The sequence below is a fragment of the Tursiops truncatus genome, chromosome X (assembly GCF_011762595.2).
Source record: "Tursiops truncatus isolate mTurTru1 chromosome X, mTurTru1.mat.Y, whole genome shotgun sequence".
Lineage (NCBI taxonomy): Eukaryota > Metazoa > Chordata > Mammalia > Artiodactyla > Delphinidae > Tursiops > Tursiops truncatus.
In genome coordinates this window covers 113910262-114054440 of record NC_047055.1, presented here as the reverse complement: position 1 = coordinate 114054440, position 144179 = coordinate 113910262, and the positions used below count along the sequence as shown (strand labels likewise).

Sequence of the window (144179 nt, the reverse complement as noted above, 5' to 3'; positions counted from 1 at the left end):
ATATACAAATAAAACTGAAGACATCTCAATAAAAATCTGCGGATTTTATCAATGTCTATATCCTGGTTGTGATATTGTACTATAGTTTTGCAAGGTGTTATCTTTGGGGGAAACCGGGTAAAGTAGACACACGATCTCTCTGCATTATTTTTTACAACTGCATGCCCAGCTAAAATCTTCTTAAAGTAAACCTTTTCATTTTTAATCAGGAAAAGCTACCACTAGCTCATATTAAGGGTGTTCGTAAACCTAGATTAAATCGTGCTACTTGTAATATGTATCATTACAAACTCACCAAAATTCGGAGGGATTAAGAAATATGAAGTATCTTACCACTCTCACCTTCCAAGAAAGCTGGGTATTTCATCTGAGGTTTATCTTCCAGGCTGCTTTCTGTTGTCACAGATTTTTCTGTAAGGAAAACTGTTTTCAAATGCTGTGAGAAATGACTCCCACCCTCATACCTATAGCTGATGAAACTATCCTCCCGTAATGAAGCAAAAATAGATATTGACAGACAAAGGAAAACCAAATGTATTTCTCACTAACTGACTTATACTTAGAAAATACCTACAAGAAGACCTTCTGGTAGAAAATGTATAATAGACTTCTGGAACTTTAGAAGGAGAAAGAACAATGGAAAGAACATAAATATGGATGCAGAGAAAGTAGATCACTCATACATTGCTGGCAGGAAAGGAAAATGATACAGCTGCACTGGAAACAGTTTGACAATTTCTTATAAAACTAAGGGTGCAGTTACCATAGGACCCAGAAATTGCAGTCTTGGGCATTCATCCAAAGAAGTGAAAACTTGTGTGAAAGAGTGAACTGAAGCAAAATTTGAAACTGTGAATGAATATTCATATCACCTTTACGCCTAACAGTCAAAAACAGGAAACGCAGAGGTTTTCAACAGATGAACAGAAAAATACACCCTGGTACATCCACACCACGAAATACTAGTCAGCGATAAAAAAGAAGCAACCACTGATACAACAGTGTGAATGAATCTCCAGGGAATTACACTGAGGGAAGAAGCCTCAAACACCACATGATTCCATGTATATAACAACGCTGAAGGGACGAATAATAGATCTGGAGAAGAGATTCATAGTTATCATGCAACAGGGCAGAGGGTAGGAGTAGGGGGCAAATGTCAATAGGAAGGGGCCGGGTGTGGTTATAAAAGAGCAATATGAGAGATCGTACTGCTGATGGGACTGTTTCAGGGCTTGCCTGTGGTAGAAGGTACGTAAACCTGCACACATGGTAAAACTGTATAGAACTAAATACGCACACATATTAACGCAAGTGAAACTGGGGACAGCTCCAAAATATCTGTGGATGGTATCATGTCACTATCTTGGTTGTGATAATTTTCTATCATTCTGCAAGTTGATACCATTTTACAGTTGTAAATACCATTGGGGAAAAGTGGGTAAAGAGAACTGCATGTGCAGCTAAACTTTTCTGAAAATAAAAACTTTAATTAGCAAGAGCTACCACCATCTTACACTAAACAGACTGATGACTCTACATTCACTATGCTATATGTCAAAGTATCATTTCAAACTCACCCAAACTGGGAGGAATGCAGTGACATAATGAGGAAATATCTTGGCTACTGTTGTTTTCCAATTAAAGTGGATAATTTGCTGTCTCAGGGCTCTTTTCTAGGTAGTTTGAGCTTTTAACAACATTTCTAAAAACAAAACACTTTCAACTACTAAAAGATAAGAATTCTCAACCATGAATTCTATTTTGTCTTATTTATTTTGGCCGCACCACGTGGCATGCAGGATCTTAGTACCCAGAGCAGGGAACGGACCCGTGCTCCCTGCAGCGTTAGCGCGGAATCTTAACCACAGGACCTCCAGAGAAGTCGCTGAAACATGTATTCTATATCGGGCAAAACAATCCTTCAAGAATGAAGCAGATTTGGGACTTCACTGGTGGCGCACTGATTAGGAATCCGCCTGCCAATGCAGGGGACACGGGTATGAACCCTGCACTGGGAAGATGCCACATAGCGAGAAGCAAGTAAGCCCGTGCTCCACAGGTACTGACCCTGCGCTCTAGAGCCCGCAATACACAACTACTAAGCCCTCGGGCAACAACTACTGAAGCCCGGGCACCTAGAGCCCATGCTCCGCAACAAGAAAAGCCACCGCAAGGAGAAGCCCACGCACCGCAACAGAGAGTAACCCCCGCTCGCCCCAACTAGAGAAAGCCTGCACCCAGTAACAAAGACCGAATGCAGCCAAATATAAATTAATCAATTTTAGAAAAAGGAAAAAAGGATAATAGGGAATACTACAACCCACTTTGCCTTCATAAGTTTGAAAACTTCGAACAAATGGAAAATACTTCCAACGTTACAAATACTAAAACTCAACGAAGATGGCATAGATAATCTAAATAGTCCGATAACCATCAAAGATATTAAATTTGCAATTAGAAAGCTCCCAAAAAGATATCTACAAACCCACATGATTTCACTGGAGATTTTTACCAAACATTTAAAGAATTAACACTAATTTATCATTTACTCCTCCATAAAATACAAGAGGAGGAAATCCTTGCTCATTTTATGAGGCTAGTATGCTCTGATACCAAAACCACACAGAGATAACACACAGAAAAGAAAACTACACACCAATATCTTCCATGAACTTGGACACATAAATTCTTAATCAAATATTTGCAAACCAAATCAATTATGTATTCAAAGGATTATACACCATGACCAAGTACGATTTAACCCAGGTATGCAAGGCTCGTCCAACAATGGAAAACCTATCCATATACTCCTTCGTATCAGCAGGCTAACGAACAAGAACCATGTGATCATGGACATAGAAAAATCATTTGCAAAAAACTCTCAGCAAGTTAGGAAGAGAGGGAAACCGCCCCAACTTAATAATGATCATCCACCGAAACCAAGAGTTCTCATCATGTTAAGTGGTGAACGACTGAATGCTTTCTTCCCAAGATCACAAACAAAGCAAGGATGTCCACTCTCACCACTCTTATTCAACATAATACTGGAGTTTCTAGCCACTGCAATAATGCAATAAAAAGGATCAAAAAGCATACACATTGGACAGGAAGCAATATAATGGTCCCCACTTGCAGCTGGCATAATGCAAGAAGGATGGCTATGTAGAAAATCCCAAGGAATTGCTCAAAAACACTCTTAAAACTAATAAGTGAGTTCATCCAGGTCACAGAATACAAGATCAACATTCTAAAATTAAGCTTAACTCTATATACAGTTGACCCTTGAACAATGTGAGCTTTAGGGGCACCAACTCTCTACGCAGTCAAAATCCACATGTAACTTTATAAATGGTAGTCGTATCTGTGGATTCAACCAACCTCGGACTCTATAGTATTATAGTATTTACTGAAAAATATCCACATGTAAGTGGACCCACACAGTTCAAAGCCATGTTGTTCAAGGGTCAACTGCACTAACAATGACCACGTGTAACCCAAATTAAAAACATAATACCATTTACATCTCCAAAAAATAGAATACTTCAGCAAAAACTGATTTTCTTTTAATTTTTATTTTACTTTATACTATTTTACTCCTTATTTAGTTATTTTTCGTTGCGTTGGGTCTTCGCTGCTACGCGCAGGCTTCCTCTACTTGTGTCACGTGGACGCTACTCTTCGTTGCGGTGCATGGGCTTCTCATTGCTGTGGCTTCTCTTGTTGCAGAGCACGGGCTCTAGGTGCACGGGCTAAGTAGTTGAGGCACACGGCCTTAGTTGCTCCACGGCATGTGGGATATTCCCGGACCAGGGATCGAACCCACATCCCTGGCATTGCCAGGTGGATTCTTAACCACCGTGCCTCCAGGGAAGCACCAAGCACAAACTTACTTTTAAAAGATGTATAGGATCTATATCCTGAAAATAACAAAATGATGATTTAAAAAATCAAAGAAGACCTCAATACAGACATACAATGCTCACGGAGGAGAAGATTCAATATACGCAAGATGTCAGTGCTTCTCAAGCTGACCTGCGGTTTTAACACAATTCCCATCAAAATCCCAGCAATTCTGGGGGGAAACATAAACAAGCTTATTCTAAAATTAGGATGGGGGACACTTCCCAGGTGGTGCAGCGGTTAAGGCTCCGCGCTCTCAGTGCAGGGGGCCCGGGTTCAATCCCTGGTCAGGGAACTAAATCCCACATACGTGCCGCAACTAAGCGTTTGAGTACGCATGCCACAACTAAGGAGCCCGCGTGCGGCAACTAAGGAGCACAACTGCCGCAACTCAGACCCAGTGCAACCAATACATCTTTAAAAAATAAGTAAATAAAAATTAAAAATACAATTAGGATGGAAAGGCACAGGACCTACCATATTTAAACTGATTTTGAAAAAGCAGAAAAGTATGAGGAATCGTTCTACCTGATGGCAAGGCTTACTGCATAACAACAATAATCACAACGTTGTGGTTTGGCAGAGGGGTAGAAACATAGATCCATGGAACAAAATAGAGATCCCAGAAATAGATCTACACAAATATGCCTAATTGGGTTTTGATTAAGGTACAAAAGCAATTCAATGGAGCAAACATGGTACTGCGGCAACTGGATACCATAGGCAAAAAAACAAAAGAACCTCAACCAACATCTCACACCTTTTACAAAATTAACGCACATATGAAATGTAAACTGTAAAACCTTTAGAAAAAAACAAAGGAGACAAAAAATTGGCATCAAGAACTAAACAAAGAGTTCATAGACGCGATAGCTAAAGTAAAATCCATAAAAGGAAAATACGGCGGGAACCTCACAAAAACTAAAAACTTTCTCTCTGCAAAACAAAACAAAACAAAACAAAAAAACCAGTAGACAGGATGAAAAGGAAACCTGCAGAAAGGAAGAACATATTTGCAAACCACATATCCAACAAAAGACCAGTATCCACAAATATCTAAACAACTCCCAAAACTCAGCATTAAAAAAAAAGAAAACAAATTATAAGACAGAAGAGATATTTCAGAGAAAGAACATATAGATGGAAAAATTATCACATGTAAAGATGTTGTATATCACTATCCAAAGGCAAATACATATTAAACCCACAATGAAATATTATGACACTATACACCTACCAGAAGGGATAAAATTTTAAAAATACTGAAAAGACCAAATGCTGGTGAGGATGCAGAGAAAATGAATCACTTATACATTGCAGGTGGGAATATAAAATCACTCATTCTGAAAACAGCTTGCCCGTTTCTTATAAAACTAAACAGGCAATAATCATACTACCCAGCAACTGTGCTCTTGCGCCTTTATCACAGGGAAATGAAAACTGCGTTCAGACAGAAACCTACACATTAATGTTCACAGAAACTTTACTCCTCATAGCTAAAGACTGGAAACAACCCAGATGTCCTTCACGAGGTGAACAGATAAACAAATCATGGTTGTGCTCAGCAATAAAAAGGAAGGAACTACTGATACATGCAGCAACTTGCATGAATCTCCAGGGAATTATGCTGAGTGAGAAAAAGGCAATCCTTAAATATTAACGACTATATGACTCCATTAATAGAACATTGTCCTGCAATGACAAAATTATAACGAGGGAGAACACATTCGTATTTGGATGGCTTAAAGATGAAGGCAGGGAAGGAATGACAAGAAGGAGGTGGGTGTGGTTATAAAAAGCCAAAGGAGGGATCCTGGAAGTGATAGAACAGTTCTGTATCATGACTGTAGTGGTGAATACCTGAACCTAAACACGTCATAAAACTGCGCAGAACTATATACACACACACAGACACACACACAAATGAATACAAGTTAAGCTGGGGTCATCTGAATAGATCTGTGGATCATATCAATGTCAAAATCCTAGTTGTGATATTTTACTATCTTTTTGCAGAATACTACTATTGGGAAGTATTGGGTAAAGGGTACACAGGATCTGCCTATTTTTTCTTGCAACTACATGTGATTCTGAAATATCTCAAAATGAAAAGTTTAATGTTGAAAACACAGTCACTAAGAGTTAATATTAAGAATGCTGATGGATCTAGGTTAGAGTGTATCATAATAGGGATCATTTCAAACTCACCAGAAGAAGCAGTGAGGAAGGAATTTTCTGAATCAGTATCTTCGTCACTGTCACTTTCCTGTACCATTGGATAATTCATTATCTCACAACGCATTTCTGGGCCGGATTCTGTTTGAACAACATTTTGGTAAGTAAAACATTTTCAAGTGCTGAAAGACAAGAAATCTCAACAGTAATTTTTATTTCAGGCAAAACTATCCTTCAGGAATGAAGGAAAAATAAACACATCCGCAGACAAAGGAAAACTAAAAACAAACTGTTACTGACTGACTTACCCTTAAAAACTGGCTAAAGGAAACTCATCTGACCAAAAGGATATAATGAAGGAAGGAAGCTTGGAGCATGAGGAAGGAAGAAAGAACAAAATCCACAGGGACTTCCTTGGAGGTCCAGTGGTTAAGACTCAGCGCTTCCACTGCAGGGGCACGGATTTCATCCCTGGTCAGGGAACTAACATCCTACATGCTGCGTGGTACAGCCAAAAGAACTTTTTTAATCATAAGAATAATAAAAAGAAAGATCAGAAATACACATGCAAAGAAACTAGATCATTCATACACTGCTGGTGGGAATGTAAAATGGTACAGCTACACTGGAAAACAGTCTGCCAGGATTTTACAAAACTCAACTTACTATTACCATAGGACCCAGCTACTGTGCTCCTGGGTGTCAGCCCAGAGAAATGAAAACTAATGTTCGTACAGAAACCTATCATTGGGCATGCATAGTATAGTAGCTTTACTCCAAACAGCCGAAAACGAGAAACAACCCAGCCATCCTTCAACTGGTGAACAGACAGACAAGCCAGGGTACACTCATACCGTGCAGTAGTACTCAAAAATAAAAAAGGAGTGATATACACAGCAACCTAGATGAGTCTCCAGGGAATTACGGTGAGTGAAAGAAGGCAATCCCAAAAGGTTACATACTATGTGAGTCTATGTAAAACTCTTGAAAGGACAAAATTATAAAGAAGGAAAACAGATTAGTAGTTGCTGAGGGCAGGGACAGGCACGGTAGGAGCATGAGAGGACAAAGGTGGGTGTGGGTTTAAAGGGCAAAAGGGAGAATTCTTTTGGTGATGGAAATGTTCTGAATCTTCAATGTGATGGAGGATATCATGAAATTATGTAAAACTGAATACACATACACACACACACACAAACATAAACACACACATATACAAAGAAAACTAAAAACATCTCAATAGAAATCTGTGAATTTTATCAATGTCCATATCCTGGTTGTGATATTGTACTATACTTTTGCAACGTGTTATCTTTGGGGGAAACCGGGTAAAGTAGACACACGATCTCTCTGCATTATTTTTTACAACTGCATGCCCAGCTAAAATTTTTTTAAAGTAAACCTTTTCATTTTTAATCAGGAAAAGCTACCACTAGCCCATATTAAGGGTGTTCATAAACCTAGATTAAATCGTGCTACTTGTAATATGTATCATTACAAACTCACCAAAATTCGGAGGGATTAAGAAATATGAAGTATCTTACCACTCTCACCTTCCAAGAAAGCTGGCTTCTTCATCTGAGGTTTATCTTCCAGGCTGCTTTCTGTTGTCACAGAGTTTTCTGTAAGGAAAACTTTTTTCAAATGCTGTGAGAAAAGACTCGCACCCTCATACCTATAGCTGATGAAACTATCCTCCCGTAATGAAGCAAAAATAGATATTGACAGACAAAGGAAAACCAAAAGTATTTCTCACTAACTGACTTATACTTAGAAAATACCTACAAGAAGACCTTCTAGTAGAAAATCTGTAATAGAATTCTGGAACATTAAGAAGGAGAAAGAACAATGGAAGGAACAGAAATATGCATGCAGAGAAACTAGATCACTCATACATTGCTGGCAGGAAGGGAAAATGGTACAGCTACACTGGAAAACAGTTTGACAATTTCTTATAAAACTAAGGGTGCAGTTACCATAGGACCCAGAAATTGCAGTCTTGGGCATTCATCCAAAGAAGTGAAAACTTGTGTGAAAGAGTGAACTGAAGCAAAATTTGAAACTATGAATGAATATTCATATCACCTTTACGCCTAACAGTCAAAAACAGGAAACGCAGAGGTTTTCAACAGATGAACAGAAAAATAAACCCTGGTACATCCACACCACGGAATACTAGTCAGCGATAAAAAAGAAGCAACCACTGATACAACAGTGTGAATGAATCTCCAGGGAATTACACTGAGGGAAGAAGCCAGTCTCAAACACCACATGATTCCATGTATATAACAACGCTGAGGCGACGAATAATAGATCTGGAGAAGAGATTCATAGTTATCATGCAACAGGGCAGAGGGTAGGAGTAGGGGGCAAATGTCAATAGGAAGGGGACGGGTGTGGTTATAAAAGAGCAATATGAGAGATCGTGCTGCTGATGGGACTGTTTCAGGGCTTGCCTCTGGTAGAAGGTACGTGAACCTGCGCATATGATAAAACTGTAGAGAACTAAATACACACTCATATTAATGCAAGTGAAACTGGGGACAGCTCCAAAATATCTGTGGATGGTATCATGTCACTATCTTGGTTGTGATAATTTTCTATCATTCTGCAAGTTGATACCATTTTGCAGTTGTAAATACCATTGGGGAAAAGTGGGTAAGGAGAACACAGGATCCTTCTGTAGTATTTATTATAACTGCATGTGCAGCTAAATTGTTCTGAAAATAAAAATTTTAATTAGGAAGAGCTACCACTATCTTACACTAAACAGACTGATGACTCTACATTCACTATGCTATATGTCAAAGTATCATTTCAAACTCACCCAAACTGGGAGGAATGCAGTGACATAAAGAAGAAATATCTTGGCTACTATCTTTCCAATAGAAGTGGATAATTTGTTGTCTCAGGGCTCTTTTCTAGGTAGTTTGAGCTTTCAACAACATTTCTAAATATAAAACACTTTCAGCTACTAAAAGATAAAAATTCTCAACCATGAATTCTATTTTGTCTTATTTTTTTTGGCCGCGCCACGCGGCATGCAGGATCTTAATACCCAGAGCAGGGATCGGACCCATGCCCCCCTGCATCGTTAGCGTGGAGTCTTATCCACAGGACCGTCAGAGAAGTCGCTGAACCATGAATTCTATATCGGGCAAAACAATCCTTCAAGAATGAAGCAGTGTTGGGACTTCCCTGGTGGCGCACTGATTAGGAATCCACCTGCCAATGCAGGGGACATGGGTACGAGCCCTGCTCTAGGAAGATGACACATGCTGTGGAGGAACTATGCCCGTGCACCACAACTACTGAGCCTGCGCTCTAGAGCCTGTGAGACACAACTACTGTGCTCTCGTGCCACAACTACTGAAGCCCAGGCCCCTAGAGCCCGTGTTCCGCAACAAGAGAGGCCACGGCAATGAGACGCCCGCGCACTGCAACTAGAGAAATCCCGCGCGGAGACAAAAATATATAAATAAATATTTCTTTTTTAAAAAAAGGATAATAGAGAATACTACAATCCACTTTACCCTCATAAATTTGATAACTTAGAAGAACTGGACCAATTAAAATAAATAAATAATTTTTAAAAATAAAAAGTTGAAGCAGATTTGCAAAAACATGGTTCATTCTGGAGGGCATTCTGCCAATTGAAATAAGCCAGATAGAAAAAGGCAAATACAGCATGGTGTCACTTTTATGTGGAATCTTTAAAAAAATGTCAAACTCAGAAACATCGAGTGGAATGGTGGCTGCCAGGGGCTGGGAGGTGGGGGAAATAGCCAGAGGCTGGGAAAAGGGTGCAGACTTTCCGTTATAAGTTGAATAAGGTCTGAGTATCTAATGTATAACAGGTGACTATAGTTGATAATACTATATTGTATAATTTGCATATAGAGTAGAACTTAAGCGTTCTCACCACAAAAGAAATACAAAAGTAAATGTGTGAAAGGATTGAATCTGTTAATTAACTCGATGGCAGGAATCCTTTCACAATGTATACGTACATTAAATCATCACATTGTACACTTTAAATATATTACAATTTTATTTGTCAACTATCCCTCAGTAAAGTTGAAAATAATAAAAGAACATCCAAAATATTAAAACAAAAACAATGAAGAGGAAATAAAGACATTCTCACATGAAGAAAGCTAAAAGTATTTGTCACTAGCTGAGTTACACGTGAGAATGGCTAAAGGAAAATCTTCTACCAGAAAAGAATGATGAAAGTACAAATCCTGGAGCATGAAAAAGGAAGAAAGAACAATGAAAGCAACAGAAATATGGATATGGAGAAACTGGATCACTCGCACATTGCTGGCAGCAAAGTAAAATGGTGCAGCCACTCTGGAAAACTGTTTGGCAGTTTCTTACAAAACTAAACATGCAATTACCATACAACCAAGCATTTGCACTCTTGGGCATTTATCTAAGAGAAATCAAAACTTATGTTTACACAAAAACCTGTACAGGAAAGGTTATAGCAATTTTACTTGTAATACCAAAAACTGGAAAAAAAAACCAGATGTTCTTCAACTATGAATCAAAACACAAACTGTGGTACATCCACACCACGGAACAGTACTCAGCAAGGAACTACTGATATAATTCAGATGAATCTCCAGGGAATCATGCTGAGGTGGGTGTGGTTACAAAAGGGCAAGATGAGGCATCCTTAAGGTGACAAAAATGTTCTGTATCTTGACTGGATGGTGGATAGCAAACCTACTCATGTGATAAAATCAAATAGAACTAAACACATATACACACAAATCAATACAATTAAACTGGGGAAATCTCAATAAGATCTATAGATTGTATCAGTGTCAATATCCCGGTTGTGATATCGTTACAGTTTTGCAAGATGTTACTGTTGGGAGAAATAGGTAAAGTATAAACGGGATCACTCTGTATTAATTTCTTAAAACCACATGAGTATCTTAAATTACCACAAAGTTGAAAGTTTAGTTAAAAAAGAGCTATCACTGGCTTACATTAAGGATGTTGATGGATCTAAAATAAAAAGTGCTACCTGAGATATGTTATCATTTCAAACTCACCAAAATTGGGTGGAATGGAGAGAGTTGAAGAGGCAGCATCTGGGCCACTGTCATTGCCCACCAAATTTGGGTAATACACTGTCTGAGAGCTGTTTTCCATGCTGGTTTCTGCTTTTGCCGGCATTTCTGTAAGTATAGCATTTTCAAGTGCTGAAAGAAAACAACTCTCAATTGTGAATTCTATACTGGATGAGACTATCCTTCAGGAACAAATGAGAAATAAAGACATTCTGACACAAAGGAAAAATGATTTTTTAAATTTTCCCTTGCAGATTTGCCCTTAAAAATAGCTAAAGGAAAATCTTCAAAAAAGAAAGGATATTATGAAAGAAGGAATCTTGGAGCATCAGGAAAGAAGAAATAACAACGGAAAGATCAGAAATATGGATGGAGAGAAACTGGATCACCCACACATTGCTGCTTGGAATGTAAATGGTACAGCCTCTCTGGAAAATGCTCGGCAGTTTCTTATAAAACTAATATACTATGGTTCCAGAGGAGATGAGAAAGTTTGGAATTAAAAGCACAAGTGTTCGACATATACATACTACTATATATATAATAGATAACTAATAAGGACCTACTATAGAACACAGGGAACTCTCCTCAATACTCTGTAATGACCTATATGGGAAAAGAATCTAAAAAAAAGTGGATATGTGTATGTATAACCAATTCACTTTGCTGTACAGCAGAAACTAACAAAACATTGTAAATCAACTATACTCCAATAAAAATTTTTTAAAAAAAGAAAAGAAAGAAAGAAACATGCTATTACTATAAGACCTAACAACTGCACTTCTGGCATTCATGACAGAGAAATGAAAATTTGTATTTACACAAAAATCAGTACATCAATGTTCACAGCAGTTGTAGTATCAAAAAACTTAGAAAAAAAAACAGATGTCCTTCAATGTGTGAATGGTTTTTAAAAAAAATGTTGCATATATATACCACAGAAAACTCTTCATTAATAGAAAGGAACTATTAAGAAATGAAAACTGATATTTACATAAAAGTGTGCACAGGAATATTTATAGCTGCTTTACTCCTAATAGCCAAAAACTGAAAAAAAAAAAAAAACCAGATGCCCTTCAACAGGTGAAGAGTTAAAATGTTGTATATCCATAGCATGGAATACTCTTCAGCAATAATAGTAATAAACTATTGATACATGCCACAAACTGGATGAGTCTCTAGGGAATTAGACTGAGTGAAAAAAATCAATCCCAAAGGTTACACAGTATGTTATTTCACTTATATAACAATGTGAGACAAAACTATAGAAACGGAGAAGAGATCAATGGTAGCCAGGTGTTAGGGATGGGTCTTGGAGGAAGGGAAGGCTGGTGTGTTGTAAAAAAGCAATAACAAGGGATCCTTGAGTGATGGTAATGATCTCTACCTTGACTGTGATGGATTCACTCATGTGATAAAATTGCACAGTGCTAAGTATACAAATGAAAGTGTACGCACAGACATACACGTAAAACTGGAGGCACCTCGATAATGTCTGTGGGTTGTATCAATGTCAATATCTGGGTTGTGATACTGTACCATAGTTTAGCAAGGTGTAGTCATTGGGAAAAGTAAGTAAAGCATAAATAGGATCTCTCTGTATTATTTTTTACAACTGCATGTGAATCTTAAATTATACCAAGAAGTATTAAAAAGAGCTGCAACTGAAAAAAACGAAACAAAACAGCTGCAACTGGCTTGTATTAAGGATGTGGATAGATCTAGATTAAACAGTGCTACTCCTAATATATATCATTTCAAACTCACCAAAACTGGGCAGGAGGTAATGAGATGAAGAGTCAGTATCTGGGCCACTGATATTTCCCAGTGAAGCTGGGCAATACACCGTCTGAGAGCTGTTTTCCAGGCTGGTTTCTGCTGTTCCTGGAACTTCTACAAGTATGTATTTTCCAACTACTGAAAGAAAAGAACTCACAACCATGAATTCTATGGGAAGTGAAATTATCCTTCAAGTAAAAGGTGAAAAATACATTCCGAAACAAAGGAAAACTAAAAGAATCTGTCCCTAGCAGTCTTACCCATATGGAAAGGTTAAAGAAAAATCCTCAAACAGAAAGGATACGATGAAAGAAGGAAATCTGGAGCATCAGGAAGAAAGAAAGAGCAATGGGAAGAACGGAAACATGAATGTGAAGAAACTGGACTGTTGCTGGTGAGAATGAAAAATGGTACAGTCTCAGGACTTCCCTGGTGGTCCAGCGGTAAAGAATCTGCCTTCCAATGCAGGGGACGCAGGTTCAATCCCTGGTCGGGGAACTAAGATCCCACATGCCACGGGGCAACTAAGCCCGCGCACCACAACTACTGAGCTCACGTGCCTCAGCGAGAGAGCCTGCGTGCCGCAAACTACAGAGCCCATGCTCCCTGGAGCCTGCAAGCCACAACTAAAGAGGGGAAAACCCACACACCACAACTAGAGAGAAGCCCGCGCACTGCAACGAAGAGCCCACGCTGCAACGAAAGATCTCGCGTGCCACAACTAAGACCCAATGCAGCCAAAAATAAAGTAAATAAATAAATAATAAATCTTTAAAAAAATATAAAGCAAAGGAAAAACCTGAACATGTTTTCAAAAAAACCAAAAAGTAAAAAGAAAAATGGTATATCCTCTCTACTGGCATTTTCTTATAAAACTAAACATGCTAAGACTCAAAAATTGCACTCTTGGCATTCATGACAGAGAAATTATATCTTACATATATACAAAAACCAATACATGGGTGTTGATAACAGCTTTACTCTTTTTTTTTTTTTTTTTTTTTTTTTTGCGGTACGCGGGCCTCTCACCGCTGTGGCCTCTCCCGCTGCGGAGCGCAGGCTCCGGACGCGCAGGCCCAGCGGCCATGGCTCACGGGCCCAGCCGCTCCGTGGCACACAGGATCCTCCCGGACCAGGGCACGGACCCGTGTCCCCTGCGTCGGCAGGTGGACTCCCAACCACTGCGCCACCAGGGAAGCCCCGACTTTACTCTTAATACCAAAAACTAAGGGAAAAAAAAACTAATGCCCTTCAATGGCTGAATGGTTAAAAACAATTACTGCATATTGAAATCCTATAAAACTACTCAGCAATAAAAAGGAAGGAGGGACTTCCCTGGTGGCACAGTGGTTAAGAATCCGCCTGCCAATGCAGGGGACCCGGGTTCGAACCCTGGTCCGTGAAGATCCCACATGCCATGGAGCAACTAAGCCCATGTGCCACAACTACTGAGCCTGCGCCTGCGCTCTAGAGCCCATGAGCCACAACTGCTGAAGCCCAAGCACCTAGAGCCTGTGCTCTGCAACAAGAGAAGCCACCGCAATGAGAAGCCCGCGCACCGCAACGAAGAGTAGCCCCCACTCGCCGCAACTAGAGAAAAGCCTGCGTGCAGCAACGAAGACCCAATGCAGCCAAAAATAAATAAATTTTTTTTTAAAAAGGGAAGGAAATTTTGATACATGCAACAACATGGATGAATCCTCAAGGAATTATGCTGAGTGAAAAAAATCCTCAAAGTTTACGTACTGTAAGAATCCCTTTATATAACACTCTTGAAGTGACAAAATTATAGAGACCAGTGTTTGCCAGGGGCTAGGGAACAAGCAGTGGGGAAGGAAATGGCAACCTGAGAGAGGTGGGTGTGGCTATAAAAGGGCAAGAAGAGGCATCCTTATGGTGATGGAAATGTTTCTGTATCTTGACCGTGTTGGTGGATATCACACCTACTCACGTGATGAAATCAGACAGAAATAAATATAAACACACACAAATTACAACAAGTAAAACTGAGGACATCTCAGTAACATCTGTGTATTATATCAATGTCAATACCCCAGTTGTGATATTTTACTAATTTTGCAAGATGTAATCATTAAGAGAAAAGGGTGAAGTGTAAAAGGGATCTTTTTATATTATTTCTTACAAATATATGTGAATCTAAAATTATTTCAAAATAAAAAGTTTAATTTAAAAAATGGGCTACCATTAACTTGCATTAAGGATGTTGATACATCTAGATTAAACAGTGCTACTTGTAGTATGCATTATTTGAAACTCAGCAAAATTGGGTGGGAGGTTGACAGGTAAAGAAGAATACTGGCCACTGTCATTTCCCAATAAAGTTGGGTAACTCATTGTCTCAGGGTTGTTCTCCAGGCTGGTTTCTGCTATTTCTGGCATAGCTACAGTAAAAACATTTTTCAAGTGCTTATGAAAATAACTCTCAGTCATTAATTCTATACATAGTGAAACTATCCTTCATTAATGTATGGGAAATAAATACATTCTCACATGAAGGAAAACTAAAAGAACTTGTCTCTTGCAGACTTACCCTTAAAGGAAGGCTAAAGGAAAATCTTCAAACAGAAAGAATATGATAAAAGAATGGATCTTTGAGCATCAAGAAGAAAGAACAATGGAAAGAGAAGAAATATGCACGCAGAAAAATTATATCACGTATATTATGGGTGGAAGGTAAAATTATACAGCTCCTCTGAAAAATAATTTTAGCAGTTTCTTATAAAACTAAACATGGAATTACATATGACCCAGAATTGCCCTCTTGGGCATTCATCTCAAAGAAATGTAGACTTATGTTTACACAAAAACTGGTAAAGGACTGTTCATAGAGCTAAACTTGTAATAGCCAAAAACTGGAAATTTCCCAAACATCCTTCTATGGGCAAACAGATAAACAGTTATACACCCATATCATGGAACAGTACTCAACAATAAAAAGGAAGGAACTCTTGATACAAGCAACAACTGGTATAAATCTCCAGGAAATTATGTTCAGTTAAAAAAACAGCCATGCCCAAAAGGTTCTATAGTATTTTATTCCATTTAAATAACAATATTCAAATGACAAAATTATAGAAACGGAAGTCAGTTCAGGGCTTGCAGGGGTTAGGACGGGGCAGGGTGGGAGGAAAGGGTGACCAGAGGGAGGTGATTGTGGTTAATAAAAGGGCAATATGAAGGGTGTTTGTGGTAATGATGGAAATGTTCTGTATCACGACTGTGATGGTGGGCAAATACACTGAGGCATGGAATAAAATTGCACAGAACTAAATACACACACACAAATGTGGATTTAATCAATGTCAGTATCCTGGTTGTGATACTTTACTATAGTTTTGCAAGATGGTATTATTAAGGAAAATGGGTAAAGCACAAGTAGGAACTCTGTATAATTTCTTACAACTACACGTGAATCTAAAACTACCTCAAAATGAAAAGCTTAATTTAAAAAAGAGCTACCACCGACTTGCATTAAGGATGTTAGTGAATCTGAATTAAACAATGCTACTTGTAATATGTATCATTTCAAACTCCCCAAAATTGGGAGGGATGAAGATAGATGAAGAGGCAGTATCCCGGCCACTGTCATTACCCAAAAAAGTTGGATAGTACCTTGACTCAGTGCTGTTTCCAAGGCTGGTTTCTGCCTTTCCTGACACTTCTACAAATAAAAAGTTTTCAAGGGCTGTAATACAAGAACTCTCATCCAGGAATTCCATACTGGGTGAAACTATTCTTCAGAAAGAAGGGGAAATGAAGACATTCTCACACAAAGGAACTACCAAATGTAAAATAGATAGCTAGTGAGAAGCAGCCGCATAGCGCAGGGAGATCAGCTCGGTACTTTGTGTCCACCTAGAGGGGTGGGATAGGGAGGGTGGGAGGGAGACACAAGAGGGAGGAGATATGGGGATATATGCATATGCTGATTCACTTTGTTATAAAGCATAAACTAACACACCATTGTAAAGCAATTATACTCCAATAAAGATATTTTTTAAAAAAAAGATTTTTGTCCCCAGCAGATTTACTCTTAAAAAAGAAAATCTTCTTCCAGATAGGATATGATGAAAGAAGCAATCAGGAAGCATCAGCAGGAAGAAAGAACAATGGAAAGAGCAGAAATATGGCTCCAGAGAAAGTGGATCACTCATACATTGCTGGCAGGAATGCAAAATGGTACACCTACACTGGAAAACAGGTAGTTTCTCATAAAACTAAACACGCAGTTAACATATAACCAGCAACTGCACTCTTGGGTATTCATGTCAGAGAAATTAAAACTTCTGTTTACACAAAAACCTGTACATGAATATTCATAGCAGCCTTAGTCCTCATAGTGAAAAACTAGAAAACAAAACCCCAAATTTTCTTCAGCAGATGAATGCTTAAACTATGACACATCTATACCAAGCAACAGTACTCAGCAATAAAAAGGAAGGAACTAGTGAACAACTTGCTTTAATCTCTAGGGACTTATATTTAGTGAAAAAAGCCAATATCAAAATGTTACATACCATATGCCTACAAATATATAACAATTTTGAAGTGACAAAGTTCTAGAGATGGAGAATAGATCAGTGGTTGCCTGAGTACTGAGGGGATAAGAGGGTCACCACAGGGAGGGCAGGGTCACCACAGGGTGATGGGTGGTTATAAAAAGGCAACACAAGTGATCCTTGTGATGGAAATATTCTGTACCTTGACTATGGTGGTGGACATACAAACTTTATCATATGGTAAAACTGCACAGAACTAAAAGTACACACACGCAAATGAATACAAGTCAAACTGGGAACAGCTGAATAAGATCCATGGATTATATCAACGTCAATATCCTGGTTGTGATATTTTCCTATAGTTTTACAGGATGCTACCACTGAGGGAAATTGGGTAAAGGGTATCACTGTATTATTTCTTACAACTACATGTGAATCTATAATTATCTCAATATAAAACTTCTAATTAAAAAATAGCTATCACTAGTTTGCATTAAGGATGCCTTTGAATATAGATTACTGGATGCTATTCGTAATGTGTGCCGTTTCAAACTCACCAGTAATGGGAGGCATGCAGAGAAATGTCAAGGCAGCGTCTGGGCCCATGCTGTTATTTCCCATTATAGTTGAGTAGTTCATTGTCTCAGAGGTATCTGCCAGACTGGGTTCTCCTTGTGGCAGAACTGCTATAGGCACTGCTACAGTAGCCTGGGCAGATGAGATAACACTGTTGGTACTTTCGGCACCTTCACTGACATAGGAGGATAGAACAGGAAGCCCAGGAGATGGGCTGCGTGGTGTGAAACACGGCTCTAATGAGTATGTGGAGACAATTCTGGGCGGTGGTGGACTCTCCCTGAGGACCGGCTGCTGCAGTTCAGGGAGTGCTGCTGACTGAAGAGATGTTCCTACAGGGTTGGTCTCGGCATTGTCTTCCTGCCTTTCCACGGGTAAAGATGGGCTACAATCTCCCTGTCCAGGGTAAAAGAACAGAATGGGTTAAGCTCCTTTCTGTAATTTCTCCATGAAGTATACAATCAAAACTTTTCTGTGTAAATCCAGATGATCTCTAAAATGACACGAATTCAGTATAAATCTTCTGTGAGTAAAAATAAGAATTGAAAAATCAGTAAAAGCATTAATACCTGTTTTCCTTGCAACATCATTTTCCATAGTCAAGTATAAATGCTGAATTTTGATTATATGATTTTTAATCCTCTTCAACCCTACATTTTGATTGCATTTTATACATTATGGTTACAAACATAAAAATATTCAGTATCATGTCTCAAACCTAGACTTCAGCATTCTTCTAAGAGAGGTTATTCTCCAACCTACTGCTAAAGTAAGTATAGATCAGCCTTGCTAATAATCTCAGAGTTATTCGTTCTCTCTCACTTCTAACTGATTGGTATCTCTAGGCACTAGAGCTTTATGGAAGTAGTTAGGCACAGTTAGGCAACAATGGTTTCTCCAAAGAATGCTGCATTTGTGAAACGACTCCACAAAGGTGGTTAACCTGCCTATTCGTGTTTTCAATAAGTTCTTGCAAACCCTGTCATAATAAAAAAAATTTTAGTAGTTCCTATTTTGAAACAAAAGTAACATATAAGAAAATATCATTAAGCCAAAGTCAAAGTCTGAAAGTTTTCAAGCCGTCAGAAATCTCTTGTTTCCCACTTGATGCCTGGCTGTTGGGGACCCAGAGCCGAGCTGGCTGAGATAAGGCACGCCAACCTCCCACTCAACTACTCCATGTCACACAGGCATTTTACAAAGCTTGAATACTGGGAAGTAAATGGACCACAATTCCTATAAGCCATCACATTTATGATGGAGTCATTTTACATCAAGGAAGGTGCTACTTTAGGAAAGAAATTTTCAAATCTGCTAAAAGGCCAAAGAGCCTCTTTCCATATAATGATGGTATAACCTAATAGGCAGTGAGGGGTCCACTCTGGAAAGAACAGTGAGCCAAATACAACAGATGTGACCTTTGGTTCAGAGTACTTTAAAGTCATGCAATTAACAATTAACCTTACAAAACCTTTGAGTACGTGACCCCTGTATGCCAATCAAGTATGTGACTGATAAAACCGGAGAATTCTTGAAATACACAGAAATTTCATTCGGGCAAAAATACACTTAAAAGGCCAGAACCACTAATTACATCATTCATTCAAAGAAACATTTATTGAAGGCCTACCACCTGTGAGAACTACTTCGCTAGATGCTGGGAATGTGGACATTAAAAAGAAAAAAACAGCTCCTACCCTAAGGAACTCCCATTTTAGCTGGAGAGAGACAAGTAAAGAGACATGGTCAACAGAGAAAGTGATCGGCCGCCTGGAGCAGTGGATTTCAGTGTGCTCCGTGGACCAGCAGCATCAACACCATCCACGAGCTTGTTGGAAATGAAAAATCTCCCACCTCAGATCTACTGAATTGGGAACTCTGAGATCGAGGGCAGTGATCTGTGTTTTCACAAGCCCTCTAGGTGATTCTGATGCACGATGAAGCATGAGACCCACTGGCTCTCAGCCCTGAATAACTAGCACAGGCTCTAGGGGAACACAGTTGGGTTCAAGTTACTTAACTTCTCTGTTGTTCAATTTCCTTATAAATAGAATCGGGATGAAATCCTCTCTCAGTTCTGTTGAGGACAAAACAACGTGCTACAGTATTAATACCAACATAATAATAATAGTACATGATGACTGGTCTGATAGTGCTCAATCATCTATTAGTATTATTATTGCCACGATACAGATAAGAACAAGAGGCTAAGCGTGCACAGAAGAGCAAGACCTAATCCAGCCTGACAGTCGTGGCAGGATTTTCGAAGAAGGAGGTATCTGCGTTGAGAATGAAAAGATGAGAAGGTGTTCACTAGGTAGAGATGTACAGAGGAGCATACAGGGCAGAAGGAACAGTATATTCTAAAATACCCAACAAATTAGGAGTATGGGATTAACTGATATAAACTACTATACATAAAACAGATAAACAAGGATTTACGGTAGAGCACAGGGAATCATACCCCAAATCTTATAATAACCTATAATGGAATATAATCAGCAAAAACCCCGAATTACTATGCTCTACACCCGGAACTAACACAATATTACAAATCAGCTATACTTCAATAAAAAATAGTAAAACAGAAATTAAAAACACCCAAACAGAAAACAGGAAGTCAAATGTTTAGAAAGTGAACATAAATGACGATCGAAGAGCTGGGTTATGATGGGAAGGAGAGAGAGAGGATGACAGCTATAGAGGGATGGGAGGCAAAAAGAAGTGGTTTTTTTAAACCTGTGGGAGAATGACTACGCTGAGAGTGATGGAGACAGAGGCTGAAGACACAAGAGACAGAGGGATGAAGGGAGGTGTCTGAGCACAAGGAAAGAGGGTCAGATGCAGAAACCAGCAGAGGTGTTAGCCTTACAGAGGAAACACTTTTCCCACTCCAGTGGTCAGGAAGGAGGTCGTCAGAGATGGATCCAGGCAAGTGTGAGGGCTGTGGGGAGAGGAATCAGGACTTGGAGGGGATTTCTGCTCCACACCCTCCATTTTCTCCACGAAATAAGAGAACAGGATCGGGGTTGTCTGAGGATCACCAGTCCCCAGTGGAGGTCCTCCCCTCTGCTTCCCAGCCTGGACAGGGCTGGGGTTTTACTAAAGGGGGTGCTGGGCGAGGATTAAAAAAGAACAGATGGAAGTGCTGCACCGTGTGGTCTAGACTGGTAAGGGAAGGCGCCGAAGAAAGGAGGGAGCTAGCACATTAGGAGAAATGGAGCGCATCCCTTAGCTGTGACTTTGGAACCTGGGCACGTCTTAGCGGAGATACTCTATCCCAACACATCTTGCACAATCGCTCAGAAGGCCCTGGCAGAGCAGTGTCAACCCAGTTCATCGTGGATGCTGATGTAAAGCAAGCAGGGGAGAGCACTGCTCAAAAATCAGAACTCCCTACGTCGTCCCTGCATTCCCACTCTCTGTACATCCTTCCCCGGAAGACAAGACACGTTCCCTTTAAGTATTCCACTGCTGTTCTCTATAATGATAAAGACTCCCATAAACATTTTTTACTTTTCAAAGTATGTTCATTATATTCAAGAAACTTTTTTATATGTTAAGAAACATGTATTTGTTTATAAATGTTCATTGCTTCTAGGGTATACCGCTCACAAAATCCTTGATAATTACATACTTCTATCAATCTCCACCAACACGTCAATTTTTACAAAATCCCCTCAAAACTATGGAAGATAAACTCTTTAAAAAATGGTGGGTTGGGCTTCCCTGGTGGCGCAGTGGCTGAGAGTCTGCCTGCCGATGCAGGGGACACGGGTTTGTGCCCCAGTCCGGGAGGATCCCACATGCCACGGAGCGGCTGGGCCCGTGAGCCATGGCCGCTGAGCCTGAGCATCCGGAGCCTGTGCTCCGCAACGGGAGAGACCAAAACAGTGAGAGGCCCGCGCACCGCAAAAAAAAAAAAAAAAAAGGAGAATATTGGAGAAATTCAATATCTAACAGTCTAGATGCAAGACACTTAACTACACTTGACCAGTTATGGGCTATATTTTTTAAGGTACAAAAGCCATATTTTTATTTCAAGTTTTTCACCTAGGGATGTTGTTCTAAGTAGATATTTTTTAAATGTATCACAATGGAGTGATAATCATAGAGAACTTGGCATAGCAAAATTTCTATTAATAGTCCAATGACATTAAATGAGGTGAAGAAAATTTTAGCTCAATATTTTGGAAAACTACATTTAAGAGACAACTTTGATACCTCACAATAGTGCTGGAGTTCCGTAAGTTGGTTACGATGATTTTCATCATAGAAAACTACAGATGCACTGCTCTCCCATTAATATCATGAAAATAAGTGAGTCAATGCTTAATATCTCTAGGAGCCAAATAAAGCACTAGAAATATATATTTCCCTATTTTAATTGTTTTTCTTTTTTACCTACATTCCGAAAGGATTTCAGATGTCTACAAAATAAAGCAGAGATAAAGTAAAAGCAAACCTCACAATCATGAGAATGAAAAAGATAAGAGCCGATTAAAAAAAGGACTAAAGGAAGGAAGTTACTATATAGGAACCTAAGTTTAAAAGAAGCTCCTGAATATCAGTATGAACACATAGTTTATAATATATATAAAAATAGATATAGAAATATAAATATATGTGTATGCCTGGATTAGTAGACATAACACTTATTTCCTAGCTCTGTCCACTAAGAGGGACTAAAATCAATGACACAAGAGTAGCAATGAACACACCTAGTGTCTAGATCTTGGTTTCTAAATACCACTCTCCAATAAAAGGAACCAGAACTCCTTGAAGAGAGGTGAATTCCAGAGCTGGAACAGGGAAAGTATAAATGAGACTACAACACCTTGTGATGTCAGAAAAAAAGGAATTGCTCAAAAAAGAAGTGGGGGCATGTCAAAAGGTCACACGAGGCAACTGGAAGGAGCTCCTGATAGCCAAAGCTGGAAAATTTGATCAATAAAATAGTGATAATATTGGATTATAATTTATATAATACAATAAATGCCCATGCGTACATATTGATATAAAATATGTAATTGAATGAATAAATAAATGGGGAGACAGGACAGTTATTTGTTACTAATCAATTCCAATTAATAAATACAAAGGAATAAGGGAAATAGAAAGTCACCATTAGGCAAACACCACAGTGCTGAATGCTGCAGGTGAGATCCATGAGCTAACTCAACACAGGGCAAAAAGTTGAGGACAGGACATTAGCATAGTCTCAAAGTACACTCCTACCTAAGATATTTATTAATTACAAAGGGAAAATAGTAATTTTACAGTGAAAAAAATCCAGAAGACACCAGATGATTGATGTTAACATCACCAGTAAAAAGATATATGGACACCTCATACTCCTGATACGATTCAATGAGGAGACAACATGGTTTGTGTGGCGTTCTCGCCAAAAATGCATAATCTCAATCTATTCAAGAGAAAATATCAGACATATCAAAATCGAGAGACATTTTACAAAATAACTGATCGGTACACGCATCAAAAATGTCAAGGTGGGCTTCCCTGGTGGCGCAGTGGTTGAGAGTCCGCCTGCCGATGCAGGGGACACGGGTTCGTGCCCTGGTCCGGGAAGATCCCACATGCCGCGGAACGGCTAGGCCCGTGAGCCATGGCCTCTGAGCCTGCGCGTCCGGAGCCTGCGCGTCCGGAGCCTGTGCTCCGCAACGGGAGAGGCCCATGTACCTTAAAAAAAAAAAAAAGTCAAGGTCACAAAAGAGAAGGAAAGAATAAGGAGTTGTCACAGATTGGAAGAAACTAAAGAGACACAACTAATTTCCATCTGGGATACTGGATCAGATCCTGGAACAGAAAAAGGACATTGTGGGGGGGATAGTGTAATTCAAACAAGGATGCAGTTTAGCTTATTGTAAGGTACCAATGTTAATATCCTGGTTTTGAAAACTGTACTGTGGTTAAACAATTGCCATAACTTTAAATTATACAGGTCAGTTAACATTAAGGGAAGGGAAGTGTATACACAAGAACTCTTTGTAATATATTTGCAACTCTTCCATAAACCTAAAAGTATTTCAAAAATTAGAAAAGCTACTGAAACAGGGTACAAAACTGCTATGAATTTCTATCAGATAAGGAAAAGAGGAAAATAAAATGGTAAACTGCTCATGTGAGAGAAATATTTCCTTGCGCTCACAGTTCAGAGGTACTCCATAGTCAATGAAGGCTGAAAAAGAATTTTAATCATTGTCTTTATGATAGTAAATGTAAATATATTGGGCAATTATAAATTAATATTACTTAAATATTCAGTCTGATGTACATTCATTAATGACACTTCCACCTTCTTTACAATGAGGTGTTCATGTTTTTGTATAGGAAGGATTTATTAATAAACCAAAAGGAAATATAAAAGAAGGAACTGAAAGAAAAGTTTTAGGACTTGAATTTCGCTTTCAAGAAGCACCAAAGGGGGACTACCCTGGTGGCGCAATGGTTAATATTCCACCTGCCAATGCAGGGTACACAGGTTCGAACCCTGGTCCAGGAAGATCCCACATGCCGCGGAACAACTAAGCCCGTGTGCCACAACTACTGAGCCTGCACTCTAGAACCCGTGAGCCACAACTACTGAAGCCCACGTGCCTAGAGCCTGTGCCCCACAACAAAGAGAAGTCACCGCAATGAGAAGCCCGCACACCGCCACGAACAGTAGCCCCCGCTCGCCGCAACTAAAGAAAGCCCATGCACAGCAATGAAGGCCCAACGCAGCCAAAAAATAAATAAATAAACAAATTTATTATTAAAAAAGAGGAAGCACCAAAGGCCTAAAGGACCTCTGCCCGCTGCAAATACTACAACAACATGGGAAGATATTTGCAGAACTATTTTCTCATTAAGTCAACTACACTTAAGATAACATTTTCCATCAAGCTTAACCCCTTATGTACTTCAGGATGGAAAGACTAGTCTTCCAGTAATCTGGCACCAGAACTGCTTTAAAAGCAAATATTTCTAACCACGAAGAACCAAATGTTATATGGCTTTTAATTTTCAAATAATCCAACAGTGACACTCTGTGGACAAAATAGGAAGCACATAAGCACCTATGTTTCTTAATAGAATAACCTCTAAGACACCTTAAATCCTTTTCTGGAATAAAATAGAGTATAAATAAATAAACAGCAAATAACCATTTGATTTAATTATAATAACTATTTTAAGGATGAATTATGGACTATAAGGATAATTTTAATAGAAATATACCAAGTAGTTATCAATGTCTTTGTTTTAAAAAATTATCTGAATTAGCCCGCATTACAAACTTATTAGGCAGTAAAAATTATATGGAATTATAATATAGATTAGTAATAATAAAAACAATGTTGTCATCTTACCCTTCTATTAATGCTTTATGCTTACCAAAGTGCTTTCACATAATTATGTCAGAAACCATGGCTCTTGGAAGGCAAATAACATTATCCCCCCAAAGATTAAAATATTGGGGCTGATAGAAGTTAAGAGAATTGCCTGTACTGATTAGGTGGTATTACTATCTTCATCCTTATGTAAGTAAATAAATGCATTTTCTGTTAAGTTTAATTATATATAGTTTAATAATCTATTTTATTCAACTTCAAAGATTTAGAAGCATAGCAGAATATGATGAGAATGTAAAGCAACACAACCACTTCAGAAAACTGTTTGGCAGTTTCTCATAAACTTTAATCTACCCTGTGACCCAGTATTTCCACTCCTGAGCATTTACCCAAATTAAACGTAAATATATGTTCACAAAGAGACTTCCATAATAATGTTCACAGCCACTTTACTCATAATAGCCGAAAACTGGAAACAACCCTAATGTCCATCAGAAGGAGAAGGGATAAACAAATCATGGATATTCATACAACAGAATATTACTTAGCAATAAATGGGAATGCTACAACCAGATGAATTTCCAAACATTACTCTAAGGAAAAGAGACCATGACACAAAAGAGTGCATACTATATGATTCTATTTACATAAAGTTCTAGAATAGGCAAAACTAATCTATGATGGAAAAAAACATCCAAATGGTATTTCACCAAGGTTCAGGGGGTGGGGACTTACTGGGAATAGGCATGAGGGAAATTTCTGGGATGATGGAAATGTTCTTACCTTGATGAGGGGTGAGCGTACATATTTGTCAAAACTCATTGAACTATATACACTTAAAGATCTGTGCATTTCACTGTATGAAATTAAACTCAATCTATTAAAAAGAAATAAAGCAGAATGAAAAACAGAAAGATTTTCACTTTACCATACAATCCACGTTATCCTCTCCTGGAATAGATAATCGCGCTTTTTTGCGCAACGGGATGAACTCCGTTTCCGCTGAGTAGGGGTCACGTCTTCTTAAATTTGCTAGACGGTTCATTTGTGAAACTGGTTGGTCACCTAGCTCTGCTAAACCTTCAACTCCTGAAAAGCAAGGCATAAAAAAGTTACTTCACCCACTTACTGCCTTAATAAACTTAACATGGATATGTTCTCAGAATACCAACTCAAGCTGAATTGGAGTCCTGGCTGAAGTTTAGAGAGCGACAAAATGAGAATTCTTCCATTAGTGATTTAGAATAAACCTTTAAAAAGTGAAGGGTTTTATTGCCCACGCGTAGGAATAAGAATCCAGATCGAACACATTTCCAAATTATGAAGCGGATGCTCCACAACCTAAAGGCTACAGAGTAAGTGCTGGAGACAAATGAACAACAGAGCATGAGTCCTAACTGCTTTGGTCAAGGAGCTCCGAAGCTTTTTACTCAGGGAGACTGCGGGCCTCCAAATGTGAGTCAGGAGTCTCTTGTGGCTTGGGCCGCCCACCACGGTGCGGCCTGGAGAGACCACTAAAGACATCGCCACCTCCCCTGCTCGGTGAAAACTGGGTGAGATTACGTCTAAGGTCATTTCAGTGCTAAGATTATGATTGCTTCCGTAGTTAAATTTTAAATTAAACTTAAAGGACTGTATGTGAAAAATAAGCCAAAATCTCTTCTAGAATTATGTAGGCTCGGTTATGGTTCTGAGTCATTCATCTCTGCCACCAGGAGGACGTTGAGTGCAATGCTGTCATATCATATCTCGTAGTAGATTTGAACGCTGGCATCACAGTACCGGGAAGGGCGTTAATGAGAGAGCTAGGTTCCCTTTATCCATCCTGAGCCAGGGCAGGAATGAGGCGGAATGAAGGGTTTCGAGTTTTACCTCCTTTCCTGTTTCCCTTTCATTCTATAGTGGAGATACTAAGGAACAAAGGCTCAGAAACAAGAAATCAGAGGAGTTAAAGACTCTTGGGCTTCCCTGGTGGTGCAGTGGTTGAGAGTCAGCCTGCCGATGCAGGAGACATGGGTTCGTGTCCCGGTCTGGGAAGATCCCACATGCCGCGGAGCGGCTGGGCCAGTTAGCCATGGCCGCTGGGCTTGCGCTTCCGGAGCCTGTGCTCCGCAACGGGAGAGGCCACAGCAGGGAGAGGCCCGCGTACCGCAAAAAAAAAAAAAGAAAAAAAAGTGTGTATATTTAGTTCTATACTGTTCCTGAGTTATGTCCTTTTATAATAAACTGTTATTCTAGTAAGTAAAATGTTTCTCTGAGTTCTGTGAGCTGCTCTAGAAAATTAATTGAACCCAAGCAGGAGGTTGTGGGAAACTCTGATTTATAGCAAGTAGGTCAGAAGCACAGGTGACAGCCTGGGCTTGTGACTGGGGTATGAGGAGGGGTGGCAGGGGGCAGTCTTGTAAGACTGAGCCCTCAACCTGTGGAATCTGACACTATCTACAATAGATAATGTCAGAATTGAGTTGAATTCTCAGACAAGCTGCTGGTGTCCAAGAATTGCTTGCTGTTGTGTGGGAAGCCCCAACATACACATTGGAATTGGGTTCAGGAACCTAAAAGAATAGTGTATAATTCAATTGAGCTAAAGCTCAATCTAAAGACAGGCAAATATAATCAATGGTGGGAGATGTCAGGATAGCGCTACCTTGCAAGAGAGTAGTGACTGAAAGGGAGGTGAGAGCTGATTCTGGGGGGCTCAGTGTTGGTTGTATGTGTGTATTAATTAGAAAATTATTTAAGCTGCATATTTATGATTTGTGCATATTTTGTATGTGATAGATTTCTATAAAAAGTCAACCTAAAATTAAGCTCTTTATAAAAAATTCAGAATCTAAATAAAGTAATCCATCACTAAGAAATATCATAACCCTTAGATATATTTCCTTCTTGTTTTCTTACTATCTATATATTTTATTTTTTAATTTTTGTTTTTTTTTTATAAATTTATTTATTTTATTTATTTGTTTTGGCTGCATTGAGTCTTTGTTGCTGCACGCGGGCTTTCTCTAGTTGCGGTGAGTGGGGGCTACTCTTCGTTGCGGTGCACGGGCTTCTCATTGCGGTGGCTTCTCTTGTTGCCGAGCATGGGCTCAAGGCATGCGGGCTTCAGGAGTTGTGGCTCGCGGGCTCTAGAGCACAGGCTCGGTAGTTGTGGCGCACGGGCTTAGTTGCTCCACAGCATGTGGGATCTTCCTGGACCAGGGCTCAAATTCGTGTCCCCTGCATTGGCAAGCGGATTCTTAATCACTGCGCCACTAGGGAAGCCCTCTATATATTTTATATAGTAGTTTGACTCATATTGTACATGTATTCTGAGCAATTTTGTATGTCATTTATAATTTTTAAAATATTTTAAATGCCTGCATAATATTCCATCATGTATATGTCCATAGGTTATGTTACCTGTTTTCTGTTGTAGGACATTAATACGGCTTCCAATTGCTCATTATTTTGCTATAATGATGTGTACACATTCAAATGTAAATATTTATGTACATCTCTGAATAGTTCTTTATAATGTATATATAGAAGAGTCAGTAGGTCAAAGGCTATGAGCACTTCAGGGGCTCCTGACAGGTGTTGCCAAAATGTCCAAAAAGGTTGTACTAATTTACATTCATAGAAAACTGAAGTACAGTGGTTTTTCTCCATTATCACTAAAATGAATCATTTAAAAATTTCTAATTTGATAGATGAAAGTTTTTCTATCCCATTTTAGTTTGCATTTCTCTTGCTACTAATGTAGTTGAATATTTTCAGGTGTTTGCTATCTATTAAGATTTCCTGTTCTGTGACTTGTTATTTTTCATGTCCTCTGATCATTGCCCTATTGGGGTTTCAGTGTTTCCTGTTTGATTTGTGTGAGGTCTTGCTATCTTAAGGATAATAACTCTGGAAAATGTATATTTTCGGCAAATACTTTTCCCAGGTAGTGATGTGATTTTTGAAGTCTGATGCTTTTGAGAGAGGGAGTGGTTCTTTATTTTTAATTTCATCAAATTCATTAATATTTTTGTGACTTCTCGAACTACTTCTATACTCAATCTTTCACTAGGATTAGGAAAAACATTCAACTATATTTTCTTCTAGTTTTCCATACTTTCATTTACTAGATATTCAGCTCTCTAATCCAACTTGAAATTATTTGTGACGTGAGGCAAAACCCAGTGGGCTTCCCTACTCCTAATAGTTAACCATTTGTACCAGCATGATTTACTATGTAATATGTTTCTCATATTAATATACTGTAGTATATTAACTCTAAATTCTTTGTTCTGTTTATGATCTTCCTATTGCATTAAATCTGGCTCCCTGTTTCAAAACTAGTATCATAGTATTTCGATAATTGTCCTTTTAAACTTTTTGTGCATTTGATATGGTAAATTACCACTTGTCCCTTAAACAGGTTTTCCCAAGGTTTTTTTTAAAGGTACACTAAAGTATTTTTTCTCATCCAGGAACACTTTGTGTCTCTCCACTTAAGCCTTTTTTTATGACCCTCAGTACAGTATTTTCTTTCCTTTCATATAGGTTCTGCTATTTTTTATTTGTTTATTCCTTATAATTTTAAATATTTGTTTGTAGCCATTATCAATTGGGTTTTTTTCCTATATATTTTCTAAATTGCTTGATGCTGGTATATGAGAAGACAATTTGTCCTTATAATTTAAAAATTTATCTAAACTGACTCAAGAAAAAATAGAAAATCTCAACAGACCTATAACAAGTGAAGAGATTGAGTCAATCATCACAAACCTCCCAGTAAAGAAAAGGTCTGGACCAGAGGGCTTCACTGCTGGATTCTACCAAACATTTAAAGAAGAATTAACACACCAATCCTTCTCAAGCTCTTCTAAAAAACTGAAGAATTACCATGATATCAAAGCCAGATAAAGACATTACAATAAAAGAAAAAGACCAACATCCCTTACGAACATAGATGTAAAAATCCTCAAAAAAATATTAGCAAGTCTAATCCAACAGCATGTTAAAAGTATTATTCAGGGACTTCCCTGGCAGGCCAGTGGTTAAGACTCTGTGCTTCCACTGCAGGGGCTGCAGGTTCAATCCCTGGTTGGGGAACGAAGATCCCGCATGCCACGTGGCACAGTCAAAATGTAAAAAAAAAAAAACAAAAAAAAACAAAAAAAGGATTATTCACCATGACCAAGAGGGATTTATCCCAGGAATGCAAGGGTGGTTCAACATAAGAAAACCAATCAATGTAACACATCACATTAATATAATAAAGGGGGAAAAAACACATGATCATCTCAATTGATGCCAAAAAGGAATCTGACAAAATCCAACATCATTTCATTAAAAAAATTCTCAGAGGGCTTCCCTGGTGGCGCAGTGGTTGGGAGTCCGCCTGCCGATGCACGGAACACAGGTTCGTGCCCCGGTCCAGGAAGATCCCACATGCCGCGGAGTGGCTGGGCCCATGAGCCATGGCCGCTGAGCCTGCACGTCCGGAGCCTGTGCTCCGCAACGGGAGAGGCCACAACAGTGAGAGGCCCGCGTACCGAAAAAAAAAAAATTCTCAGAAAACTAGGAACAAAGGGAAAATTCCACAACTAGATAAAGGGTATTTATGAAAACCCACAGCTAACATCACATTCAATGGTGAATGACCTGAAAGCTTTTCCCCTGAGATTGGGAGCAAGACAAGGATGCCCGTTTTCACCACTGCTATCAATATTGTACTGAAAATTTTAGCCAGAGCTATTAGGCTGTCAAATGCTACTTTGAACACTTACAAATGATTAAAATGATAAATATGTTATATATATTTTACCACAATAAAAAAATTACCTAGCCGCCTTTTCTGAAATCTCCTATTCTGAATTTTTATGTCACTTAGATAGATAAAAAGGATCCGACTATAAGTACTGCTCTGCAACCTCCTTTTTCCACTAAACATGTATTAGTCTTTCCAAACTAATACCTTTAGGTATACTGCAATCAGTTTTAACAGCTTCTCAGTTTCCTATCATGCAGATAGGCCATGCATGATTTATTTAACCAGTCCCCAATTCATGGATATTTAAGTTACTTCTAAAGTTTCCCTCTTGCAAAGAACGCTGCTGAACAGTCGTGTACTTCTGCAAGTAGTTGTATGGGATAAGTTCCTAGAAGTAGAAATGAGATGTCAAAGGGCATCCACAATTGAAAATTCTCCTCTAGTTCTTTCCCTACTATCAAGGAGTCAGTCAGATGTTTTGTAATACACTAAGAAAGCATCCTGTTGGTCTTGAATATAGTCTTAAAACCAGAACTGATAACAAGTGGTATCAAATGACTTTTGGCATCATTTAGACCAGGGGTTGGCAAACTACAGCCTGTAGACCAAACCCACCCTGCTGCCTGTTTTTGTATAGCCCAGGAGCCAAGAATGGTTTTATTTTTTGGTGGGTTTTTTTTTCACATTTTTAAGTTTTAAATTTTAAAAAACACAAAAGAATATTTCATGAAATGGAAAAATTATAGGAAATTCAAATTTCAGAGTCCATAAAGTTTTACTGGAACACAGCCATACTCGTCTGCTAATATAATGTTGTTTTCACATTTCAACAGGAGAGCTGAGTAGTTGCAACAGAGCCCTTACAACTTTAAATCCTAAAATATTTACTATCCGGTCCTTTACAGAAAAAGTTTGCTGACCTCTAATCTAAGCAACAATACTTCAATGTTTTAAAGAGTAGGAAACTCAAGTCTCTAAGCAAATGGCAAAGAGCATACTGTCATATAGTTACTGAAGGAATGTTCCCAAGGGGTAACATCTCTTGGCTCTGTGTATAAGTGAGGAGGTGAATGGCCTCCCATTTCCTTCTTATTGTGGTTGAGAAGCAACCACTGAAAGGACAAGTAGCTAGAGCTCTGGTTGCAGGATTCTACTTTCCAGGGACTCTTTTTTGGGTGCTAATGTAAATGATGCTCTGTTTTTAATTTCAAGTTTCATTTGTTTACTGCTTGTATATAGGAAAGGGATTGACTTTTGCATATTAACCTTGTATCCTGAGAATCTTGCTATAATTGCTTGGGAGTTTTTTGTTGATTCTTTGAGATCTTCAACAAAGACAATCATCTCGTCTATTCCACGGACTCTTGGCCCAAGATGTTTCTCCCATAACTTCAGTTTTTGCTTTGCCCCCAAATAGTTATAATTTTAGTTGCCAGGTATAAATAATTTTTCAGAAACAAAATATATTCTCCCGAACACTTTCCAAGGCTACCTCCCCACTTCCCGTAGAACAAAAATAGAAAAGGAGACATGACAAAGCTTAAATGAAGGGAAAATGAAAGCACAAGTAAACACTGTGCTATTAACACAAAGCTTCGCCCTCTGATAAAAACTAATTAATGTAAAAATTAGAGGAATATTTAAGCAATTTACTGGAAATGAGGACCAGGGAGCAAAATTTCACACAGGAGGAAATTTAACAAAATTACCATATGACAATTGGGATGGTTCCTCAGAGGTATCACTGTTGCCTTCAAAATCTGGTTGTAGAGTCAACACTTCATCACTGGAAACTATGTTCTCAGTAACCTCTGTATTAGAATCTTCTACTATCACAAGATCAGCATCATCATTGGCATCACTGTCCTCTTCAAGAGCTATAGTAATATAAGCTAAGAAGAAGCAAAGAGAAAGGGTATATTAGATAGCACATTAAATTGAAAGTTTCTAGAGGAAACTACCTTATAAAGTTACGGAGTGTTTAAAAAACATTTTAGCTGAAAAAAATTACATGAAGCATTTTCATATCTCTAATTTCAAGTTAGCTAAGACATCAACTGCTTAGTATGAAGCTTTGAGATATACGTGTATGTACACACACACAAATAGTATTATTTCTAGGACTTCCAATTCTATAGAGCAATAAATTTCTTCTCCTTTAAGGAACTGGACCACAGAAAGATGAAAAGGCAGAGGGCTATGTACCAGATGAAGGAACAAGACAAAACCCCAGAAAAACAACTAAATGAAGTGGAGAGAGGCAACCTTCCAGAAAAAGAATTCAGAATAATGATAGTGAAGATGATCCAGGACCGCAGAAAACGAATGCAGGCAAAGATTGAGAAAATGTAAGAAATGTTTAACAAAGGCCTAGAAGAATTAAAGAACAAACAGAGATGAACAGTACAATAAATGAAATGAAAAAAACACTACAAGGAATCAATAGCAGAATAACTGAGGCAGAAGAATGGATAACTGACCCGGAAGACAGAATGGTGGAATTTACTGCTGCGGAACAGAATAAAGAAAAAAGAATGAAAAGAAATGAAGACAGCCTAAGAGTCCTCTGGGACAACATTAAACACAACAACATTCGCATTAGAGGGGTCCCAGAAGGAGAAGAGAGAGAGAAAGAACCCGAGAAAATATTTGAGGAGATTATAGTCGAAAACTTCCCTAACATGGGAAAGGAAATAGCCACCCAAGTCCAGGAAGTGCAGAGAGTCCCAGGCAGGATAAACCCAAGGAGAAACACACCGAGACACATAGTAATCAAATTGGCAAAAATTAAAGACAAAGAAAAATTATTGAAAGCAGCAAGGGAAAAATGACAAATAACATACAAGGGAACTCGCATAAGGTTAACAGCTGATTTCTCAGCAGAAGCTCTACAAGCCAGAAGGGAGTGGCATGACGTATTTAAAGTGATGAAAGGGAAGAACCTACAACCCAGATTACTCTACCCAGCAAGGATCTCATTCAGATTCGATGGAGAAATCAAAAGCTTTAGAGACAAGCAAAAGCTAAGAGAATTCAGTACCACCAAAACAGCTCTACAACAAATGCTAAAGGAACTTCTCTAAGTGGGAAACACAAGAGAAGAAAAGGACCTACAAAAACAAACCCAAAACCTTAAGAAAATGGTAATAGGAACATACATATCGACAATTACCTTAAACGTGAATGGATTAAATGCTCCAACCAAAAGACACAGGCTTGCTGAATGGATACAAAAACAAGACCCATATATATGCTGTCTACAAGAGACCCACTTCAGACCTAGGGACACATACAGACTGAAAGTGAAGGGATGGAAAAAAATGTTCCATGCAAATGGAAATCAAAAGAAAGCTGGAGTAGCAATACTCATATCAGATAAAACTGACTTTAAAATAAAGAATGTTACAAGAGACAAGGAAGGACACTACATCATGATCAAGGGATCAATCCAAGAAGAAGATATAACAATTAAAACTATATATGCACCCAACATAGGAGCACCTCAATACATAAGGTAACTGCTAACAGCTGTAAAAGAGGAAATCGACAGTAACACAATAATAATGGGGGACTTTAACACCTCACTGACACCAATGGACAGATCATCCAAAGAGAAAATTAATAAGGAAACAGAAGCTTTAAGTGACACAATACCAGATAGATTTAATTGATATTTATAGGCCATTCCATCCAAAAACAGCAGATCACAATTTCTTCACAAGTGCACAAGGAACATTCTCTAGGATAGATCATATTGTGGGTCACAAATCAAGTCTCAGTAAATTTAAGAAAATTGAAATCATATCAAGCATCTTTTCTGACCACAACGCTATGAGATTAGAAATCAATTACAGGGAAAAAACCGTAAAAAACACAAACACATGGAGGTTAAACAATATGTTACTAAATAACGAAGAGATCACTGAAGAAATCAAAGAGGAAATCAAAAACCACCTAAAGACAAATGACAATGAAAACACGACAGTCCAAAACCTATGGGATGCAGCAAAAGCAGTTCTAAGAGGGAAGTTTATAGCAATACCATCCTACCTCAAGAAACAACAAACATCTCAAATAAACAATCGAACCTTACATCTAAAGGAACTAGAGAAAGAAGAACAAACAAAACCCAAAGTTAGTAGAAGGAAAGAAATCATAAAAATCAGAGCAGAAATAAACAAAATAGAAACAAAGAAGACAATAGCAAAAATCAATAAAACTAAAAGCTGGTTCTTTGAGAAGATAAACAAAATTGATAAACCATTAGCCAGACTCATCAAGAAAAAAAGAGGGAGAGGGGGCTTCCCTGGTGGCGCAGTGGTTGAGAGTCTGCCTGCCGATGCAGGGGACACGGGTTCGTGCCCCGGTCCGGGAAGATCCCATATGCCACGGAACGGCTAGGCCCGTGAGCCATGGCCGCTAAGCCTGCGCGTCCGGAGCCTGTGCTCTGCAACGGGAGAGGCCACAACAGTGAGAGGCCCGCATAGCGCAAAAAAAAAAAAAAAGAGAGAGAAACAGGACTCAAATCAATAAAATTAAAAATGAAAAAGGAGAAGTTACAACAGACACCACAGAAATACAAAGCATCCTAAGAGACTACTACAAGCAACTCTATGCCAATAAAATGGACAACCTGGAAGAAATGGACAAATTCTTAGAAAGGTATAACCTTTCAAAACTGAACCAGGAAGAAATAGAAAATATGAACAGACCAATCACAAATAATGAAATTGAAACTGTGATTAAAAATCTTCCAACAAACAAAAGTCCAGGACCAGAGGGCTTCACAGATGAATTCCATCAAACATTTAGAGAAGAGCTAACACAGATCCTTCTCAAACTCTTCCAAAAAATTGCAGAGGAAGGAACACTCCCAAACTCATTCTATGAGGCCACGATCACCCTGACACCACAACCAGACAAAGATACTACAAAAAAAGAAAATTACAGACCAATATCACTGATGAATATAGATGCAAAAATCCTCAACAAAATACTAGCAAACAGAATCCAACAACACATTAAAAGGATCATACACCATGATCAAGTGGGATTTATCCCATGGATGCAAGGATTCTGCAATATACGCAAATCAATCAATGTGATACACCATTTTAACACATTGAAAGAGGAAAACCATATGATCATCTCAATAGATGCAGAAAAAGCTTTTGACAAAATTCAACACCCATTTATGATAAAAGCCCTCCAGAAAGTGAGCATAGAGGGAACCTATCTCAACATAATAAACGTCATATGTGACAAACCCACAGCAAACATCATTCTCAATGGTGAAAAACTGAAAGCATTTCCTCTAAGACCAGGAACAAGACAAGGATGTCCACTCACACAACTATTATTCAACATAGTTTTGGAAGTCCTAGCCATGGCAATCAGAGAAGAAAAATAAATAAAAGGAATACAAATTGGAAAAGAAGAAGTAAAATTGTCACTGTTTGCAGATGACATGATACTATACATAGAGAATCCTAAAGATGCCACCGGAAAACTACTAGAGCTAATCAATGAATTTGGTAAAGCTGCAGGATACAAAATTAATGCACAGAAATCTCTTGCATTCCTATATGCTAATGATTAAAAATCTGAAAGAGAAATTAAGGAAACACTCCCACTTACCACTGCAACAAGAAGAATAAAATACCAAGGAATAAACCTACCTAGGGAGACAAAAGACCTGTATGCAGAAAACTATAATACACTGCTGAAAGAAATTAAAGATGATACCAACAGATGGAGAGATATACCATGTTCTTAGATTGGAAGAATCAAGATTGTGAAAGTGACTATAGTACCCAAAGCCATCTACAGATTCAATGCAATCCCTATCAAATTACCAATGGCATTTTTTACAGAACTAGAACAAAAAATCTTAAAATTTGTATGGAGACACAAAAGACCCCGAATAGCCAAAGCGGTCTTGAAGGAAAAAAAACAGAGCTGCAGGAATCAGACTGCCTGACTTCAGACTATACTACAAAGGTACAGTAATCAAGACAATATGGTACTGGCACAAAATCAGAAATATAGAATAATGGAACAGGATAGAAAGCCCAGAGATAAACCCACGCACCTATGGTCAACTAATCTATGACAAAGGAGGCAAGGATATACAATGGAGAAAAGACAGTCTCTTCAATAAGTGGTGCTGGGAAAACTGGAGAGCTACATGTAAAAGAATGAAATTAGAACACTCCCTAACACCATACACAAAAATAAGCTCAAAATGGATTAAAGACCTAAATGTAAGGCCAGAAACTATCAAACTCTTAGAGGAAAACATAGGCAGAACACTCTATGACATAAGTCACAGCAAGATCCTTTCTGACCCACCTCCTAGAGTAATGGAAATAAAAACAAAAATAAACAAATGGGACCTAATGAAACTTCAAAGCTTTTGCACAGCAAAGGAAACCATAAACAAGACCAAAAGACAACCCTCAGAATGGGAGAAAATATTTGCAAATGAAGCAACTGACAAAGGATTAATCTCCAGATTTTACAAGCAGCTCATGCAGCTCAATAACAAAAAAACAAACAATCCAATCCAAAAATTGGCAGAAGACCTAAATAGACATTTCTCCAAAGAAGACATACAGATGGCCAAGAAGCACATGAAAAGCTGCTCAACATCACTAATTATTAGAGAAATGCAAATCAAAACTACAATGAGGTATCACATCACACCAGTTAGAATGGGCAGCATCAGAAAATCTACAAACAACAAATGCTGGAGAGGGTGTGGAGAAAAGGGAACCCTCTTGCACTGTTGGTGAGAATGTAAATTGATACAGCCACTATGGAGAACAGTATGGAGGTTCTTTAAAAAACTAAAAATATAACTACCATATGACCCAGCAATCCCACTACTGGGCATATACCCAGAGAAAACCATAATTCAAAAAGACACGCGCACCGCAATGTTCATTGCAGCACTATTTACAATAGCCAGGACATGGAAGCAACCTAAATGCCCATCGACAGATGAATAGATAAAGAAATTGTGGTACATATATACAATGGAATATTACTCAGCCTTAAAAAGGAACGAAATTGGTCATTTGTAGAGGCGTGGATGGATCTAGAGACTGTCATACCGAGTGAAGTAAGTCAGAAAGAGAAAAACAAATAACGTATATTAATGCATATATGTGGAACCTACAAATGAACCGGTTTGCAGGGCAGAAATTGGGACACAGATGTACAGAACAAACATATGGACACCAAGGGGGGAAAGTGGCCAGGGACGGGGGGGTGGTGGTGTGATGAATTAGGAGATTGGGATTGACATATATACACTAATATGTATAAAATGGATAACTAATAAGAACCTTCTGTTTAAAAAAATAAATAAAATAAAATTCAGAAAAAAAAAAGAAACTGGACCACCTGGCCCATGTACTATGTGTTCAATGATATGCTTTTAACTTTTAAAGGATACAACTGGTATTACACAACCACACTTTGTGGTGACCATGAATTCCCAAACTTGTTCTTTAAAAATCAATATCGCGCTTCCCTGGTGGTGTAGTGGTTAAGAATCCGCCTGCCAATGAAGGGGACACGGGTTCGAGCCCTGGTCCGGGAATATCCCACATGTCGTGGAGCAACTAAGCCCGTGTGCCACAACTACTGAGCCTGCGCTCTAGAGCCCAAGAGCCACAACTGCTGAGCCTGCGTGCTACAGCTACTGAAGCCCACACACCTAGAATCCATGCTCCACAACAAGAGAAGCCACCGCAATGAGAAGACTGCACACCACAAGGAAGAGTAGCCCCCACTCGCTGCAACTAGAGAAAGCCCTCGCGCAGCAACGAAGACCCAATGTAGCCAAAAATAAATAAATTTTTTTAAAGGTGACATTTAAAAATAAAAAAATAAAAATAAATTATCAATCCTTATGATAATAAATAATGCAGAAATAATGTACAAAAGTAAATGTTGTTATCAAACAAATTAAATTCAAATTGAATCTCACAAAATGTGAAATAGATGACTACAGGTAAACTAGATGTGAAATATCAACTTGGTAAACCATTCTAATGAATATGAAAAATAGCACAATATGCCAAATGTATGGTCTCTAAATGGGTTTTTTTATTTCTTAAAGTTGATCTGAAAAAGAACATGTTTAAGCTTGAAGTATTAACTCGTAGATCACATTTATATTGCATATCTTGGATTCAGTACATTTATTTGCAATAGACCAAAGTATTAGAATAAAGTAACTAGCTAGTATAAGGTGGTGTGAAAATGGTACTAAATTAGGAATCACATGGTGTAGGCTCCAATTCAGGCTCTCTAGCTATCCAGGGGTATTAACTTTGGGCCAGATACATCTACTCTTTTGCCTCTGTTTTCTCATCCATAAAACTTTGGGATTGAGTTTGGAGAGTCCCAACTATTAAGTACCAAGACTTAATAGTCTTCATGGAAAAAAAATAGAACATTAGAAACTACCTAGTTATCCAAACAAAAGGAAACTGGTTAAATAAATTATGGTATTTTCATATGATGGAATGGTATATTGCCAATGAGAAGCACATTCTCAAAGAACATTTATTAATATTAGAAATGCTTGTGAAATACTTGCTTCTTAAACGGGGGTAAGATTCAAAGCAGAAAAATACAGCATAATCTTAACTTTGAGAGCAGAAGGAAACATACCAATGGTTATCTCTGTGTCACTATCTCTGGGTGGCAAAATTATCTTCATTAGACTTCTCTGTATTTGTTAAGATTCTCCACAATAAAGCTTAGACTTTATAATCAAGAGAAAATAACAAAGGCAACTGAAATTTTATTTTTAAGACAAGTTTTTGTATATCAACTGATCTTTCAAACTAGTATGAGTAAAGCTACTGACAACTCCACTAAGATTTCTCAGTTAATTGGCAAAATTCTAATTCCTTTAGGTATATGCATAGCCTTCAGAGGCAATTTTTAAGACATTATAATATTTAGAAGTTTTTTGAAGATTATGGTCCCAAGGTGCAAGGAACTAAGTTGCCATGAACTTACCAGATAAGGCATTAGTTCACAATGGTGAGGGCTGAAACCTGCGTTTCACATGACAACTAGTGCAAAGAATATACACAGCAAAACAGGGCAGATTACAATGGCCAGATCATTCCGACGTTTTTAGCAAAACTGTGCGTCAGTACACTGAACAATCACTTTCTAAATCTTCTGCCCAGGACTCTAAAAACCAGCCCTTCTACTCTCCTAGTCAAACTTTAGAGACTACAAAGTCGGCCCGTTGGGGGATAATACCACCAAAATGTGTCCCATCGCCCAGCACTTGCTGCAGGCAGGCTTGAAACTGAATCGAGCCCATGCCCTGCTTTATAAAAACAGTGCGTAGAAAAGTTGCTTGTGAAATCTCTACTTGTAAACATTGAACCAGTTGACCACTTCGTGTCATAAAACCCCAGAGCAGTCCTAATTCGGGGAGAACCGGGTAGAAGAGTGAGGGAAGCGATCCCCAGCAGACTAAATTAGGATCTTTTCTACCGAACTACCATGCTCAACCATACTGCCGGCGGGATGGGTCCTGGAGCTTGCACCGAAGCACTCCCCTGCTTTACAGTGGTCCTCACATTTTGCAGTGTTCTGACTCCCGCATCTGCCCTCTTGAAGCAAAGAACAGGCTCTATGCGCGGGAATTTCTCCACACACACATCTTTATTTTCTTTCTCCTCATTTGCATATTTACTATAAAACAACGAGGCTGCCCAATCTGTCTTTGGTCAAACGCAGTTACGATCTAAGCCTCAAAATCAACGTCTCAATCTCAAAAGATGTTATAATGAATCAACTCGCTTGTTTATCAATTCTTTAAACTCAAAATTCTATATAAAATTTTGGTGGTGAGCATGCTGTAGGGTATACAGAAGTAGAAATATAATGTTGTACACATGAAACGTATAATCTTATAAACCAATGTTATCTCAATGAAAAGCAAACCCAAAAAGAAATAAAAATAACGTTGTAACATTAAAAAAATAATTCTATATAACGTCGGAGAGTCTTGGTCCTTCCTGGACCCCTACCTCCTCCGACAGGGAAAGAGAAAGGATAATGGATCAACTTGTCCCAGAAAGTCAGCACCAAGTACTTAAAAAATAAGTAGCCAAATCTCAAAAGCTCACACGTTCTGGCATCCTGCGAGAGACGGTGAGAAACACACCCCACCCCCCGCAGCGCTGCTGCAATTTGAGGTTGCCAAAGGCAGACTCACTCTTCCAGCAAAGCAAATCCTCTCCTCCAAAGAGTGTCCCAGCCGCTAAGCCAAATCGCTTTCCTGGAGCAACAAGCAGTGCTCAGCAGCTGCTTGCGGTGCATGCGCATGAGGCCTTGAAAAAAAGTTCAAAGGAAAAACCGCTGCTGCGCAGAACTGCTCTGCAGCTAAAGCGTGGCACGCCGCCCTCTGGGGGGCGCAGGAAACAACCGCGGTTGCCCACCCTCTCGCGAGAGGACGGCTGTTCTACGGCCGTCCTCTCGCGAGAGGACGGCTGTTCTACTACGGCCGCTAGAGGTCCTGTAAGGAAATACCGCCCTCATGCAGGAAACGAGGCCGGGCCTCGCCACGTGCTGGCGCCACGAGAACCCCGGGGGCGGAGCCAGCTATGGGTCACCTCAAGTCCCAGGGACGCCATGAACCCTGGAGACCTGAAAGCCCCAGGATTCCCTCCATCCCTCAGGACACCATGAACTCTGCAGACACCTCGAGCCCCAAGATCCTCTCAAGCCCCTGGGACGCCATGAACCGTGGGATCCCGGAAGCCCCCAGAGCCCCTCGTGTGCCTGGGATGCCACAAACCCTGGGACCCGGAAGCTCCAGATCGCCTCAAGCCTCAGGGACACCAGGAACCCCGGGGACCCCAGAAGCCCCAGATTACCTCAAGCCTTGGGGATGCCATGAACCCTGGGACCACACAAGCCCCAGATGGCCACCAGCCCCTGGAAGCTATGAACCCTGGGACCTCGAAAGTCCCAGAGCTTTCAGTCCCTGGGACACCATGAACCCTTGACCCCAAAAGCCCCAGGACTAGCTTCAGCCTCTGGAACGCCATGAACCTCGGGTACACCCTGAGTTCCTGGGATGCCTTGAGCCTCAGGGACGCCCTGGACCCAGGGCTAGACTCTGCCCGCAACACCCGGGTTCCCACGCGCGCCCTGACCAAGCTGGGACCGCAGCCGAGAGGCCACCACCTGACGCGCTGTGGCCGATTAACAGCCAGTCCCACGGTCACGTGTGCAGCCCTCTAGATGGGCTGGGGTCAAAACCTGTTAGAGCCTTTCCCCGGGTGGGGTGAAGAGAGGCAGAAACTATTGGGAAAGCTTCGGGGAGGGCCCCTTACCCTTTTCCTCAGACATCGTGAGGCAGGGAGCCCAGCTCTGACTGCCTCCGGCTCGGCGTCTGCACTGCATCCGGGTCGCGGTTGTGCACACCGGAAGACAGACTGTAACGGACCGAGGCGGTAACGGAAGGCGCAAAACCCGCCCAGGTTTCTGCGGCTGCGCAGTAGCACGGGGCGTGTGCAGTCGCCTGCAAGGGAGGGGGCGCCGAATGCGCGACGGAAAGTGTGGCGCCATGCCTCCTTCACTTTATACCTATATGCAGATGTTTTTAACTGTACTTTTTTCCACACATACAAAAAGCAATATGAACTGGTAGCCACCAGGGTAATTCCACCCCTTACAAAATGTTCTTCACATACAACACATCATAGAAAAAGTGTAGAATGTAAGAGATTTGAGTTCAGACTTTGTCTAAGGTTTTCCGGGGTTTGTACTCATATCCAACACCAGCTTTGGGAACAAATCCGGAATAATCCAACTTTCGAAATGTGCCCTTAATAAGGCCCACTAAATCTGTGCCACCCTGCCCTTCAGCTGCACCACTCTCTATTTGCCATTCTCCACTGTAAGAAGTCAGTATTACTGTCCCATATTAAAGATGAGAAAACTGAGGCTTAGTTTCATTAACTTGCTCAAAGCCACAAGACTAGTGGCAGAGTTAACATTTGAACACACGTATTACCCCCACCCCATAGCACATGCTCACATCCCCTGTTATTCTACCTCCTGCTCAATTGCTTCCGGAACTTTCTCACATCCCTTGAAGCCTGTTCCAGTAGGACATCTGTTCTAATAAAATCTACACCAAGACACTTTCCTACAGCCCCCTGGTAAGGAATGAGTAGCTCCTTCTCTAGGATTCCACAGTGGGTTCCCGTCACCTCCTTTTAGCACTTAAGTCACTTTGCCTGTTATTAGAAATCTTTGTAGACAGTCTTCTCACCTAAGTTCCTGGAGAGAAGCACCACATCTTGTTTATATTTAAATGGCACTTTCTTCACAAGGTTCTAAGAATTAAATATTATAAAATATAGAGCACCCACCACAGTGCCTGGAATTTTGGTTCCGTTTCACTGTGGCAGTTATACAGTGACTCTTGGCACTGTGCATCTCCTCATTTGGGGGGAAAAGTGAGAGAGAGTTTCTTCACTAGTAAGTTTCTACCCACTCCTTGGGTAGAAATGTAGAGTTGCTTCACTGGGGTATGGGAGTGTAAATATGTGTAAGAGGGTGCACAGGGAAGCTGAGTAATAGAAAGGATGCACTATGCTGGTGTTAAAATCAAACACAAACAGAAACCAGTCTTGAAAATTCCCTGAGCATACAAAACCAGTTTAGTCACACAAGCAAAGTTTAATTTAGTTTATTTTGCAAAGCAAGTGAGGCTAACTTAACCTGGGTCACTTCTTGCTTATGCCTCTGAAAATCACAGGTGAAACTTAAGTTATTCCCCAAAACTGATGAGGTGACCACTAACCAATTCCCTTTCATTTAAGAAAATTCTAATATTATAACCAATCACTGTGAAGAAAATCACTGCGTCCACACTATATAAGCTGCTTTATAACAATATACTTCTGAGTCTCATTCCATGTTTTAGTTTCAGTGCTCCTGGTTTGCAAACTGTTCTTTTGGTGTGTGCAAAATAAATTTTCTACTAATTACTGCCTCACTGATTCATCGGTTTCACTTTTTTTTTTCCTGAACTTTTGACACTGGTACTCCCTTTCAACCTCACATTCACCCTTTAGCCTGCTCTGTGGAAATGGATATGGACCCTTAAGTTTTCCCTTTGCCAGTAGCACAGTTTAAGCTTCTTTCAGTAGGAGGTGCTGGAGAAAGATTGTGGAGGGAACAAGTTTTATCCTACAGGGCATATTGCCGGCAAGTTCCAGAGGGTCGATTTACAGCAAGTTCCACCAGTACAGCAGCACAGTGATTTGTATCATTCAGTCATAGTTGTGCCCTCTTGGGCCCACTATCAGCCCTAGAGGTAGTAACTGTTCCTCACAGCTGTTATTCCCATATTCTTTAGAGTTTTCTTTTTTTCTTACTAGCCAGTCCCTCATTACTCCAATCCACTGTTATACTTAATACGTCTTTGTGTTAAACTTTCTCTGTTCCAATTATTGTGTGATTTTTTTCTCTTCATCGTACACACAGACTGATCCACTCACCCAGTGTACCCAATGTCTGTTCCTGGAATGTAACTGAACATCCAGCAGATGCTCGACAACCCCTTCACTTTCATTTCTAGTCAGACCTCTCCCTTCTTTCACTTGACCCCTCTTCTCCATGAAGGGGCACAGAATGGAAGGTGGAAATGCTTTCTTAACTGTGGTTCTCTCCTAAGGCCAGCTTTCTTCTCCTAGTCTACCTAAGCTGCATCAGCCTGAATGAGTAGGGTGGAACATAGTGCCCAGGAGACCTTGCAGATATGGGAGAAGTGGGAGGAGACGCTGGTAGTGCCATCAACCTAGGCTTAGGTATGAGCTGAGCCACTGTCCCTACAGAAGAGGATGTCTTTCTGTCTTTCTTTCTTTCTTTCTTTCTTTCTCTTTCTTTCTTTTATTTTGGCTGTGCCAGGTCTTAGTTGCAGCACACAGCATCTTCATTGCGGCATGCGGGATCTTTAGTTGCGGCATGCGGACTTCTTAGTTGCAGCACGCAAACTCTTAGCTGCAGCATGCATGTGGGATCTAATTCCCGGACCAGGGATCGAACCTGGGCCCCCTGCATTGGGAGTGTGGAGTCATACCCACTGGACCACCAGTGAAGTCACCAGGTTGCAGTAGTTTTGATGGAGTTGGCTGGATGGAGTTTTGATGGATGGTTTGATACCTGGTCTGGGAACTAGATCCACGTGCATGCCGCAACTAAGAGTTCCAATGCCGCTACTAAACTTGCCACAACGAAGATCCCACGTGCTGCAACTAAGACCCAGTGCAGCCTAAATAAATAAATAAACTACTGCAACCCTGATGACCAACCAGGCACATGAAAAGATGATCAACATGACTAAGCATCAGGGAAATGCAAATCAAAACCACAATGAGATATCACCTCACACCTGTCAGAACAGCTATCATCAAAAAGAACACAAATAACAAATGTTGGCAAGAATGTGGAGAAAAGAGAACCCTCGAACACTGTTGGTGGGAATGTAAATTGGTGCAGCCACTGTGGAAAACAGTATGGAGGTTTCTTTAAAAACTAGAAATAGAACCACCATATGACCCAGCAATTCCACTCCTGGGTATATACCCAAAAGAAACAAAAACACTAATTCGAAAAGATACATGCACCCCAATGTTCATAGCAGCATTATTTACAATTGCCAAGATATGGAAGCAACCTAAGTGTCCATCGATGCATGAATGGATAAAGAAGATGTGGGATATAGATAGATAGAGAGATAGATAGATAGACAGATATAGATGAATACTCTTCAGCCATAAGAAAGAATGAAATTTTGCCATTTGGAACAATATAGATGGACTTGGAGGGTATTATGCTAAGTGAAATAAGTCAGACAGAGAAAGACAAATACTGTACGATGTCACTTATATGTGGAATCTAAAAATACAACAAACTAGTGAATATAACAAAAAAGAAGCAGACTCACAGAAATAGAGAACAAACTAGTGGTTACCAGTGGGGAGAGGGAAGGATGGAGGGGCAATAGAGGAGCAGGGAATTAATGGGTACAAACTATTATGTATAAAATAAGCTACAAGGATATGTTGTACAACACAAGGAATATAACCAATATTTTACAATAACTATACATGGAGGGTAACCTTTAAAAATTGGGTATCACTATATTGTACACCTGTAACTTACATAATATTGTACATCAACTATACCTCAATAAAAAATTAAAATGAAAAAATTAAAAAACCAAAAACCAAAAATGAAATAATTGATTATATTCAATTCAAATTATTCAATTTTAAATAAATAAATTTTAAAATTATTGATCCAGCAAAAAACAACAACAACAAAAACCAACGCAACCCGGGGACGGATTTCACAAGGCAGTACTGAAGGCTGCCAATCAACCTGAAACGCAGGGGGCTGCAGAGCCCAGGTGTGGAACCTCACACTTGACCAAGACCTCTGTCCCTGCGTCCTTGCTGCCCCCTCCCAACTCCCACCCCACGGGGCCACGACGGGGCTGTTGGATCCAAGGCCTTAAGAACACTTCCCAGTGTGGGGGGCGGGGGAGGGGTGGCAACAACACAGGAACAAGTTTGACCAACTTACATTCTCTTTGTAGAGACAGGGAAAACCCCAGGAGAGGCACAGAGCACAGCCTGCGTCCCAGCGGTTGTGAAACTGCATCCCATTGGGTCATTAACGCCGAGATGTGTGTGTGTGCGCATGTGTATACGTGCACGTCGGGGGTGGATGTGCGTGAGAGAGGTTGGGGGGAAGATGGGGCTACGATGGGGGCTGAGAATAGGAGACTCTCGAGGGAGGACACAGGGGTAAATAAGAGCCAACCCCTCTCCACTGCTGTGTGACCTACAAAGAGGTGGTGGCGTCGGGCGAGGAAAGTGTGACAACAGCTTGTGTGCCTCCCAGGCTGAGCCTGGGCCTGGGACCCCGGCTCCAGGCAGCAGTGCGGCGGCCCCCCCCCCCCCGCCCCAGGTGGTGGCACAGGACTCGGGACCTCTCCTCACGTGCCTTCTTTCTGGCGGCGACTCGAGTCCCACGTGGCTTCCTGGCAGCGGTGCGTGGCTTCTGGGTGGGGTGGGGAGGCCCGTCCACACCCCATCACACTTTTGTGCCAAGAAGCGGCCGCAGCGCCCGCCGCCCTCCCCGTCGGGCCCGGAACTTTCTTCTCCTGAGGGAGGTGCGTCCGGGTCGGCAGCGTGGAACCCAGCTGGCCGGCGGTCGAGGCTTCTGGTTGCCTTCCTGGGTTCTTCCCCGGCCCAAAAGCTCACCTAAGACCCCTGCTACAAGCTGGCCTTCCCAGACCTCGGGCGATCTGGAAAGTAACCGCTAGTATCATTTGAAAGGAAAAGGTGGTTGTGCTGGACCGTCTGCGGGCTGTGCTGAACCCAACAAACAACTCGGGCCGCCTACGCCTCTGAGACGAGCTCAGAAAAGGTGGAATGAAATCGCTGGAGTCGCCCCCAAGGACAATAAGTGGATGGGATGACAAGGAGGGCACAGCGCACCGTGGACGATCAGTTCCGTTTGCTGAGAGCTCTCCTCCCTGCCCCCGATAGCTGCCAGAATGATGAATCCAGGTCTGCTTGTGTGACCCCACGCCACCCCCCAGTTTATAATGAATAGCTTCCAAAGCACAGCCCTTGAGAGCCATCCAAAGCTGACCCAAGGGCCTTCCTGTTCCAAGGCTCGTTCAGCTCTCCAGAACCCATGTTGAAATTCATTTTAAGAATGAATTAAAATCTTCTTTAATATCAAGGCCACATGGCTGCTTTCCTGGGGCTCCAGTATATCAGGAGTGAGCTGTGAACAGGATATGGAAGAGGGAGCAGCAGTGGAGGGAGAGGTGATGCTGGAATAAAGGGACAGTTCCTGCACCCATTGTGTCAAGCTGCTTCCCATCCTCCAACTCCCTGACTTCTCACACCCCTGGAAGGAAGTCGTGATCCTCGCCTCTGAGACTTTAGCAAAGTCCCACAGACAGAAATCAGCAGAGGAGGGGAATCTAACCCTGAGTCCCTTGGGTACATCTTTCTCTCTCCAACCTCTCTGTAACATATCTGGAAAGAAACTGATGCTTTGGGACCAAGATAGTGCTTCAAAAGCAGAGACCAGGAAAACACCAAGGGGTCCTTTGTAGACAGGGTAAAGCCAGGAGGAGCCTGCCCTGAGGATGTTAGGCCCCAGCACACCCAGCGGCCTGCAGAGACCTCCGCATCAGGGCTCCCCACAATGGAGCACTGGAGATTCTCCACTGGGGCTCAGGGGAACACTATAGAAGATTATCTGCTATTTAATGTAATCCTCTTCTGTTAAGTTTCAGATCTTGTACTATTTTATAACATGCACAGGAGTATGTGTATTGACCTTTTCCTGAGGGGCAGCCCCGTCCTGGACTCTCGTGGCTTCCCAGGGCTGAGCCCTCACTGGCTGCTGCCCCATTACACTGCAGGCTGTGAGGATTGCTTCATAAGCCTCTGAACCAGCTCTTCAAGCTCCATGAATTATCCCACACCACAGCAAAGAGAGGCTGACAACAACTGGACCCTCCCCCTAGCCGACCCAATGGCAATTTCTAATAGTCTCCATTTTTACTGGTCTCTAGAATCCCACCGGGAGCAGCTCAAGCCCTCCCCCTTTTTCTGAGCCTGAGGTCCTCACACATACATTCCACCCCAGCCAGTCCTCCCGCCCCTAGCTCTCCCTCTGGGCCAGTTCTCCTCCAGACACCGCCCCTCCCCTTCCTTCGTGTCTGTATCAAGAGAAGGGCTCCTTGTGTCTGAGGGCAAGCTCTCTGTCTACACACCAGAAACCCCAGGCCCTTTTCCCTATCTGGAATGCCAGAGCACAGCCAACCTACCCCAAAGGAAAACAACCACCCCTGGCCAAAGGCTTACTTCACCCCTTTAGGTACCTTTGATCGTCTTTGGTTACCCAATTACTCCAGTTGCTGGAGGAAAGATGTGACAGTGTGATTCTGAGGCATTTCTCATCCCTTCTGTACCCCACTCACACTTCTGCTAGAGTCACTCCTGAAATATCAGAATGCCCCTGAGATTCGCTTGCTGTCACTCTACAGTTCCCATTCTAACTAATGAAAAATTATGTCCACTCTAACCTGGGGAGGCTTTCAAAGAAACAGGTCAGTAACCAAAGATAATTGAAAACAAATTCTAATATTTACTTGTTTTTACATATTCATTGAAGGGGCCACAAATCATAAACTGCTCCTAACTCCTCTAAAATTCCCCTGTCCTTCACAGCTCTCAGCCCTCACGTCTGCCCACTCCCAGCCTCTCATGCTATGAAGCCACTGATATAACGTGTCCTTGTCACGTTCTCTACCTTATACTTTTCATCCCATGCCTTAAGCTTCAACTATCATCTTTACATGCATGATGATCAAATATGTGTGTGAGACCAAGAATGCTGGTTGTCTACAAAATCAGTTCTCCTTTTCTTAGATTAAGAGCCTTTTGACTGGGCATGCAGCCGCCTAGTTAAAAGACTCCCCAGAGCCTAGGAGTGGCTGAATGTGAACATGGATGTGATGGCAAGAGTTAGAACAACCATACTGGGCCAGGAGATGGAAGCCACATGCCGAGGAAAGCAGAACAAGATGAGAGGAGTGTGGATCCCTGATAATATGTGGAACACCTCCTACTACCAACATGAAACAAGACAGGAGTACGTTTGTATCTTTTTGAAAGTCCTGAGATTTGGGGTCTCTCTGTTAAAGTACCCAAACCGATATCCTAACTAATGCAATAACTGAAGGAGAGAGGAGGAGGCATTTTTACTCCTCTGTGCTTTCCTTTCCTTGCAACGCCCATCCCTCCAGGGATTTTTTTTTTTAATCATTCTTGGAACAGGGGCAGCAGAGGATGGAAAATCCACATCCTGAGAAGACTTCTCCCACAGAAGGACCTGGCTTCCATGCAGCTCCCCAAAGGGCCGTGCAAGCTGCTCCGCAGCTCTGGGCTAACCAGCTTTTCCTCATGCTCCTACAGGCAAAAGGCCAGGGGCGAATGGATCTTTCTCTAACTATGCCACTCCCCGTGTAGCTCCCTCTTCCTTTCTCTTTCATGTTCTTTCTCTTCATGATTACAAAGCCCTCTCCCATCCCCACCAAACCCTACTTCCTCCATTAAAAAACATCCTCTCTGGATGTGGCTGGGGCTTCGCCGGCCTATGTTTGCCATTTTCAATTTTTCAGAGTCTGTTGACTGCAATCTTGCTGCTTCTATGTACCTGTGCTTATATCCGATCCTAGGCACCCAGCCTCCTGGACAGAAATAAAGCTGGATTCTTGGGTATATTTTGGAAGTGTGCTAGAATTGGTGAACGGAAGAGTCCTTATGTGGCAGCATGCTGTACTGTGATGGCCTTCAGCATCCTCTTCATAAAGGAGCTTGGAAAAATGCCAGAATTCAGTTACCATGAGATATAAATATTAAAAAAAGGACTTATCTGCTGAAAATAATGGAAAGAATGGTTAACCCTGTTATCTCTGAACATTGAATGAGATAAAGTTCCAGCGGCTGTTCTCTATTTTTGTTATTGGACCAATGTTCTATATAATTAGGATGTAACCATTTAATACTCAGACTTTCAATATGTCTGTAACAGTCAACCTCAGTACTGTCACTACAATATTACATTCTGCATATGTCATTCTGTTGTGTCAGATACCAGTTTTTAGTGAGGTATCTTTAAGGCACATAGTAGAAAACAAAATTGGTAAATTACTCAAGTTCCTTTCACTGTGATTTGGAAACGATAAACCTTTACAGAATAAGACTTCTTTTTGGACTAGCTTTTTTATTAAAAAAAAAAGGTCCAATTTGTGTTGGTAAGGACTGCATTCATATTTAATAATGCCTGCTTTTCCTCTGGTCACACTGTTTTCAGCATTAACCAGAGTACCTCTATTCTTAGCAAACTGTAGTTTATTACAGGTGTTTAAACTATTTAAAACAAGCCTATGCAGTTCTTAAGGAGGAAGATAAATGAGATGTGACTTGAGAGTACGATTGAGAAGATGTTCCTATTTAACATAAAAGAATTCAGAATACTTGATTGGTGTTATCGTCTCTGAAACCTCTGATTAAGTATGGATGTCTTAAGCATAAATTTGACCAGCTAACAGTCATTCTCTAAATAAGACTATATGCTTAGAGTAAAAAGAGCTAAACAGAACAATTACATAATGGTAATCTTATATGTGTTTTTCACTTTTTTTGTGTTAGATCTCTACATTTTAGTTACTCCAAAATGCAAACTCTGTTTTTGTTTTTAATACAGTACTTTAAATCTAGTTTATGTTTCGTCTATCAGCTTGAACAGGAATCTTGTGTAACTTAGTAAGTGATGACAAAGTTTTCAAATCTACTTACCATATACCAGGGCATAAATGTCTTTGAGCTTTGATGATAAAGGAAGACCTTCAGTAATTTTCATCAAGGCAAGAGGAACATTGGAAATGTGACTTGTAAATTTTGTAGTAGGGCAGTTATTACACATTTATGGTTAACATTTCTTAAGGTTCAACCAAAATTCAGTTAAAATTTCAAAGCGAAGGAGAACTTCTTAGCTAAAAATTGCCATTATAAATAGTATTAGATATTGTTGGCAGCTATTAATTCCCCATAAAAAGAATAAACCTTTTTTTAAGAAAAGCAAACAAACATCCTCTCTGTCTCTAAATTCCATATGGCTCTTGTCCTAGAAGATAGAAACATATCCTTTTATTTCTAGTAACTCATTGGTTGCGTCAGACCAGCATTTAAATTGTCTTCTAATACCCAGCAACGCTTCTCAAACTTGAGTGTACCAGAACTACCTGGAGGGCTTGTTAAAACACAGATTGCAGGGTTCCACGCCTAGTTTCTGATTCAGCATGTCTGATGTTTCTTTCTAACAAGTTCCCAGATGGAGCTGATGCTACTGGTCCAGGACGGCACTTAGAGACCCACATTTGATCTTTCAATACTGTGGCCACACTTGGCTATTGAGCACGTGAATGGGGCCAGGGTGAAATGAGATGTGCTCTGAGTGCAAAATACACATCCGGCTTTAAAGATGGCACACAAACAAAAAGAATGTAAACTATCTCTTTAATAATTTCATATTAATTACTTGTTGAAATGATCATAGTTTGCATAGATTAAATAAACTATTATTAAATTGATTTTACCTGATTATTTCTACACTTTATGTGGATATTGGGAAATTTAAAATTACATATGCTGCTGGCATTACATTTCTTTTTTCTTTTTTTTTGAGGCAAGGAATACGACTTTATTTGGAAAGCCAGCAGACTGAGAAGATGGCAGACTAATGTCTCCAACAACCATCTTCTGGCATTACATTTCTATTCGACAGCATTCTAACAGACAATTACAGGGAGATATCAGATGGTAAAAAAGAAATATTGGGGATGATTAGGAATTTGAATACTGTATGAATGTAGGATGATAGAAGGGAATTGCTAATTTTTTAAATAAACTTTTAATTTTAGAACAGTTTTAATTTACAGAAAAGTTATTAAGATAGTGGAGACAGTACCCACACCCATTTTCATCCATTATTAGTATTTTATATTGTGGTACATTTACCACAACTAATGAATCAATATTTGTACATTATTATTAACTAAAGCCTACACTGTATTCACATTTCCTTTTCACCTTTCTCTGTTCCAGGATCCCGTATTATGTTTACTCATCATGTCTCCTTGGGCTCCTCTAGACTGTGACAACAGATTCTCAGACTTTCCTTGTTTTTGATGACCTACACAGTTTGGAGGAGGACTGGTTAGGTATGTTGCAGAATGTTCCCCAATTGGGATTTGTCTGATGATTTTCTTCGTGATGAAACTGGTGTCATGGGTTTTGGGGAGGAAAACCTCAGCGATAAAGGGCCATTCTCATGCTATCATATCAAGGGTACATACTATGAACAGGACTTCTCGCTGTTGATGTTGACCTTGACCACCTGGATGAGGGTGTTTGTCAGGTCTCTGCCCTGGAGAGTTCCTCTTTCCCCCCCTTTCCATACTGCCCTCTTTGGAAGGAAGCACATACTTCTCTGCACAGCACACACTTAAGGAGTGGGGAGTAATGCTCCACCTCCTTGAGGGTGAGTGTCTACATAATTTGGGATTCTTCTGCACAGATTTCTCTCTTCTCCTCTATTTACTGATTCAATCGTTGATTTACAGCAGTATGGACTCAGGGATATTTGTTATACTTTGGGTTATAATCCAATACTGCTTTATTTTGTTGCTCAAACCGTTCCAGACTCCCTGGCCACTGGAAGCTCTTTCAGTTCGCTCCTGTGTCCCTTTGACATTCCTCATTGTTGTGCTTTCTTGGAGCACATCCTTCGACACTTCCAAGATGCTCCAAGCTCAACTTGTATATTCCCCGTCCCAGTCCTAGAATCGGTCATTTCTCCAAGGAGCCCTGGTTCCTCTCATTACAGCATGGTGTTAGAAATGAATTATTAATTTTTAAAGTATGATAATGGTATGGTCACTTTTTTAAAAGTTTATCTTTTAGATATACATACTGACCTATTTATACATTAAATGATCTATCAGATTTGCTTCAAAACAACATGGAAATAGGAGATGTGAGTGGGAGTGTGGATGAAACAAGATGGGTTATGAGCTGATAATTATTGGAGCTGGGTGGTGTCCCTTCACTCTCCTTATTTTCACATGTACTTGAAATGTACTACAATGAAGCTTTTTTTAAAAGTAGCTGATAGAGCTAATATTTGCTCATTGAGTCAGGTGTTTTACAGGAGCTATCAACAGCGAGCACAACTTTGACCTTCTATATTTATATTTTTAAATTCCAACTCCAAAGCATGCAAAAGGTGGCTCCTAAATAGGAGAGAAAAATATTAGCCTGGCTCAATCAAAATGGAACCACCCAGCCAACTGGTTTGCAGACGTAAGATATAAATTGTCAGTAGGACATGGGACAGCTTTGTTAAACTTAAGGGTTTACAGCTCACAGTTACATCTTCAAATCCTAGTTAAACAAACACACACACACACGCGCGCGCATGCAAAACACCAACAGATTTATTGAAAGCACTTCGTTTGTGTCTCTGACAAATCTTTCAGTATATTCATAAAGATGAGGGATTTTTTCAGTTCTCCTACAACAAGCCCCAAATCTCTGGGCCTAACTGCCTTTGCCCTCAGAGTCCTCTGGATCGGCCATCTCCCATTACTGTTCAGACACATCTGAGCTGCTCCATGGTGGTGGCGGGGAGCCACACTGCATTAATGAAGTACAAGCATCAATAAAAATGATTTTCTTGTAAACTGGGAGAGGTACTGGAAACGGCCGTGTTTTTAAGAAGAAAATTTGCTTTTGTGTTTTTTTCCGTCAACCAACATCTAAGTATCTATTATGTAGGAGATAGTATGCTAAATCCTGGGAATACAATAATAAAAGTATCAGCTCTGGAAGTGCTCATAGGAAAGAAACTTAGCATTTCTGAAGTGGCATCTGGCAGCAAACTCGGGAAACAACAGACTGGGGGGCCCAGACGAGAGAGAGCTGTGAGAGGTAGGATGCCTGGGACCAGGTGACGTCAGGGCTGCGGTGGGCTGTGGACGATGAGGAGTTGAGGCCAACACTGGCAGGCACTCTGTCAGGTGCCCGGATGCATCAGTGGGTGAGGCGCTGTTAAGGCAGGGACTGGAGAGGGGCACATCAGCAAAGGAAGGTGGGGAAAGATTCAGGTGTGATGAGGAGATGCTGTGGGCTTGCAGGTGGAGACATCAGTAGACAGTGACATACCCAGGCCTAGAACTCAAGGAGAAAGTTCAGGAAAGAAGCTGTGGCTACAAAGGTAGGGGTGCTTATTGTTTTTCTTGTTAGCATTTCAGAAGTATCTCATTAACTTCTGAATTTTATGTCCCAGACTGTAGCCTGTACTAACTTTGTTTCCTGTGATTCAGAGTGTTCTATGTAGCTTAGTATGTACTCAATTTTGTGAAAGCTCCATGGATTCTTAACAGTGAATTTTCTCTTTGAATCTAATGTCTATCAATAACGCCTTTTTAATTATACCAGTATCTGCCCTTTAATTTTGCTTCCTTATGTCAAAGACTGAATGATACAATAAAGTCTTTTTGCTGTTGCCTCTTGTACTGCAGGGAGAGTGGACAAGCTTGGTCTTAGTATGCGATCATTGTGGAGAGCTGCTTTCAAGGTTCAATTTCATCAAAATGCTGGACAAAACAGGGGAAACGTCAGGAGGGATCAGACACAAACTGTCCACCATGTGTTCTGAAGGTGGGCCCTGGCTTACATGTCCTCCCTAACAGCTCTCTCCATTCCCTGGATCAACGTCAGAGCGCTTAAAAATATAAGCAAGTCCTCACATCACACTGTAGAAACAGCCCCAGAAATTTAAACATACTTCATTTACTCAACCAACTGTGAGTACAGTCCCTTATGTAGCTTGAAAAAGCAGCACTTTTCCTCCCAGAATCACTGTTGCTAGTCATGATGTTTAATTTTTAATTTCTAATATTACAGAAGGGCATGGTTTTTTCATGTTTACAGAGGGAGTACCAATTTAAAAGTCTGGGAAATTCTATTCTGAACCATGTACCATAAGACTCCCCAACAATTAGAAATCACGTAGACAGAAGACAGAAAAGCACATGCTCAATGTACCCAGAGGGCTTTAGAGCTCAAGTTGCAGAATCCTGCTGCCTACAGAAAGTTGAAGAATGGACTGAGGGGGAAAACTAGAGCAAAGATAATTAAGTTCACAGGTAACCCGCGCTAACACTGCATGACAGTCTCTGGACAAAAATTTACAAACCAGATAGTGAAAATTGACACCTCCATTCCAGTTACTTGAGATCATCATCCCTGGAGCCTCAGTTACGGCCCGGTTGTCTCCAATTAACAGCAGTAACAGTTTCTGGGTTCCAAGGCAGCAGCTCCTGGTGCGGGTGGGCTGAGGGGTCGGATCTTGAAGGTGATTCAACCACAACCCTGAGCCTCTAGGGCTTTTCCACCAGTTATGGTGGGAGAGCTGACGGCTGAGTAGCAGTATGGCTTCTGGCCCCCAGTGGTAAAAAAGCAGCTAGAATTGCCAGCCAGATACATGAACTCAGGTGGGATGAGATATATGGGGGCACTGGCATTTTCTAGCACACTTGCATCACTGCCAACTAACTTGAGTACAGATAAAACTCATTGATTTAACTTCTTACTGCTTCCCTGGGGTCTCATTTAAGGCCCCTGCAAAAGATCAGCCCTTTGCTCCTAGGAATGGCAAGTGTTAAAACCAAGTATTTGGACATATAAAGCCACAAACTTACTAGAGTGCTGCTTTTTCAACTATAGCTGATTCATACATTAATATAATGTGGTGAAAGCAAGTAAAATCAAATCTGAGGCTTTGACATTAATGGCTGTGGTTATTAAACTTTATTATATTTTAAAATCTGAAAACTGTAAAACAGTATTTATACAAACACCTGAGGACTGTTTAACTGGGCACAGCATCTTCACACAAACAATTTGAGAGAAGACCAAGTTTAAATTAGAATTTTGTCTTATAACACAAAATGAATAACATAGATGAAACCACCCTCTAAATAGAAGCATTCTCATATAAAGTACATTTGGTTTTCTAAAAAAGAAAATGTACATTCTTGCCCCTGGTGTACATTTTATTGGCATTTATAACAAATGGCTAATACTTTTAGCACAGATTCTCATAGCTTATTAACATTACACCAAACTTATACAAACTAATTAACAATAAACATATAGCACCATTTCCCCTTGAAAGTTCTAACTTTAAAAATAAAGCCCAAAATGATAAGGCTGAATTAATGCATCTTCCAAAATTTAGCAGAATAAATGGCTCAGAACTAAGCAAATTAACTAGCAACATTGCATAGGACAGAGAACTTCCCTGTATGGAAACCAATCTATGGATTGTTTCTTATCCCCTGAAGACTAAGCTGAGAGGTACTAGTGATAGCAAATGATGCACGTATATTTTTCAGAATAAAAACATCCAACTATATAAATAGTTCACCATTACCTCTGTGGCAGTGCAAAGTGCCATATTAAATTCAAAACAACAGATTTGTTTGAATACCTACAGGTATAGAATAATATATAAATATGGTATAGTATCTGTATGAAGAATAAACAGACAATAAAATATATATATTTTAAAAATTTGGGCACAGGTGTCCTCATATAGAGATATGAGAAATGAATGCCTAGTTAAATGTCTAAGCTTAGAGAAAATATGTAAAGTTTTGAAATAATGGGTATTTCACTGAAAAATTTTAATCAGACTCCATCCAAACTACACTTGTAGTATAATATCTCCTGCATAAAACAACCATTCTATCTTACAATTGCTTGAAATTTATCAAAAACTGATAAGAACACTTTATGAAAGTTTATAAGCTTGTTTTTTTTCTTTAAATATGAACAAACACAACATACAGAGAAATAATAACGAAAGGAAAATAATTTATATGGCTATTCCCTTTCCGGAAATTGGTAGAACACAAACAGAACACTGCAGTAACAGACATAAAATATTTGAAAAAGAGATGATATCTACAGTTGCATCTTTAAATTCTTTTCTAAGGAAAATTTCTCATGGATTTCACTAGAGAGCCTGTCAGTCCCTGATACTTTCCCCCCTTTGGGATGTAGCTGTTTTGGTTTTATATATAAACATTAATCAAAATCAATGGTGTTTCTCTGTTTCCTGCATTAAGTATATTTGTAAACTGTACAATTAAATAATAAATTGTAAAGTGTAAAATAATAAAAAGACATAAAGGACTGCCAAGTTGAATATGCTAATACTAACATGTTAATGTGTTTTAAAGAAGTAGACTGGACTTGTAATGTAGTTCTGCAATTCTGGATATAACGTAGTTTTAGAGGAACTGTCTACAGAACAAAAACTGCTACGAGAATAAAAATATTTTTAAATTAAAAAGTTATCAAGACAATTGAAAATTATGTCTAAACTTACACATTTTTTTTCAATTATATTTTCCTTCTTTAAGTTTTTCAATATAATAACATAACTTTAAGGCTGGCCCCAACTTCAGCCCCATATACTTCATCATCACATCACTTTTGAGTAGTAGCAGAGCCTTCCCATCAATCTCCTACAGAGAGAAAGAAATTATAATTACTAATACTGATTTCATGTTTTGTCACGTTACGTACATATAAGAACATGTAAAACAGGGAGCAGCTGTACATTCTCAACATATATTCTCTGAATATGCATTTATTTCCTGAAAACTATTAAAAATATAACTTATATGTGAAGCATCATTTGAAAATTTCTAAATTCACTTCAAATTTTAAGAAAAAGGAAATTTAACCCAGTATCTTTGAAAAATGGCCTTAGCATCAAACTCTGATTTTAAATACTATATGTTGAATAAAATACCACGTATTTATGACAAAGAGTAGAAAACTGTGAACTGTAGAAATGAATTTCAGACAGTCATTAACTTTCTTAGAAAGGCTGGGAATATGAGTATATCAGTATTAACGCAAACTGTAAATGTGCTATACAGTGTTGTCATTATGTTGAAAGCTATTCAGTTGTGTGAAGCTAATTAGATACGAAAACTTATTACTGATTTTCTTACAACGTCAAAAAGGATACATAGATATTTGGTCATGAATTTGTTAGAAAAGACTATAAACATTATTTAACAGACACAAGGCATCCTCCTAAAATTCTTTATTTCCTTAATTAAGCAATTTATTGTCGTGGAAGCATATTATTTGGTTTTCATGAGTTCCTATTTAAAATAAAGCTGCACTTAATCTTTTACAGTTACTGGATTCATCAGGCGTCATAACAAGGAGGACACCCTGTCACAGCTGTGGTCACCCCTCCTACTCACGGTCCTCGGGCCGAGCAGGGAGCAGGTGGGGAGGAGGATCCTTGTAGCTGTTGTTAGAAAGGAGAAGAAACCTGAGAGCGGCCATGCCGAATCATCTTCTCTTGAGAACTTGAAGACTTGTAGTATTTTAGGTACCCGGGTACCCATTTAAAGCACAGATCCAGCCTCCACCCTTTAAGGCTTTAACTTTGGGCAAAGTAAACTTTCTCGCATATGGAATAATCAGTTGAGAGGGTTCCCCCACCATCCACACTAATCAGTATCCAACTGAAGGGCCTGCACAGAGGTCATTCAAAGTCATTACGGCAGGAAAACCGGATCAAAAGATACATTACATGTTGCATGAAGAGGTCGACGAGGGGGCCTGATATCTGAGGATCTTTATGTTTCATAAACTGTATCACTTCATCCACAGACCAGGTTGAAGGGTCCTTAGAGAAGCCTTGTTTCAGGACACTGGGGTCAGGTACAGCTATATAACTTGGAGCTTCAATGGGGGGAAAAAAGACAAATCATACTTGACCTGATCATTATCCTGAAAGAAGAGATGTTAGGTAGGGAGTAATTGTCTCATTCCTGGAACCTTGTGTGAAGTACCCCGGCATGGACCCAGGACTCCAAGGTAAAATCCAGGGAAAGCCTAGACAAAGATGACCTGAGGATGGCTACTCAAGAATGTCCCACCTGACCTCCCCCAAACAACAAAAGCAGCTTCGGAAGACACCTTACAGTTCCAAAGATCATAAAAGAGACTGAGCAATCCGAGGCCACTTTGGCCACAGGAAAATACAGCAAAAGATCTGTTACTTGGGTTAAATTAGGCTAATCTAAGCTAACTTATTGCTTTCTTACTTTAAATATTTCAAAGAATTTCTCTCAATCTTTCTCCTCTTGATATCTCCAGATTAGGTTTATTTTACTAGCTAATTGCAGTGGAAATCCCCAGAATTTACAGTTTGATAGTTGCTTAAATTTATTCACTTTAATGTATTCAATATGGATGGTTTTTAGCATCACTTTACTCTTTAAATTCCTGTTTCTCAAGCCTTAATGCTTATCTGAATTTTGAAGAAAACAAGATTATTTTGTGCTTAGCTAGGTCAGAAGTAACTTTAACATTATACTGAATGCCTCTTTCAAGTTTCACTGCATAGTAATAGATATTTTGGTTGAAGGTTTATATGTTTAAAAAAGAACTAACTAAGACATGAAACAATTTAAGTGCTCATACCTCAAAAAGTTATAGCTATGCCGTTCACTACACTGTATTGAAATTTCTTTGTGTCCAGACACGCATTCATTTACTCAACCAGAGTACTTGACTCTCTAAAGTTAGTGTATGATAAGAGAAGTGGGTTTTGTAATTTGCTAGGAGGATTTGTTTCTCTAAACAAGGACCGTCAATACAAATTTAATATTTTTGTATGTGTGAATTAGCCAAAAGTACACCTTTTCTTTCCTATCCTCTGGGCTCCGGCCATTTTATGAGTATTTTGAGTATTCACCCAGGGAAAGGGCAAAGAAAAACAGAAGATAAAAGAACTCACAATGGTAAATCTTATTTTCTTTTTAAATAGCGTAACTTTGATATGAAATAAAAAGTCTTTAGTAAAATCTATCCTACTTTCTACTTGTCAGAGATAAAAATGTTGGTCTACCAAGAAATGCTGCTGGGCTGTATCAACCCAAGTAAAAACGATGATGGTATAAACCATGCCATGCCTAAGGCATTCTAACAATCCAGACAGAAAAGTCTTCTCCTTTAACTCAAAACAGACTCAATTTAATACTTAAAAAATTACTGGTGAGGCTTCCCTGGTGGCACAGTGGTTGACAGTCCGCCTGCCAATGCAGGGGACACGAGTTCGTACCCCGGTCCGGGAAGATCCCACATGCCGCGGAGCGGCTAGGCCCCGTGAGCCATGGCCGCTAAGCCTGTGCGTCCGGAGCCTGTGCTCTGCAACGGGAGAGGCCACAACAGTGAGAGGCCCGCGTACCGCAAAAAAAAAAAAAAAATTACTGGCAAGGCTAACCATACCTCTAAATTAACTTATATTTGTGTGGGATTTTTGGTTTCTGTCATCAGAATCTGGTATAGTTATGCTTTGAATAACATATAACTACTTTTACGGATTACTACAAATAAACTATATGTAAAGATATGATTTCTGGTATAAAATTATAATTTTATATTAAAAATAAAACGGGCTTCCCTGGTGGCGCAGTGGTTAAGAATCCGCCTGTCAATGCAGGGGACATGGGTTTGAGCCCTAGTCCAGGAAGATCCCACATGCCCCGGAGCAACTAAGCTCTTGCACCACAACTATTGAGCCTGCGCTCTAGAGCCCGTGAGCCACAACTACTGAGCTTACATGCCTAGAGCCCATGCTCCGCAACAAGAGAAGCCACTGCAATGAGAAGCCCGCGCACTGCAACAAAGAGTAACCCCGCTCGCCACAACCAGAGAAAGCCCGCGTGCAGCAACGAAGACCCAACACAGCTAAAAATAAAATGAATAAAATAAATTTATTTAAAAATTTTAAAAAATAAAAAATTAAAAAAATAAAAATAAAACAACTGTGAGCTCATCTATTTCTAATCTATCATGGAAAATAATTTAACTGGGCCCACATCTTCAAAATAATCAGAGAAAGTTATGAACATTAGTGTTATTCAAATAATTACATGAAATAAATAATTATGTGAAAAATAATCAAAGTCCAGTCATGCTCTTCTCCTTAATGGCTCTGTCTTATATACACTAGGAGATCAGAAGGCCTGTCTTCATGAACTCATATATTGTGAAAATATCTAAAAATTCAGTGACCCCTTTATAAAATGAACATCTATCTTCAGTCTCTCTACAAAAATCACTCCAAAACCAGAGACAATCTACACCGAGTAGGAGATGGGGGTGACGATATTAAATGTATCACAGCATGTGTACAGTGCAGTTGCCCATAGATAATATCCATTATGAAAGGCAGGGGAGTTAGTTGATTCCTACTTCCTTTACTCCTCAACCTTGCCTAGATGCCTATCTGGTGACAAAAGACAAAACACTTATTCCTCTCACCACAGCACCCTTAACCCTTAAAAGGGTACAGGATAGTAGCTATCTTTGCACATGGAAGGCTGCTCTGGCTCTTTCCAAATGAAGAGTAGGATGCTGTCCTGTTTATACATATCATGTTCTCCTGCGGGGTCTGAGGGAATGACTGGGAGTGTGGAAAATGGGGAAACGCCTGCAGCAACAGAATGCCAGAGGCTAGATCTGGGAACCACACACAGGCTGGGGCCAGGAAAGGTCTCAATAGGGACAAGGAAGAGAGGACGTCAGAAAGAAGAGGGAGTGCATCCTTCCAGGCCTCAGAGTCATGTGAGGGTTGTGAGTCCAGGCAGTACCCAAGGAAATGATAAATTACAATGGATAGAAAAGCACTAAACTGAGAAGTCTCCATCAGAAACATGGTTGGTGATCCAGATTCCCAGAAATAGTTCTGTAATGCCATGAGGATTAGAGCATGTGTAGCAGCTTGGCCCTGAAAATGATGTGAAGGGGAGGACTCGACCTCCTCACTTTTGGCACTTTCTCCAATGCGATAAACTCTCAGGGGATGTTGTGGGGCATGGAAACCTTAAGGGGAAAGACAAACACACTGGCTGAGAATCACTGTTTTTGAATATACCTTCACTTTTCCTCTGCATCTGGAATGTAACTTCATGGTGACTGCTCTTGGGAGGTGATTCGGTCCCTACCAGTGTTGAACTCGAGGTGCATGGCACACTTTGAGAAACACTACTGGAGACCGGAGTATGAGTGCTTATAGGATTTGTGCTGGCAGGATTCAAAGAACTTGCTGGATTTAGTGGTGAGTTTTTGGACTCTTCAGAAAGCATTTCCCCTTTGGGCATGCCATTTCCCTCAGAAGATAATACTTCTTCTACAAGAAAAAAAAAGACAAAGGCAATAAGAAAAAAGACAAAGGCAATTATCTTCAACAGACTTACAGCTCGAATACTATTAAAAGGTCAAAAATCCCCTAACTGCCAACAATAGTTCACTTAAGCCATGCTATACTGAACCACAAACCTCTAACACAAAGCACATGGCCATCCCCTTCTTGGTGTTTATAGTAATGGACACTGTCCTGAAATTCAAATTGATTCTAATGATATCACCTATTTTTCTCGTGGCAACTAACCCTTGCCAGTCTTGCCACCAAAACTATGAACACCTCACTAAAGCATTTATTTTTAGGAATGCAGTTCTTCACAACTCTTTGTTACAATATGATCACAGAGTTGGTTTCTAACATTTGCTTACTCCTTGGGCACTTAAAACTTTCACTGGAGAAATGTACTAGGTTTTTCTATTCCTCTTTCTATCAGCTTTTAGCAATACAAAGCTGAATGGAAAATATGGCTATAACTGTTTTTCTTTAATCTGAGAAGAAATGACAACTGTGCACTTCTGAAGGGAATGAAGTGCTCAACAAAGCTGCCAAAGTAGTAGCCTAACTGCCAAACTGATTTGGGGGAATATATTCCCCAACTTCCAGCATCAACACTCAAGAGCATATAAGTGATAGAAGAGTGACTTTTCTCCCCAGTCTTGCAACATGTAAATACTATTTACCTTCAGAGGCATGCACTTCTGTTTTGGGGCGCTTAGGAGAGAGAGTAGCAACATAAGGCAGAGGTTCCTGAGAAGGTCGTTTGGTGCTTTTCTTTTCTGTTGTATCTTCTTTTACTGTTTTCAAAAAAAGAAATATCTGTTATAACTAATTAATATACTCAAGCGTTTTCATATCATCAGCATAAAACACTTTTGTTTCTAAATCATTTGCCTACTATAACTTCATCAATAATTTATCAATTATTTATGAACAAGATGTGTTCATTTCATCCTATTAAATATTTCAGTGATATTATATTCAAGGGTTAAAGGCACTATGTTTAGGCTTCATTTATTCTAGGGTCATCACATCTTTCTAACTCTCACAGGCCAACAGTGAGGCAACCAATTGTAATGTGTCTAAAAAGACCTGGGAAAATTGCTCCCATGAGCAAGAAAAGTTAAGAATTCAGAGAAGTTAAAGAGAAGATAGGGTACAATGAACACTCCATTTTATAGGCAACAATCCTGGCCTAGGGGTACACTTACAACAATCCTACTGGTTACTTATCATCAACCAAATGCATTTCTTCCTAAAGGACCACACTTTAAGGCATAATCCTGAAAATAAAGACATTTCAATTTATTAATTACACTACATTAAGACTACGTTACACTACATTATCGATCAATATTTTGATTTAATCTCCAACTAAAAGGAAAAACAAAGTGCAATAGAAATCTATAAAGTAGGATAACAGACCTCCAGAGAGAAGAAAGACTGCAATGAGAAAGTACCAAAGTCAAACTTCATCTAGTTCAAAATGGCTGGGGGCCAGGCATGCCTCTCAAAATCGTCTGATGAGCAATCTTTAGCCATCCATTTACTGACTGATTACTAATGAGTCTAAGAGAGCTCTCACCATTTGATTTTATTTTTAATCATCAACTACAAAACTAACAGGCAAAACATACTTCAGTGAATGAGAGATATTTCTACAATTAGGACAGTTAAATTCTAAGAAGAAAAATAATTGACTTTTTTCATACCCATTTAATGATACAGAAAATTAGAGTACTAAAATATACAGTTTCTATAGTTTTCTATAGATATTTACCTCAGAATCATAGGAAGATCAGAAAAAGTCTTTACTTATCTTTTACTTGTAATATTATAATACATTCTTTATGAAAAGTTTATGAAGCTGGTATATGGTCTACTATCTGAGGTTGATACAAACATAAAACTGATTCTTGACTTCTGCTTCTGGGTATCGTAGTGAGCTCAGGCATGAAACTGTTCCTGCAGAGATAACTAGAAAAGGCCAGATAATTTACAAAGTACTTCAGAAGTCATCATAGAGAAGCACTTCCAGGACGACTGATTAAGGACTTCAGAAAATCCACTCCTTCATAAAAATAATGACAGCGCTGGCAAAATTAACTTTTTCAAAATTGTGGACGTTAACTAAAGGATTACAACAACCCAAAAAGCATTTTATTCAAGAAAAATGGCTGAATCTCAGAAAGAACAACAAATTCTGTGGCATTTTACCTTCCCTAATATAATCCCATTCACCCCAGTTTTGCAGCAGCCTTGCAAACCAACAGCTTCGCAACTACAGTAGCTGTGAAAGCCAGCAGCCAGCCTAGCACTGAAGGGGGCACAAAGGATTTGGAACTCTCCAAAAGCTCCACCCACAGAGAAGTGTCACTATTTGATCAATCTTGCAGCTCACTGAAAACCTCTGATCTCTGGGCTTGTTTTATTTGACCTAAATCAGAGCCTGCTCTGTGTAACAGCCCTATCCAAAGCACTGGTCAAAAACCAAACCAAAACCAAACCAAAAAACCCACAACAATGGCAATTGTTTAACACTGCAGCTTCCAGAGGTAGTATTACCAGTTGGGGCTGACAAGATGCTGACCAAGAAGCTTAAAAGGAAAAACTGGAGAATGAGATGTCCATTAGGGGACTCTGAAAAGCACTGAGATATTCCTGGGAATCTACAAGGCCATATGTATGTACATGGTTGTATGAATGCTCAGGAAGACTTTAGAAGGCCATAATCTTTCATTTTTTGCTGACCTTGAAGCTCTGCACAAAGCAGATTTGTAAACTGCCTCCTGGAATGTTCAAGGTAAGTCCCAACACACACTATGAACCCCTTCGCAAAGGCTGGGAGACATACTGGTTCCAGGCACTTAAGAAAATCCCTGTCCAATCGTTAGCTGACCACTAAGCTAAGTGAACAGACTTCAGTAGCCACATATAACAAAATTAGACCTGGAAAAGTCATTAAATTAGTCCAGGAGAGTCACTAAAAATCCAAACAGCACCAGCAACAACAACAGAGCCTACGAAGGGGGAGGGAACCTAATTTTCAGAGTTGCTACGTTATATTACTTTTAAATTTCAATTAAAAAATTAGGAGACATGCAAGGAAGAGAAAAGTATGACCCATACACAGGGGGAAAAAAAGTCAACAGAAACTGCCTCTGAGGAAGCCCAGACACTGGACTTACTAAGCAAAGATATCAAGTCAGTTATTTTATATATGTTTAAAGAACTTAAAAAAAAAATCATGTCTAAAGAACTAAAGCAAAGTGTAAGAACAATGTCTCACACTATCGATAAAGCAATAAAAATTATAAAAAGAACCAAATAGAAATTCACGACTTGAAAAGTATAATAAATGAAATTTAAAAAACAAAACAAAACCCTAGAGGGGCTCAACAGCAGATGTGAATTAGCAGAAGAAAGAATCACCAAATTTTTTAAGAGGTCAATTGAGATTATATAGTCTGAGGAACAGGAAAAAAAAGAGAGAGAGAGAGAAAAAATGAACAGACTTCAGAGACCTGTGGGACACCATCAAGCATGCCAGAATAAACATAATGGGAGAGTCCTGGAAGGAGAGGACAGAGAGAGTAAGGAGCAAAAAGACTATTTGAAGAAATAATGTCTAAAAGCTTCCCAACTTTAATGCAAAACATTAATCTGCATAATCCAAAAAGCACAACAATCTCCAATTATGATAAATGCAAAGATATCCACACCTAGAAAAAAGTCAAACCACCAAAAGCAAAAGACAAAGAGAATCTTGAAATCAGCAAGAGAAAAGCAAATCATCACATACAAAGGATCCTCAATAAGATTAGCAACTGACTTCTCATCAGAAACTACAGAGGCTAGAAGGAAGTGGGATGACATATTCAAAGCATTGAAACAAGACGGTCAACCAAGAATTCTATATCTAGCAAAACTAAACTTTAAAAACTGAAGGAGAAAATAGGAAATTCTCCATAAAGAAAAACTGAGAGAATTCCTCACTTGTAGAGAGCTACCCTATAAGAGATACTAGAGAGACTCCTTCAAGTTGAAATGAAAATAGAGAATAACTTAAATCCACATTAAAAAAAAAAAACAGTACCAGTAAATATATTTGTGTTTATAACTCTTTTCTTCTCCTTTCTCATTTAAAAGACAACTACATAAAGCAATAATTATAGGACTTCCCTGGTGGCGCAGTGGTTAAGAATCCACCTGCCAATGCAGGGCACACAGGTTCAAGCCCTGGTTCAGGAAGATCCCACATGCCACGGAGCAGCTAAGCCTGTGCGCCACAACTACTGAGCCTGTGCTCCAGAGCCTGCAAGGCACAACTACTGAGCCTGTGCTCCAGAGCCCGCAAGCCACAACTACTGAAGCCCACGCGCCTAGAGCCCGTGCTCTGCAACAAGAGAAGCCACTGCAATGAGAAGCCCATGCACCACAACTAAGAATAGCCCCCGCTCGCCACAACTAGAGAAAGCCCACACGCAGCAACAAAGACCTGACGCAGCCAAAAATAATAAATAAATAAAATAAATAAATTTCTTTTTTAAAAAAGCAATAATTATAAAACTGTATTTGGGAGCTTATAACGTATAAAATATAATTTGTATGACAATAATAGCACAAAGAAGTGGGCAGAAAACAAAGCTATGCTGGAGCAAAGTTTTGGCATAATATTAAAATTAAGTTGGTATTAATCCAAACTAGACTGTTTTAAATTAAGATGTTAATTGTAATCCCCAAGGCAACTAACTAAGAAAATAACTCAAAAAAATAGTAAAAAGAAGAAGGAAAATAAAATGGTACACAAGAAAACATCTACTTAAAACAAAAGAAGGCAGTAATGGAGGAAAAGACTACCCCCCCCCCCGAAAAAAAAGAGAGACATACAGAATGGTAGATGTAAATCCTACCTTATCAGTAATTAAATTAAATGTACATGAAATAAACACTCCAGTAAAAAATCAGACTGGCAGAATGGGTTTTTTTTAAAGTTGTATTACAAACTTACACTTTAAATTCAAACACACAAATAGGTTGAAAGTACAAGGATGGGAAAAAATATACCATACAGACAGTACTTAAAAGAGGACTGGGGGGGCTCCCCTGGTGGCGCAGTGGTTAAGAATCCGCCTGCCAACGCACGGGACCCGGGCTCGAGTCCTGGTCCGGGAAGATCCCACATGCCACGGAGAAACTAAGCCCGTGCACCACAACTACTGAGCCTGCGCTCTGGAGCCCGCAAGCCACAACTACTGAAGCCTGCATGTCTAGAGCCCATGCTCCGCAACAAGAGAAGCCACCGCAGTGAGAAGCCTGCGCACCACAACGAAGAGTAGCCCCCGCTCCCCACAACTAGAGAAAGCCCATGCGTAGCAACGAAGATCCAACGCTGCCAAAAATAAATAAATAAATTTTAAAAAACAAAAAGACCCCACAATGATACACGTTTCAGGTTTTGATTCTCAAGTTAATTATGAATACAATAAGAAATGACTTTTCCACTTTGAATGAATAAAAACTATATATTATACATGTCTAATTAGTTCACTGTGGCTAAAAGGTTTACTTTGAGGAAGACGCAGGAAAAACTGAATTATTTAAGATTCTCAAGTTAATGTAGAATCTAATATAAAATAGAAGCACAGTATAAAATTTTACATTTTCTCTTACCTGAATTATTTTGATCATGCTCTGCAGGACTATGACCATTACCTCTGTAAGAGCTAAAAGGCTGGCTACTCAAAAGGTTATCACACTGCAGGCTGTGGCACAATTTCTCAAGAAAGCGAAGAGCAAATGATGCACTGTTCACTGGAGGGAGCTGGATGGAATGAGTTTCCCCATCAAAGGAGGCTATTATAAGGAAGAAAAGATGTCAGAGTTACATCACAGAAAGATGAGAACCACATCAAAATGAAAGTCATCAATTTAGGAAATGTATTATAAATCTAACGTGTGGTTTTTGTAATTTATAAAGGAATAATCTTAAATTATAAAAGTTCCTCTCATTCAAACACACAGTCTGAACTAATAAAAGCATTCTCGTTTAAAAATATTCATAAAGTAAACAACAACAACAGAAACCCACTGATGTACAATAGTTTCTGCTCTTCCAAACATTCCATGGGTACAAATGCAGTATCTGATCATACAATCATGAAAGCCATGTGTATCTTACCTCTTACTTCTTGAATCACATTTTTTACTTAGAGATTCTTACAGATTAGTCTGTTTTCTAAAAATATTAAAATATATTAAGCTCACTTTATCTATAGTGAGCTTAATACAGCAGGTAAAAGGAAAAATCTGTACCTCTTACCTCAATATACAGTATTACTCTGACATTATTTGTCTATTTTGAAAGTTAAACTTTCCAAACCAGGGTTAAAAGTCTATAAACATATAATTATTATCCATATTCTATTACATTAATATAGTATTCAAATATTATAGTTAACAGAATATAAATTTATAAAATAATCTATGTATTATAAAATCCTTGCCTTCTTGAAACCTAAAAACAAATTAGGGAATAAAAGCTCATAAAGGATTAGATGAGCATACCGGTTATCACTTCTCCTCCACGATCATCTGGCTTAAGGAATCCAAAAACAGTCTTACTTTGAATGGCACAATCCACACAGGCCTGCACCGTCCGCCGGAGCACCACATTGACAGGGCCTGGGCCAAAGTGATCGGGCAGCTGCTGGATTTTATTCTGATCCAGGTAAGGGCCAGAGCTTCCATATTTGTTTACATAGACACAGACTTGATTAAAAATGTGTATATAGATATAACAAACAATGAGATTGGTTAGAAGGAACATAAACACTACATAATCAATCACTGTATATCCCATTAGCCACGCTTCACTCAAAGATAACCTAAACATAGTTACTATCGGTGATCATTTCTGCTACCTAAAAATATGTATGTAAATATATTTTCACATTTTGTAAATATATGAAATCTAGAAATAAATAATCCAAATGCTTATTCAATTTTCTAGAATTCTGCCCAAACTGATTATAATAAAAACAATACAAGTTTTAGTAACATCATAAAACAATTCTTCACACATTCTCAGGTTATATAAAATGGCTTAAAGTCAAGAATATTTTCACTTTTTAACAGCAATCACAGTATAAGAATTTTCTTTCAAAACTGGTCATATTAGCACACTCCTTTTGGACTGAATTTATTTTAAATCAACAATATTGCACTCTCGTTATATAGTATTTTCTAAAGTAACCAAATCATTTCAGATATGTGTCACAGTAAGTTCTAATGACCTAGAGAAATTTTTTTCATTAATTTTTTTTTTTTTTTTTTTGCGGTACACACGCCTCTCACTGTTGTGGCCTCTCCCGTTGCAGAGCACAGGCTCCGGACGCACAGGCTCAGCGGCCATGGCCCATGGGCCTAGACGCTCCACGGCATGTGGAATCTTCCCGGACCGGGGCACGAGCCCATGTCCGCCTGCATCGGCAGGCGGACTCTCAACCACTGCGCCCCCAGGGAAGCCCTTTTCATTAATTTTTAAGAAAATAAAAATGTTCTTTATATACATGCCGAGGTTCATGGAAGAAAATTTTAAAAATAAATGCTTCCCTTCGTATAATAAAAGCATTTAGAATTTAGAAGCAAATAATCTATAATCACAATCAGTCAAGTTTCTATAATTTTTCTTCACTGAGAATCAACAAATACAAATTAACACACAACGTGATATAATTATTAACAGAAAATATATTGTCCCCCTAAATCAAGAGGCACATTATTTTTATCCACTACTCAATTTATTGCAAAATTTTCATGTATACAGTCTATATTTAGTACAATAAAAACCCATTAAGGGCTTCCCTGGTGGCGCAGTGGTTGAGAGTCCGCCTGCTAATGCAAGGGACACGGGTTCGTGCCCCGGTCCGGGAAAATCCCACATGCCGCAGAGCGGCTACGCCCATGAGCCATGGCCGCTGAGCCTGCGCGTCCAGAGCCTGTGCTCCGCAACGGGAGAGGCCACAACAGTGAGAGGCCCACGTACCGCAAAAAAAAAAAACCAAAAAAAAATTAATCTCACTTTCACTATGTTGAAATATATGATACTTAAGCTTTGTGGCAATAGCCAGAGAAAGGATAGACTCTGTCACAGAAATGAAACACCTATTAAAAACTTAACCTGAGGTGCTGATGGCATGGACAAAGTTCTACTGAACACAAGTGAGCTAAACAAGGATTTCAATGTTTATACTCATTTAGCTAGGCTCCCCTCCTAATGGACTAAAAATCAGAAATAATAAAGAGACAAAACGAGGTATGTAACGGGCTTCCCCGGTGGCACAGTGGTTAAGAATCCACCTGCCAATGCAGGGGACACGGGTTCGAGCCCTGGTCTGGGAAGATCCCACATGCTGCGAAGCAACTAAGCCCGTGCACCACAACTACTGAGCCTGCACTCTAGAGCTCGTGCTCCACAACAAGAGAAGAAACCACTGCAACGAGAAGCCTGTGCACCACAACAAAGAGTAGCCCCCGCTCGCCAAAACTAGAGAAAACCCATGCGCAGCAACAAAGACCCAACACAGCCAAAAAAAGGGGGGGGGGGTATGTTACAATAATCATTTTTAAAGTGATTTCTATTTCAAAAAATTAAATTATAATTTCTTTTTAATAAGAAAAGAAAAATTGAGGGGAAAAGTCCAAGGAACAGAAGAATGTAAGAGAGATAATTAAGGATCTAGGAGAGGGAGCAAAAAAACTTGCTTTAAGTAACAGGAAAGGAATAAGGAAATTTGCAGGAAACGACAAATAAAAGGGACTGACTAGTTTGGGTGTCTGTCATTTCACACTCTTCACATAGCAAAAAACAATTTAAAGTCATCATGCCCCCTGACAGGCAAGGATCTGTGAAAATTTTATAAGGCATTAAAATAAGGTTTGAGGTACCTTAAAAATACATACAAGACAAAAAAGACAAATTGTGAAATGAGATCATGGGAAAACAAGAATAGATTTGACAATAATGTAAATTTTATAAATCTTACCAAGAGGGATATCTTAAGGGTGTTGAATTTTCAAGTGACTTATGTATTTAAACAAACTGTTTTTCCTTGACATCAAAATGAACAATCAGAATTTCAAAATATTTTAATATGAAAAATGCTATAAGAAATGTTTACTATCATCTTTTTTCCCTCTTATTTTATTTCCAGGACTTCAAAGACACTGAAAATAATACAACAAAAGATAACTAATTTTACGCTCTTTTAAAAATATTAATTTACCTGTAGACATCACTATTTTAGATGATCCAGGAACAGTATCCTTATCATATAAAACACCACCACGTCCTCTGGCCAGCATACTGACAGAAGCTGAAGATGTGGAACATACAACAGGAATACGTTTTTCCTATTAAAAAAAAAATATTCCTAGATAAGGAGGTCATAAAATTATTGGCATCACTGGTTCACAAATGATCAGTTGTCTGAAGTCCTCTGGGTTGGAAATCCCTGTGTCACAAACTGCAGTACTTTTCAAACTGTGCTCCTAAGAGGGGCCCATAAGCTGGTCAGGTAGGAGAGGAAGAGACCAAGAGGCTGGGATTCCCAATGCTACCCCCTGTTCCAACTAGTCACACTTTAGCCAAAATAATTCACTCTGTAAAACTTGTTTTATTTTTGAGGTTCCCAGTAAGTTTTTTACACTGCTGAAGTAGTTTGGAAATCTAATCCAGCAATTCATCAGATGAGGGTGGGGGAACTCAACAAGGCAGAGGACAAAGTTTGTCTTCAGAAAGCAGTCACTCATCTGGGTTTTTACCATATCTAGCCTGCAATTCTCCATATTACATACGATAATTATGACAAAATTGTCAGTGGCTTGCTGAAGTCCATACAAAATTATGCCTATTGTATGTAAGAACCAAATGTCTCATGGGTATTATTAACATCACTAGTGTTTTGTTTATTTTATATCAACTCTTGGGGTTTTCTAGGAGCTATCTTCTAACACAACTCTTCAGTATCAGAGAAGGGGATCTTGTGCCTAGAAAAGGCAATAATAGAAGATATTTAAAAGGCAGGGAAAAAGGAGAAAAACACAAACAGTGTTGTTGGATTTTTCTTTATTTGTTTAAATTAGTGACTGTCATTTGGGTTCACAGTATCTTAGTAAATTATTTTGAAAATACTAAATTACAATTATTGTGTCAATATATTCTCGTTCTTTCAGTATTTTAAAAATCTAAAATCTAAATCCTTTGACTTAAGACATACCAAAATAGTGTGTTTGCACTAACAATGTAAATTGAATACATTTATTTGGAAAATGTGCTTCCACACTTCCATACTTCTAGAATGCTTAAGGAAGGGAAGAAAATAATTGACAAAGGAGAGTACAGCAAAAACAATTCTTACTCTAGTTCAAAGAGTTGAATCTTCATCTTTTTATGATGAAATAATGAAGCCAAAAAAGATGAAGGTGGATTGAAATGCTTCCTTTGCAACAAAAAAGTTTATTATCAAAAAAATTACATTATCTTTCCCTTGCCCCTCCTCACCACCATACAACAATATTTTCAAAAAGATCTCTTCAAAATTGTCAAACCAGCATTGGAATTATTTGAAAGTAAAAGAATGAAGAGAAACTTTTTGGAGTTATCATATCTTGACCATATACCAGCTAATCACAAAGACTTTTTCAGCAACTGGAAAATATGTACTAAATATATGCATCAATGACACCCTTGATACATTTTAATTTTTAAAATGCATTTAAAATAAATGATTTGCCTTTAAATTTCATTAACTTTCCTTAAGTTTATACAATTTATTTTTAAAAAATATTTATTTATTTGGTTGCACTGGGTCTTAGTTGTGGCAGGAGGGCTCCTTAGTTGTGGCTTTCCAGCTCCTTAGTTGCAGCAGGTGGACTCCTTTAGTTGCGGCTCGAGGGCTCCTTAGTTGTGGCATGCGAACTCTTAGTTGCGGCATGCGTGTGGGATCTAGTTCCCTGACCAGGGATTGAACCCAGGCCCCCTGCACTGGGAGTGTGGAGACTTAACCACTGCGCCACCAGGGAAGTCCCCTTATAATTTATTTTTAATTTAAAAAATTTCATCTGCTAAGAATTTACATTAGAATAATGTGCTTATTTGATTTTTTCAATATTTATGATTTTATATTTGAAAAATATTCAGTTTTATTGACTTTTGATTTCTTTTTTTTCTTTTCTGCAGTACACGGGCCTCTCACCGTTGTGGCCTCTCCCATTGCGGAGCACAGGCTCCAGACGCGCAGGCTCAGCGGCCATGGCTCACGGGCCCAGCCGCTCCGCAGCATGTGGGATCTTCCCGGACCGGGGCACGAACCCATGTCCCCTGCATCGGCAGGCCACCACTGCGCCACCAGGGAAGCCCTGACTTTTGATTTTTATTTTATAAATTTTGAATGCCTTTTAAAATAAAATACCAATGTAAGTTTTTAAAATCAAAATGGTATTGTCATTTTGCTCCATACTGCAAACATTAGTTGTAACAAAATAGAAACGTTATATATATTGATATCAGGTGGCTGAACTCAGAAATGTTTAAGGTAATACTGCTGAAATTTAACTCAGTTCTAACAGATCTAGAGAGATTCTATGTCTTTATATTTAGAGCGTATTTCTTGTAGACAGGATGTATTTAGATCTTTTAAAAAATCCATTTTGATAATCTCTGTCTTCTAATTGAAAAGTTTAGTTTACTAATTTTTAAAGTAATTATTAATAAGTTTGGGTCTGGGTCTACCACTTATTATTTGTTTTCTGTTTGTTTCCTCTGTGTTTTGTTCCTCTGTCTTACTTTCCTCTTTTTTGTTGTTGTTGATTACCTGAATAGTCCTTAGAATTCTATTTTAATTTTCCTACTGGCTTTTTAGCTATATTTCTTTGCATTTGTATTTTTACAATATGCTCTGGGAGTTTCAATGTACAATCCACACAAAGTTAATATTGTACTACTTAACAGAAAATGTTGAAACCTTGCAATGCTACAAATCCATATCCCCAACCCCTAAGCCTTTATACTATAATTTTTTTATGTATTATATCTATGTATGTTATAAACCCCACAAGACTGTATTGTATTATAATTATTGCTTTAAATAGTCCTATTTTTATAAGGAAATTAAGAGGAAAAAAGCAAAAAGAAAGTCATTAGTATTTTTACCTAGAGATAACTTCCTTCAGCATTTCTTATGGTGTTTGTCTGCCAGTGATGAATTTTTTGTATGCTTTTACCTGAAAATGTCCTTAGTTCTTCATTCTTGAAGAGTATGTTTGCTGAATATAGCATTTCGTATAACACCCCTCCTCCTATGTGTATTCCCCCCAACCACAGTCTGTCTGCTTCCATTCATTCTCCAGTGTCTTCGGGTAGCTGCTTTTTCTATTACTTCCAGGTATTAGAGTTGTTTTCTTTGGGGGAGAGTCAGTTAGGTAGGATGTGACTTTAGCATCACTGAATTTATCACACTGATTTCCCCCTCACCCCCATTTTACTGAGGTATAATCTATGTACAGTAAAATTCACTTCACATTGATTTTTAAAATATACTGAGTTTTAAATAAACTGGCTCGAACATAAATACACTCATGCAGTATTTTCAATGTGGTTTTGAAGAGGTCGAACACTATTTAGTTTTAAATTTATCCAAGAAAAGAAATAACAATCTTGATTGTTACACAGGCCTTAAAAAGCCTTATATACTTATTTTTTAATTTTAATTAGGTATAGTTGATTGACAATGTTGTGTTTAATTTCTGCTGTATAGCAAAGTGACTCAGCTATATATCCTTTTTCATATTTCTTTCCATTATGGTTTAAGGATATTGAATATAGCTCCCTGTGCTATATAGTAGGTCCTTGTTGTTTATCCATCCTATATATAGTTTACATCTGCTAGTCCCAAACTCCCAATCTTTCCGTTCCCCTCCCCGCTCCACCTTGTAAAAAGCCTTATACACTCTTGGTACATTCCTAAAAGGCATCATAACACTCTTAGTAAGTCCTAAACTGTGTGTTTAATAATAAGGCACTACAGAGACCTGTAATGCAAATTAGTAGGAAATACAACTAACCTTTCTTCCTGAGTTTGGGCCTTTTTTCCTTGGTGTGATATTTTTAACAGAACTCCCCTTCTTGGGGACTGAAGTATGTGCAGGTGGTTTAGTACGACCTGATTTCCTGATCTGCTGTGTTGGTAATATTACAGCAGTTTTCTGTAGAGACTGCATTGAACGCTGGGTTGCTTTGGAAGGAGAAGGCTGTGTTTTTGCTATATTCTTTGTAACAGGAACTGAGGGAAAAAACACACAACACAAAAATACAATTAAAATAAATGACATAATTAAGGTATTTTCTTCTTATGATTCAAAAGAAATTTAACTCAATCTTTAAAAATATTCCAAAGGTCATTCATTGAAAACCACTTAAAATAAAGGTACCATTTAAAATGACGTTTTTGGTATTTAAGATTTCAGATTATCAGGATATAGTCTGATTCTCCAGAAAAAATAGAGGCTTTTATAATAAGAACCAGTAACTTCCCACTTAATTAGCACAGTGAAAATTTCTGTCAATTTACCTTTTGTCTGCTTCTCGTATTTTTAGTCCTTGGCACAGAAAAGAGTTTTTCCTTCAGAAAATTATGCCATAAATACAGGAATCATTTTGGCCACCAATATAGAAAAACATAACAAAGCAGCTACCAACGGCTCCTGCTTCATCTTTTAAACGCCAGGGGAATCCCCCTAACTAGATTTTTTTTTTTTTTTTTTTTTTTAGTGGCTAAAATACATTATGTTCCTATATGTATGTTTAATAGTAAAGCTTCATAAGCTATAATATAGACTCTACATTAACATTGTCATGGAAGGACCACTATCATGCCCAAGTGATTTGTATCTATTAGTTATTTGTAGCCCAATCAAGACAGTTTTAATATTCCAAATGAAGATTACCTGCCAGGTTACTCTTGTATATATTCATAGTTAAGTAAAGAGAGATATTTTTAGTATTAATCCCTTAATAATTTCATTAGTACAAAAAAATGAACTTTACTTTATAGTAAATAGTACTAACGTCAAAAAGTCTTTACAGGAAGAGCTGTATAAGTAACACATTTATACATCTGTGCAAAAAAAAAATCAACTACTTTTATTTTGAGGGCTTCATTTTACAACTTGAAATGAATCTACCACCTTGCTTCTCCCATCCTCAAAGACTATGTGTAAATGTGACCTCCTATGACCTCCCACATCTTCCCTGCAGCCTTTTTATCTACCTCTACCAATTACCTAGTCAAGAGAATGGAACAGCTGCCAGGGCAAATGGAAGACCACTTAACTGCCACCATCACTTTCCCCCTCCCCTTATTTATAGTAATTTACCTACATACACCAGCCTTTGTTTAACTCTTTACCATCATCTACCTCATACTCCATACCCACTTCCACTTTCTTCAAATAACTCTAGTAACCTAATTCACATTATTTCTTCTTACAGAGTCTCCCTGTTATCATCTTCAGGAATTTAAATATCATACTTCTGATGCTCCATCATCCCGATCTCATCAATAGACAATTTGTGAAGCTCTTCTACCTCCAAGATAACCAACTGTGCTTCCCTTCTCCACCTCCAACTTCCTTACCTGTCATCTTTGCTTTATACCAACTGATCATGCTTTTCATTCTCATTGTGAGATCTAGCCACAAGCCCTCTCCATTTTCATCCAATCTGTTAGCTTTCTTCTGGCTTTACTTTACCCCCTTATCAACCTGCACCCAACTGTCCACCTCCACCAAAACCCTCATAACTAGTATCCCTTACGTTATCACCCCCTTATCTTCGATCATGTCCAACATGTCAGCTCCAACCACTGAGTCACACTATCATTTGCTCTCTCTGGTCCTGAGCAAGGGTCAGTTCTCTCCTTAAGGGGCCAGAGAGTAAATATTTTAGGCTTTGAAGGTCACATATGGTCTCTGTCATACAATCTTCTTTGTCTTTCTCTTTTTTTAAACCCTTTATGAATATAAAAACTATTCCTAGCTCACAGGCTACATGGGCTAAATGTGGCCCTCAGGTTGTAGTTTGCCAACTCCTGCTACAGAACATTGGGATACTGTAGATCACTGTAACATCCACGCTAACCTCAACTGGGGTGTCACTGCTGCAACTCACTGATTTCCAAGTATGTTTCAATGGCAGAACATTTTCCCCTTTTTAAGCTCCCCTCTCCCTCTCACCCCATTCCAGTCAGCAAATGACCCTACTGTACTTTATGAGAAGATTAAAGGCTATCTTTTGGGAGTGATCATAACCATCCCATTCCTCCATCTTAAAATACTTTTATTTTCATTCATTCTCATCTCTTCCTGTTATATCAAATGAAGTTTTCTCCCTACTCTTCTAAGCCAAATCCCCTTTCACTTTTGTCCTAATAACTATCTTCTCTGGTTCCTCTGGAACATTACAGTTTCAATTATCTCCTCTCTTCATGGTATTTAATCACTTGATCCCCAACTCCTTGCTCTCTCTTACAACCCTCATATATCCCTTATTTTGAAGTCTCCTTCCCTAGTTTTTGGTACTTTCAAGCCCTTGCATGAATCTTCCTTCTACTCACTACCAAGATACAAAGAAGAATCGCCTATACTTCATACTTCAGTTTCCTTATTATTCTGGGCTTCCTTAGTCTCCTATAATAAGCTTTTCTTCCCCCAACCATTCAAAAAGAATTCTTTCCAAGGTAATGTCCCCTTCCCAGTAACTAAATCCAAATAAATCCTCATTCTCTTGTCCCCACCTTTTAATATATGGCATGAAGAAAAGGAAATAGATTGCGCTCTGGACCTGAGTTTAAATTCCTGTACTAAGTTAGTTTAAGACAGAACCTAGGCGTATAGGAGGTCCTCAAAAAATGTTTACTAAATGAATGAAAAATATTTTCAACCTGCAAGCCAATGTTAGACCTCCAAAACAAGTATATTTTATATAAAGAATTGTAATAAAATATTACTTTGTGGAACATGGCAAATGTAATGAAATCACTATTTGATCTAAAAAATTTGACATTTGATATTAATAAATCTTGGGACACAAAATATTTGAGCCATAGCTTCAAATATTCCCCCCAAATATAATATTCTATTACAATAAAACTCCTTGATGCATGGTATATATATATATGTATGACCAAAGTAAGAAAAATGCATTATAAAAAATTAAAAATTTTTCACTTTAGAAAGCAAGCTTTTCAACGGCAAAGACTCAATTTGATCCACTGCCATATCCCCAGCATCTAGAACAAAATACTTTTTAAACTACTTTAAAGAGGAATGAGTAATCATTCAATACACTGAACAGCAAAATTAAACTATATATATTATACATGTATTTTTATCTCTCCTCCAAAGAGCAATCATATAACATACACACACCATGCTAAAACTCTATTCAGTATTAATTAAACTATTGAAAAAGAAAATAGATTTGTTTAAAAGATAAGGTGAAAATTATATATAGCACTACAACCATGTGTTCATAGTGGTTACAAAGTGAGTAAAAACCTCTTTGAAAAAAGTATGTAAAATATACAGAAGGATGTGCTAATCATCTTTAATAAAAGTTTTATGTGAACACCTAACACAAAAGATACCTGGTTCCTCAGTTTATCTTCAGGTAGAACAGACAATGTTTGGGTAAGAAAAATGTCCAAGAGATATGAAGTTACTCAATTATGAAAATGCAAAAGAAATGAATAAATCTTGGGAAACAATCAGAAGGCAGGAAATAAAGTCAAGAGTAGCCCTGGAAGCCTGGAACAGGGGGAACTGAAGAAAGAAAGGAGGTAGACGCCAACATGTACTGGCTACCCGTTACATGCTAAGTGCTTCAATATCTGTTATTGCATGTAATCCTCCCAAATGTCCTATGAGGTAGGTATTATTCCCCACTTTATACCTGAGGAAACTTAGGCTCTGTGCGATTAGGTAACTTTGCCAAGATCACCCATTTGGCTAAGAGACTTTTATCTCCTAAGTGCATGCTTTTTCTAATATGCCACCTTGCTTTCTGTCCTCTAACAAAAAAGCCTATTAAATTCACTCCCCTGAGTCAAAGTGCATGTGTTTTAAAAAAGAAGAAGAAGGTCCAAAAGACAACCCTGTGAACTCCTATGATAATTCACTAGTTGCTAGGTGCTCTCTGACAGAGGAAGTCTTGAGTTTTTTTAAAATCAGATGTGGAGGCATACTTATAAGGAGAAAACATTAACAAGTACAGACAAAAACATGCTGGTAAAACGTTTCATGCCTGGAGATTTAACCTTATTTAGTATTTATTGCCAAACAGTACTCATTAAATGTATGTTTCTGTTGACACATGAAGATGCTTTATTATTGAAAGATACTGCTTGCATTCTCTGAGCTATGAAAAGAGAGTAGCACATACAATTACCATAGAAAAGGAAATACACTTAGAAATGAACAGCAACCCCTATTTCCAGTTACTGTTATACATGTGCTGGTTTGGCTTACACATGGCTGACTTGAAGAGGAACTAAAATGGATTAGAGATATAAATTTATATGTATCTTGCTTTTGATCTAAAAAGACATGATAGAGGTATGGCTGCTTACTGTTCTCCAGATTTTTCCATCCACCATTTACTTAATACCTAATGTGTTCTTTTTACCAATCTAGGCAATTTAGGAAATCCAGAAGAAATAAATATGGTCCCAGTCATACAGTTCATATTTTATATGTATATTTGTGTGTGTGTGTGTGTGTGTATATATATATAATTCCTATCTCCTTAAGAAGACAGATTTATGATTTCCTTCTCCTCAAACAGATTGAATGCTATATATATAACCATATGACAACAAGGGCAGAAACTACTGTAAAAACAGATGCCTTGAATTTGAGGCTAGAAATAGACAAAATCAAAATATGATAGCCAAAAATAGAAAAGTAAAATACGGTTTGGAAAAAACAAAATTGAGTAAAAAATCTGTCACTGTAAACATTTGACTTGGGAAACTTTTTCAGACTGAGGAATTCTTTGCAAGTCATCTTCCTTATTTTAAAAATGCATGTACAATGAAACTGTCATTATTCTAAGGATCTTTCATACTGGTAACTATAAAACCAAAGAAGCAACACAAGCCTCAATTATGAAAAACATGGAGATATCAATAGAGATGGTTACACCTAAACTATCCAACCTGGAGGCCTGGCATTCATAGAAACTCAGTCAAGGTACCCAATGCCCCTACCTGGAACTTTGCTCCCTGTTCCATAGAGCCCATGTTGCCACAAACTGATGGGTCACGGGCAGCAATAAAAGCCAAGGGGAGGCAGAATCAAGTGTAAACCCTATGAACTTCGTTCCTTCATTCCTGCTGCCATCCCACACCATAGCACTGGCCTCCTGGACTGGTATCTTCAGACACTACCCTATTTCTTCTCTCCTCTCCCCACACCTGTACCAGAGAAGCCACAATCCTATCCCAGAAACCTTGCTTTAGGAATCAAACGTTCATAACGGACAGAGTTTGCTTTACCTCGGAAACTAGCTTTTTGAATAGTTTTTTTTGAAGGACTATTATTGTCACATAAGAGTGACTTCACCTTTTCATAAGCATACTGACAGTCTTTTAAATGCACTTATTTCCTTATTTTTTGCAATAAAAAATCCTTTTAGAAAACCTCAAATAAGCTAAGAAAAACTCTTGAAGGAAACCACAAGGGGTAGTTACTAGTGGAAAAGGAAACAAGGAAGCATGTTCCTGACACTTATCACAGCGGGCGTTTTGGAAGGCAGGAACTAGCTGAGGACTATGAATTTTCTCGGAAGAAGCAGGGTAGAGATCAGATGGACATGGAACTCTGGTACGAGCCACTCTTTACACCTATTCTCTCCCCTGCTTCTTACTATCTAGTGCAGAGACACTGGCTCCAGATTAATTACATTCAAATCCAGCTTTACCACATAATATCTATGAGAAATAATAGCTTGGGCAAATTAACTGAAATCTGTACGTGGCACATGGTATACACTCAATAAATGTTAGCTGTTATTATCAACACCATCACCATCCCTGTCTCTATTCTCACTCTCCCTTCCCAGATTCTAAGGGTGCTCCTTGCCTTCTTCCATCAATGGGTTGGATAATGGGGAAACACTGCTGTCAATGCCTAACAAATGGAAGAAAGAAGTTTCCTCCAAAGAAGGAACTCCTATTTATCTACATTATCTACAGCTAATACCTTCACTTCTTTTATAACCAAACTTCCTGAAAGACTAGCTCATGGTCACTATTATTGTCATTTTCTCATTTTTCAACCCTCTGCAAGCACACTTCAGGCACCTCTTTTTAGGGAATCTGTGTGCTTACATCACCCATAACCTCCTAACAGCCACTGACAATGATGCTTCTTCCTGATCTTATTTGACTTCCAGCAAGCACTAAACACTTCTTTTTAAAATTCTTTCTTGGATTTCACATGGCCACTCCCTCCTTGTTCTCCTTGTACCTCTGTCACTTTTCCTATGGTGTCCCCCAGGATTAGCTATCTTCTCCCCACCCTCATCTCAGTTTTGAGCACTTTGGTTCACACCCTTGATTTCAGCTACTGCCTACACATAATAATGATTCCCAAATTGTTCTCTTGCTCATTCAAGCATTCACGTGCCTACCTCCCCCCACCACATCCCCAACAGGCCTGTCTCAAGTTCCAGAGCTGTGTTTTCAATAGCTAACAGATAATCTAAATAGGCATCTCAAACTCAACATGTCCAAAAGGAGAATCATCACGCTTATCCTATATGCTCTATCTTGATGAATGCCATTACCTTTTTTTCACCAAATTACCAGAAGTCAGAAATCTTGAAGTCATCTTTGTACTCTTCCTCCCTTCACATGTCTAACCAAGCCTACCTCCTTTAAGTACTTCCTAGTTGTGTTCTTCTTTATGCCTGTCAATGACTTGGTCCAAGACCTCATGACTTCTCACATAAGCTACAATACTAGCTTCTTAATTGGCATTCCCAGCTGCCCTTTCCAATACATACTCTATAGTACATCAGCATGACCTTTCTAAAATACAAATTGTATGTCACTTTTCCACTTAAACATCTTCAGTGATGCCACATTACCCATATGCTAAAATCTGAACTCCTTGGCCTGGTATCCAAGGCCCTCTAGATATCTTCACAGCCTCATCTCATCTCTTCCCCATCTATCATTATAGATTCAGCCATAATCATCTGCTTCAGATCCCCAAACATTCTGACCTTTACTGCCTTTGCAGAGGCTGACCCAAGAAAAGTCTTCCCTCCCTTGTCACTAGCTAAACTACCATGCATTATTTGAAATTCTGCTCAATTACCAGCTCTGTAAAACTCTAGCACTAAGCTCCGAGGCAAACTGTAGGATCTTAATGGTCATATACCACACATACGGCATTTATCTCTACTGGCACAGATCTTACAGCATCTTATCTTTACTTACACATCTATCTGTCTAGACACACTGTGAGCTCCTTTAGGGGAAGGAACCATGTAAGTTCCATTGTTATATCTCCAACATCTGGTCTAGGGTTCCACTGTTATATCTCCAACATCTGGTTATATCTCCAACATCTGCCACATAATGGGCATCCAATAAATGCTTGTTAAATGAATAAATGTTTAATATTCAAGTTTTGTCTCTGATCTTATATTATTATAGAGACAATTCAGGTAGTTTATGCATTAAATAGATGACCACAGCTTGATCACAACATTACAGATTTCTTGGAAAAATACGCTTCAAATACTAATCAACCAACTTAAAAATCAACTTCTAGAATACATTCCATTCAAAAATGAAGGAAGGACTGCAAATCAAAACCACAGTGAGGTACCACTTCACACCCACTAAGATGGCTATAATTTTAAAAAAAGGAAAATAACAAGTGTTGGCAAGGATATGGAGAAATTGAAACCCTCATACACTGCTGGTGGGAATGTAAAGTTGTGCAGCTCTGTGGCAAACAGTCTGGTGGTCCAAGAAAAAGTTAAACAAGGACTCAAACAAGTACATGTATGGGCATGTTCATAGCAGCACTATTAAAAGTAGCCAAAAGGTGGAAACAGCCCAAATGTCCATCAATAGATAAATGGGTAAACAAATGTGTGGTATATACATACAATGGAATACTATTCAACCATGAAAAGGAATAACCGATACATGCTATGACATGGATGAACTTTGAAGACATTATGCTAAATGAAAGAAGCCAGACACAAAATCACATACTACATGATCCTATTTACATGAAATATCTGGAACAGGTAAATCCATAGGAACAGAATAGAGATTGGTGATAACCAGGGGCAAGGGGGAAGAGGGAGTGGGGAGCAACTGCTTGATGGGTATGGGGTTTCCTTCTAGGGTGATGAAAATGTTCTGGAACTAGACAAAGGTGGTAGTTGCACAACACTGTGAATGTACTAATAAGTGTTTCTGAATTTGTGCATTTTTAAATGGTTAATTTTATATTATGTGAATTTCACCTCATTTAAAAAAACACACTGGGGGAGAAAAGGGAAGAGAAATTTGTATACTTCAAATGAGCCAGAGACTTCACATATATTATTAAAATTTGTGTTTACAATTTTGTAAAGCAAGTATTATTCTCTCGATTTTACATATAAAGAAATAGAGGCTCAGCGAGGTAAGTAACATCCAATCCAGTATCACACATCTAGTCTAGAAGTGGTAGAAATGGGATTCAAATTCAGGTCTATCTCACCCCAAAGCCCACGCTCTCTGCTTAAACCGGGTACTATTTTTAATTAGTGAGGGAAAAAATGAAAAGACACGGTCTTTTAATTAAAATATTTTCTATAAACTTAATGAACAAAATGCAGAATTAAGTGGTTGGCTTAAACATTTTTTCAGGTTCAAATCTGAGGAAGCTTACATGTAAACAACAAAGAAAAATATTTAAAGTAATACTGAAAACAAACTATCAACATGCCCTTAATAATCCAGTGTTTTAGGTGCTTCAGTTTTTTCAATTCTCTTGGCTGAATATAAACGCTTAAGGAAAAAAACTGCATCAAATATTGGAGCATCTTCTGATAGTCTTTCTTTACTCTTTAAATTTTCTTGTGGATTTTCTCTAATTCAAATATTTACAATCATAACACATTTTATATTTATCTATTAATTACTAGAATAACAGAGTAAGACTACTTAAGTAGATGGGACCAAACCAATAAAATTCTGTATACATGGAACAGAATACAACATATGCTGTCCTCAGTCGGTCTCAATGACTCTTGGCAATGAACATTACTGATTTTTTAATTAAAGTTTCCTAATGTTTATACACCAAAAATATTATCAGTGATTATATCCAGATGGCAGGAATATAAACAATTTTTAGATTTTACTCATCACTTATCTTTGTTTTCTAAATGTTCTACAATAAATACCAATTTTTTCATTAAAAATATAAAATGCCCCAACAAAGATAAACAACCTAGCCACTTTTTGAATAAGAATATAACCAGTCACTCTAAATATTTAGATGTCTCTAGAGAAAACAATTATTCAACATAAGCATTATAATATTCTGTTTTGATAAAAAGCCATACAACTTTTAGACTAGCATATATGTATCCACTAAAAATAACATTAGAAAAACCTACACAGGTTCACTGCATACCTTATAGAGACCTTTAGAATCTACAGCTCAGTCTCCAGCAGTTTCAGAATTAAAGAGCAGATCCCCTCATTACCAAGGCAGAAATCTTTCAGAGAAGCTTACTCAGCAGAACATAGTCATAAAAGCATCTCTATTGCCCAAGCAGTTGACCATCAGAGACATATGGGGCCTACCATTCATAGTAGCAGGGGCACTCTCTGTCCTGGTCAGATACCTTCCCACACCTCAATCCTGCCTCCCACAGGTCTCTGCTTACCATTCTTCCTTTTATCATTACTTAAAGACTTCTCTACCATACCACTTTTTTACTCTATCGCTTACTTGCCCAAAACAAACACAGAAGTCCTTTTTTGACCCTCACCCCTTGTTCACTTTAAAAGGTTTATTTGTTTTACCACTCAACACTACAAGGGAAAAAAAGTTACAAAGGAAAACAAGATCTCTAATTTTTAGTGGTAGTTATCCTGGTTTTTATGGAGACAGGACCTGTCTTTTCGAATTTAACCCTTGTTGGGCCTTGCAGCCAGTTATCTATTCTGACCTGAGGGCTCTGCCCAGTTCCCTGCTCATTGACCAAGCAGAGGTGGTTTGGTTGGCGTGGTGAGAGTCCAGTAGTGTGAACAAACCCTTAGCTCCTCCACTGCCCCTCCTGATTCTCCTTCATGAACCATGTAGATTTCTCTCATCACCAAGAACCACAGTTTTACAGTATTAAAAACACCTTAAACATATAATAGAAGGTAACTTTCACATAAAAAGAAATAAATCATTCACTCGGAAAAATAAAGATCTCATTTAAAAGAACTTGCTTTTGGGGTCTGATAGAGCGTCTCCATTTGGAAAGTGCTGCTATGTCTCTTCCAGTAGCCTTCAAAAATTATGTCTGGACAAGTAAACCAAAACCAAATATACTGAAAGGATCTGCAGCTTTGAGTCACTCCTTCCCCCGTTTCAAAACAGGGCTTGGAGATCTAAGGTAAACAGATTAAAGAAGAAAGAAGAAATTCTTCATACATATACCTTATAAAACATACGTTAACCTGCATAGAATATTCTATCTTAAGGTGATTTAAAACTTGTAAAAATGTTACTGGGAAAATTTTTCCAAACAAAATTGAAAGGATAGCTCTCTAACTTAAACAAATTACAAAAGTCCAGTTATTTATCTCCATACCTAAGTGACAAGGCCTTTTACCCTTGGCATACATACAAAATTAAAACAAGAAAATTGGGGCTTCCCTGGTGGCGCAGCGGTTGAGAGTCCACCTGCCGATGCAGGGGACACAGGTTCGTGCCCCGGTCCGGGAAGATCCCACATGCCGTGGAGCGGCTGGGCCCGTGAGCCATGGCCGCTGAGCCTGCGCGTCCGGAGCCTGTGCTCCGCAACAGGAGAGGCCACAACAGTGAGAGGCCCGCGTACGGGGGGTGGGGGGAAGAAAAAAAAGAAAGAAAATCTAATTTAGTAGAACTTACATTATTTTTCTACCCTGTTATATAATTATTTCTCATATGTATTTAGTCTAGAAAGGAAATCATAAAAATGCAAGAACAAGCTACAAATTACAATTAGAATTTAGAAGGGCTTTAAGAGTGTTGTTTTAAAAATATACTTGTTTTCTACTTTCGGATCATAGATGCTTTGTAAACCACTCCTGTCAGCTTCACTGGGGGTGCTTCCCGTGAAGATCATTTTATTTCACAATTACTACTCATATCTGGCTCAGTTCATGAGAAACCAAGATTCTGGTTAAAATGACATTACTAAAGAAGATGACAGTTTCCAAAATCTTTAATATTTTGAGAGGAAAGTTCACACAAAAAGAAGCAACTTCAGTTGTTTCAGGTCAATTCACAATTCACCTAACAAGACTAGCTTTTCTTTTTTCTTTATTTTATTGAAGTATAGTTGATTTACGATGTTGTGTTAGTTTCAGGTATACAGCAAAGTGATTCAGTTATATATATATGTATTCTTTTTCATATTCTATTCCATTATGGTTTATCAAGACTGAGCTTTTAAAAGTCACTCAATTTTTAAACCATAACGTCTTTTTTCTTATGGAATGACTTCTATAGAGTGACTTCCATTATGCTAAAAAAAAATATAGCAGTCACCACTATAATTTCCACAAAACACATTAAATGTATTGACACAATAATTAGTAAAATATGTTATCCACATTTCTATATCATAAAAGTCCTTTTAATAAGTCTCACGTAATACCAGTGAAAAATCATGTTGTATTCCTCAAAGCTATAGAAAAACACTTGGCAACGTTTGATTATAAACTGGAGATTTAAGTGATCAAGTTTGACTTACAATAGGGTTGTTCCTTTCTTATTTTAATTCATTTTTATGGTGGAAATAACCAAAATCTGACTTTTCCCTTGTACTGTAAAACAGTTTTTAGAAGTGACTCATCAAATAATAGTGCCAACAATTTCAGCACGTAATATTTAGAACAAAATAGAGGATTTTTTTTTTTAGATAACAGAAATGACTGGGATATTTAATATACAAAAGCTAACAAAGCAGACAATGAATTTCTTTAACCAAACTTCAACTGCAATAGAAAGAAACTTTTGGGGTAATTCCTACCTTTAGAAATATTCCAGAGAACCAAACTGTTGCTGTATTTACCACAAGGGTGATTTAGGTTCCATTTGATAGCCTTTCTCCTCTACCAGGAATAAAACTGCCTTTCTGAAGAAAGCGAGTTAACAACAAAGCCCATGTTGCCGGAGCAAGCCTGAATTTCTAGCAAATGGGATGAAACTATTTGCATTTGTTGGTTGCGGGGGGGGGGGGGGGGGGGGGATTAAGAGGGCTGCTAAAGTAATTCGCATATTGTCTGTGGGCTGTATAGACAGTGATCATCAGTCACCTGCTCAAACTTCCTTCACTCCTGCCTTCAGAAAAGAACCAAAGGTTACCCTGGGTCAGAGAATCTGGAAACAAATGAGAAGACATGCAAAAATCTAACTGCCAACTCACTGCGTATGTAGACAAAGTTATTCCCGCTGGACCACATGTCCTAAAAACCAAGACACTTTAATAGTCTCAAGAGAACTTGTTAAAATATATCACAGAACCGAAACAAGAAAGAAGCTTCAGGCTCTGCTTGCAATTACTGCAGTATTTAGCTGAAAACAGAAAAAGGACATTTGTTTTTTTCTTCAAGATACTTCTTTGCATCATAATAGCTGTCTCATTTGCACAAGCAAAACATTTGTTCCAAGCTGTACGTATGAAAAAGAAAATATCAGCTGTTGAAAATTTCTTGGCTTTTTAGTGAATAATTTGGGTTGATAGCATTTCTACCTATTTCTTTTATACCAAACAGGAAAAGTACTAAATATACTAAGCATTATTAGTCTGTATTTTATTTTGAGCTACATTAAGGGCAAATATCTAAACAAATACTCGAATTTTTATTCAGAACCTTTCGGGTGGGACTGATACACCTTGAACTTTTTACAGCCTTAATTTTATGTACCTCTGCTACTTTTGACCCACTATAACAGAGAGAGAGGAAAAGTGCTGCTTTATGTGGTGTTTACTGAACACACACAGTCATATAAAAATAGGGAAAAATTTGGTAAAGGTATGTCCGAAAAACTATAAAATCTTAATTTTAAAATTTAAAGAGGTGAAGCACAAGTTATAGAAACCACATACTCCTCTGGTTACCCAAACAAAGAGCAAAAGCAACCATAATTTCTGGTTTTGTTTTTTAAAAAAATGAGAATGAGATGGCGGTGGGGAGCAGAGCTATTTCTTGTTTGCACATGGAAACTTTGAAATATTTCTCAAAAGACTAACTCTGAAAAAGAATATATATATGTATAACTGAGCCACTTTGCTGTATAGCAGAAATTAACACATTATAAATCAACTATACTTCAATAAAACTTTAAAAAGACTAACTTTTAAATAATTCCAAAGGAAAATGTTACATAGGAGAAAATAAGACTACAATATAAAATGACTAATTACATTTTTTTTAAAGATCAAAAGTTTAGATTTTAAAACCCACTCCCTTAAAATTTTAATTAAAAGCTAAACCATACACTTGTGCGCGCAGACACGATATAAAATAAACCACCATTCAAAGAAGCAGCTAACAGTGCCCAGGATAATTATATTTAAAACCTATTTTTCACTTTAAGCTTAAGAAGAAAGTTCCTATTCATACAATTTATGTCTGAATTACCAACAAAGAAAATCTAATATGCCAGTTCTATCAATTATTCATAATCAGAAATGTTTTACAAAGTTGTGAAGGAAATGTCATGTCACCATTGAGTTCCACCTGGAAATTAAAGCTGTTTCCATGAGAGGCAGGTGGTGGGGGACCCAAATAAATTGAAGGATTTTTATCAAGAGAAGAGTTAAAATGATCACTGCCAGGATATGGTGCCACTAGACAGGAATGCTTGGCTACACCTTTCTGATTCTAGGTTTTCCCCTCCTCTGCATTTCCCTTTGGACCAGAGGAATTCCTCTATACCCTTGGGATCCTGCAACTTTATACTCTAAGCATCTGGAAGCTTGCTGCCCTCTTTCTTGGTTTGTATGGTCACAAATGCTTAAATTAGACTACAAGACGACACTTCACACTAGTATGGGTCATTAATTTGTAATCAATGATGCATAAATCTGAAACTACGTTAAATAAAACTAATTCATTAATGTTTCAGAAATTATTTAAAGTTTAATTTATATAGTTAACTTTAAAAGTATTTAAGTACCTTTAAAGCCAGGTAGAATGGTTTATAATATAGCTATATTTATAAAACAAAACAAAAACCTTTGAATATCCCACAATATTAGAAAAAAATTAACACTGGGTCAAATTTTTAAAAGAATCCTCTGCTTCTGAATTTCCCCAATTTCTCAGAAGACTAAAAACCTACATTTATTGTGTTTATAAAACAAAATAGTAACCTATTTGTTTACAAACTTTCCCAAATAAAGACAGGGAAAAGAAAAGTTTTTTTAAAAAATCATACATAGCCTTTAAAATAACAGGTGTCCCAGTTCTGATGCTAAGTTGCTGGATTCCAAGTCTTGTCCTTCATGTATTAAACATGTGGACTTTAATGAAATGACTGGCTATAAATCCCTATGACTGTATATGCCAGAGACAAAGGAAGGGCAATATGAGAAGAAACCAATAGTTAACCAATAGTTTACTGGGCATTCCTAAATTTCGATCATTTATTTAGAGAGAACTAAGTATGAGATACAAAGGGAGGGGGAAAAATCGAAACAGAGAACAGCAAGATCAAATAAATTTTGCAAGAAAAAATCTACAATGAACTTTGTTTTAGTTTACTTGACTCAGCCTTAAGTTGCCAAGGACACAGCAGCATACATAGTTCTTTCCTCTTTCTCACCAGACACCCTGTGCAGGTCTCTAGAATAAATCTGATGAGCTGTGACAGCACCAACCAGAAGTAAAGAGCTTTGAAAGACTGTAGAGTCATTAACTGTAGAGTCATTAAAGAGCTTTGAAAGACTGTAGAGTCATTTTCCAAGAAAGGAAAATCTAAATAAACGAGGAAAAAAAGCCACTCAGCTTGCTTTATTTTCTATTGAAGGTATGTTTCTCAGTGGATTTTTATACCAATGATAGGCCTGATAAGAACTTAGCTGTTTCTGATTATAGAAGTGTTAACACCAGCAGAAAAACTGTTAGAAAAAGTTTTAAAGTAAATTAAACCTTATTACTATTCTTGAAAGGAAAACCAGTAAAGCTTAAATAAGGTTTTTAATGTAAAGTCAAATAAAGTAGCACTCATGGAAGCCTCACTACATTTCTTTAAGAAACTATGCTAGTGAATTGTCTTTAGTCATTAATTATTTGAAAAGGTTTTATGTGCTGCAGTCTAAAAAAAAAAAATTGGAAAAGCAATTAAACAAAGGTCAAAAAATGAACATTTCCAATGTGTTCAAGAAATACTCAAAACAAATGAAAAAAATAGATTTTTTAAATTCATAAAATTCAATTGATTTAATATTATTTGTGCCTTTTGAAATTATTTAACTCTAAGGCCCTTGAATTATTTAATATTCAAGTCAAAAAATTTAATATTTCTGTACATTTTCTTAAAAGGCCATAAATAACATTAAAAAGCAAATGACCAAGAAAAGGTTTTTACTTTTATGACAAAGGGTTGATATGTGCAATAAATGAAGCACTCAAACAAATCAACAATGAAAGGAACACTCTAAGAAAAAAATGGGAGAAGACAATTAGGAAAATGATAAAGGAATATTAATGGCCAAAATACATGGAAAGAAAAAGATTCAACCTCACTAGTAATCTAAGAAATGAAAATTTTTAAAATAACATTTTTTAAATTAGCAAAAATAAGAAGATAATGCCCAAAGTTGACCAGAGAAGGAAAAAAACATTTTCACCCACCACTGAGGGGGAGTGGAAGTGAGTATAGCTTTCTGAATGACAATTTGTCAGCCTTAGAAACGTAGCCTCTGACACAGCAAACTTATTCTATGTAGATAATTAGAAAGGTATGCAAAGATACATCCTTCATATCATCTAGTTTAATAACATAAATGTTGAAACATTCTAAATGCCAAACAAAATAGATGTTTGGTTAAATAAATTATGGTATAGCCATATGATGGAGTAAAAAACAAAACTGAATTTGTAAGGATATATTTCACATAGGAATACAGTCACAAGACAGCATGAAAAAGTAGGCAAGAAAGTGGAATATGAAGGATAATCTGTCTTCAAACTGAAACTGTTAATTAAAGATACAAATGTAACATACCAATACATTCTTGTTTAAAAAAAAAGGCCACAGATAAAAGCAAAAGTCCCCATTACCACTTCCTTTACCACCCTATACCCCTTTTCAGAAATTATCACTATGACACAGATTTGATATACTGTATAGCCTTTCAGATCTTTTCTGTGTATTTATATACATATATCTACAATTAAATATAGAAATACATAACTACTTGTTTTCTCTTAACTTAATGGTATTATATTGTATGTATGGGGGGGTTGTTTTTTTCAATTAATACATCTTGGAGAGTTTTCTTTCTCAGTAAACAGGAACACTTTCATTCTTCTAAACTGTTCTATATGATTTTAAAGAATAAATACACCATAACTTAACATTTTTCTACTGATTTGGCTGTATGCGTGTTCTTAAGGTGCATGTGTGAAACAAAAAGAAAAAAAGGCACTATGAACCCAAATATAGATAAAACTGTTTGCCATGGTTATCTCTGCACGCTTTTCTCAACTTTTTCCTTTGAACATTACTTTTCCTATTAGAGTAAAATGAGTTAAAACTAATAAAAAATAATTTTAAAATATTTGGCTTTCAAGAATATATCACATTATATCTAAGAAATGATACTTATATATTATAGCTGCCATTTAATGAATGATATATTGGCTAAAGTAAATGTTTTCTCTACTCAAAAAGAGTATTTCACCTAGTGTAAGCAAGTACAGTACTAACCCTATTAATCTCTCTGCAATTAATAAGCAATGCTTGAAAAAAATCAAAATGAATCATATATGCAACGTTAAGTATCAACTAACAATCTTTAACCATACTTTTCCCAGAATCCTAAGGTTCTTCTGGGGACTTCTGTGAATCTTTACAAATCAGAATGTGGCACCAGTGGGCACATCTTTGTTTCTACTCTACTGTTTCCAAATTCTACCTTGTCATGGGTTGATTTATTTGTATTCAAAAAGTAGTCATAAATGATACTACAAAGCTAAGGTAACCAAAACAGCAATGGCAGGGCACAAAAACAGACACACACCAATGGAACAAAATAGAGAGCCCAGAAATAAACCTACACACCTACGGTCAATTAATCTATGACAAAGGAGGCAAGAACATACAATGGAGAAAAGTCTCTTCAACAAGTGGTGCTGGGAAAGCTGGACATCTACATGTAAATCAATGAAATTAGAACACTCCCTCAAACCATATACAAAAATAAACTCAAAATGGTTTAAAGACCTAAATATAAGACATGACACCACAAAACTCCTACAACAGAAGATGGGCAAACATTCTCTGACATTAATTGTAGCAATATTTTCTCAGATCAGTCTCCCAAAGCAAAAGAAATAACAGAAAAATAAACAAATGGGACCTAATCAAACTTAAAAGCTTTTGCACAGCAAATGTAACCATCAACAAAACAAAAAGACAACCTACAAAATGGGAGAAAATATTTGCAAATGATGCCACCGACAAGGGGTTAAGATCCAAAACAAACAAAGAACTCATGCACTGAACATCAAAAAAACAAACAACCCAATCAAAAAATGGGTGGAAGACTTAAATAGACATTTCTCCAAAGAAGACATACAGATGGTCAACAGGCATACGAAAAGATGTTGAACACTGCTGATTATTAATGAAATGAAAATCAAAACCACAATGAGGTATTGTCTGACACCAGTCAGAATGGCTATCATCAAAAAGTCTATAGGGACTTCCCTAGTGGTGCAACTGGTTAAGAATCCGCCTGCCAATGGAGGGAACACGGGTTCGATCACTGGTCTCCCACGTCCAGGAGGCTGCCACATGCTGTGGAGCAAGTAAACCCCTGCGCCACAACTACTGAGCCTGTGCTCTAGAGCCCATGAGCCACAACTACTGAGCCCACTTGCCACAACTACTGAAGCCCACGTGCTCTAGAGCCCGTGCTATGCAACAAGAGAAGCCCATGCACCGCAATGAAGAGTAGTCCCCACGTGCCGCAACTAGAGAAAGCCCGTGAGCAGCAACGAAGACCCAACGTAGCCAAAACTTAATTAATTTTAAAATCTATTTTTGAAAGTCTACAAATAATAAATGCTGAAGAGGGTGTGGAGAAAAGAGAACCCTCCTACACTGTTGGTGGGAATGTAGATTAGTGCAGCCACTATAGAAAATAGTATGGAGGTTCCTTTAAAAACTAAAAATAGAGCTACCATATGATCCAGCAATCCCACTCCTGGGCATATATCCGGAAAAGATGAAAACTCTTAATTCGAAAAGATACATGCACCCCAATGGCAGCACTATTTACAATAGCCAAGACATAGAAACAATCCAAGTGCCCACCAACAGACAACTGGCTTAAGAAGATGTGGCATATATATATATACGTATATATATATATATATATATATAATATTACTCAGCCATTAAAAAGAATGAAATACTGCCATTTGCAGCAACATGGATGGACCTAGAGATTATCATACTAAGTAAGTCAGACAGAGAAAGACAAAAATTGTATGCTATCCCTTATATGTGGAATCTAAAAAATAATACAAATGCATCTATATACAAAACAGAATACAGACTCACAGACACAGAAAACTCATGGTTACTAAAGGGGAAAAGGGGGGAGGGATAAATTAGGAGTATAGGATTAAGAGATACAAACTATTATATATAAAACAGATAAGCAACAAAGATTTATTGTATAGCACATGGAACTATATTCAATATCTTTTAATAACCTATAATGGAAAACAATCTGAAAAAATATATATATATAACTGAATCACTTTGCTGTACATCCAAAACTAACACAGTATTGTATATCAACTGTACTTCAATTTTTTTAAAGTACAAAAACAAAATGAAAAAAAAAGTAGTCATAAAAAATGCTTCACAATGTCAAATTACTTGTGGCATTTGAAATCCTTAATAATGATAAAACAGTTAAATTATAATATCCAACATTTAAAAATTTTCAAAATGAAAGTAAACAACTTATCATTTGTATCTGTGTGGTTTTGCCAAGATTCAACAAAACCCACACCTAGAATTATCAGAGTGAAAATAAAAAACATCAAAGATGACATGAAAATATTAAAGTAGCTAGAGGAAAAAAAATGACATTACAGTCAGAGGAAAAATAGAATGACAGCTGAACTGTCAACAGCAATGAAAATCAAAAGGCAAAATAATGATACCTTCAATGTGCTGAAAGAAAACAGCTGTCAACTTAGAATTCTACACCCAGAAAAAATGTCTTTCAAGGAAGGAGGTGAAATAATGACATATTCAGATGAACATAAACTGAGAAAGCATGCCACTAGCAGACATTCACTAAAGGAAATTCTCAAGGATCTACCTCAGGCAGCAGAAAATTAATCCCAGATGAAAGGGATTAAGGAGGATTCCTACTAAGAAGGAATAAAGAGCAAAGAACATGTTGAATATGTTGGTGAATATCAACAAATATTGATTACTTAAACAATAATAGTAATAGTTTATAAGATTACAAAAATATATAATTAAAATATACAACAGTAATAACATGAATTTGAAGGGAGTAAATAGGTAGAGTATTCTAAGTTCCTTTTATTGTCTTAGTGCAGAAGAAAGATATTAATTTCAGACTTCCTTGAAGAAAGCATGTTAAAATTCCTAGAGCATTAAAAGAACGGAAAATACAGTGTATAACTTCCCAACAAGAGGAGAACAAATGGAATAAGAAAAAATAATCCAAAAAAGGATAAGAAAGGAAAACAAAACAAAGAAAAGGCAAGACAAATAAAAAGCACAAAATAAGATAGCATACTGAAAACCCGATATATCTGTGATTACAATAAATAGAAATAGATTAAAAGCTCCAGTCAGACTGGCTGACTGGCAAAAAAATAAAAATCCGACCATTTGCAAGAAACGCATCTCTTTAGATTAGGATAGATAAAGGCTGAACATTAGAAAGAGAAAGAGAAAGAATAAGAACACCAACCAAATAAAAGCTGGTATAACAACAACAACAAAAAGCTGGTATAGCTACATTAATACAAGATAAAAGCAGACTTTAAGCTAAAAAAACATAAAGAGGATTACTACAGAAGGTTCAATGGACCAGAAAGTTATGAGAGAATTCAAATTTGTACACACCTGATAATGGAGCCAGAAAACAGATAGAGCATAATGTAAATACTAGAAGAACTACAAGGAAAAACAGACCCATAATCATAATGGAACCTATAGGGGAAAAACAATTCGAATAAAAGCAAACTTCTCATCAGAAACCATGGAAGCCAGAAGGAAGTTGCACAACATTTTTAAAGTGCTGAAAGAAAACAACTGCCAACCTGGAATTCTATATCCAGCAACCACCTTTCAAGAATGAAGGGGAAATAAAGACATTCTTAGATGAAGGAAAACTAAAGATTTGTTGCCAGCCAACATACCCTAAAAGAATGACTAAAAGAAGTTCTCCAAACAGAAAAAAAAAAATGATAAAAGGAGAAATCTTTGAAAACCAGGAAAGAAGAACGAACAACTGAAAGGACAAAACTGTGCATAAATACAATAGATTTTCCTTCTCTTCTTGAGTTTTCTAAATTATGTTTTATGATTGAAGCCAAAATTATCACACTATATAATGCCACTCTCAATGAATATAGAGGAAATATTTAAGACAACTATAAATGGTAGAGGGTAAAGGATTATAAATTGAGGTAAAGGTTCTAAATTTCACATTAACTGGTGAACTGTATAGTGGGGTAAAGGACAGAGGAGGCATATTTCAGAAAGTATTGAAGTCACTTTTTTTTTTTTTTTTTTGCGGTACGCAGGTCTCTCACTGTTGTGGCCTCTCCCGTTGCGGAGCACAGGCTCCGGACGCGCAGGCTCAGCGGCCATGGCTCATGGGCCAAGCCGCTCCACGGCACGTGGGATCTTCCCGGACCGGGGCACGAACCCGTGTCCCCTGCATCAGCAGGCGGAACTCTCAACCACTGCGCCACCAGGGAAGCCCTGAAATCACTTTTTTAAAAACACTTTGCATCTCCTATTTACTCCTCAACTTTCTAAATCTGGTTTTTCAAAGAAGTCTAGCAACCATGCTTTTACTTAAGACCACTAATGAGCTCTCTCTCTTGAGTTTTATGCTGCATTTGATAGTGCTGAATACTTATTTGCTTAAAATCTTTCCTCTCCTGTTGTTGGGGGAATCAACCTAGTGCTTTTCCTACGTTTATATACTTTTTCTCACTGTCCTAAATTGAATTCTATCATCTACCCATCTTTTTTTTTTTTTTTTTGCGGTATGCGGGCCTCTCACTGTTGTAGCCTCTCCCGCTGCAGAGCACAGGCTCCAGACGCGCAGGCCCAGCGGCCATGGCTCACGGGCCCAGCCGCATCCGCGGCATATGGGATCTTCCCGGACCGGGGCACGAACCAGTGTCCGCTGCATCAGCAGGCGGACTCTCAACTACTGCGCCACCAGGGAAGCCCTACCCATCCCTTATTCTTGTGTTTCTCAAAGTTCAAACCATGTACAGTGGAAACACCTGAGTCCCACTCCGGACCTACTGATTCAGAACCCCTAGATGTGAGCATCAGGATATCAGCCTTTTAACAAGCTCTCCCAGGTGATTCCAGTGTGAGAATTATTGTTTTAAATGTTGACGCACAAGGTTCTGTGGTTGATCCACCTCCACCTGTTACACATCTATAAATAAAATCACACCCACTGCTATCAACAGGATGTGTAAGCTGCCCACCTCCACACCAACTCCCCCCGCCAGCACCTATAATCCCACCTGACACAAAACGTATTTATTTGAATGAACGTGATGATTCTCAAACCTGCTTTGTCAACCAAGACCTAACTCTTTTAGGCTTCATACCTGCATGTACATCCATCCAATGGACATGTCTACCTAGATGTCCTAAATTACCCTGAATCAGTTAAGATTAAATTCAGCTAACAGTAACAGAAAAGCCTAAAACAGTGGTTTATATAACACAGAAATTTTTCTCTCTCAAATAATAGTCTGGAATAGGCCAGTATAAAAATTCTGCTCCACAAAGTTCTCAGGGACTCTGGCTCCTTTCTGCTTTCCACTTCGAAATGCCTAGAATGTGGTCCCCATTTCATAATCCAAGATAGAGCTCCATCCAAAACAACCACATTCCTAGCAGCAGGACAGAAGCAAGAAGAAGGAAGAGAGAATGGTACATTCACTTCTCTGTAACACACTACCTGTGCTTTTATCCCACTGACAAGGACTTAAGTCTCACAGCTGTAACTAACTGCTAAAAAGGCTGGAAATCTAGTCTTTATGTCAGGCAGCCAAACTGCGTTATTAAGGAAAAATATAGGGAGACCAGATACTCAAGGACAATATCATTCTGGGCTACACATTCCAAAGTTACCATGTCCCAAATTGAACTCACCAGTTTTCAGAACACACTGTGCAATTTCACACCTTTGTGATGTGTCCACCCTACCTTTATCTCCATTCTGCCTGGCAAACTCCTTCTCCTCTCTTAATACCCACATCATGTGTCTTTTTGTGAAGCTTTCCTTTACCCGACCACCCTTCCGCCAGCCTAAACAGACCGGAGGTCTTTTGGGCACCTTCATATCTAGCATACATCTCTAGTTTTACACTGCTAATTCTGTACTGTATTTTTTTTTAAAGTCTATCCCTCCATTCATCCCTCTCCCACTAGAAGGTAAACTTCTTGAGGGCAGAGACTATGCCTTACTTTATTTATTTATTGGCCACACCACAGGGCTTGTGGGATCTTAGTTCCCTGACCAGGGATTGAACCCGTACCCCCTGCTGTGGAAACATGGAGTCCTAATCACTGGACCGGGAGGGGATTCCCATGTCTTATTTTAGTATCATATGCACATAAATCTGTATCACACTAAATTTTACAAAAATCAACCATTAACATCTCTTTCCTAAAATTATGGCAGCAGGGAACCAAAGAGGTACCTAACAAAAAGATCATCATGGTATGTAGTATTGTAGTATAATGGGATGTGTTAAAGTTCCAAATTACAGAATATTCTAATAGCAGTTACAAGAATAATATGGCTATGTGCTCATACCTAGCCACTGCCCTCCTCCACCACACTACCTACTCATTTGCTACACCCATCTTTTTTTTCTGGTATAAATAAATAAATTTAGTGGGGTAAATTTTAAGTATGTTTACATTTGATTCCACTTATAAGTTTACATTTAACTTAGGCCAAATGATTGCGTTCTGTGCTTAGACTCCACTTAAATCTCAGCAGTTATTCCATCACAGAAGACCAGGTTAGGCATGTCTACGTCCTTGGAAGAGTCAAGCAAGAAGCTTCAATATTTTGATGACTTTTCTTTGAAAGAAAATATCTAGACTAGATGACACTATATTCAACTTAGGAGGCGCAGCATTACAACTGATAAACACATGACGGAAATAACATACTGATCTATGATGGCTTCCACAGTCAAAAATTTTTACGGACATGTACATTTTACTTAACACTATCAAAGTATCAATTTAACTTGAAAAAACAACCAAAATCATGTAAAACATGTATATAACACTTGTTATGCCCAACCTTTAAAAAACTATCTTCAAGATACAAACAATGGAATGCCATGTGTAATTTTAAATAGAATATCAACTATAAAGGTACCTGAGCACCCCAAAATGTTTCTAGCAGCAAGGCTTCAATAGTCTAAGTGTGACTTGTAGCTTTGTCCATATTCCCCAGTGTGGACTGTCAATTCAGACCACGATGTTGTGTTGGCCCTCAAAAATTCTAATTGTAAACTTTTACCTCCAGTTCTCTAACCTGGACAGTACCCTTGCTGTTCTGCCTGATGCTCCTCAGTTGGACATGAAATCCTACTCTCAATGCCAAGAGCAGATAGATCTAACTTCAAGAAAATAAAAGAACATGTATTAGTTAGTTATTATCTTACCATAAGTTCCTGGTGGTTGTAATACATCTCCTGTCAGGCGACACCACCCAACTGGGAAAATATCTCGACAATCATACTTGCACCAATAATCAAAAGCTCCACTCCAGCCATCGAATGTGATATAAACTTCATCTCCTTTAACATTTCCAATAGTTGCAGGGCAGATCAGATAAGGGTTCTTTCTGTCTATAGCTTCAAGTTTCATTCCCACTTTAAAATTATTTAGAGGTGGCTTTGGTGGTTCCTACCAAAACATTAAAAAAAAGTTTTCATTGTTAAAATGTATTAAGAAGCATTTGCTCAATTGTATTCTTACAACCTTCAGCAACCAAAAATTAAGCTTCATGTTTATCAATTAAATACAGGAAGAAACAGTTCTCACAGATTCCTCTGAAACTCTGCTCAACAATATCTCACTTACTCTGGAGCAGAGCCAAGAACCTAGAAGAAAACAAAACCAGCCTGATAGTAATTCATTCATTCATTCACTCAAGAAGTATGTATTATATACTATGTACCAGGAATTTAGCATTCGTAAGTGAACAAAAATATCAAGATCCCTGTTCTGGTGGAGCTTATATTCTAGTAGTGGTGGTAGCAGGGGTAGGGGAGCCAGACAGGATGAAGGGGAGGAAGCAATAACAAGAAATTTTAAAAGAGAGTCAAACAAACCTAAAAATATAAAAATTATAGGGTATTTTGAAACATAGTAAGTCCAAAGAGAAGGAACAGCAGCAGGTAATATCTAAAAAAAACCTCAAAGTATAAAATGCAGATACAAGAACATGAAAGTCACACAAGTCTGGGGTCATTTATGATAAGCAATCCAGAAACAAATATTTAAAAGTATTCCTTAAGGACTTCCCTGGTGGTCCAGTGGTTAAGAATCCACCTTCCAATGCAAGGGACACGGGTTCGATCCCTGGTCAGGGCACTAAGACCCCACATGCCGCGGGGCTTGCCCTGCTCTACAGCCCACGTGCCACAATTAGAGACAAGCCCACACGCCACAAGGAAGAGCCCGCATACCGCAATGAAAGATCCCACATGCCACAACTAAGACCTGACAGCAGCCAAATAAATAAATAAATGTTAAATAAAAATAAAAGTATTCCTTAGTTACAGAAAGTTAAAGCATGCAAATGCTAACAGGATTCTTAGAAAGACCAAGTGCTATGTTAAAAGCAACATCTTTTTTTTTTTCAATTTGCTTTTTATCCTAGTAAATGGCACCATCAGCAATCCAATCACCCAAGCCAGAAACGTGGAAATGGTCCTAGACCTGTGGTTCTCAGCCTGACTGAACATTAGAATCACCTGGAGCCACACTGCCAGCACTACTGATTAAATCAGTCTAGGTGGGGCCCAGGGCATGTTTTAATTGCCCAGATCCAACGCTGAGAACCACTACCCTAGATGCATCCTTTCCCCCTAACACAATCAAAGACCACAACCTGCCAATTCCACCCCCTAGATCTTTAGAATAACGATATTGAAAGTTAAACCTTCAGGGGACTTCCCTGGTGGTGCAGTGGTTAAGAATCCGCCTGCCAATGCAGGGGACATGGGTTCGAGCCCTGGTCCAGGAAGATCCCACATGCCACGGAGCAACTAAGCCCACACGCCACAACTACTGAAGCCCACACTCTAGAGCCCGAGAGCCACAACAAGAGAAGCCACCGCAGTGAGAAGCCTGTGCACCCCAACAAAGAGTAGCCCCTGCTCACCGCAACTAGAGAAAGCTTACGCCCAGCAACGAAGACCCAACGCAGCCATAAATAAATAAATAAATAAGTTAACCTTAAGGAGTGCTTATTTTTTATATATATATATATATATATATATATATATATATATAAATAAAAGGTAACCTTCAATTGTTTAGTATATGCCAGGCACAGTTTAAATATTTCCCACATATTAATTTAATTCTCACAACAATCCTATGAAGTCAGTGCAATTATTATACCCATTTTACAGATAAAACTGATGCACAGTGGCCTAAGACTATACCATAAGTATCAGAGCTAGATTTTAAACTTAAATAGCCAACTTTGTGAAACACCCTACACCCCATCATCTGCTGGGCCAATTCCAAGTCATCCACACTTCAAAGCCCAATTCTCCTGGTCTCTTTAAGCCTTCCCTGACCAATGCCTGCCCACTCCAAGGCCCACCAAAGAGGTGATCTTGCCTTCAACTGTGAAACTATTGTTAAAATGTGTTCACTCCTCTGGGACTTCCCCAGCAGTCCAGCGGTTGAGACTCTGCCTTCCAATGCAGGAGGTGTGGGTTCAATCCCTGGTTGGGGAGCTAAGATACCACATGCCGTGGGGTGTGGCCAAAAACTTAAAAAATAAAATGTGTTCACTCCTCTATGAGACAAAGGGATTCTTAAAACCAAGTATCACTTCTTTTACATATTGTTATTTCCAGCACAGTACCCAACAGTAAGCATTTTTTAAATGAATGAACCAAGGAATCACCTGGAGAACAGTAAATGAGCTCTCAACTAACTCTTTCACCAAGATATAATTTTAAAAACCTATCTGGTAGATTGGTTCCTTTTAAAAATTCCTCCTTTACTGTAAAGCAATTATACTCCAATGAAGATGTTAAAAAAAAAAAAAGCCTCCTTTAAACCCATCTCAACATCCCATGCTTTCTCTGTTTCCTTTAGCCTTGCAATCTGAAAATTCCTTAATTCTTAGCCTTCAAAGTCCTTTTAATTACATACTCTTAATATGATTCTTAAAACCACCCTGAAGGGCTTCCCTGGTGGCGCAGTGGTTGAGAGTCCCCCTGACGATGCAGGGGACACGGGTTCGTGCCCCAGTCCAGGAAGATCCCACATGCCGCGGAGCGGCTGGGCCCGTGAGCCATGGCCGCTGAGCCTGCGCATCCGGAGCCTGTGCTCCGCAACGGGAGAGGCCACAACAGTGAGAGGCCCGCGTACCGCAAAAAAAAAAAAAAAAAAAAAAAAAAAACCCACCCGGAAAGTCAGCAGGGCAAAAGTTAGATTGATCAAGGATCAAAGTATTTGATAAATAGCTGGTAAGTAAGAAGCAGAGTCACATACCGACACTTCATGAAAGGGCCAAAGGTCCGTTATCAGTTATTACACATGGAAAGAAGGGGGGGCAGATTTTACAAAGTATAACCATGGAGGTTGATATATTTGTGCTAGACATTCACAGAATGCAAAAAACATTCAAGACACATATAAGGATCACAGGGCCTTACACTGTCATTCAACAGAGTAAGAGTAAGTCTTTCCATAGCAAAGTAAACTAGATCAAATGGCAATATACATTTTCTGCTACAAAACAGATTTAAGACAGTCAAGACAAGAGAAACAGAACTAATTTTAAAATTCAAATGTATAACCTAAAAAGAAATCCCAATATGACAGTATGTTATCAATGTCACTATTGGCTGGCAAGTAACAAAAACCAGAAAATGATTACAAACAAAATGCAATTTATTCTCTAAAGATTTTCATACTGTATTAATTCTTCTAAATTTCATGAAAACTCTATCAAATTTTCTTACATAAGTACAGCCATACAAATAAATATTAATAAAGCTCTAGGAGAAAACAAATTTTTATTTTAAAAAAATCAAAGGAACTACTATTTTAATAACACAGTAAATGAAAGGACTTTATCTCAAAACAACCTCCTTCCAGATTTAGGTAACTGGCAAAATGGTTCCCTCTGCTGTCCACAAAAGGTAATGATACAAAGTTGCTTTAAAATGTGTTGTTTTTTTTTAAATAAATTTATTTACTTATTTATTTATTTTTAGCTGCATTGGGTCTTCGTTGCTGTGCGCGGTTTTCCTCTAGTTGCGGCGGGCAGGGGCTACTCTTCGTTGTGGTGCGCGGGCTTCTCATTCCGGTGGCTTCTCTTGTTGCAGAGCATGGGCTCTAGGCACGCAGGCTCAGTAGTTGTGGCTCACAGGCTTAGTTGCTCAGCGGCATGTTGGATCTTCCCAGACCAGGGCTCGAGCCCTAAAATATGTTTTTAAAGAATATAGTTCGTGGGCTTCCCTGGTGGTGCGGTGGTTAAGAATCCGCCTGCCAATGCAGGGGACACAGGTTCGAGCCCTGGTCCGGGAAGATCCCACATGCCGCGGAGCAACCAAGCTGGTGAGCCACAACTACTGAGCCTGCGCTCTAGAGCCCACACGCCTAGAGCCCGTGCTCTGCAACAAGAGAAGCCACCGCAGTGAGAAGCCCATGCACCACAACGAAGAGTAGCCCCCACTCACCGCAACTAAAGAAAGCCCACGCAGCAACAAAGACCCAATGCAGCCCCCAAATTTAATTAATTAATTAATTAAAATATATATAGTTTGTCATCATCCATTCTTGAATGACTTCCTAAACACAAAGATATAATTTGCAAAAGCAATAGCTAAAATAAACAAGGGATCATTCTCTTTTACTGTAAGAAAATGATTCTGTTCTAGAAGGTGGCTAGCAAAGAATGGCCTTTTAACCTCCCTCCTTGCTTACCTACAATATGGTTCTCCTTACAGGCTACTTTTTCACATATCCCTGTGATTGAAGCCAGTCTCAGCATTACCTACATTACCCTTCTGCCTGGAATATTTTTACCCTTGTAGTCTCAAGGTTCATTCTCTCCCTTTCTCCACATCTTCACTCAAATGGCAACTTCTCAGCAAGACCTTCCTGGCCAACCTATCTAAAATGTCACCCTCCCTTCTCCTTAGCATATAAAACTATCAAACATAATACACATGTATTTATTATGGCTTACTATAAATTTACCAAGCTAGAAGGTAAGCTCCATAAAGCCTGGAGTTTTTTATAGCTTTGTTTACAGCTACATTCCTAGAGTCTACCTGTGATCACAAACTCCTATCCTTAATTTCTACTTCCTTACTTTTAATCAATTACTTCTTTGACCTCATCAAGAATTGTAGTCCTTTAACCTTCATTTATTCATTTACAAATATTTACTGAGTGCCTACTAAATGCCAGACACTACTGAAGGTTCTTGATATATATTAGCTAGCAAAATAAAAATCTCACCTTGCAGTGCTCACATGCTAGTAAAGAGAAAGATGAGGAACATAAGTAAAATATATTCTATGTTATATGATAAGTGCTTTGCAAAAACAGAGAGAGAGAGACAGAGACAGAGACAGAGACAGAGACAGAGAGAAGATCAGAGTAAAGGGAGATCCAGAGAGCAATGTAGGGGAGGGGTTGTGCAACTGTAAACAAGGTAATCAGGACAAGCCTCATCTGGAAGGTGACATGTGAACAGAAGCCTGAAGGAGGTGATTATTAACCATGCAGTTATCTAGAGGAAGAGTGTTCTAAGCAGGGCCAACAGCCAGGGCCAAGGCCCTAAAACAGGAGATGTGTCTGAAATATTCGAAGAACAAGGAAGCAGAGAGTGGCTAAAATGCAGTATGCAAGTGGGAGGGCAGTAGGAAACAGGTCAGAGAGAGAGTGAGGGGTCGTATCATGTAGAGCTGTGGAGGCCACTGTAAGAACTCTGGCTTTTACTCTGAGTAAAACAGGGAGCCCCCTGGGTGGTTTTGAGCAGAGGAGTGATATAATCTCACTTTTTTTTTTTTTTTTTTTTGCGGTACACGGGCCTCTCACTGTTGTGGCCTCTCCCGTTGCGGAGCACAGGCTCCAGACGCGCAGGCTCAGCGGCCATGGCTCACGGGCCCAGCCGCTCCGCGGCATGTGGGATCTTCCCGGACCGGGGCACGAACCCGTGTCCCCTGCATTGGCAGGCGGATCCTCAACTACTGCCCCACCAGGGAAGCCCCTCACTTATGTTTTAAACGGAATACTCTGCTTGCTGTGTTGACTACAGACTGTAAGGTTATAAATAAAGAGATCTATGAAGAGGTTACCACAGTAATCCAAGTGAGAGATAAAGGCAGCTTGTTCCAGCCTGATAGCAACGGAGATGGCAATAACTGGTTGAATTTCAAATATATTTTGAAGGTAGAGCAAATAGGGTTTCCATATGGACTGGATGTAGTATGTGACAGAAATAATCACCAAGGTTTTTGGCAGAAGCAAATGGAAGGATAGTTGCTACTCCCTGATATGGGAAAGGCTGCAGGTGGAGCAGTTTGACATGTCTGTTAGACATCCAAGTAGGGATACTGAGTAGGTAGGCTGGATATACAAGTCTGAGATGGGAGCAAAACATCTGGAGCAGAAATATAAATTTGAAAGTCACCTACATACAAACTGTATTTAAAGCCAGGAATTAGATGAGATCACCAAGGAATTAATACAGATCAGAGTTTCTCGAACATGACACTACTGTCATTTGGGACCAGAACATTCTGTTGTAGGGGCTGTTCTGTGCAGTGTAGGATGTTTAGTAGCATCCCTGATCTTTACTCACTAGGTGTAAGTAGCACCCACATACACACACAGTTGTGATAACCCAAAACGTCCCCTGTTGAGAACCACTGTATAAAGAAGAGAAGAGGGGACTTCCCTGGTGGTGTCCAGGGGTTGAGACTCCACGCTCCCAATGTAGGGGGCCCAGGTTCGATCCCCGGTCAGGGAGCTAGATCCCACATGCATGCCGCAACTAAGAGTCCGCATGCCGTAATGAAGATCCTGCACACAGCAACAAAGGTCCCACGTGCTGCAGCTAGGACCCGGCACAGCCAAATAAATAATTAATTTTTAAAAAAAAAAAGAAGAGGACCAAACACTCTAACATTCTATCACACCCGTTCACATCCAGGTTACAGTGCATCATATCACCACTTTCTTCTCAGCACCCCAAACCAACTTATCCCCTTGTCCTTGTTCTGTTACCTCCAAACCTTAGTTCAATATCACCATCCACTTTACTATTTATTCTCAGTTTCCAAGCACTGCTGGAGAAAAGTCCCACATGCTTATTACATGTAGTGCTACACATATTTAGTCTTCATCCTCAGGTGAACCCTCCAAAATACTCATATGTCCCTAGGTCGATCCCTCTCCCATCCCACATGGCACCTATTCCAAACTTTTATCATTTGCCTTAAGACCAACGATGTTTCCTCACTATACATTCATTACTTCGTTAACTGACTTTCTCCTAAACCACAGAGTAAGCTCTCTGCCTTGGTGTTAGAATATAGTAGACTTTCAATCAATGTATGAATCCTTCCCTCCAGCCTTTGTCAGTTTCCTATTTCACAGTAAATCGAGGCCATCAGGAATGAACTCTATCAATATTCTGCCCCCACAATTACAAATTTAACTCTATCTGGGGACACTTTTCAGCTGGTCTTCAGTTCTTGCTAATGTAACTGATGAACTTCCTATCTACCAAATAGTCAAGAATCAGCTTTCCTTTTAACTGACCTCTACTAAGTACCTGATATGGGTACTTATACATCATGAAGGTGAGTGGGTATTTCTCAAGGTTCTAAACTTGACACTCTTCTCTTTTCCTTCTATATATTCTCTTTGGACTAGCTCATTCATGCTCAAGGCTTCCACCCCTACCATTTAAGCTGAAAACTCCCAAATCCACGTACCCAAGCCAAACCTTATTTCTAGGTTCTAAATACTTTATGTCTAATGTCTGGTGGTAGTCATTCCTCCTCAAACTTCCCAGAGGCACTTCAACATGTCAAAAACTAAACCTATCTTCTCCCTCTCTATGTATTCATCTTCCTGTACTCCCCCATCCTTTCTTTATTCATCGAACAAACAAGTACGTACCAGGACGTATGATAGGCACTGCAAATACAAAGCCATATTAACTTTTCAAAACGAACTCACAGTCTAGGAACCAAGAGACAGTGAAAATAATAATATAATCCAATAACCACAAAGACTGACATATGGGGGACTTTCCTGGTGGCACAGTGGTTAAGAATCCGCCTGCCAATGCAGGGGACACAGGTTCAAGCCCTGGTCCGGGAAGACTCCACATTCCGTGGAGCAACTAAGCCCATGCGCCACAACTACTGAGCCTGCACTCTACAGCCCGCGAGCCACAACTACTGAAGCCCGCACATCTAGAGCCCGTGCTCCACAACAAGAGAAGCCACTGCCATGAGAAGCCCGCGCACCGCAATGAAGAGTAGCCTCTGCTCGACGCAACTAGAGAAAGGCCCGCATGCAGCAATGAAGACCCAACACAGCCAAAAATAAATAAAGAAATAAATAAATTTATTTATTTTAAAAAGACTGACATATGCACAAGGCGCTACAGAAGTATAAGAATACAGAGGCAAAAATAGGGAAGGTATCCTGGAGGATTTAATGCCTGAAATGAATCTTAAAATAAAAATAGGAATTAACCAGAGATAATCAGCCTAAAAAAAGGAATATGGTATGGACAGGCTATTATAAGCAATTCAGAACATAAAATCCAAAGCAAGAAGTCGCAACTGTAAACCAGATAGATCACAGAGCACCTTAAAGGCCATATTAACAAACTTATACTTCATCCTGAATGCAAATGGTAACTTCAAAGGAGTTTTAAGTATGGAATGATGTGATATGGCTTCTGTATCAGATATTTCTAGCAGTTGTGTTTAAGGGTGACAATTATAGGCAGTTATAAGGCTAGTTGAACAGTCTAGGCAAGAGGAAAGCCTGCACAAGGGGCAGTGGTATTAAGGTTAGAAAGAAGAGACACAACAAAGAAATAATTAGCAAGCTAAGTAGGTGGGCCTTCCTAATTAATTGGCTATCCAGAGGCCAGGGTCAAGGAGGAGTGAGGATTTAAGATGGCTCCTGGCCAAGTTCCAAGCTTGGCTGAAAAGAGCACCCCACAAATCAGTAAGAGTAAGAAAAGAAATCCAGTAGAAAAAAGGCAAAGGCTATAATCAGGCGATTCACAGAAAAATAAAAGGCCATTAAACACATTTTAAAAGTTCAATTTCACTGGTAATCACTTCAAGGCAAATTACAATGGGATACCATTACCATTCCCACCTCCAAAAAAAGATTTACAAAATTTTAAAAGATAGATAATATTCATTGCTAGTAAAGGTGTGGGAATATGAATATATCTATACACTAATACTGGAGCATAGTTTGGAACACCCTTTTAAGGTGCAATTTAACAGTATATTTCAACACTTAAAGCATACATTCCCTTTGAACCAGGAATTCTACTTCTAAGAATGTAGGCATTCACACTTATATAAAAAGTTCTATATGAACTATAGAACATTCTATAAGAATGTCCACTGTAGATGATTTAAACAAGAATATGGAGACAACCTAAACATCAATCCTTAGGGAGAGGTTAAATCACTTACGGTAATCCATACCACAGAAGAGTACAATACAACCTAAAATATATATGAAACGAAATGGAAATTTCAAAAAAATCCATATTTTAGGGGAAAAACTAAATCACAAAATATATTCCAATTTATGTTTAAGAAATAAAAGCCCATATATGTTTGTGAATGCACAGATAAAGGTCAAGAAGAACATTTTGGAGAGAACAGTAGAACGGAGGAATGGACGGGATAAATGGACACTCATTTTTCACTTTAGTTAAGTATACAGTTTGATTTTTCCCCCCACACAAAGGTAAATTACTTTTATAATATTAAAAATGAAAAACATAATGTGACATGTGGCATGTGACTAGCTGATAAAGCAACTTAATAAGTAAAATAGATCCAGTGGCTTTTCTAAAGCCACAGCCTAAGCTAGTAAGTATTTAATAAAGACTACTACTAAACATCTCTTTTGTTGTTAGCTATCCTCATATATGCTTTACACAATGCCCAAAGGGATTGCATTCACCTGTGCCCCTTGCTGGTAGGGCAAGCCCACTTACAGCATTCATGCTGCTCAAAGCTATACTCCAAGATTTTTTCTTTGCAATGCAGGAATCATGTCAAATGACACTGCACATCTTTATATCTTTAATCTTCTTGAAAAGTTTTTAAAACGTACAATCAATGTTTACCACTCCTGATATGAATGGTTGTAATAAAATTTAAGTGACTGAGAAAACAATGAGGACAGAGAGTGAGAAAGAAATATTTTGACCCGTAATTTAACTAAAACTTGGCTTTCATTCATTGTTTCTTAACACAGTGTACTCTTTCAACATTTTCTCAAGAGCATAAACTATTTTTGGAATTCTCCCTCTTTGTTATATAACAAGTATTTCCTTGTAACAAATTCTTTCTGATGACTGTTTATAACATTCTTTTACTTCTGCAACCAAATCTCTCCAAGTAACTTTCAAGTGAAAGTTTCAACTTTCAACTTTCAACTTTCATTTTCTCCAATATCAAAGAGACCACTAACATAGCAAACTGAGGCGAAGCTTCACTTCTGAAGGTACATAAAAAATAATAACAAACATTTGCTTCCAGTAGAGTACCCCTTTTTGTATCTGAGGTCAAGAAGGAAGGTACTAATTCATTTTGACTACTGGATGATTAAAACTGAGCCTTTTTTATGACTTGCTGTTACGGGCTGAATTGTGTTTCTGTGTCTCACCCCCCCACCCAGCCAAAATTCATACGTTTAAGTCCTAACCCCAGTACCTCAGAATGTGATTGCATTTGGAGATAGGGTCTTTAAAGAGATAATTAAGTTAAAATAAGGCCATTATGGTAGGCCCTAATCCAATATGACCAATGTCCTCATAAGAGGAGGAAGTTAGGATGCAGATACGTAGCTCATGTATCTTTTCCTCCCAAAGAGGAGAAGACGACTATCTATAAACCAAGGAGAGGGGCCTCAAAAGAAACCAAGCCTGCTGACACCTTGATCTCAACTTCTAGCCTCCAGAGCTGTGAGAAAATAAATTTCTGTTCAAGCCACTGTTATGGACTGAGTTACATCTTCCCAAAATTCATAATTTGAAGCCCTAACTCCCAATGTGACTATATTTAGAAACAGGACATTTAAGGAGGTAATAAAGGTTAAGTGAGGTCCTAACGGTGGGGCCCTAAGCCCATAGGACTAGTGTCTTTTCTAGAGAAAGGGAAACCAGAGATTCCTCTCTTCCACGCATGCACAGAGAAGAGGCCATGTGAGGACAGAGCGAAAAGACTATAAGCTGAGAAGAGAGGCCTCACCAGAAACCAACCCTGATGACACTTTGATCTTGGACTTCTTGCCTCCAGAAATGTGAAAAAGTGAATTTCAGTTATTTAAGCCACCCAGTCTGTGGTACTTTGCTACAGCAGCCCGAGCAGACTAATACGCTTGCCAATCAAGTAATTTTAAAACCATTTTTGCTTTCCATATCAGAGAAGACAAAGCATTTAAGCACCCACTGAAACAATAAAACCACAGCCCAGTTGATGGAAGCTTTTCATAACATCTTTCTCACCTTCTTAAAGAATGTTGCAGGTGCCATTTCAGATCCACTCAGTGTTCGCAAGAGGAACATTGGCCAAGATGATGTGTTCATCTGGTACCCTATTTTATAAAATAAAGCAGAAATCAATTTTAAAAAGCCTCCCTGTGATATTACAGCAAGGTGGTATTAAAAAAAAATGTTTCATTTACCATTCTCCTTCAGAGAATGACTTTCTTATTGACGAACTCAGGAAATGGGCAAGAGGAGCTGGTGTACCTTCCAATCAGTGCTACTGTATCCACTGTACTATTAAACAAGAATGCTACAGTGGGGGTAGAAATTCTCATCTTAAAGAAGCCACTAGCTAGGGTTCACCAACATACACATATATGTTGGGAATGGGCAATACTAGGAGAAATCCAAGCCAGAGCCCAGGAGAGCTTCCATTCCCCACCAACAATCACACACGCAGGGTAAAAAGGCCGCAAAAGACTTCCAGTCCCTCTTTTTCCTCAGAGCCTCTGCCTTATTTCCTTTCCGAAAGACAGTTTTCTGTCAAACTCAGCAAATGTACACTTATGATGGTGCATTTCACCATATGTAAATTTCGCCTCAAAAGGAAAAAACCTGTAAATAAACAGTGGACTCTAGTTAATGATATGCATGCGAACGTATTTAGGAGAAATGCACTGATGTCAATAACTTATCCTGAAGTGCATTTAAAAATATGATGGACTGATGAATCGACAGGAGGACAGATGGACAGATAAGTGATAAAGCAAGTATAGTAAAATGATAACCGGTAGAGCCTAGGTAGTGGGTATGTGGGGGTTCACTGCAAAATTCTTTCACCTTTTTTGTAGGTTTGAAATTTTTCATACATTATATTGGGAAAAAAGACAGCTCTCACTTTAGTAAACTTTGCTCACTAAATGATCTTATCTTAGAACTTTTATCAGATACTATCAAAATAGACTCAACAGGTGTCTTCTCTAGAGATCTCATCAATTAATGGTGAATATCACAGCATCTGGCATGTGTAGCAGGGAGCAGCGATCTGCTAGTTTTAGTATTTTCTGGGGGCAATCTGTTACATGCAACACTTGCCTCCCTTGATGCCAGAATTGGTGAGAACTTGGCATGCATCCCTGATGAATACATGCATTAAGATAGGGAGGCACATGAATCACATTGGCAATGGGTCCATCAATAGGATAAAATACGCAAGGAAGTTCAGACAGAAAGTCATCCTATAATGATCATGTACCAAAACACCCTTAATCTGACTAGGAAAATAATTGTTGCTAGGGAAACATGGGGGAGGGTTGTTACACACTCTCTTAAAATAAATCAGTATTATTAGTGATATATAATAAATAGTTATCCACAGCATGGATTCTCCACACTGTGGTTAGAATAGTACATAAGAATCATTCTCTGGTCCTTATGCCTTTCTCTTAACCCCCATCTTATCCTATTACATGATGTACCACGATTTTCTTTTTTAATTTAGCATTTTTCTTAATTCTTTAATTGCCTAAAGTCAAACATAGATTAAAACGTCAAAAAAGATCAAAGTGCACGTTAAAAATTCAAACATAGATAAAACTAATCCATGATATTAGGAAGTCTGGACAGTAGTTACCTTTGGGAAGGAGGAGGATATGACTGGGGATCAGCAGGAATGGGGCTTCTAGGGTGCTGACAATGTTCTATTTCTTGATTTGGGTGTTGGTTATACAAGTGTGTTCATTTATAAGCTGTACACTGTTCTCCATGTATGTTGAAACTTTAAAAAAAACCTTTTAGGGACTTCCCTGGTGGCACAGTGGTGAAGAATGCACCTGCCAATGCAGAGGACATGGGTTCGATCCCTGGTCCAGGAAGATTCCACATGTCACGGAGCAACTAAGCCTGTGTGCCACAACTACTGAGCCTGCGTGCTGTAACTACTGAAGCCTGGGTGCCTAGGGCCCGTGCTCCACAACAAGAGACGCCACTGCAATGAGAAGCCCATGCACCACAACGAAGAGTAGCCCCCGCTCACCACAACTAGAGAAAGCCTGTGCGCAGCAACAAAGACCCAACGCAGCCAAAAAAAAAAAAAACAAAAAAATACAAAAATAACACTTTTAAATAATAACCTTTAAGGTTTAAATAAATAAAGCTTTTAAAAAGGAAAATGAAATAAGTTGTGTTACATTAAAATGGAAACTATTCAAAAGCGCCTGACGAGCAAATTGGCAAAAACTGTATTTTTTATTATGTGCTGTCAAAAAACACACTCATCAGCATGTATTGCTATTTATTTCATATTTTTAATTAATAAACTCTAAAAGTAATTTGAAAAAAGAATGATTATAAACTTGGTTATGTGTTTGAAATGCTGACAATCACAATAGCTATGTTTCCTTTAAACAAAATACAAACACATAGTATCATATTGTAAACAGAGAAATAAAATCCAAACAGGGAAGAACTAAGTCTCAGGTTCATATTATGTCTCTTACAAAATTCTGTATGAATTAAGAAATACTATAAAAATAAACAACGAAAAATGTGAATGATATGAAGAAAGAAAAGGGGAAAAGCATAAAACACATACACCCTAAACCATCTTCTTGGAATAACACATCTCTGATTAGTTTTTTCAAATATTTTAAACCAAATTAGGAATAAGTAACAATTACAGCAAGGACAGTATAAAAAGATATTGCTAAAAGAGTAGTTATTATTATCTTACATTTTTCGTTCTCAGGGAGTTTTTCACTAGTAGGAGACAAAAAAAATCCATTCTCTCACTGTGCTTTATAATAGAGAATTTTCATTTTTAGCATTGTAAAGAAACAAAAGCCAATACCCACCATTCACTCAGAATGTAGAAGTAATAAACTAAATCCTTATATTCTACAGAATACCATGGTACTCTTATTAAAAGAGAAAATTTTTGCACAAAATTAGTGTCACACACTTACCTTTTAAAAACCTGGTCAAAATTGAGAGCTTTGTATTAAAAATCTTTGCTGAAGAGTTCCATCCATCTCCTCCTTTTCAAAGATCTATAGGTACTGACTCCTACCCCTCTCACCATGACTTCTTCCCACATAGGTGTAATGAAATTTCCAAGTCTGAAACTGGAGTCCCGATGTAAAATCATACCCTTCTGCTGTGCTCATCCCCATACCAAAAATGATGAATGGCTCATTAGACAATATTGAGGGAGGAAGTGACTCATATCAAATGCTACAAACTTCTCCCCCAGAAGGGTTTCTGAATCTGCCTGTGTAATCCAGTAGAGCTGCTTTTGACATTTCAAGTTTTAAGGCAGAATGAGTCTTGCTCTGGAGTGGGGAACCTTTAGCACACAAATGCCAAATATGTACTTAGGTGAAACTCTGTAACATATGGTACTGAGTTACTTTCTCATACATTCTCCACAGTAACCACCTGACTATCTATTTGTAAGAATGCCCAGAAGAAGAGATTTTTAAAAGGCCAGTTAAAATTATTTCTATTGAATATTACATTAACAAAAATATGTTATTTTAAGAACTGTTTATCCTTACCCAGTGGAGGCCGAAGTAAGTCCCCCTCCTTTTCACATGTCCCAACAGGCTGTATGTCCGGAGAATCAACAAGCCGCCAAAAATCATTTCTGTTGTCACTACCATCCAGTCTTAAACGTAGCCTGGCACCAGTAATTCCAACGACTGTGGCGATACATATTGAAATCATATTGCGAGGGTCATGGGCTTCCAGTTTCATACCAACTTTGAAGTCATTAGCTGGTGGAATCTGGGACTATATATATACATACATATAAATAAAATTTTGTTAAAACGCATCAACTATAAGAAAATCAAATGGTCAGTTTGATTTTTAAGCACGTTTTAAGTAACAGTCACAGCAGTTGGTGAACAAAGTAAGAGCTATAAGGGTTAAGAAAAAGATCTTCTCCAAACCCTCTCCTTGGCTTGACATGCAGCCTGACTTGGCTGCCCACTGCTGGTCTTGCTAATCTGCCCACTTCCAGGCAACCCAAATACAGCCTCAAAAATGCATCCTGAGTGGCTTTCTAAAATAAGAATATGATTAGGCCATCCCCCTTAAAATAAGCCAAACGGCAGCTCACCACTGCCTAACATAAAGTCCAAATCCTCAGTACAGGTTAAAAGCCACCGCACCTTAATCTCATTCCCATACTATCACTTCTATCCACTTTGTGCTTCAGCCACTCCACACCATCCCTTAACACTCAGGTTCTTTTACACCCACGTGCCTTTGCTTTGGATGTTCTCTCTGCCTGGAATATCCCTCCCCTCATCCCAATCACCTCAGATAGCCACCTCTTCTGTAAGCCCTCCCAGTATAGTTATCACACTTTTCATAATTAATTATTTACATGTCTGTCTTTCTCTCCAGATCTGACATAAAGTAAATTCTTAATGAATGGATGCAAAGAGACCATCTGGTTCTTAAGCAGCACTAACACAATCCCACTATCTCCTCACACTACTAGAACCTAACAATCACACAGGCACCCTTCAACAAGTTAATAGTTTACATCAATATATACAACATGACATCTACAGAATTTTGGCATACCTGTCTGAAACACTCTGAAGGAGCACTTAAAGATCCAGTCTCTTTCAAGTAATTTTCCCAGTTAAAATCATCTGGAAAAAAACACGCAAAAATAGTTCTGTTGTTTCCTTTTTTTGGCCATGCCATGCAGCTTGTGGGATCTTAGTTCCCCGACCAGGAATCGAACCTGGGCCCACAGCAGTGAATGTGCCAAGTCTTAACCACTGGACCAGCAGGGAATTCCCATTAATGCATATAATATGTATACTAACCTTCAGGAATAAAATGGGTTTTAGTTCCATATCTCTTCAAAGAAATACTTCTTAAAGAACATTCAAATTTCCTGATCTACATTTGACTACCAGCATGGAAATAAAAAATAAGACAACTTCCTAATAACAGCTCTGATATAAATTACAATCCAGATCATCTTGATGAAATGAAGACTGCAGCACAGTGATTCCAAAAATGTGAACTCTAGAAATAACTAAAGGACTTTTTATAGAGTAATAGCAAATTCTACTCATATGTCTCAAATATAAATTTACTCAAGACGTGTTTTTACCATTTCATCCCATTACTGTGAAGGCGTTTCTTTGTTTTTCACAGGGATCTAAAGGTGTTTAGATGTGTGGTATAGCAGAAATAAAGCAATACTTTATGGAAAGAAAAACTCTGAGAACCAGCATTGTTTCTCAATTGACTATTAGATCCCCATCCAGGGTGTTAAGAATATGGTAGCAGAACAAAGCAGAAACCAGTCGTCAGTGCAATGACTGATATGCATTGTTGTAATTATCTGTATTTTCTACAAACTCTTGCTGTCCTTTCTCTCACTCAGTCTTCATGATATATTATAATGCTAGAAGAGAAGGTCAGAAAGCAGTATACTTTGCCTGGACACTTCAATTCACTGTGCCAGTCACACTGCCAAGACACTGAAAGACTTGATAGCAGTATTAAAGGTACTATTAATTCATACAAAGTTTAATTCTCATCAACCATGACGTTTTTTTCTATACTCTTGTCTAATTTCCTCACTATAAAAATATTGGGTTCGACAGTTCCCTCCCTAGGGGAATCTGTGTTACTAGCCTCTTATATATCCTTCAAAGGATATAACAGTTCCACTTACACACTGCTAATAAATGTTTAACAGCCAACTTTCCAGAAAATACAAACAAAAAGCCTGACTGGTAGTGTTTGCAGATTTCTGTGGTGTAAATACTACCACCATGGCTGAGTGATTGCAAGGTGCCAAGGTAAAGTCACCAACCACAAAGTTGGGAAGAAATGTGTACCACTGGCTCTCCCAAGCTGATGTGAGCCAGCTTCAGAATACCACTGTTACCTGAAAGTATGCATTTATATGTGTATGTACACATATTATATGTGGTATTAAGCATGTCATATGTAACACTGTATACCCTTTTAGAGATTTTTCCACTAAAAGAAAAAATACTGGGTTTAATTCTTCTTCCAGATAATGTAAAGCAAGCACTACCACAGTGCTGAAAGGTATGCAGCAGAATGTCAAGAACACAGGCTCTGGAGATGAACCTGCCGCCTTTCAGTCGGACTCTGCCTCTTACTAGCTATGTGACCCTGAGCAAGTCATTTCACTTTCTCAGCCTCAGTTCCTTCACCTATAAAATGAGGAAAGTAATACATATGATATAAGGTATTTTGAGAACTAAGTGAAGTAGTACACATGCAAGTAACTCAATAAATGGTTTATGTTATTATTCTAAAACTAAATGTCATAGTTGTGCCTAAACTTAAGAATACTGGATAGCTTTATTAAAAGTGAAAACTGAGATCTGTGGTTCCAAAATTTAACTGACCAGGTTATTTCAGTGACCTCCTAAGCACTAACCTGACAATCAAGAGACCCAAGGTTCTAACTGAAGCTCTACCACCATATGACCTTGGAGAGCATTACAAAAGAAGAACAAAACAAAACATGAATGGGGGAAAAAATCTGACTAGGATGTCATTAAGGAGCCACCATACCAGGAAGAAAGGAGTATAAGTTGAAAATAATGACTGAGAAATCAAAACCATTTCACAATTATACCTCAAAGAACTTAATTAAGACTCTTCCACAAACCAGTTACATTTGTAAAATTTTTCAACGACATTGGAAAATACTTTATCCAACACAATTTTTAAAATATTCTATTACCATTTGTGTCTTAATGGGCTATAATTTGAACTAGCAAATCCTTTATACCAGTGCTCCATAATACAATTATTTTCTATTGCACTGCTAGTTAATTTAACCTTTGGAGCCTTAATTTTTTTCTTTATTCATAAGGCAAAAATTTTTAGTCCACAGAACCGTTCAGCTTGGTTGTCCATATGATGAGAGCCTGCCAATAACATGGGGGAAACACACATAGCAAAAGGCTTTACTAATTTAGATTTGATACATCTACAATATCACAGCTGGAATTGCTGACCAGGAGCCAAAACAGTCAAAGTCACAGACAAGCATGAAGTTCCCGTCTGCCTCTGCATCTTATCCTCACTGACAGATTTGGGTGGGGGGGGGGGGGTTACCCTCTCTCAGAAAGGAGCCCTGGGAACTCATAGACCTGTTCATGAGACAGATGTACATACATAACTTTGTGATCTGTTACCTGCACATGTTTATGGTCCTTCTTGTTTGATTTGTACTCTATTCTAGTCCATACATTAACCCAAACACCTTTCAGCAAACTGAACATAATCTATGAGGCCCCCCAGTCTTCTCCAGAGTAAATCAGAATCATAATGTCTTCTACCAGTGCTGGGTTTGGGTTCAGAGGCTATGTAAAGAAAATGGGCAAAATATCTAGAGCTTGAAGCTTCTCAGCTGAATGATCAGCACCCAATACCTCATAGCATTTATCACAACTGTAACTGGGCATTTGTTTAATGTCTACTTAAGCTCAAAGACAGCAAGAATCATGTCTGTCTTATTCATCAATGGATTCCCATAGAAGGTCACCAGTATGTGTCAGGCACTGTACTAGGTACTGCAGATGCAGCAGTTAATAAAACAGACAAAAATCCTGGCTCTCTTGGAGCTTACCTTCCAGCAGTCACTCACTGATTTCTAAAATGAGATGTTAGAGTGAGAGCCCTGAGAAATATCTGCAGATGTCTGTCAATTTGATTAAGTAATATCATTTTTAATCAGAATTTCTCAGAGTTTGAGAATTTTGAAAAGTTAACTAGTTTCAACCTTTAAGAATATATTTTTTCAAATTTATTTTCATGAAATTTCCAGAATAGGAAAATCTATAGAGACAGAAAATAGATAAGTGGTTGCCTAGGGAGAGGCACTGGGAGGAAATGGGGAGTGGCTGTTAATTGGGTACAGGATTTCTTTTTAGGGTGATGAAAATGTTCTAAAATTGATTATGGTGATGGTTACACAACTCTGGGAATGTACTACTGAGAAGGACTGAATTGTATATTTGAAATGGGTGGATTGTATGATATACGAATTATATCTCAATAAAACTGTTATATTAAAAAAATGGAAAGGAATTTGTAGGGATAAGGAAGAACATTCTAACCTAATGGCCTCCATTTCCTTTGGAGGGTTTTGGGGGTTGGAAGGAAGACCTGAGGAACAAAACAAGGCCAATGAGAAAGAGAGCTAAGGAAACACTGAGGACACAGCTACAGTGAGAAAGAATGACTCCATGGGGATTACCTCTATAGGCAATCTTCCTGTAGGAACAGAAAGTCATGGGTGAACTACTTACTCCAAGAGTAGGGCTGGCAGGGCAGCTACAACAGAAAGACAAGGGGCAAGAGGTTTGCCTGGAAATCTCTGGTAAGTTTGCTGTAGTATTTTTTAAATTCAGCCTTTTGTCTATGTATGACTTATTTTCTCATTTTCCTTAAGAGCAGGTGCAATGAGTCAGATTCTATCTCCTGAGTCTCTGATGTAGTGCTATATACATGCTGTTCACAATAAAAAAAAACTTAAAACATGAATTAATAACTCAGACTTCATAAACAAAGTTAACATTTACTGAACATTTACTATAAGCCTAGGCATTATATTAGGTGCTTTACACTCATTTTCTTTAATTCTAATAGTTCCACGAGATAAGTAGTATTATCCCTGTGCTACACAGGAGAAAAAGGAGACTAAGAATGTTGAGTAATTTGCCCAAGGTCACAAGGCCAGTAAAGAATGAGGCCAAGATTCTAGAACAGATCTGTCAGACCCCCTCAATGCCTAAGCTTTAATCCACTGGACTGTCTTTTGACCATCAAAAAAGGACTTTCACATTGACTCTAGTGTTAGAAGAGTTTTTATTAATAATCAAATTATTTTAAATTGGTAATTCATGGTAATTAATAACTATATATCTTTAATTTGGCAACATTTGCACTGAAATACAGGGTTATCTTTTAACTTAATCCCTCTCTACGTGAAACCAAAGTAAAATTTCCAAAATTAAACACTATCTTTTTGACCTTTCCTATTGCTTAGATTTTATATTTACAGGAGCTTACTATACAGAGATTATACCAAAAGCAGTAAGAGAAGAGTTTATATCAACACTGAGTGAGGAAGAAAAATATGTTGTACTGAACTAATTTAAAACCTACCATCTTGCACAGAAGATGTGCCTGACTGAGGAGCCTTCTCTTGATTCTCCTTCTTTGCATCCATTGACTCTTAAAAAAAAAGAAAGAAAATAGTGAGAAATAACAGAAGGCCAGAGAAACAGTTTGAAAGAGTACTTATAAAAACCATAAACTAAAACTATTTTCTAATAGAAGCCAGTTTTAATTTTATAATTAATATCCTCATTTTCTGCATAGGACTTCACTTTCCAATATACAATGTACCTTTTTTAAATTTTATTTATTTATTTATCTATCTATTTATTTTTATTTTTGGCTGAGTTGGGTCTTTTGTTGCTGCGTGCAGGCTTCTCTCCAGTTGCGGCGAGCGGCGGCCACTCCTCGTTGCAGTGCGCGGGCCTCCCCTGCTGCGGAGCATGGGCCCTAGGCATGTGGGCCTCAGTAGTTGTGGCACGTGCGCTCAGCAGTTGTGGCTGGAGGGCTCTAGAGCACAGGCTCAGCAGCTGTAGCACACGGGCTTTGCCGCTCCGCGGCATGTGAGATCTTCCCAGAGCTGGGCTCGAACCCGTGTCCCCTGCATTGGCAGGCGGAATCCCAACCACGGAGCCACCAGGGAAGCCCATAATGTACCTTATAATTTGCTTATTTGTTTACTGTATGTCTCACTTCACTCAAATATAAGCTCCAAAAGATCAGGAATTTTTAAATTTTACTTTGTCTCCTTTGTTCACTGCTGTATCCTCAGTGCCTAGAAAAGGACCTGGCATACAGAACACCCTTGAGCATTTGTTAAATGAATGAACGAACAAACCAAAATGAGCTAGGCTGATCCTTACAATGTTCAGATTAATGTGCCTCAGAAATAAAGCGCAAGCTTTTGAGAATTTAAAACAAAAGGGGGGCTTCCCTGGTGGCGCAGTGGTTGAGAGTCCGCCTGCCGATGCAGGGGACACGGGTTCGTGCCCTGGTCCGGGAGGATCCCACGTGCCGCGGAGCGGCTGGGCCCGTGAGCCATGGCCGCTGAGCCTGCGCGTCCGGAGCCTGTGCTCTGCAACGGGAGAGGCCACAACAGTGAGAGGCCCACGTACCGCAAAAAAAAAAAAAAAGGGAAGCTAAATTACAATGTAATTCAATGGACTAGGCAAAGTTTTTCTCTGTGCTAGGCTGAGGAACTCAAACAGTACTGGACCTTGGGACTTCAAGTCTAAGATGTATTTCATCCACATTTATTACAGTATATATTTCTTAAATGACTCATTTAAAAATTAATCATAATACTATTATTATGCTGAAAAATTAACCAAAATTCTTTAATATTATCAAATAAGCAGTCAGTATTCTCATTTTCCTCATTGTCCTAAATATTTTAAATGTGTCTGTTTCAATCAGGACCCAAATAAAGTCCATACAGAGCAATGGCAGATACATTTCTTAAATTTCTTTTGATCTATAGACTCCTCCTCCTCCTCCTTCTTTTTCCCCCTTCCCCTAGCAATTTTTTTGCCGATGATACCAGTTCAGATTTTTCCAACCTGGAGTTTGCTGACTACTTCCTCATAATGCTGGGTTCTTCTGGTCCTTATATTTTCTCTTAATTCGTATAGCTATTTCGAGCCAGAAGAGCTTAACCAGATTCAGGTTTGGCTTCTTTGGGAGGAAGAGAGAAGATGACTTCATAGGTACTTCTCACAGGGGGTTCCTAATATACCTAGTTCTCTCTCTTTTTGTGATATGAGCTGCCATGGATGATTATTGCCTAGATCCATTAGTTCATTAGTGGTTGCAAAATGGAGGTATTCTAATTATCGTCCTGTCTTTATTAGCCAGAAAACTCCTATAGAGAGAAACCTCCCCTCTTCAACCATTCAGTTACCTTGAGGTAGAGCTCACAAAGGGAAGTCACAATCAACACTTTGTTCTTTTCCTTTATTTTCTAGTTTTCAAGATAATGAATTGTATCCGTGGGACTTCCCTGGCGGTCCAGTGGTTAAGACTCTGTGCTTCCAATATAGGGGGCATGGATTCGATCCTGGTTGGCGAACTAAGATACCACATGCCGTGCAGCCAAAAAATTTTAAAAATTAAAAAAAAAAAAGAGTCGTATCTCTACCATTCTCCACAGATAACAAATAAATTTTGTTTTGTTTTTTAGTATCATTATGAACTAACGAATTTAACCACACTTCATGTGTTTCTATCTATTGCTGTTTTACCCTTACTGATGCTTGAATTGTCAAGTGACAAATTTCTTAAAAAAGAATGTATGAATGATGCCAGGTGTACCATTTAAGGTAACAGATCTACTTTCTGGTTATGACTGAGTGACTCTTCAAGATACGTGAACACTCGACAGGGATGTATGGGCTGCTCTCTATTTAAATAATTTGGATAGTATGAAGACAGTACACATTTATATTTACTAAATAGTTCTACAGTAAGATTTTCTAATAGGAAAGAAAGTGAAATTATAAAGGCCTGGTTCCTGCTCTAGGGAAGCTAAGAATCTAGGTACAGAGACTATACTAAACTAATACACTTGACAAAAATGGAAATAGCAGAGCACAACATTCAGCATGCAGCCAGAGAAAAAGTCATGAGAGACAGAAGACTTAAACTGGGTCTTGAAGGAAGAACAGGATTTAGAACAACAAAGGTATGAAGAATGTATTAACGGGAAAGAAAACACAACTCAAAACAGAGAGTGCAAATGAGTGTGGCATATTCATGGGACAGTGAGCAAACTTCTCACTAGAGCAGGACAGGATGAAGCATTTTTTAAATCACCCATATTAGAGTAAGAAAATCTGGACTGTGATCTTGGCTGTCACAGATTGTTTTATGACCTGTTCACTTAAACTCCCTCAGTGTCAGCTTTCTCATTTATAAAACTAAGAAGGGAAGACAAGATTACCTTTAATAGCTATTCAGTTCTAAAATTCCAATTCTAAGCACCTAACGTCTTCTATAACTTTACTTTTAAAAAGGCTTTTTTCCCCCAAACATTCAATCTACCAAAAGATACTCATTCCCAATGAATAAATAAAAATATTTATCATCTTTAGACAAGTAAATCTTACCTTCATTCACTGTTTGCCCCATGGTATCCCTCTCTGGTGTTCTTTCCTACAAGGTGAAAAATCAATTACTACCTCCTTTTAACGTAATACATTTCTGAATGGTGGTATTATTACAAATCAGCTATAATGGGACTACATCAAACTAAAAAGCTTTTGCACAGTGAAGGAAACTATCAACAAAATGAAATAGCGACCTACTGAATGGTGAAAGATATTTGCAAATAATATATCCAATAAGGGGTTGATATCCAAAATATACAAATATCTCATACAACTCAACATCAAAAAAACAAACAACCCGATTAAAAAATGGGCAGAGAATGTGAACAGACACTTTTCCAAAGAAGATATACAAATGGCCAATAGGCACATGAAAAGATGTTCAACAACACTAGTCATCAGGGAAATGCAAATCAAAACTTCAATGACATACCACCTCACACCTGTCAGAATGGCTATTATCAAAAGACAACAAATAGGGCTTCCCTGGTGGCGCAGTGGGTGAGAGTCCGCCTGCCCATGCAGGGGACATGGGTTCGTGCCCCGGTCCGGGAAGATCCCACATGCCGCGGAGCGGTTGGGCCCATGAGCCATGGCCACTGAGCCTGCGTGTCTGGAGCCTGTGTTCCGCAACAGGAGAGGCCACAACAGTGAGAGGCCCACATACCGCAAAAAGAAAAAAAGAAAAAAAAAAAAAGACAACAAATAACAAGTGTTGGTGAGGGTGTGGAGAAAAGGGAGCCCTCGTGCACTGTTGTTGAGAATGCAAATTGGTGCAGCCACTATGGAAAACAGTATGGAAACTCCTCAAAAAATTAAAAATATAACTACTGTACGATCCAGCAACCCCACTCCTGGGTATTTATCTAAAGAAAACAAAAACACTAATCAAAAATATATATGCACCCCTACGTTCACTGCAGCATGATTTACAACAGCCAAGATATGGAAGCAACCCAAGCGTCCATAAACAGATGAATGGATAAAGAAGATGTGATATATATACACAATGAAGTATTACTCAGCCATAAAAAATAAAATAAAATCTTGCCATTTGCAAACAACATGGATGGACCTAGAGGGTATTATGCTAAGTGAAGTAAGTCAGACAAAGACAAATACTGTATGATTTCTTATACGTGGAATCTAAAAAAAAAAACAAATGAACAAACATAACAAAACAAAAACAGTCATAGATACAGAAAACAAACAGGGGGTTGCCACAGGGTAAGCGGTTGGGAGGAAGAAAGAAAGGTGAGGGAGATTAAGAGGCTCAAACTTTCAGCTACAAAAAATGAGTCAGAGGTATGAAATGTACAGTGTGGGGAACACAGTCAATAATTATGTAATATCTTTGTATGGTAACAGATCATAATTGTAACTAGACTTACCGTGGTAATCATTTTGAAATGTACAGAAATATGAAATCACTATGTTGTGTAACAGGAACTAACATAGTGTTGTAGGTCAATTACACTTTAAAAACAAAGAAACAAACTCATAGAAAAAAAGATCAGATTTAATTATCAGATCAGATAAATAAATAATTATCTAACAAAGCAGGATAAAATACAGGTTCTTTGGGAAGTTAGGAGGTACTGTGAACTGAGAATATATAAGAAGCCTTCTCAGAGGAAATGGTAGGTAAACTGGTACTTTAAAGGTGAGCATTTCAATGAACAGAGAAGAATGAGAGAGGAATTTCAGGCTGAAGGTATAAAATGAGTGGACACTAAAGAAGAGCCTGCCTCCTCTACTTGATTATGAAATGCTGGAGTTGCTCAGATTCCTTCTGGGCTCTCATCTCCCTCTACAGTCTCTCAGGAGCCACCCATACACAGATGACTTGCAAAGCATTACCTTTCCTTCCCAGACTTCTCCTCTGAAAGTCAGACTGAAATAATTAAATGGATTGGCTATTTGATACCACTGGGAAGATGCTGTCAATTAAGGACTATAGCCTAGCAGCAAAAGAAAAAGTGAAATATATAGAGAGTGCTGAATCGAAGCAGAAAGTAAAGGGAGACGAGCTGTAATCCAGGTAGGGAACAAAGGCACTTAACCAACTCTAGTCAGAAAGTAAAAAGCTGTGAATTACATTAAAGTTAAGTCCCATTACTACACAAAGGGATTCAATTCAAAAAAACTCAGGGATGGGTCACACATAGAAGATATACCCAGGTTCCTATGTCCTTCTCTAAAATCTCTAACTCATAACTGAGTTCTGAATCTCAACTGGTATCAATTCCTCCCATTAGTTGAGTAAGTGATTTTGTAAATCCTAGAAGGTGAAAATATATGTTTAGAAATAATTAAAACCAAATCTTTTTTATCTTTTTTTAAATTGAAGTATAGTTGATTTACAATGTTGTGTTAGTTTCTGCTCTACAGCAAAGTGACTCTATACACATATATACATGTATATATACATATACATGTGTATATACTCTATACACATACACACACTTTTCCTGAAGACCTAAATAAAGAAATCCATGTATCATGTTCACAAGTTGGAAGATTACTTGGATAGGGATAAAAATGCACTAATCACAAGAGAAACTGGATTTAACCATGATTAAATTTTCTGTTTATCCAAAAGTACTGTTTAATCAAGATGGAGTAGTATTGGCATCAGAGCAGACATACAGATCAATGGAACAGAACAGAGAGTCCTGAAAGGTGCACCTATATACGGTCAATAGATTTTCAACAAAGCGCCAAGGTAATTCAGTGGACAAAGGATGGTTTTGGTTTTTTGCTTATTTTTTCAACAAATGGTGCTAGAACATATCTACATACAAAAAAAAAAAAAAAACCTACAATGAGGTACCACCTCACACCCGTCAGAATGGCCATCACTGGAAACGAAATCATCTCAAGGAAATAACTGTACTCCCATGTTCACTGCAGCATTATCTGCAATAGTGAGGGTATCGAAACACCTAAGTGTCCATCGACAGATAAACAGATAAAGAAAATGTGGTGTGTATATGTCCAATGGAATATTATTTAACCTTATAAAAGAAGGAAACCTTGCCATTTGTGACAATACAAATGAACCTGGAGAGCATTATACTAAATGAAATGAGCCAAAGACAAATACTACATGGTATTATTTACATGTGAAATCTTAAAAAAAAAAAAAAGGAAATATGTGAGGTGATGGATATGTTAATTAATTTGCTTGTGGAAATCCTTTCACACTATATATGAATATCAAATTATTACTTTGTGCACTTTAAATATACTACAATTTTATTAGTCAATTATACCTCAATAAAGCTGGGTGGGGAAAAAAAAGAATGGCCATCATTAAAAAGTCTTCAAATAACAAATGCTGGGGACTTCCCTGGTGGTCTAGTGGTAAAGAATCCGCCTTCCAATGCAAGGAACGTGGGTTCGATCCCTGGTCGGGGAACTAAGATCCCACATGCCGTGGGGCAACTAAGCCCGTGGCCATAACTACTGAGCACGCCCACCTCAACGAGAGAGTCCGCATGCCACAAACTACAGAGCCCACGCGCCACAACTAGAGAGAGAAAACCTGCACGCCACAACCAGAGAGAAGTCCACGCACTGCAACAAAGTGCCTACATGCCACAACAAAAGATCCCGCGTGCCTCAACGAAGATCCCACATGCCACATCTAAGACCCGATGCGGCCAAAACAATAAAGAAAAAAAAATGCCACACTGGGAGTGTGGGATTAGCAGATGTAAACTACTTATATAGGATGGATAAACAACAGGGTCCTACTGTATAGCACGGGAACTATATTCAATATCCTGTGGTAAACCATAATGGACGGACTTCCCTGGTGGTCCAGTGGTTAAGAATCCGCCTTCCAATGCAGGGGAAGAGGGTGTGATCCCTGGTTGGGGAACTAAGATCCACATGCCGTGGGGCAACTTAAGCCCGCACGCCGCAACTAGAGAAGCCTGAGCACCACAACTAAGACCTGACGCAGCCAAATAAATGTAAATAAACAAACAAAAATGGTCCACATCAAAAAAATCTTTTAAAAAAACCATAATGGAAAAGAATATTAAAAAAAGAATGTCTGTATGTGTATAACTGAGTTACTTTGCTGTACAGCAGAGATTGGCACAGCATTGTAAATCAACTATACTTCAATTTAAAAAAAAGAAAAAAAACACCTCACAACAGACAAAAACTGCTACCTTGAGATAGATCATAAATGTAAATGTAAAGCCTAAAACTATAAAATTTCTAGAGGAAAACATAGAGCTCTTGTGACTTTGAGTTAGGCAATGATTTCTTAGATATGACACAAAAAAGCACAACACATAAAACAAAAAATGATAAATTGGACTTCAAAACTAACAACTGCTCTTCAAATGACACTGTTAAGAAAATAAAAGGATAAGCTACAGGATTGGAGAAAATATCTGCAAAACACATATCTGATAAGAGATCTGTACCCAGAATATACAAACTACTCTGACAACTCAATTTTAAAAGGCAAACAGAGCCCAATAAAAACACAATTGGCAAAAGATTTGGACAATCACTTCGATAAAAAAGATACATAAACGGCCAACTAGCATGTGAAAAGATGTTCAACATCATTAGTATTCTGGGAAGCACAAATTAAAGCCACAATGATATACCACCACATAAATGGCTAAAATTAAAAAGACTAACACTACCAAATGCTGGTGAAGATGAGGAACTGGAACTCTCATTCATTGTTGATGGTAATGTAAAATAAGTACTCCTATTAAAATAGAACCTTCTTAGAGTTAAATGCAAAGCAAATATTCTTAACTTCAAAACCAGTGTTTTGGAATCCAAAGCACTTACTTTAGAGGTAGAACCACAGACCAAAGAATCAAATATTCTACTTATCCCTAGATAAAAACAGAAAGAATTCCAGACCCCTTTAGTTTGAGATTAGCCATATTAGACAAAATCAACTCTTTCAGAGTTTGGAAACGTTTCCTTTTCAATTATCATAGTCATTCAGCACCACTGAGCAGACATATACTCTTATGAAGTCCGAAGTCATGTCAAAAAAAAGACTTCAACATAAAAAAAGAACCCAAACTCTTTAGGAAATGAGTCAGTGATTCAATAAGCCTTCCCTTTCAGTCATTATGGTTTTACAGTGCAGTGAGTTTTTAGGAAGACATCATCAAAAGTGAGCTTGTGTCCACTGTGGTAATTTAAGAGTTCTTGCAGGGTCACGATAAAGTCAAAATCATTTGCCCTAAACACTCTTCTTCACTATAAACAGCCTTTACTGTCTTCCCTCTTGAGCCATGTAGCTTCCATGTTCCACCGCACCAATCATTCCAATGTAAAATGAAATAGTTTTCCCTTTAAGAGAATATGATCCTGCCCTGTTTTATTTCCTTTATATATATTCCACACCACCTAGAACAGCACTACGCACAGGTAGATTCAAACTGAACACCTGAGTGAATATTCACCAACCTTTAATAAAACTGTTTCTTTTCAAATATTTTGAAATTCATAAACTTCACTGGAGACTTATTTTATTTCCTACTCTCTCCAATATTCCTACTATCCAAGTTCTATATTTGGCATATGCAAATGTGTAAATTCTCATTCAATTTATGTACCAAATGTACAACCAAAGTGAATGCCTAAACTTACTTTTGAGCAAATAGAGTTCTGTCTTAAAAAGTATCACTACTTAAACTATCTTAAACTTCAAAGTGTCATGCACTATACAGACAAAACAGTACAGCAAAATATTACAGCATCCTCCTTGTTAGAAAAATGCCCAATCAAACTCTCTGATGGGAAAATGGGTAATTCCATTCCAAAGGAACAAAGTAAATATACCAACTGTCTCTCTACTGGGCTCTCAAAACTACAAAAGCTAATCCATTTAAACCTGCAAAGAGAATAATCTTTTTTGTTTTACTTGAACACATGACTTTTAGTTACAGACATTTATTTACAGACATGTGGGCATAATCCCATGTGTCAAGGGTTTATGCCCGTAAGAATCAACAAGACAAGGCCTCTGCCCTCTGGGAGATCCCCGGCAGGGCTCCCAGGCTGTGGAGCAGATATGGAAGCAAGTCTTATATAATACGAGTTGTTTACCTGCTCACCTCTCCTCACAGACTGTAAAGTGATTGAGAATTACTCTTCCTTGTAGCTCTCCCACAGCTAGCACAAAGCCTTGCACTTAAAAAAAAGTACTCAAAGGTTCTGTTAGTAACTAAAATCTCACTCTAAATGTATATACGGGTCTCTATAGGATTATATGAGTAAAAGATTATTTAAGCATGGAGAGAAACATAGGACATATACTAGGCTGTTAATAAGGCTTACCTGGGAGGGTAAAGATGATGGGGTGTGTGGGGGAGAGGGCATTATAAATATATTTTGTGTGATATAATTCTATTTGTATAAAATTTTGCACAAGCTTGCATAAAGTAATGCAAAAATATTTTGGTGATCCTCCTTTTCTGCATCACAGGGTGGTGAGATTTCAGGTGACCTTTATTTTCTTCCTTATATTTTTATGTATGATTTGAATTCTTTACAATGGTATATATTAAATAATCAGAGAAAGTTATTTTCATTTGTGGGGGGAATGTACCCTGACAGTTTTTTTAAAATAATCCCTAAATGTTGTTATATTATTAAGAAGCTCTGTATATGCAATCCTGGCTTATCACATAAGTTTTAACAAATTATATGGTTACTGTGATGGTTACTGGCAGCCATAACAATTACACAAAAATATTATTTCTAGTGCTTAAAGCCATTACAAATTACTTCATCTCCCTGAGTCTTGGGTTTTCCCATGTGTAAATTAAGGCTAATACCATCTACACTTCATAGTGTGGTCATGAAATTAAATGTAGTCATGAAATTAAACGAGATAGTATAGGTACAGCATCTAGCATAGTATCCTGAACAACTGGAAGCTCAAAGACTGTTTTCTATCCCATCCCAACACCCCAAGGTGAGTGAGTTTTAGCATTAACACAACATTAATTACATTGTAAAGTGGAACTACATTCCTACTTTGATTCCTGAGCATTACTTATTCTCTTCCAAAGTATAAACTAAAAAGGTGTTGTTTAAAGAAACAAATGCTAACTTTAAGGCACTCTTAAATTAAGCAGTAATATACATATATATATAATGCCCAGACATATAATTACTAAAGAAAGCAGCCACCATCTCCCAACCAGCATTATCAGAAAGCCTATATATTCTAGCTAAAGCCAAAAAAAACTTGATGTCACCCCATGTTGGATGACTCTGAGGTATAATTATTCATGAATATATTATTTCCTTTAGGGTTGGTGAGTATTGGAAATAGCTTTAGGTTCTCTGTGAACTAAAATGGCCTTTGTGGGCTTCCCTGGTGGTACAGCGGTTGAGAATCCGCCTGCTAATGCAGGGGACACGGGTTCGAGCCCTGGTCCGGGGAGATCCCACATGCCACAGAGCAACTACGCTCACAAGCCACAACTACTGAAGCCCACGTGCCTAGAGCCCGCAATCCACAACAAGAGAAGCCACCTCAATGAGAAGCCCACACACCGCAACGAAGAGTAGCCCCTGCTCGCCGCAACTAGAGAAAGCCCGCGCGCAGCAACGAAGACCCAATGCACCCAAAAAAAAAAAAAAAAAAGCACATACAAATTGAATGGGAAAGATAGACGTTTTCCTAGGACTGAATACTAGGAGAAATTTGTACAGATTCTGATGTAAAGGAATACTGGCTAATTTAATAGGAAGTATCTTTGACTATAATTTGAGAAAAAATAAAATTTGCATTGTCCCTGTTATAATGCCCCAGCATTACAATGTAATTCACCTATGTCCTTCAGTCGCAGTAGAAGGACAGAGATTATAGGAGTTAAGGGACTACACCATGATCTGTTGGTAAACCCTGGATAGCATCAATTCAGAATGCTTCAAATAAAGATATACTGTGGAGTTAAGACTTACATACCACATACACAGACAGCACAGCTATTACCTTTCTGGAAAATATTAGGAGCCTGACCTTTTAGAAATAAAGACGTACCTCATTTCCACAATGGTGGTCTGCAGAAGAAACTACAGAAAAGCTTAGCTTTGCTCTCAATATACTTTGAACTGCCTCAGCACTTCAAGAAAAACTCAAATAAGACCCCCAAAGTAGTTCTCCATGTTACATGGGAGAGAAAAATTAAAAGCTTTGTTTTATTTTTGCCAGCACTAAGAGAATGTTTCACTAAATGTATATAAGGAGCAACTTCACTGCATTAAAAAAAAAAAAAAATCCAGGGACTTCCCTGGTGGTCCAGCAGTTAAAACTCCACGCTCCCAACGCAGGCAGCCCGGGTTAGATCAGGAAAACTAGATCCCGGCACACCGCAACGAAGATCCCACATGCCGGAACGAAGACCTGACGCAGCCAAATAAATAAATAAATATTTTAAAATAATAATAATAAAGATTACCTGGTACTGTGTGTTTGAATCACATAACAGCTCTTGGCACATCCACTGTGCTCAAAAATATTTTAAAAAATAAATCCAAAAATTCAAGTATAAGCCCAAAAATGTAGTAGGTTATAGTGTCTGACATTGACATTTATTTCATTTACCACAAGACCACAGTTACACTAAACCTAGTAGTTGTATCCAGCAGGCTTTGAACAAGGATAGATAGACTGGGGTCTTTTACAAAACCATTTGTTTTGCAGATTGTATCTTATAACAGAAGTAAGGGCTGATAATAGATCAACAAATGCTTTGAAAGTCTTGCATTGTTTTAAAACATTTTCTCAGTATGATTAAACAATGTAAAACACTGATTAAAGTGAAATTATTAAACCTAAAACTCCTATTGCTCTTATCTGATTCTGGAGAAAATTCTACAATTTTTTTTGAGAAAGACAGTTTTAAAGGACTATTTAGCAAGTTAATGGGTCCATAATTCTAAGATTACAGGGCTCTTCCATTATTTGTTTGCTTTTTTTTTTCTTTTTGCCTTTCCATTGCGTTTTGTTTTGAAGATGAAGTAATACACCTTGAGTCTCTAATTAGAGACCACTACCTGAAGAGTCAATAAGGGGCAACATTTTGACAAGGACAGGAACTAGCAAGAAATTTCCCAGGGCCCTTTTCGACTTCAGGCCATTAGTCAGATGTTATAAAATGGATGGAATTACAGAATCTCAACCTGAGAGAATATAAAAATAAACAAAATACAGATGCTAAACTGAAAAAAATAAATTTGTTCCCTCAGCAACAGCAAGGTTTGCTGCCATATGTGTCAGACAGAAGTCCCATAGGTGAGAATAAAGTCCAAATTTAAGCATTCATTATTCACTTGTTCACTCAACCTCCCATTTGACAGACATTAAAATCCACATTTTTTGAAAGAGTAAAGTGACCTTAAATTGAGACAACACTGAATTTTTTATCGGTGTAGAAAAATTCTCAACTATATTATACATTTACCAGACTACTGTTTCCTGATAACCAGGGTTTTGGGTAATAAATATAATGATAACACCCATAACACAAAGAGTTGCTGGGCTACCTCACTTCCTGCAATCTGGCCTCTACCTCCTCACTTCTATAACTGCTTTCCAAGGCCCCAATTACCCCCCAGACAACAAACCCAATTACAGTGTTTCAGTCCTACTTCCCCTTGACATTTCAGGAACCCTCTGTGATAGATCCGTCAACCCTCATCTTAGACACCGCTCCTCTCTGAGCCTCATATGTAGGTAGGACCTGGTGGTCCTACCTCTATTATCTCTTTGTGTCTACTTCCTCCTTCTGTCCCAGCCATTGATCTTCTGTAGTCACTCAGTCTCTTCCTCTATATTCTACAAATTTTTAGAATCTCGTTCTATTCCACGGTTCATGCAACATCCCTATGTGCATAACTCCTATATCAGCACCTCTAGTCCCAATCTCTCTCCAAAATTTCTACTCTAGCCAAATGAACATCAGTCTGAATGCCTCACAACTCCTCACATACTACATATTTTTAAAAATCAAACTCGGGAATTACGTGGTGGTCCAGTGGTTAGGACTCCACGCTTCCACTGCAGGGGGCCTGGATTCAATCCCTGGTTGGGGAACTAAGATCCCACAAGCCGAGTAGCACGGCCAGAAAACAGAAAAACAAAAAAACAAAACTCTTTTGTCCTCCAAAATGAGCTCCTCTTCCTCTGCTTCCTATTCTAGACATCACAAACTCCCAATTTTTCTGAATTAGAAGTCATCTTTGAGTCCCCTCCTCCTTTGCCCAATATCTTATCAGTTACCAAGTTCTGTTGATTCTAGAAGCTCGGAAAGCTGGTAGTGAAAGAAAAATGATTCAAACCTAAGTTTGTCAGACACCAAAAGACAGGGATACAATACACTGTTCAAGCTTTGAAAGGGAGAAGTAAGGAGACATACACACCATGTACCCTGCACAGAATGGATCCTTGAAGGCAGGAGAAAATAAAGATTATGGTCCCTGGGGTCTACTGATGGTGGTGCTGGCAGTGGTAATAATAAATACTAAGAGCTGTCACTTACTGACCTCTTGCTAAATGTCTGGTACCCAACTAGGGCCTTTATAGTCATTTTTCTTATCTAAAGCCTATTACAAGCCTGTAGGGTTAATACTGTTATTAATGGCCATTTGAAAGTTAAAGATGTTGAAGCTCAAAGACCTGTACAATTATTACCCAGCTGGATTTAAACCTAGGTCCATGAATGCTAAGCCATTATGCTAAAATTGCTTCTGTTGTGTTTCTGTGCATGCCTTATCTCCCCTACTAGATAAGCTTTTGGGGGCAGTATTATGTCTGGTTCACCTTTGTATTCTGCAGTGTCTATCCACCATGTCTATCACATAGTACGGCCCCCAAAATGTTTGCAAAATGAGTAAATCTGTTGTGCTACAGTATATTTATACCTAAACCATATAGTCCCAGAACATTGTGGTTTTTTAAAATAATTTTGGTGAGGTTTTCTTTTGGCTGTCATTGTTCTCCATTCTTTTCTGCAATGTCTACTCTGTTGTCTTAGTTTACCCACAAATCTAGATCGGTGGGCCAAGGAGAAAGTTCTGTGAGATATGAGATAGTCCCCCAGTCCCCACATCTCCCTCCTTCCCAACATCTAATACACCTTCATTTTTCTTACTCTGAATTTGATTTCTAGGATGTTTGAAGTCTCAAAAAGACAGGCCCCAGTACAAATGTGTTATTATTACAGCCATTTTTCCAGGGAGAAGATCTAGATATACTATGCTGTACCAGAATTCAGTTTATAAATTGCAACTACATAGCAGTTTGAACTAAAATATGCGCTTTAAACCAATATTCACAAAAAAAGGAAAAGACACAGTCCCTACACACAAAATAATTTAACTGCAAAAATATTTCATTATATCCCCTTGAGCATAATCAACAGTATAAGAAGTTTCAAGGCTAAAAGAGGTTTACATATATGTCTGCTGGTAGTTTTAAAGAAAAGGTTGAAAGAAGTGACTGAAGTTATACACACACATAATTCACCACAAACTATTGATGAAATAGCACAGGTAGAACTTTTTTCTTTTTTAGTCTATCTTGTTATAAAGACACTGTTTTCAAATTTGAAAAACAAACAAAAAAGTTCTTTATTGCTCAGTCAATATGCAAGAAAATGATAGAGAAGTCTAAATTAACTGCATAAAATAACACCTTTAAGTTTTTCATTTTGACTTGAAAATAGTTTATTACTTTCATTTCAAGAAGTACTTCACATTTATACCTAAATGCAAAAGCACTTGACTTAATTGAAATATATTATAGCTATATGTTTTCCTTTGACAAAGAGAAGCTGGCTCTTCTAACTAAAAATTTGATCCTGGTAAGATGATTATCTTAACAGGTTTACAGAAGTGTATACAGTTGGCTCTCAGTATCCATGGATGTAGAACCCACAGATACAGAGGGCCGAATGTGCTAACCCATTTTATATAAGGGACTTGAGCACCCATAGGTTTTGGTATCCGAGGGGGTCCTGGAACCAATACCCCACAGATACAGAGGGACACCTGTAGGATATCCATTGCACAGCTATACATAACTTGTTGAATTGGACATGATTCATCATTTTAAGATTTCACAAGCATCTACTCTATTTACTTAGTATTCAAATTTCCCCATTTTCTGATATATTTATAAATATAATCAGAAAAAATCTAAATTCTAATGTTGTAATTACTTTTAAAAATAAGATCCCATCTCTGAACTGTGAGTAGTCAATATTAAGAATGAACATTTTTAGGGACTTCCCTGGTGGTCCAGTGGTTAAGACTCTGCGCTCCTAATGCAGGAGACCGAGGTTCAATCCCTGGTCAGGGAACTAGATCCTACATGCTGCAACTAAAAGATCCCGCACACCGCAACTAAGACCCAGTGCAGCCAAATAAATAAATATAAATATTTTTTTAAAAGAATGAACATTTTTAGTAGTGAGGATGTATCAAATCAAGCCTTCTGGAGGAGCAACTTACTTATGCTTTAGTAAAGTCTACCCCCAACGACTTAGAAATTAATCTTTTTCTGTGTTAAAGCAAACCCAAGAAGAAAACAACTATTTTAAAAAAATTTTAATTTATCTAACAAATTATAGTCTCCAGGGCTTCCCTGGTGGCTCAGTGGTTAAGAATCCACCTGCCAATGCAGGGGACACGGGTTCGAGCCCTGGCCCAGAAAGATCCCACATGCCGCGGAGCAACTAAGCCCATGCACCACAACTACTGAGCCTGCACTCTAGAGCCCGCATGCCACAACTACTGAGCCCGTGTGCCACAACTACTGAAGCCCACGCGCCTATAGCCCGTGCTCTGCAACAAGAAGCCACTGCAATAAGAAGCCCGCGCACCTCAACGAAGAGTAGCCCCCGCTCGCCGCAACCAGAGAAACCCTGCGCACAGCAATGAAGACCCAAAGCAGCCAAATAAATAAATTATAGTCTCCAAGTTAAATAATTAATCCCTTACAATTTTAAAACAATATATGTGAATGCTATGCATTTAGTTAAGAAGTGAGTCATTCAGAAAACAGATAAATGAAAAAAGTCAAGGGTTGCCAAAATCCCAGTTTATAGTTGTAAATTCCTAAGGTTTTAAAGCACGGCCACAGGCTAATTGCCCAAAGACCTGTTGCCCACCGACATTTGCAGAGGACTGAAGTTAATAGCAGGGCATGTCAATTTACCACAGGCAGCTCTCCGGTGCGACATTTTGACAAAAGAACTGGGTCAGGTTACAGCCTGTTCCTATTATCACAGCAGTCTAGATTTATAGTTTCTAACACTGGCCCTACAAGAAATAATGGAAATGATGACAACAACAATCCCTGCTAGACAACAGATTACAGAAAAGCATGCAATAAACCACAATCTGAAGTGACCAGAAAACTAAACATCCCTGACAATGCTTAAAACATGAGGCAGGTGTCAGTAAATTACCCATTTAAACATTTCTACAACCTCTCAAAACCTCAGCACAAAAAAATCTCAAATCAGAGTTTCTAATCTAAAGCCAAGCAATATACAAAGGTATTTAAATTATTGAGTACTATAGTTTAATTCTTTTAGTAACCATCAAAGACAATGTAGTTCATTTGAACAGATTTATGAAACTCTACCAAATTAATAAAAAATAAAGAGAATAATGAACATTACTTTTCAAATAACTTTAAAGTATACTGGAAAACACTCCAAATTATACTTAACATCTTTCAAAAGAAAAAAAAAAAGGCAGTTTCACAGCAAAGGGCACAAGTTTACAACTGTATTCAGAGAGGCAAGAGAACTGCAGAAAGTAAGCATGTGATTCACTCACTGCTTAATTTAAAACTAAAAGAAGTTTGTCAATACATTTGCTTAAAAGACTATGTCAAGGTTACAAGGTACATACCAAGCAAACGGAGCTGTTTGTCTGGAATTCAACACCAGTTAATCCTTATGAGAAACAGAGGTCGAGAAAAATCAAATATGTATTCTAAACCCAAAAAGCGAAGAGAGTTCCACCACCTTTCCCCTGAGAAAAGAAAGCATCCTCAAAATATGCCCTAAAATTGCAATATACCTGTCCCTCCAGAAGTTTACAATGGCATGTTACCACAAAAGGTGGGTACTCTCTTTCCGCTCTTACAACAATTTGCTCCTATAAACTTAGGAAGGGGCAGAGCCACAGCCATAAACACAGGTCACAAGTAGTAGGTAGTCAAATGCTCTCTACCTTCAAATGTTTCCCAGCTCATTACTCATACAAAGCTTATCTTTTTTTTTTTAACTCCTTGGTTAAATAATGAATTCACCTAGTCTATGTCAGACAAGTATGAAATTCAGTTGAACAGCACCATCATATAAACTGCTTATAGGAGCCTCAAATCTTTCACTGTTAACACAGTAAGATATTCTCATTTCTTAAGCTAAAACCTTTCCATCACATGCCTAAAAAATAAAAGTAAGAGAAAGGTTTAGGAATATATGTTTAGTAGAAATCATTTAGCATAAAAATCACAAGTATTATTATTTCTAAGGTAGCCAAGGTTTACTTATTAGACAACGTAAAGACAAAATAAGCAAAAACGCCTTACTCGTGAAAACCAAACAACATATGCATATTTCAAATCTTAGATGGTTTCTGAAATTTTCTGAAGTTATCATGCTTTAAGAATGGTCACCTCGGGCTTCCCTGGTGGCGCAGTGGTTGAGAGTCCGCCTGCCGATGCAGGGGACACCAGTTCGTGCCCCGGTCCAGGAAGATCCCACATGCCGCGGAGCGGCTAGGCCCGTGAGCCATGGCCGCTGAGCCTGCGCGTCCGGAGCCTGTGCTCCGCAACGGGAGAGGCCACAGCAGTGAGAGGCCCGCGTACCGCAAAAAAAAAAAAAAAAAAGGTCACCTCTGCTATTTTTTAAAAAATGAGACGTTATCGCTACAGTAAAGTCATTTCTACTCTTAGAGTAACCAAAGCTCAAATTAGTTAGAGCCTGGAAAACTTATCACTAAATTATACCAACCTATTTTAATCTAAGAGCAGTGGTTTCTCTTATTTATTTCCCCAAGACGAAAGGATTATAAAGATTAAGACTCCAAGACGGGACTTACCTGGTGGCGCAGTGGTTAAGAATCTGCCTGCCAATGCAGGGGACACGGGTTCGAGCCCTGGTCCGGGAAGATCCCACATGCCGCGGAGCAACCAAGCCCATGAGCCACAACTACTGAGCCCACGCACCACAACTACTGGAGTCCGCGCGCCCTACAGCCCATGCTCCACAACAAGAGAAGCCACCGCAATGAGAAGCCCTCGGCAACTAGAGAAAGCCCGCGCGCAGCAACTAAGACCCAACACAGCCAAAAACAAAAAAAGACTCCAAGCCAAGGAAGGGTAAACTTTTCCTTTCAAAATGACCAACATTTGCCATTTTCAAAATTTCCACATCTTTGGTTCCTGAAATCATCAATCACTTCAAATTCTAAGATATTATATAGTAATTTTCAGACACTAATAATGTTCCTTAAATTCTTAGGGGCACTTGATTTGCTCACTCCAAAGTACAAAATATCTGGCAATGGCAGACCAATATTCATACCATAGCCTCATGGCTCTAACGTTGATGGTTAGCAGAGTTCACTTTGTTCATATCTTATACATCCTAAAAACCAGGAATATTACTAGGAGGAGACAATGAGACTCCCAGGGAGGTGACCTAATAGAGAACATGACCTCAGATTTCCATTCACAACTGGAATGAAAATTGCCCTGGCCTAAAGGGAAAAAAAGCAGCAGAGTAACCTGGCAAAAAAAAAAAAAAACTAGAGGTGACTAATAACTCAAATAGCAGAGGATCCTTTGCATCCTCCAGTGTTCCAGTTACCAAAGTTCCAACAGTCATTTCTATTAACCCAAACAGAGGGGCAGTAAAATATTCAAGTGAAGTTTTCCTCCTCCCTCCCTTTCTCCCCACCCTGCAAGAGCTCAAACTAAAATTGGGATTTGGACCTTCCTTAAGTGGAAAAAAGGGCTACATCATTTTCATTCAAAAAATTTGGCATTTACTCAGTCTTCTCAAGGCACTTTACTATCATCAATTATTTCTCAGTGAGAGAGTGCAGGATTACCCTGACCATTTCACTGATGCGGAAACAGACACCAACAGCAAAGGGAACAGGGGCAGGAAGAGGGGCGATAGGAAGCATCTGGGAGGAACAGGCAGGCAGCTAAAAAGGAACAAACCCAAAAGAAAATGAGAGTCACATCTGGCTTAAAGCTGACCATCATAACCCTTGTTATTTTTTAGCTCAGAGAGATTTCTGAAACGTTCTGAAAACAGAAAGTGCTCTAAATTATCAGTTCATATCTTGTTACAGCCTAAACTTCTTGGTCATAGAAGTAAAGTTACTTAGCATTAAAAACTCACTATCCAGAGCCCATACTGATTTCAATTTATACCAGTAATTCATTTTCTCTCTCAAGCCTAACCAGTATGTTACCTGTTTGACCCAGAAAACAATCTCTCATAAAAATATATCTTTATATCAACATAATCATAACAAAAAGGCACAAAGTTAATATCACATAAGTCAGAAATAATTCATAGTTCCACTCAAATTTTGTTTAGAGAATTATGACCAAAACATTGACTCCCTGAATTTGCCATTGAAATAAGAGGACTACTTGTTCTACATTCGTATTGATTTTCTTAACTATAATCTTGAAATTTTCAGGAATAAACTACTAATGGGAAGCCTTAAACACCCCAGAAACCAGCACACATAGCAGTAGGTTGAACTGAACCCCATACTACAGGCAGCACAGATAGCTAATAAAAATGTGTTGACTGAAGCATAAATCAAAAAGACTGACCAACTGCCTCATGAGAAACACCACCTCTTGAAGAGTGACTCCAGGGGCTTCCCTGGTGGTGCAGTGGTTAAGAATCCGCCTGCCAATGCAGAGGACACGGGTTCGAGCCCTGGCCCAGAAAGATCCCACATGCCGTGGAGCAACTAAGCCCGTGTGCCTCAACTACTGAGCCTGCGCTCTAGAGCCCGTGCTCCGCAACGAGAAGCCACCGCAATGAGAAGCCCGCGCACCTCAACGAAGAGTAGCCCCCGCTCGCTGCAAATAGAGAAAGCCTGTGCGCAGCAACGAAGACCCAACACGGCCAAAAATATATAAATAAAATAAATTAAAAATAAAAAATTCTATCCGACTGTTTTGAAGAATATGGATAAAGACATAGCCAAACAAATACAAGGCATCAGGTGAGAACTCAAACTTTTCTCAAAATCCCAATTGGACTCAATTCCAAAAGCTATTTTCACATTCCTGCCATTAAATATACAAAACCACAAACATAGTGAAAGAACGTTCATCCTTGGAAATACATTATTTAACGCGTAATTTAAAAAAAGAATGGCAAGAGAGGCAGAACTGTCATTACTGAAGAACATTGCCAAGCAGTGTTACTGAGAAAAATTAAATATGAGTCTATGAACTATCGTTATAATACAACTGCTTGTCATAGGAAGTTGTACTCCATAAATGTTATACATCTTATAATACTCTTTCCCCAAACTAGAAATATGAATAGCTCTGGGAGCATTAAAAATGCAGCAGCATCTGCAGTTGTTTTCAGGAAGAAAACCATCTCCAATAATTTCGCAAATCACATGATCAGAAGGAAGTATTCACTTTCCCTGCCTCAGTTTTCCCCTCCAAACCGACCCATTCACTTTTAGAGATGTCTGTCCTAAAGTCACCTTATAGGTACGTCATAAATGTTAATCTTCTAATTCTTCAAAGAAGAGGCTAACACCAAATTGTAAATCACACTTTATAATGAACGACAAACGTATTAAAACCTCTTTTAAAAAAAATCAAGACCTTAAACGGGAACCTGTAACTAAATACCTGTGCTGCCCTAACATTGGGGGGGGGGGGGGCGAGGGGAAGGCGGCGCGAATTTTCAGCTCAGCCCTCAAAGCAACGTATAACCTCAAGACGCAAAATCTATTAAATTCGTCTACTCGCTCTTCCCCTGGCGATTCACACTAGGGTGTAGCACAACCAATATCCAGGTGGAAAAAGCGAGAACGGTATCTCAAAGTGAAGGCAACAGTGGTCCTTTGACCCACTCATGCCGCAAGTGCACGGCGGCCGCCTCTCCGCTCCTGGGGAGAGCTGGAGCCCGGCTCTCCGGCCCCCACTGCCACCCGCACCCCACCCCCAGGGCGGGCCACGCCTTCCCGCCCCGCTTCTCCCCCGAGGAGGGCGAGCCACCGGCGCTGCCCCCCACCCAACCGCCCGGAGCCCCGGGCCGCGAGTCCAACGGACACCTGACACCGGGACCCGAGCCCGCGCTCGGCCACAGGCGCATCCTTCCGCACTGACGTTTTACCTCCAAACTCCAAAAGTTATCTCACAAGTCCCCGGAAGGCTCCCGGGCGCGTTTCAGCCCAGACCACGCAAAGTCATCCCTACTCCTCAGCCCCGCCGCCCACCCGCGCTGTCCCGAGACCCCAGCCCGGCCCCATCCACGGCCGGAGGATGCTCTGGAGAGTGCTGTCCCAGATTCGGGTAAGGGGACGACTGGGGAAGAGAGGCCCGGCACCCGAACGCCGCGGGCGGGATGGGCCGGTGTCCAGCGACCGGGCCCCGGGTGAGTGAGGGGCGTCGCGGAAAGCGCTACATGGGGCAGGGGAGCCCCGGCCTTGGGGATGAGGCCGCTGAGGGGCAGGGGAGCTCTGACCTCGAGGGTGAGGCCACCGAGAGTGGGTGACCGGAGTGCGGGGCCGAGCTCGGGCCGGACCCCGCGGGGCGGTGAGGGGGCGTTCCGCGCGGGAGACGCGCCGCCGAGGACTCCCACCCGCCCGCAGACAACGGCCGGAGCCCAGACGCCACAGCTGCGCCTCCCCGGTACTCACGGGGCCTGGAGTCGCCACGCACCTCGAGTCTCGTCGGCGAAAAGAGGGAAATTCTGTCACACTGGTCCAGCGAGCCGGTACAGGTCTTCACGCCGCCGCCGCCATGTTTGAGAAGCCGCGCGCGGAGCCGCGCATGCCCCGCAACCGCCACCGCTGCCCCGCCCCCCGCCCCGCTGCCCGCGTGCCCTGGGGTTGCCGCAAGCTTGCCCTCTGACCTCGGCCGCGTGCGGGGCTCGAGCCCGGGGCTCAGCCGGAAGCCCGCGCGGGCGGTGGCGAGCGATGAGACTCTGCGGCTCGGGGAAAGCCCTAGGCAGTTCTCCCTCATCCTCCCCCCGCCCCAATCTGCCCTCCCGCCCAAAAAAAAAAAAAAAAAAAAAAAAAGCCAGTCGCAGCCCATGCACCCAAGACCGTGGTGGGCCCCCAATTGGGAACCCAGGGTCCGCGTCAAGTTTCATCCAAGGGGAACTCGCTTCCCTTGGCCATCGACTTCGACTCTCGGCCACCGCCCACCCTCGCCACGCACCGAAAAGGCAGGCGCTTCCCTAAGAACTCAAGCAAGTTCGATGAGCACGGAAAAAGCAGCTAGTTAGAGCAGCTTGAGAAAAGCCATTCCTTCGCGGGTTGCAGCATAGTTCTTGAAACAGCTTTTCTCTTTTTCCCGTGGGTTTTTGCCACGCATTCCCCTCCAGCTCCACATTCCGGATTTAGTTGTTCCTCTAAACCCTGGTTTGAGATAACGGGAACTAGATTAACCTGGAGAGTAAAATAATTTGCTCACAGGTTTCAGGGTGCTCGGGAGCGTCTTCGAGAGTGCATTTTGGGGTCTCCTCTGCCCTATCCCCCTCGCCCCGGACCAAGCGGTTGCGCAGGTGGAGGTCGCACCAGGGGGGAGGGGGAGGGCGTAAAAATAGCTCCAAAAGAAATCTCTCCGCACAAAATGTGGCAAACAGAAATCCAGAGAAAAACATCCCATTCTTCATTGTTAGGTTGGGTATAGGCAGATTTAAAACTTTTGTTTGAAAAATAATACAACATGCTGTGTTAG

General features: G+C 38.9%; 1 protein-coding gene across 5 annotated transcripts; it reads right to left on the bottom strand.

The window, feature by feature from the left end:
* Nucleotides 1–56623: 56623 nt before the first annotated feature.
* On the bottom strand, nt 56624–143284 carry SCML2 (Scm polycomb group protein like 2). 5 transcript variants are annotated; one of them, XM_033849560.2, is made up of 15 exons: nt 143157–143284; nt 124184–124229; nt 121128–121196; nt 116532–116602; nt 115493–115727; nt 111957–112045; nt 100624–100867; nt 76229–76446; nt 72391–72517; nt 69671–69874; nt 68777–68959; nt 63787–63900; nt 62837–63091; nt 59483–59634; nt 56625–58391 (listed from the first exon to the last, which is right to left on the bottom strand). In XM_033849560.2, the coding sequence occupies exons 2-15, from the start codon at nt 124203–124205 to the stop codon at nt 58263–58265; spliced, it is 2112 nt and encodes a 703-aa protein (XP_033705451.1). In that variant the 5' UTR covers nt 124206–124229; nt 143157–143284; the 3' UTR covers nt 56625–58262. The 5 variants fall into 5 exon arrangements, with proteins under 5 accessions (XP_033705454.1, XP_033705453.1, XP_033705451.1 ...); XM_033849559.2 differs by having other exon boundaries at nt 143135–143262; XM_033849563.2 differs by lacking the exon at nt 116532–116602 and having other exon boundaries at nt 56624–58391; nt 143157–143264.
* Between the last annotated feature and the right edge of the window lie 895 nt (nt 143285–144179).

What these genes read in the sequence shown, in the direction of transcription:
- SCML2 (XM_033849560.2), bottom strand. Translation starts at nt 124,205, where the DNA reads ATGGGGCAAACAGTGAATGAAG. An exon ending in CTTACTTCGGCCTCCACTGG is followed by an intron (nt 112,046 to 115,492) that starts GTAAGGATAAAC and finishes TTTATAAAATAG; the next exon opens with GGTACCAGATGAACACATCA. An exon ending in ACAACCACCAGGAACTTATG is followed by an intron (nt 76,447 to 100,623) that starts GTAAGATAATAA and finishes TTTTTCCCTCAG; the next exon opens with TTCCTGTTACAAAGAATATA.